The sequence below is a fragment of the Pristiophorus japonicus genome, chromosome 2 (assembly GCF_044704955.1).
Source record: "Pristiophorus japonicus isolate sPriJap1 chromosome 2, sPriJap1.hap1, whole genome shotgun sequence".
Lineage (NCBI taxonomy): Eukaryota > Metazoa > Chordata > Chondrichthyes > Pristiophoridae > Pristiophorus > Pristiophorus japonicus.
In genome coordinates this window covers 354,720,032-354,864,210 of record NC_091978.1, presented here as the reverse complement: position 1 = coordinate 354,864,210, position 144,179 = coordinate 354,720,032, and the positions used below count along the sequence as shown (strand labels likewise).

Below are 144,179 nucleotides of genomic sequence, written 5' to 3'. Positions count from 1 at the left end.
CTTATTACAGTCATCTGTAACATATTACGATACAGTTATATATAATAATGTAAGATACATGACATCACCCTCCCCCAAGGTCTTATTGTCTTTATAGGTTCAGTCTCTCAGGTGGTCTACGCTCTCGCGTGGAGCGTCTGAGTTGCGGTTCAGTTGTTTGCCTTGGTGTCTGTTTTTCTTTGGGTGTGGTTGCTGGTATCTCGCCTGGGCTGTCTGTTTCGATTGATGTGATTGTTGTTGACTCGCCTGGGCTGTCTGTTGGGATTGCCCTTTCCTCAGATTGTTCCCTCTGTCTGTCCACCAGGTGTGGTGCGAGTTCCACATTGTAGTCTGCCTCTGGTTCTGCAGTGTTGTTGGTAAATCTGCTTTTGACTTGGTCTACATGCCTCCGGCAGGTTTTGCCATTGTCCATTTGTACTACCAGTAGCCTGTTTCCTTCCTTGCCCGTTACTGTCCTTGCAAGCCATTTGGGACCCCTGCCATAGTTTAGTACAAACACTTTGTCCCCTATCTCATTCCATCTCCCCCTCGAATTTCTGTCATGGTACTCAGTCAGCTTACGGCACTTTGCCTCAACGATTTCGTGCATGTCTGGGAGGATTAATGAGAGCCTTGTTTTTAAAGTCCTTTTCATCAACAGTTGCGCAGGGGGGATCCCAGTCAATCAGTGCAGACGAGCTCTGTATGCCAGCAGCAGTCGCGACAGGCGACCCTGCAGGGTGGGACCTTGGATTTTAAGCATGCCTTGTTTAATGATTTGCACTGCTCTCTCCGCCTGGCCGTTGGAGGCCGGCTTGAACGGTGCCGTCTTGACGTGATTTATGCCGTGGTCAATTATAAAATCTTGGAGTTCTGCGCTGGTGAAGCACGGACCATTGTCACTGACCAATATTTCAGGGATTCCATGCGTTGCAAACATGGTTGCGAGGCTCTCCACAGTGGTGGAGGTCATGCTCGAGTTTAAAATGGTGCATTCGATCCACTTTGAAAATGCATCTACAACTACGAGGAACATTTTGCCCATGAATGGGCCCACATAGTCTACGTGCACCCGCGACCACGGTTTGGTAGGCCAGGGCCAGAGGCTCAGGGGAGCCTCCCTGGGGGCATTGCTGAGTTGGGCACAAATGGTGCACCTTCGGACGCAGAGCTCCAAGTCCGCGTCAATACCAGGCCACCAGACGTGGGATCTGGCTATGGTCTTCATGAGAATGATCCCCGGGTGCTCGCGGTGGAGCTCCCGGACAAATGCCTCTCTGCCTCGCAGAGGCATGACTACTCGGCTGCCCCACATCAGGCAGTCTGCTTGTAGTGATAGCTCATGCATGCGTCTGTGAAAGGGTTTTAATTCCTTGGGGCAGGCATCGCGAGCCTCTGCCCAGTCACCGGTTAGGACACATCTTTTTACTAAGGATAACGTGGGGTCGCTGGCCGTCCAGGCTCTGATTTGGCGAGCCTTCATGGGCAAACCTGTGAACTCAAAGGCATTGATTGCCATGACTATCTCACAGTCCTGTTCGTCAGACCCTTCCGTGGTCGCCAGGGGTAGCCTGCTGAGCGCGTCGGCACAGTTGTCTGTGCCTTATGGTATAGTCGTAGGATGCCTGCATGAGTGCCCACCGTTGAATTCGTGCCGAGGCGTTGGCGTTTATTGCCTTGCTCTCGGATAGGAGGGACGTGAGGGGCTTGTGGTCAGTTTCTGAGGTGAACTTGGCCCTGAAAAGGTATTGGTGCATCTTTTTGACACCGTACATGCACGCGAGCGCCTCCTTCTCTACAATTCCGTACCCACGCTCCGCCCGCGAAAGTGACCTGGTGGCATAAGCTATGGGTTGTAATTTGCCCGCACTATTGACATGTTGCAAAACGCATCCGACCCCATACATTGACGCATCGCATGTGAGAACTAGCTTTTTACCTGGGTCAAAGAAAGTCAAAACACTGTTGGAACACAGAAGGTTGCGTGCCTTGTTAAAGGCCCGTTCCTGGGCGTCCCCCCAAAACCAATCGCACCCCTTCCTGAGTAGCATGTGGAGAGGCTCCAGCAGCGTGCTTAAGTTCTGCATAAAGTTCCCAAAGTAATTGAGTAGCCCGAGAAAGGCGCGCAGTTCTGAGACATTCCGGGGCCTGGGTGCCAGGCAAATTGCTTCTGTTTTGGACTCTGTTGGGTGGATTCCATCAGCGGCAATCCTTCTGCCCAAAAATTCAACCTCGGGTGCGAGAAACAGGCACTTGGATTTCTTGACTCGTAGGCCTACCCGATCCAACCGCTTTAGTACTTCCTCCAAATTACGGAGATGGGAGTCGGTGTCCCTGCCCGTGATAAGTATGTCGTCTTGAAATACAACCATCCCCGGGATGGACTTGAGCAGACTCTCCATGTTGCGCTGGAATATGGCAGCTGCCGACCTGATGCCGAATGGGCATCGATTGTACATGAAAAGGCCTCGATGTGTGTTGATGGTGGTGAGTAGCTTGTATTCCTCGGTCAATTCTTGCGTCATATACGCAGATGTGAGGCCTAGTTTTGAGAAAAGTTTACCTCCAGTCAATGTGGCAAATAAGTCCTCCGCTCTGGGCAGCCTCGGTACTGGTCCTATAGGGAGACTCTGTTTATGGTAGATTTGTAGTCCCCACAGATTCGTACGGATCCATCAGGCTTCATGACTGGGACGATGGTACTTGCCCAGTCGCTAAATTCCACAGGTGATATAATGCCTTCCCGCAGAAGCCTGTCTAGTTCGTGTTCAATCTTTTCCCTCATCACATAGGGTACAGCTCTGGCCTTGTGATGGACCGGTCTAGCATCCTGTGTGATGTAGATTTTGACTTTGGCCCCTTTGAAAGTGCCCACACCTGGCTGAAAGAGATGTTCAAATCGCTTTATAACTGTTGAGCAGGAGGTCCGTTCCTCTAATGACATGGCATGGACATCATCCCATTTCCAATTTAGTTTTGCCAGCCACCTTCTCCCCAGCAGTGTTGGGGGGTCTCCGGGGACAATCCACAGGGGAAGTCGGTTCACTGTCCCTTTATGTATGACAGAAAGCATGGCGTTGCCGAGGACTGGTGCGATTTCTTTGGTATAGGTCCTTAGTTTGGTGTCGACCTGTGTGAGTTTTGGTCTGTCTCTTTTATGTGGCCACAGTTGTTCAAATTGTTGAGCGCCCATGAGAGATTGACTCGCTCCCGTATCCAGCTCCACGTTGACAGGTATCCCGTTGAGTAGGACCCTCATCATTATAGGAGGCATCCTGTTGTAGGAGCAGCGGCCATTGATCGTGTTGACCCGCTGTACATCGGTGTCCCGGGTACTGTCCCCACCGTCTTCTGGTCCGCTTTCCGACCCATCCGATTCGTATACCAGCCGAGCTGCCATTTATTTGCACATGCGGGCCAAATGCCCTGTATATTCACAGTTCCTACAAACAGCCTGCTGAAATCAACATCCCCTTGACGAGTGCCCACCCCCACACCTCCAGCACAGACTGCTTGCAAAGAATGAGCTGCGTCTGGCTGATCTTTCTTGAGCTTTTCTCAGTTTGTAGTTGATTGCTCGCATTGTGGGTCGATGAGGTGTGAACGGCCGTTCCTGTGGCCCTTGATGGCTTCTGGTGCCACTGCCTTCTGTCGAGAGCCTGTTCTCCTGGTTTTGTCTGTGTGTGGGGTTAGCAGCTTGTTTAATGCTGTGAACTTCTTGTTCCGATATTTCGTTAGTTGTCGTACCTGCACTGTAAATCAACCTCATTTCTTCTTCCCCTACCAAGAATGTCTGTGCAACCAATGCTGCTGCCTCTAAAGTCAGGTTCTTGGTCTCTATGAGCTTTCGGAATATGCCTGCATGGCCTATTCCTTCAATGAAAAAGTCTCTCAGCATTTCTTTCCTCAGTTCATCGGAGAACTCACATAAACTAGCCAACCTCCGAAGTTCCGCCACGAAGTCAGGTATGCTCTGGCCCACACAGCATCTGTAGTTGTAGAACCTGTGTCTGGCCATGTGTAGGCTACTCGCTGGCTTCAGGTGGTCTCTTACTAGTGTGCTCAATTCTTCAAACGACTTGCTTGCTGGTTTCTCGGATGCCAACAGATCCTTCATTAAAGCGTATGTTTTCGAGCCACAGCTGGTCAAGAGATGGGCTCTTCTATTGTCTGCTTTGTCATCTCCTAACCAGTCTTTGGTTAAAAAGCTTTGCTGGAGCCTTTCTATGAAGTCCTCCCAATTGTCTCCCGCATTGTACTTTTCATCTGATCCGTTGTTCGCCATTCTGTGGATTCTGTAATCCCGTAACTCGTCGCCACTGTAAAGTCCCATCCCCTCAGTACAGATTCACACGAGGCATGTAGTGAAGTCACTCTGGACCTGCACCTTTATTTCACAGCTCTGGAATGCTGCGCTTGCCTGAGACCTGTTCTTATATACCTGTCTCTTGCAAGTGCACCCCTGGTGGTAAGGTATGCTAGTGGTTACAGGTCATATCTTATTACAGTCATGTATAGCATGTTAGGATACAGTCATATATAATAATGTAAGATACATGACAGCCCCTTTCCAAAATTCCGGCCTGAAGTCTTCTATTTTCAGGTTTCACCTGCCCCCGCCCATTATTGTTCTGGAGCGTCTGGTTCCTCTGCCAACCCGAAGTTGGCTTCCTCCAAAAGCCAGGAAAGCAGAGGGTCCCCTTGTCCCAGCTCCCCTCACACTGATTGCCATATTTATGACAAGCAGAGGCACCACCCCTTCACTTCCCCCCCCCCTCCCTCATCCCCATCACCCCCAACACACAACATCCTATCAGACTCAAAACATGTTGAATCATTGTCATTATTTTAAACACAATTGGCAAAATGGCATTCCTCGGTTTGAATCTCTCTGCACAGCACTAAAAGAGAAGACTTGCATTTATATAGCGCCTTTCACGACCACTGGACATCCCAAAGCACTTTACTTACTGCCAGTGAAGTACTTTTGGAGTGTAGTCACCGTTGTAATGTAGGAAACACGGCAGTCAATTTGCGCACAGCAAGCTCCCACAAACAGCAATGTGATAATGACCAGATAATCTGTTTTTAGTGATGTTGATTGAGGAATAAATATTGGCCAGGACACCGGGGATAACTTCCCTGCTCTTCTTCAAAATAGTGTCATGGGATCTTTTACTTCCACCTGAGAGAGCAGACGGAGCCTCGGTTTAACGTCTCATCTGAAAGTCATCATCATCAAGACGGCACCTCCGACAGCGCAGCACTCTCAGCACTGTACTGGAATGTCAGCCTAGATTTATTGTGCTCGAGTCTCTGGAGCAGGACTTGAACCCACAACCTTCTGACTCAGAGGTGAAAGGGATACCCAGAGTCATAGCTGACACCGGAGCACAATTGGATGGGTTTGAAATCAAAATAGCCCCCAATTGTTTCATTAAACTTCCATCTAAAAAGCAGGACAAGCCAAATTTAGCGTATTCCACCGAGACCTGCTTCCTGAACCATTGTGTATCTTTGCAACACTAACAATCTGCATTGATATAGTGCCTTAAACATAGGAAAAGGTCCCAAGGAGTGCAATTAGACTAAAAAAATGACACCGAGTTTTTTATTTACGTGCACCTTATATTAAAGATTATTTGTCGCTCTGAAATGCTGTGTAACTAAAATGTACAACCATAGCACTGGGTGAATCAGCACAAAAGTCTGGCAATTATATTTTAAATGACGTGGACAGGACAGAGCAATTATCGGAATTGCTCAGTAAGAGGCAACATAATCAAATCCCAAATACAGCCATTCCGGAATAGGCACAGAGCAAATTGGCATGGCTTTTGTCATTGACCCAGTACTCCTTTTAAATCATAATACCAGTCCCAATGTGGTCATGAAAACTAAATAACACAAACCATTCCCAACGTATATTCATTCAGGTTTCATACATATTCTGCTTACATATTTCTATGGTGTGGTTCCAATACGTAAATGGTTAATATATATATATTTTTTAAATGACAATCCAGAATTTACTACAAATATGTATTGCATCTTATCCTGTGCAAAGCAATTAAAGCCACCAGTGCAAAGTAAATGGGCCTCACTTTATATTGATGAATCTCCTAATTGCACTTACGCTAAGTGCATCTAAGTGACTGGCAGAATGGCTTGCCGGCCATAATGAATTTGATTTATGTGGTAATTTGCCTTAAGTGAGCCCCTTTGTGCAGCTAAGTGAGCATTTCTGAGCCGCAATGAATTTGTTACTGTGCTGATTTCTACACAATATAATCGTTCTGTAGTTGCATGAGGTCTTTGCAGACCACATCAAATTAATTTGATGCGTTGGTTGCAGGGCAAGGGCAACTTTGTGCTGATTTCGTTGTAATGCTGCGAAATTCATCATCATCACAGGCGGCCCCTTGTATCAAGGATGACTTGCTTCCACGCCGAAAAAGGATAAGTTCACAGGTGTTCCAATGAAGGACCTAAACTTCCAGGTCCTGAACTACATCCTGAAGGGTGGAAGATGCCTGTGCGTGGAAATTCACAGAGAAAGCTAAAACATATTTAGACAGGGCTTTAAAAAAATGAGTTCCAGGACGTGGGTGTCGCTGGCAAGGCTGGCATTTATTGCCCAGCCCTAGTACAACTGAATGGCTTGCTAGGTCACTTCAGAGACCAGTTAAGAGTCAGCCATGATGGTGTGTGACTGGAGTCACATATAGGCCTGACCGGGTGAGGGCATTAGGGAACCAGTTGGGTTTTTACGACAATCCAACAGCTTCATGATCACTTTTACTGGCACCAGCTTTCTATATCCAGATTTTTTTTAAAACCTGAATTCAGACTGGGATTTGAATTCTCATTCTCTGGATTATTAGTCCAGTAACTTGCCCACTACACTACTGTGCCCATCTCAGTTTTAATGAGTGACTCCTGTGATGAAGTTATATCCTGACCTCACAGTAAGGGGTTCAGGTATCAGGTGCTGCTGAGGCTAACATCCCAGGCCAACATCCCCAGCATTGAAGCACTGACCACACTCAATCAGCTCCGCTGGGGCGGGCCACATTGTTCGTATGCCTGACACGAGACTCCCAAAGCAAGCACTCTACTCGGAACTCCTTCACGGCAAACGAGCCAAAGGTGGGCAGAGGAAACGTTTCAAGGACACCCTCAAAGCCTCCCTGATAAAGTGCAACATCCCCACCGACACTTGGGAGTGCCTGGCCAAAGACCGCCCTAAGTGGAGGAAGTGCATCCGGGAGGGTGCTGAGCACTTCGAGTCTCCATCGCCAAGAGCATGCAGAAAACAAGCGCATGCAGCGGAAGGAGCGTGCGGCAAAACTGTCCCACCTACTCTTTCCCCGAACGACTATCTGTCCCACCTGTGACAGGGACTGTGGTTCTCGTATTGGACTGCTCAGCCACTTAAGGACTCATTTTTAGAGTGGAAGCACGTCTTCCTCGATTCCGAGAGACTGCCTATGATGATGATGATGCTGAGGCTCAAACATGCGATTTCCTCATGGTGGTGGAAAGCGCCCTCCTATTTCCCCCATAAATAATAGATTTGATGATTAAGTACAGTGTTACCATTTTGTGATCAGACTTTTCCTCTGCTGCACCTTGTTCTTCCTGTACTTTGTAGTTATTTCTCTATATTGTTCTGTACGAACATTCAAAATTGACGGGCAGGAAAAAACCTGCTGGTCCATCAAGCATGCTCCACACCTCATGATGGCTGGAGCATCATGCCTAGACACTTTCCGACTGCCATTCCCCCTCCCACCCATTCTATCTTTTGCTATCCCTGGGGGAGGCAAAAAAAGTGAGAAAAGTCCCAGGGCCAATAAGGAGAACAAAATACCATGGAACATTTCTCTCTCTTCTTAACCAGGCCTTGTTAACCTGTGTCGATACTTTGCTCCTCGACCCCATTTAGATTCGTATTTTCCAAGTAATAAGTGACCTCCCTATTTTTCTTACCAAAATGTAATGCCTCACATTTATCTGATGCATTTCATTCACCAATTATATACACGTTCTGCAAGTTTATTAATGTCTTCTTGTATTTTGTTGCAGTCCTCCTCAGTATTGGCTATCCCCCAATTTAGTGTTACCTGTAAATCCAGAAATTGTGATTTTTGATTCCAAAGTCTAAATCATTAATATAAATATTGAACAACATATTGAACAACAGTGGTCCCAACACTGATCCTTGTTGAACACCACTTCCCATCTCCTGCCACTCTGAATAGCTAGCTAGCTATCCATTCTGCTACTTGTCCCCTGACATTCCCTGACATTCATTAGTCTATTATGTGATACCTTATCGAGGGCCTTTTGAAAATCTAGATAAATTATATCTACTGCATTACCCTTGTCTACTTTCCCTGTTACCTCTTCAAAAAATTCAATTAGTCATTCCCTTTTGAAATCCTTGATGACTATTTTACTGGGCCAAAATTTACGGCCTCACCATGTATGAAGTGCTCACGGACCCAGCGAGGCCCCGCAAAAGCCGGTTTTCGGAATGTGCATGTGCCGAAAACCGCCTTTTCTGATGTGTCAAAATTTCTCTTGACAGATCCTCCGCATTCCCGCAGAAAAGACATTCACGCGGCAGAGATTGGGCTATTTACCCAACGAATGTCCTTCTAACTTTTACGCTTGGTAAAAGCAGGTGCATAGCTTACTTTTACCAGCGTAAGAGTTTTAAAACATATAAAAAATAAATGTAAACATTAATTTTTATATTAAAAACCCTGTCCATTAAGGCAAGTTTAGTTTCAACATTAGTAAAACACTTTTTTTTTAAAAAAAACAATTTTCTTTTCTAAAACATTTAATTACATTTAATTTCAATTAATTTTAAATATGTGAGGTGTTTTATTTATATATTATGCTGTGTTTCGGTGCTTCAGGGGGTTATTCTCATTGATAGTAATGGGAACTCGCACAAATGGAGTTCCCATTTTTATCAATGAGAATACTGCATAGTGATTGGCGGTCCAGGCCCACGTGACTCCAGCTTGTACTCATGTACGTGAAAGACATCTTCCCATGCACTGCACAGCGAATCTAGGCCTCCGACCGGACTCGTAGCTTGCTCCCGGACCACCTTTTGTAGATTTTTGGGGCGTCGGAGGCGCTCGTACGAAGGAAGCCTCCGACCGCAATTTCCCCCCCCCAATATATTATTTGTTTCTAGATATTCTTCTATTTTCTCTTTTAGTAGGGAATCCATTATTTTTCCTATCACTGATGTTAAGCTGACTGGCCTATAATTCACTAGACATGTTCTATCCCCCCTTCTTGAATATAGATATTATGTTAGCTCTCCGCCAGTCCTCTGGCACTGCACCTTTTTCTCTAGAATTACTAAATATGTGTAAGTAAGGCCTCTGATATTTCTTCCCTAGATCTTTTAAAATGCGCCAATGTAATCCATCTCAGTTTTATCCTCTTGAAGTTTAATTAGTTTATTTAGTATATCGCCACATTTTATTTTAAATGCAGTTAACTCATTAAGCATCTCACCATTCGATGTCGTCTCCACCTATTCTATCTCCCTGGTAAATATTGAAGCAGAGTAATTATCTCTGTCATCTCTCTATTGCTGCCTGTGGTATTATCCTGTCCATCCCATAGTGGCCTTACTCCCGTCCCTGTAAAATATTTTACTATTTTGTTTTATATTCCTTGATAATTTAATTTCATAATTCCTCTTTGCCTTCATAATTGTTTTTTTGACTTCTCTCCTAACTCCTTCATATTCTCCCTTATCATGCTCTTCTCGGCTGTCCATGTGCTTAATGTATGCCTCAATGATATCAAAATACCATAAGCATTTCAATACATCTAGAGCTACCTAAATTACTTGTTACAGTACCTGTAGTATTTTTCATTAGAAGGGTGTTCATTGTGGCAGTGTTTAATTGCAGTTAACTCAAACACCAAGTACACTTTTGATTTTACAAAAACACTTATCTTGGATTCAAATTGAATACTAATTGGTATTATGATTGATGTCACCCAGCACCAGAATAAACCTTTAAGCACCATTTCCCTACAATTTAAAGTTGGAATTCCAGAAGACGTCCAGAAAACAGTAAATCGATTTTTACTCATCTAAATGCCTTTAATTTGCTAAATTTTTGCTTAGTTAAAACTCTGGAAGGATTGTACTGAATTTCCATTTTATTTTGGTTCAATTCAAAAATTAATGTTAGGAATTTGTATCAGCTGCTTACTTCTGCCCGACCCCCTGATCCACTTAACAGCCTGGCTCGACCTCCGATCTTCTGCCCAACCCCCTGATCCACTTAACAGCCTGGCTCGACCTCCGATCTTCTGCCCGACCCCCTGATCCACTTAACAGCCTGGCTCGACCTCCGATTTTCTGCCCGACCCCCTGATCCATTTAACAGCCTGGCTCGACCTCCGATCTTCTGCCCAACCCCCGATTCACTTAACAGCCTGGCTCGACCTCCGATCTTCTGCCTGACCCCCTGATCCATTTAACAGCCTGGCTCGACCTCCGATCTTCTGCCCGACCCCCTGATCCACTTAACAGCCTGGCTCGACCTCCGATCTTCTGCCCGACCCCCTGATCCATTTAACAGCCTGGCTCGACCTCCGATCTTCTGCCTGAGCCCCCTGATCCATTTAACAGCCTGGCTCGACCTCCGATCTTCTGCCCGACCCCCTGATCCATTTAACAGCCTGGCTCGACCTCCGATCTTCTGCCTGAGCCCCCTGATCCATTTAACGGCCCGGCCCCCAACGCAAACCCTAGCTCCATCCTCTCTGCGGCCTACTGCTGCAGGTCTACCTGCCCATAGGCAGCTGGCCTCTCAATCTGGCTGGTTGCGAGTGGGAAATCTGGGCGCCGCATGCAAAATCGGCAGGGCCTGCGGGAAAGCAGGCCTCCCGGGTTTCCCAACCGCCTCAGAGCCCAACCCCCGTCCCATCCTGCCTTCCTCCTTTAAATCCAGCCCAGAGATCTGATTTTCAGAGAATATAAATGCAACCGGAACCAATTATTAAAAGGTTAGATGCTTTTCAAGTAGACAAGGCACCAGCCACCATATATCCATGAATTTTAAAGGGAATAGAAATGATTAAAGTTTTAGGAAAAGAAAGTTAGTAATTTTATTTTGTCCCTTTCATCTATAGCTTGATCCAAAACTGCCATTCTGAGATGAAAGTGCTGAACATCAGAATCCCTTGCAGTTAACCAAAGGCAGTAAGCAATCTATCAGTGACGTTAATCCCCAGTCACGTGTTAGGTTATGCAGATTAATAATTTTTCAACTGAGGCAAATATGTATATTTTTTAAAGGGGGAACTATCACTACTGTAATCAAACACAACCTAACTGCATGATCGTTAAAGATAATCGCTACCACATAGAATCAGATGATTCATAGAATCAGAGAATGGTTACAGCACAAAAGGAGGCCATTCGGCCCGTCGAGTCTGTGCTGGCTCTCTGTAAAAGCACTTCATGCCCGGCCCCCACCGCCCCAACCCTTACCCCGTCGCCCGACAATTTATTTTCCTTCAGGTACTTATTCCCAATTCCCTTTTGAAAGCCACAATTGAATCTGCCTCCACCACACTTTCAGGCAGTGAATTCCAGATCCTAACCACTCTCTGCGTAAAAAATGTTTTTCCTCATGCCATCTTTGGTTCTTCTGCCAATCACCTTTAAATCTGTGTCCTCTGGTTCTCGACCCTTCTGCTAATGAGAACAGTTTCTCTCTATCTACTCTGTCCAGATCCCTCATGATTTTGAACACCTCTATCAAATCTCCTCTCAATCTTCTCTGCTCTAAGGAGAACAAACCCAGCTTCTCCAGTCTATCCATGTAACTGAATTCCTTCGTCCCTGGAATCATTCTTGTAAATCTTTCCTCTTTAAGGCCTTCACATCCTTCTTAAAATGCGGTGCCCGGAATTGGACACAATACTTCAGTTGAGGCCGAACCAGTGTTTTATAAAGGTTCATCATAACTTCTTTGCTTTTGTACTCAATGCTACTATTTATGAAGCCCAGGATCCCATACGCTTATTTAACCGCTTTCTCAACCTGCCCTGCCACCTTCAACGATTTGTGCTCATCTAGCCCTAGGTCTCTCTGTTCCTGCACCCCCTTTAGGATTGTACCCATTCTTCCTACCAAAATGTATCAATTTGCACCTTTTTGGATTAAATCTGCCATGTGTCTGCCCATTCCACCAGTCTGCCTATGTATTCTTGAAGTTTATCACTATCTTCCTCACTATAAGAATGGCCTACTCCTGCACCTATTTTCTATGTTTCTATGTTTCTATGTTTCTATTCAAAATACTTGCAAGTTTTGTGTCATCTGCAAATTTTAAAATTGTGCCCTGTACACCCACATCCAAGTCATTAATATATATGAAGAAAAGTAGTGGTCCTAGTACCAACCCCTGGGGAACACCACTGTATACCTTCCTCCAGTCCGAAAAACAACCATTCACCACTACTCTCTGTTTCCTGTCACTTAGCCAATTTTGTATCCATGCTGCCACTATTCATTTTATTCCATGGGCTTCAACTTTGCTGACTAGCCTATTATGTGGCACTTTATTAAATGCCTTTTGGAAATCGTGTACACCACATCAACCACGTTGCCTTCATAAACCCTCGCTGTTAACTCATCAAAAAACTCAATCAAGTTAGTTAAACACGATTTGCCTTTAACAAATCTGTGCTGGCTTTCCTTAATTGATCTATATGACTGTTAATATTGTCTCAGATTACAGTTTTGCCTGTCACTCTTTGATTCCAATTTACCTGGGCCAGATCCATTCTCAACCCACAGAAATTGGTTTTCCTCCAAATTATATATTTTTATTATAGATTGCTCTCTGTCTTTTTCCATAGCTGTTCCTGAAATGTTCCCCTACTGACACTTGCTCTACTTGACCCATCACATTCCCTAGAACCAGATCCAGCAATGCCTCCGTCCTCATTAAGCTGGGAAAAGTAGCAATCAAGAAAGTTCTCCTGAACACAGTTCAGAAATTCTTCCCCCTCCCTGCCCTTTACATTATTATTATCCCAGTCTATATTAGGATAGTTGAAGTCCCCCATTATCACTACTCTAGAACTCTTGCACCTCTCTGTAATTTCTCTGCAAGTTTGCTCCTCTATATCCTTCCCACTTGATGGTGGACTATAGAATACATCTGGTAGTGTAACAGCACCTCAATTATTTCTCAACTCTAACCAAATAGATTTTACCCTTGACCCCTCTGGGACCTCCTCTCTCTTTGGCACTGTAATATTCTCCTTAATCAATACCGCCCCTCCCCCCCCCCCCCCCGCCCCTTTCTTTGCTTCCCTATCTTTCCTGAACACCTTATATCCAGGAATATTTAGTACATAATCCAGCCTCTTTTTGAGTTAGATCTCCGTTATCGTCACAACATCATATTCCCATGTGTCTACTTGCGCCTGCAGCTCACCAACCTTATTTACCACACTTCAGACATTCACACATGTGCACTGTAAACCTATCTTAGACCTTCTAGTATTCGCTCTTAGTCTGCCGCCACCTAATACCGTACTATCTCTTACTCTAGTGCTAGCTGTCTCTCCCAATCCTTTGTGTACCTTGGTTCTCCTTTCTAATGCTACATCCTGGTGCCCATCCCCCTGCCAAATTAGTTGAAATCCTCCCCAACAGCGCTAGGACCCGCCACCGCGCGGATATTGGTCCCGGCCTTGTTGAGGTGCAACCCATCCGGCCTGCACAAGTACCACCTCCCCCCAGAACTGGTCCCAATATCCCAGGAATCTAAAATAACTCCCTCCTGTACCATCTCTCCAGCCACGCATTCATCTGCTCTCTTGTTCTATTTCCATACTCTGAATCAACCGATTGTTACAAGCAGTGATCAATATAACAGATTCCAGCACATTGATCAGAATTCCATTGGGTGCACGTGTTTGTCCTTGACATATAGAGTAGGGCAACAAAGGACTTACATTTTAAAGAAACGGTAGGCGATTTCTCATTGAGAAAGAGAATTCGAGCTAACCAAATTGTGGTTTTCAAAACTATGAAGACCATTGATAAAATTGGTCTAGATAAATTGTGCATGAATGCAGGTTTCAAAAACTAGCGAGCACATTACTGAATATTAAGAGTAAATAGAACATTGAAGCAGAACTATTTCACAAATGGGTAATAAGCATTTGGAACAAATTACCAGAAAGAAACCACTGAAGCAGACGGTATAGATTTAAGAGTGATCTAGGTAACCCTGAAATTACGTGATAAGATTCCAACATACAGACATTTAACTATCCCCCTAAAATTCCTCTCTGCTATTTTAGCAAAGACCATTAGCACATTTAAATTTTAAAGTATTTCTACATTAATATCACATGGAAGAATTTCGGCACCATTTTGCTTCTGCAGAAATAGGGATATGGTGAGAAGGATGGAAATTGGGATTGAGATCAATCAGAGAAAGGGTTGCTGCACCAAATGGACTTTTACTAAACTTTATTTTTTCGCCCAAGGGGTATATTTACTGACTGGCACCATTTCTTTCCGAACAATTAATGTACCCGGACAGATTTTTCTGTGTAGTTTTTTTACCATGGCTTAATGCCTGCATTAAAAAAGTGCAGAGAATTTTAGTATAAGCGTATGAAATATTTTGATGGGAACGGCGTCAGTCAGAAAATATATGATAGGCTGGATTTTTGGCTTTTTGCATTTGCACCCGTTTCTGGGCACAATTTGCGGCGGGTTCAAAAATTTAGCACCGGATTAACGTTAGCGCCAGAGCCAGCAACTTTCGGCAAATGAAAGTTCACGAGGCGCGTTAGCGTTAACTCCAGCATTGCACCGAGCAATTGTGCGCCAGAGCTGAAAGTTCCGGTGATAAAAAAAATCGGCCATTCTGCGCAAGCCGCAAACTTTTAATTTTTTTTTCTTCCCGCGCTTCTACTCTGCTCTCCGATCGCAAACGCTGATGCAGGGCGCGGCCGCGCGCGCGCGCCGTACACCCAGGGCTGAATCAGCCATTTTACATTTGGATGTTGATGATGGAGGTCAACGATTCCAGACAGCATGCCAGGCGATTCAGCCATGAGGTTAATGAAGCTCTAGAGGGGGCTGTGGAGAGAAGATGGCAGAAGTTGAATTTTGGGGGTGGATCTAGACCACTGCCATTCATTTTTTAAAAAGGATCTGTAGGGACATCGCTGAGGAGGACTCTGCCTCAGACACTGTGATCAGGACTGGCACACAGTGCCGAAAGAAGTTTAGTGATCTTTCAAGGGTCATCAGAGTGAGTACAATTTTAATTCATGCACTCCTTCATTACCAATTATAAATCTGATACACTATTTGTTCTTTTGCTGTTGGTGCCTCTCAGCACTATGTGGGTTGCCACCTAAAATGCATGACACATAGATAGACTTAGTTCAGCACCCTATTTACCATGAATGATCTTTACACATTATTAAGATTGCTTTCTGAGATCTCAAAACATGACTCCTCACTTCAAGGTCCTCCTGATGATCCACATGCAACTTCCAAGGCCATTAAACAGAGAACTGTATTACATTCAGACAGTATGGTATAAGTGCTTTGGTAGTTATCTGTGTGTGCCACAAGAGCACATGGACCCTCTTGTAACCATTTTCATTTTTATCTTTGCAGGCCAAAAAGTCTCATAATCACCGTGAGCAGGTGCAGACAGGCAGCAGTCCGCCTCAGACCCTGCCACTCACAGACATTGAGGAGCAAGTGGCAGGCTTCATCGGTGCCACAGGTCGGGCAGCTGCCATTGGGGGCGCTGACCCCCGCTCGGATACTGAGGGTGAGTCCTGCACATTCCCTGGACTAGGGTTGGGGCAATGTCCTGCACACTCCCCGGGCTGGGTTGGGCAATGTCCTGCAGGGCCTCTGGACAAGGGTTGGAGCAATGTCCTGCATATTCCCTGGGATAGGTTGGAGCAATGTCCTGCATATTCCCTGGGCTGAGTTGGGCAATGTCCTGCAGTGTCTGTGGACTAGGGTTGGGGCAATGTCCTGCACACTCCCCGGGCTGGGTTGGAGCAATGTCCTGCAGTGTCTGTGGACTAGGGTTGGGGCAATGTCCTGCAGTGTTTGTGGCCTAGGGTTGGGGCAATGTCCTGCAGTGTCTGTGGACTAGGGTTGGGGCAATGTCCTGCACACTCCCTGGGCTGGGTTGGGCAATGTCCTGCAGTGTCTGTGTACTAGGGTTGGGGCAATGCCCTGCACACTTCCTGGGCTGGGTTGGAGCAATGTCCTGCAGTGTCTGTGGATTGGATATAATGCAGTAGCGGTGGTCCTTCAAATGAGCCTGTGCTATGCGACCTTCCTCATGTCACCCTGCCCCCTCCCCTGCTGCTAACCACTCGTCTGTTGCTTTCTACTTCCAGATGACCAGCTCCAGGCTCAGCATCCCTCAAGGGACCACTCCACGTCAGGCCATTGTCTGGAGGAGGAGGAGGAGGAGGAGGAGGAGGAGGATACCAATGAGCCGACTCCGGCACAGCTTCAATCCACCCCTGTTCCACCACCGGCACTCAGCTCCTCTGAGGGCGACGTGACGTTCTCGGGGGTCGACAAAATACAGGCTCCTGGGACTAATGGCATGCAACAATGCAGTGCTGAGGTTGAATCTCACATTCCATCTCTCCAGAGGGTAAGTCAGCAAAGTCAGTCTGCTGACAGACAGGCAGGCCTGGAACTGGACATGGTGGGAATGTCCAGGGAGAGCATCCAGGTCAGCCGTCGACTCCTTGATGTCTTGGGTAGGATTCCTGCGAGCAATCAACAGTCTGACAGTGACCATAATGGAGGTAGGGTCACAGATTGTCGGTGTGAGCCATGATACCAGCGAGGCCATCAATGCCCACACAAGGCTGGTGGCCTCCAGCAGTGACACTGGAGTCCCAGAGAGTGTGGCGCGAACCCTTGCAGAATATGGTGCATCACAGGCACAAGTTCTACTTGAGCTTGGGCAGGTGATGCAGTCCATGCCTGCCACACTCTCTGCGTTCCCCACTGTCACACCCAAACCACCTGTGACTAGCGACGCTGGGCGGGGATCGGCGCAGGCATCGGGAGGGGGGGCCCTTTAATAATTGGAGGTAAGTTGCTGCAATGTATTTTAATGTGTTTTTTAAGTTGCTGCAATGTATTTTAATGTGTTGTGAGCAGGCTGTATTTTTCACTTTGCAGCCTCAGCTCGTATTGTGCCCCCAGTTACCGTGGCAACCTGATCATTTGGGCGCAGATCAAGGCTCCACCCCCAAAACTAAAGCACAGGTTAGGCTGTGCCAAAATGAAGAAATCAAACGGGGAAACTTAGAACATTTCTTTTTGGGCCCCCAAAAAATGGGAGTATGCTAAAAAAAAAGCTTTGGGAAAATTGAGCCCATTATGTTGCTACATTATGTTGTTGATGCTGGATGCATCGTATGTTTAATGTCACAGTATTATTATTGTTGTGTATCTGTAAAGCATGTACTCCCATGTTCCGCCACCAGGGAGCTCATCCCCTCAAGTCCCAAGGGATCCCAGCATTCCTTGGGAGCACTGTATATAAGCCGGCCCCTAAGGCCTGTTCCTCACTCTGGAGTGTCTTATTAAAGACTGAGGTCACTGTTACTTTAACCTCCCTGTGTGCAGTCTTATCTGTGTTAGGAACACAACAACTGGCGACGAGTATACAAATCCAACACAAAGATGCAGCAAACTGTGGACATCCTGGAGAAGTTCTCGGAGGGCGAGGACTGGGAAGCCTATGTCGCACGGCTAGACCAGTACTTTGTAGCCAATGAGCTGGACGGAGAAGGAAGCACTGCAAAAAGGAGAGCGGCCCTCCTCACAGTCTGCGGGGCACCGACATACAGCCTCATGAAGAATCTTCTGGCTCCGGTGAAACCCACAGATAAGTTGTATGAGGTGCTGTGTCACTGGTTCGAGAGCATCTTAACCCGAGGGAGAGCGTGCTGATGGCGAGGTATCGGTTCTACACGTGCCAGCGATCTGAAGGTCAGGAAGTGGCAAGCTACGTCGCCGAGCTAAGGCAACTTGCAGGACAATGTGAGTTTGATGGCTACCTGGAGCAAATGCTCAGAGACTTTTTTGTACTGGGTATTGGCCACAAAACCATCCTACGAAGATTTTGACTGTAGAGACACCGACCCTCAGTAAGGCCATTGCAATAGCACAGGCGTTTATGTCCACCAGTGATAACACCAAGCAAATCTCTCAGCACACAAGTGCTAGCAATGTTCATAAATTAACTGGAACTGTGTTTGCGGGCAGAAATGTACAGGGTAGAACCCACGAGTCTGCAACCGCCAGCAGGCCTCAGGTGACCCAAATGACTCCGAGTCCCCAACAAAGGATGAATGCAAGGTAATTCACACCTTGTTGGTGTTGTGAAGGCTTCCATTCAGCCTATTCATGCCGCTTCAAAGGGTATGTTTGCAAGAGCTGTGGAACAATGGGGCACCTCCAACGAGCTTGCAAACGAGCTGCCAGCTCTGCAAAACCTGCTAACCACTACGTGGCAGAGGAAGATTGGTCCATGGTGGATCAAAGCAATTTCGAGCCTCAGAGAGAGGAGGCAGATGCTGAAGTACACGGGACGCATACATTTTCGACAAAATGTCCACCTATAATGCTAAACGTAAAATTGAATGGCTTACTCGTAGCCATGGAACTGGACACTGGCGCTAGCCAATCCATCGTGAGTATAAAGGTGTTTGAGAGACTGTGGTGCAACAAGGCATTCAGACCAGCCCTGAGCCCCATCCACACGAAACTGAGAACGTACACCAAAGAGCTTATCACTGTCCTGGGCAGCGCCATGGTCAAGGTCACCTACGAGGGCACGGTGCACGAACTGCCACCCTGGATTGTCCCGGGCGATGGCCCCACACTGCTTGGAAGGAACTGGCTGGGCAAAATCCGCTGGAACTGGGATTATATCCGAGCACTATCACATGTCGATGAGGCCTCATGTACCCAGGTTCTTAACAAATTTCCTTCCCTTTTTTGAGCCAGGCATTGGAAACTTTTCCAGGGCGAAGGTGCGGATCCACTTGGTCCCAGAGGCGCGACCCATTCACCACAAGGCGCGAGCGGTACCTCACATGATGAGGGAGAGAGTGGAAATCGAGCTGGACAGCCTGCAACGCGAGGGCATCATCTCCCCAGTGGAATTCAGCGAGTGGGCCAACCCAATTGTTCCAGTACTCAAAAGTGATGGCACGGTCAGGATTTGCGGCGATTATAAAGTAACTATCAATCGTTTCTCACTACAGGACCAATACCCGCTACCTAAGGCAGACAACCTATTTGCGACGCTGGCAGGAGGCAAGATGTTCACCAAGCTTGACCTGACTTCGGCCTACATGACGCAGGAGCTGGAGGAGTCTTCGAAGGACCTCACCTGCATCAACACACACAAGGGACTGTTCATCTACAACAGATGCCCGTTTGGAATTCGGTCGGCTGCAGCGATCTTCCAGAGAAACATGGAGAGTCTACTCAAGTCGGTACCACACACGGTGGTCTTTCAGGACGACATATTGGTCACGGGTCGGGACACCGCCGAGCACCAACAAAACCTGGAGGAGGTCCTCCAGCGACAGGATCGCGTAGGGCTGCGGCTGAAGAGGTCGGAATGCGTCTTCATGGCAACAGAAGTGGAGTTTTTGGGGAGAAAGATCACGGCGGACGGCATTCGGCCCACAGATGCCAAGACAGAGGCTATCAGGAACGCACCCAGGCCACAGAATGTCACGGAGCTGCGGTCATTCCTAGGACTCCTCAACTATTTTAGTAACTTCCTACCGGGGTTAAGCACCCTTTTAGAGCCCCTACATGTGTTATTGCGCAAAGGTGAGAACTGGGTACGGGGAAAAAAAACAAGTAATTGCTTTTGAGAAAGCCAGAAACATTTTATGCTCCAACAAGCTGCTTGTATTGTATAACCCATGTAAAAGACTTGTGCTAGCATGTGACGCATCGTCGTACGGAGTCGGGTGTGTAGTACAACAAGCTAACATTGCGGGGAAGTTGCAACCTGTCGCCTATGCTTCCAGGAGCTTGTCTAAGGCCGATTGAGAAAGAGGCATTAGCGTGTGTGTTCAGGGTAAAGAAAACGCATCAGTACCTGTTTGGCCTCAAATTTAAGCCGGAAACCGATCACAAGCCTCTCACATCCCTGTTCACTGAAAACAAGGAAATAAATACTAATGCCTCAGCTCGCATACAAAGGTGGGCACTCGCGCATTCAGCGTATAACTATACCATCCACCACAGGCCAGGCACCGAGAACTGTGCGGGTAATCTCAGTCGGCTACCATTGCCCACCACGGGGGTGGAAATGGCGCATCCCATAGACTTGTTGATGGTCATGGAAGCGTTTGAAAATGATAAATCACCTGTCACGGCCTGCCAGATTAGTACTTGGACCAAGATCCTCTGCTGTCCCGAGTAAAAATCTGTGTACTGCATGGGAGCTGGGCCAGCATCCCCATTGAAATGAAAGAGCCAATCAAGCCGTTCCTGCGGCGAAAGGACGAGCTGTCCATTCAGGCAGACTGCCTATTGTGGGGTAACCACGTAGTGCTACCAAAAAAGGGCAGCGAGACGTTCATCTCGGATCTCCACAGCACACACCCGGGTATAGTAATAATGAAAGCGATAGCCAGATCCCACATGTGGTGGCCCGGTATCGACTCTGACTTAGAGTCCTGTGTATGGCAATGCAGCATATGTGCTCAGTTGAGCAACGCGCCCAGAGAGGCACCACTAAGTTTGTGGTCCTGGCTCTCCAGAGCATGGTCGAGGATCCATGTCGACTATGCGGGCCCGTTTCTCGGTAAAATGTTCCTGGTGGTGGTGGATGCTTTTTTAAAATGGATTGAATGTGACATAATGTTGGGAAGCACCGCCACCATTGAAAGCCTGAGGGCCATGTTTGCCACCCATGGCCTGCCTGACATACTGGTCAGTGACAACGGGCCATGTTTCACCAGTGCCTAATTTAAAGAATTCATGACCCTCAATGGGATCAAACATGTCACCTCAGCCCCGTTTAAACCAGCCTCCAATGGGCAGGCAGAGCGGGCAGTACAAACCATCAAACAGAGCCTTAAACGAGTCACAGAAGGCTCACTCCAAACCCGCCTGTCCCGAGTACTGCTCAGCTACGGCACGAGACCCCTCTCGCTCACAGAAATGCCCTCGGCTGAGCTACTCATGAAAAGGACACTTAAAACCAGACTCTCGCTGGTTCACCCCAACCTGCATGATCAGGTAGAGAGCAGGCGGCAGCAACAAAATGTAAACAATGATCGTGCCACTGTGTCATGGGAAATTGGTCTGAATGACCCTGTGTATGTGTTAAACTATGGACATGGTCCCAAGTGGATCGCGGGCACAGTGATAGCTAAAGAAGGGAGTAGGGTGTTTGTAGTCAAACTAGACAATGGACAAATTTGCAGAAATCACCTGGACCAAACGAGGCTGCGGTTCACAGACTGCCCTGAACAACCCACAGCAGACACCGCCTTTTCCGAGCCCACAACACACACCCAAAGGATCAACGACACCACACCGGACCAGGAAATCAAACCCATCACGCCCAACAGCCAAGCAAGGCCAGGCTCACCCAGCAGCCCTGCAGGGCCAACAACACGCCAGCCCAGCGAGGGCACAGCCAACACACCAGAACAGACATTTGTACCGAGGTGGTCCACCAGGGAAAGAAAGGCTCCCGACCGCCTTACATTGTAAACAGTTTTCACTTTGACTTTGGGGGGGGGAGTGATGTTGTGTATCTGTAAAGCATGCACTCCCATGTTCCGCCACCAGGGAGCTCATCCCCTGAAGTCCCAAGGGATCCCAGCATCCCTTGAGAGCACTGTATATAAGTCGGCCCCTAAGGCCTGTTCCTATCTCTGGAGTGTCTTAATAAAGACTGAGGTCACTGTTACTTTAACCTCCCTGTGTGCAGCCTCATGTGTGTTAGGAACACAATAATTATGTTCTGGATTCTATTGTTGATAATGTTGGTGAATGATCACACTGCTGGATGCAGCTAATTACTTTGGTTTATTTTATTAAAGTGTCACAATGAAGGTTAGATTACAAAGTTTACAATGTTACAATGTTTACTAAATTCTTTTGTTCACCTGAACCATTCCTGTGCAGTGTTTAATTTGCAGAATAAGAGGGAGAATAGTCAACATGGTGGGATAGAGTGGCCAGACAACGCTCAACCGTGCCGTTCACTCTTCAAGCAAAGCGTTCAATTATGAGCTGCCGACGTAAGGTTTTTGCAGCGGTGAAATCTCCATGCTGCCTCCCCCTGTGGTTGAGGTGGGGATGGTGGTGGTGTTGGCATGGGTTCCTCCCCCTTCCCCCCCCCCCCCCGTGCCCCCCCACCCCCCGCTCTCCTGAGGTGATCCTTCAATCCCCATTGGCAATTCCTGTCCCCTCATGATGGCTAAGTTATGTAACATGCAGCACACCACAATGAACTCAGAGATCTTATGAGGGGAGTATTGCAGGCAGCCTCCAGAGTGGTCCAGGCATCGGAAGCGCTGCTTGAGCACTCCAATTGGTTGTTCGACGATGTTGCATGTGGCTGCATGACTCTCATTTTTGCTGTTATGTCCAGAATAAAGTAATGTGATTGAGTACTGTAGACGTGAGTAAGTGTGACCTTAGTCTCTTTATTCTAACTCCAGAGTGTTGGTACAGCATGGGAGGCCTGCTTGTATACACTGCTCGCAAAGAATGCTGGGATCCCTTGGGACTCCAACAGATACGCCCTCTGGTGGTGGTAGAATGCTGGTTACATAGGGTTGCATACATAACAATAGCAATGCTCACCTTTTGTCTGAGGGTTCCGGAGGGAGGGTAATGAGCCAGGTGGCGAGGCCATAATCTTTGTCCCCCAGCATCCAGCTCTGGCCTTGTGGTTGATGCTGGAACATACGTGGGACACTGCTCTCACGCAAGATGAAAGCACCATGGATGCTCCCTGGATATTGAGCATTGACTGCCATGATGCGCTAAGTATGGTCGCGGACGATCTGTACGTTCATGGAGTGGAATATATTTTGGTTTCGGAAAACCTCTGCATTCTGTAAAGGTGCTCACAGGGCGATGTATGTCCAGTCAAGGGCATCCTGAACCTTGTAGAAGTCAGCAAATCGTCCAAAACCTACAGCCCTCTCATTTTGAGCCTTCCTGTTCATTGGGAAGTTTATGAAATCCATTCTGTGTGCGTACAGTGCATTAGTCACCTGGCAAATGCAGCAATGTGTAGCGTGCTGCGAGATGGAGCATATGTCCTCCGCTGATGCCTGAAAGGAGCTGGAGGCATAGAAAGTAAGTGCCACAGTCACCTTCACCTCAACAGACAGTGTAGTCCTGTTGCCGCTGGTAGGCTGTAGGTCTGCCTGTATGAGCTGGCATATCTCTGCGACCACCTCTTTTTGGAAGCGCAGCCCTCTAATGCACTGTGCCTCAGAGAGCTGGAGGTATAAGCGCTGTTCCCTGTAAACTCGTGGGTGGTAAGGCCTCCTCCCCAGACGTCTGCGACCTCTTCAATTACGTTGCAAATGATCAGCAATAAGCCTTCTTCCAGCTTGAAGCTGTATGGCAATAGCAGCCAGGATTACTGGCTCCTGACCTAGCATGGGCCCCATCTTTTAAAATGTCCTTTATAAAACAAACCAGAAACTCACATAAACTTCACAATCAAAAGTATGCAGTAACACACCGTTCTTCTCTCAATCCTTTTAATCACTCACAACTCTGACTTTCTCCTCCGATTTTCAAACATGGCGCCGTTAGAGCCTGGTGCACCCTGGGTCCATCTGGTTTTTCTGTGCGTGTTCTCGCGCGGACGCTAAATCGAGCAAAATGCTCGAAAGTTCCGCCCGGGGGTGCGAGCGCAGCGTTGCACGATGATTTACGTCTTCCAAACGGTCAAAACAGCGGCGGGGCGGTAAGTGTTAGCGGCACTGCAAAACCATTGGCGAAAATTCCGCCCGGGCACAAAATCTTGTGCACTTCGTTTCACGTCCAAAAAAAATCATTTTTGCACCCCACCGAGGCGCTAAAGGGGCGCAAATCAGTCGAAAATCCAGCTTATGGCATTATTCATTGGGGAGTTCTCCTGGCCAACATTTATCCCTTAAATAATCAAGATAGGTTATCTAGTCATTTATCTCTTGCTATGTATAGGATCGTGCTTTTTGCAAATTTGTTGCTTCATTTGCAGAGAAAACAATAGTCATACTTCATTGGTTGTGAAGTACTTTAGGACTTATTGAGGATGTGAAAGATGTTATATAAATGTAAGCTCTTGCTTTCTTTTCAATTCATACTTTATTTTTCACCAATTTATAGAATCAGAGAATCATAGAATGGTAACAGCACAGGAGGCCATTTGGCCCGTCGAGCCCGTGCCGGCTCTCTGCAAGAGCACTTCAGCTAGTCCCACTCCCCCACCCTTTCCCCGTAGCCCTGCAAATTTTTTTTCCTACAGATACTCACCCAATTCCCTTTTGAAAGTCATGATTGAATCTGCCTCCACCACCCTTTCAAGCAGTGCATTTCAGACCCCAACCACTCACTGCATAAAAAAGCTTTTTCTCATATCGCCGTTGGTTCTTTTGCCAATCACCTTTAATCTTTGTCCTCGACCCTTCCGCAACAGTTTCTCTCTATCAGCTCTCTCTGGACCCCTCGTGATTTTGAATGTAGACAAGCATTGTCTTTCTGCATTTTCTTTTGAAACTCATGATCAAAATTCTAACTGAAAATGGAGTCAAACTAGGGACTGTGCATAAGTTAAAATATTAAACATTGCATGCCTTCTGTATCATAATGAAGTCTTACTGTACTCAAGTCAAGCCTTGCTTCAACTCGATATAGATATGATTCTGATTTCTATTCAACTCTTTCAAACTTGAATCATTTTTAAGGCTTAATATATCAATAATTTCCACCAAAAACCTGCAAGTGACACTAGAAATGGCACTGTGTTAACTGGAGATATTCAGCTTTGCGAAGGGATGAATTGGATTTTGTGTTATCTTGAGAAATAATGCAGCACATTAAATCTGATTACTCAGGTGGGCCAAATTAAAAACTGTCAAGAATGCATTGTACAGACTATTACTAAACTAATAAAGCTCCCAGCAAATTGCATTCCTTTCAGTTTAACATTTTTTCTTAAACTGTTCAATTTCTTTTTCCCCAGGCATTCAAAATAAAAATGCATGAATAAGTTATACTGCACCGACTGGTGACTTTCTGACACCAGTCGTATCCTTTTTCCTTTTTTCGCATTTTGTACAAGATGTTTACTCGTTTTCTCGGGCCACAGTTTGACACAGCACGTTCTATATTACAGACTTCATAACACCTACAGCTTCAATTAATACGGCACGATAGTCAGACAAGAGCAGAGCCCCGTGTGTGTACGTGCGTATGTAAATTTGTGTCTATGTGCATAATTGTGTGTGCATCTGTATGTATATGTTGGTATATGTGTGTATATATAAAGAAAGATTTGCATTTATATAGCGCCTTTCACAACCACCGGACGTCTCAAAGCGCTTTACAGCCAATGAATGTGCAATGTAGTAATGTGGGAAACACAGCAGCCAATTTGTGCACAGCAAGCTTCCACAAACAGCAATGTGATAATCTGTTTTTGTTATGTTGATTGAGGGATAAATATTGGCCAGGACACCGGGGATAACTCCCCTGCTCTTCTTCGAAATAGTGTCGTGGGATCTTTTACGTTCACCTGAGAGAGCAGATGGGGCCTCGGTTTAACGTCTCATCTGAAAGATGGCACCTCTGACAGTGCAGCGCTCCCTCAGCACTGCACTGGAATGTCAGCCTAGATTTATGTGCTGAAGTCCCTGGAGTGGGACTTGAACCCACAACCTTCTGACTCCGGGGCGAGTGTGCTACCCACTGAGCCACAGCTTACACTGTATCATTGTGAAAATGTGTGTGTCCATATGTGTATATTTGTGTACATGTGTGTGTATATTTGGATGTAATTTACATTTATATTTAACGCATGGAAAGGGAGGGATAGAGATGACACCGGTTAGCATTGAAGGGCCTTTCTGCAGGCTGTTACTTCTTAGTTTGTTAAAAATACTGGCAACTCTCGATTATCCGGGTCCCTCAGGGATTGGGCTATTCCGGGTAAACGATTTTTCAGTTAGGGTGAGTCTACATTTTAAAGTTAAAACTTTAATGAATAAATACAATCATTAGGGCGAGAGACAGCGGCTGCAGCAGCATGCACACACACACACACACCAGCAAAGCAAGGGCAGAGGAGGGTGATTTTTAGTGAGAGAGAGAGAGAGAGAGGGTGTGTGAGAGAGGGAATGAGCAAATACAAATGAGCAGTGTTTGGAAGGTAATTTTTCCAAATTATTTGGAGCTGTCTTTTCACTTGTTAGCAACAGAATTTTATATCCTGTTACAACGGTTTCCCGTTGGATCTGTGTACGGATAATCGAGAGTTGCCTGTATCTGTTTTTGTTAACAAATTTAGTGTCAGAAATGATCTCTTCTCACAATGCACAGCTAAAACATCCTAGGTTCATAGCACCATTGAATAACACAACACATAGGCAGGCCAATCAGACCCTCGTGCCTGTGCCAGCTCTTTGACAGAGTTACTCAATAAATTAACCCTCCCCCGATCTTTTCCCCCAGCCCTGCAAATTTTTTCCATTTCAAAATTCCCATTTATTATTGAATCTGTTTCCACCGCCCTTTCAAGCAGTGAATTCCAGACCGTAACAATGGAAGTGCTGAGAGATGTCAACATCTGATTAATAACAGGACACTCTCCCTCTCTATGTCTCTCGGGGGGAGGGGGGGGGGGGGGGAAAGAGAGGGAGGTTGGGTGGGAGGGTTGCTTCCTGTCCTCACTCACAGGGTCAGTGTGAGGGAGGAGGGCTTTATGGTTCCTTGGTGAGGGGAGGGGGAGGGGAGCAGTTTATCTGGGGACCCCTCCAGCAGAAGAGGTTGCATACAGAGTGGTGTAAGTAGTTAGTCAGAGGTGGGGGGGAGGCGGTGGATAGTGGGGTTGCTGAGTTCCTCCAAGAAACACGTAAGATTCTCTCCACACCCCACTTTATGAGGATCCTGTACAAAATATATATTTAACATTTTTTTTTACCTCCTCCTCTTCGGGGTTCTAGGCCTCAATTCTGGCCCAAACCACCAGGGGGAGTAATAGGTGGAGGTGGCGTGAGGGGAATGGGAACAACAAGGGGATCGGGTGGGAAAGTGTTGTTGAGGTCGAAGATTAGCCATGATCTTATTAAATGGCGGAGCAGGCTCGAGGGGCTGGGTGGCCTACTCCTGCTGCTATTTCTTATGTTTCTTCTTATGTAACACACACTGTGCAAGGCCTTTAAAAATGAGCACAATCTTCAGCTCTGAACATAGAGCCCTGAAGTTAAATTATACAATTTAATCGGTCCACCATTGCTGAATCGGCCCTCTCGACTCCCGCTGTTGACATCTTCTGAAGTCTAGCCTGTGTTTAAATGCTTGAAGCAAATGCTCAGTGCGATTAAGTACTTCTAAAGTACCCTGTACTATCCCTGCTGAAAGCAACTTGCATAGCCGACAGTACTTAAACCACAAGCTGGCTCATCTTCAGTGATTCTGCAAAGAAAATGAAATCATCGTTGAGTGAAAGCATTTTATTTAGTTTTATGTTTTATAGTCAGTTTTTTGATTAGCTAGAATTATTGAAGCAACCCAGAGAGGATGGGACTTTAAACATAAAGAAAACAACATATTTATGGCCTTTTAATAAAGATTATTTCTGGCAATTTAAAAATACCTGTTTGTGGATAAAAGAACAAATTATTTCAGCAAATTTGAACTGAATTATATTTGCGTGCTGGATCTGGGCAATGAGACTAGTAAGTAAATGCACAGCTCTTTCCCTGTGCCTCTTAAGCTTGTCCTCAGGTCAGGTTAGATGCTGAAATTAACTTGTGTTTACTCTCAATAAACTAAGTTTCATGTCCATGAATGTTTTGCAAAAAATGTTGAACCAAGAGGGTATCCAGGGATGAGGAAATTCAGTTATTTGGACAGACTAGAGAAGCTGGGATTGTTCTCCTTAGAGCAGAGAAGGCTAAGGGCAGATTTAATAGAGGCGTTCAACTGATGAGGGGGTTTTGATAGAGGAAATAGGGAGACACTGTTTGCACTGACAGAGGGGTCGGTAACCAGAGGACACAGATTTAAGATAATTGGCAAAAGAACCAGAGGGGGAGATGAGCAGAATGTTTTTTTTTTTACAGTGAGTTATGATGATCAGGATTGCGCTGCCTGAAAGGACAGTAGAAGCATATTCAACAGTAACTTTCAAACTGGAATTCGACATATACTTGAAAAGGAGAAAATTGCAGGGTTATGGGGAAAAGAGCAGGGGAATGGGACTAATTGGATAGTTCTTTTAAAAAGCTGGAAAAGGCATGATGGGCCTCCCTCTGTGTATATGATTCCATGTTCATAGAATATTTTAGCTGTGCATTGAGAGAGAAGTGGCCATTTCCGCTACTAATTTTGTTAACAGAAACAGCTATTATTAATAAGCTAAGAGGTAATAGTCTGCAGGAAGGCTCTTCTGTGCAAACCTGCGTTGCCTCTTTCCCAACTTTCTCTGCAATGAACTCTAAATTAATATATTAGTTAAAATTTTCTCTGTCTCAGTCCTTCCCTTCACCTCATGTCAAAAGTCGCTTGTTGCCGATTACATTACGATCCGCAGAGCTGCAATTGGGCTCTCAGTTACTAACCTGTTAGAAATAGCTTCAGACTTATGAAACTGTATTTTGCATTACACACACAGAGCCAAGTTTTCAACCTTTTAATTCAATGCAAAGATTAGTATCATTATAAAGTAATGAATGACTAGACAAAAACCAGCATATTATCTCAATCTCATTCATCGAGGCACAATAAAATATAATATAATCCAAGCAAAGTATTACCTTTAAAGAGGAATACAGTCATTTAAGGAGGGACACAACTCTGATCAAAAGTTGGTTGTCAGCTAAAAATAAACTAACTTATTATTCGGAGCAGTTTATTTTTTGTGTCTAGTCGTACAATGTTGCTGAAATATGAACTGCTGACGTACCATTAGGGTTCTGGTTAGTTATAAAGCAGCTGAAATCTGGTCAGCTTTACCTATAAAAACAGAAAGACTTGCATTTATATAGCACCTTTCATGGCCTCAGGACATCTCAAACGTTTTACAGCTTGATGTGCAGTTACGAACTTTAAACTTGTAAATTTATGTAACTTACAAAAATCTTTTAATTTGAGAGCAACAGTAACAATAATAACAACAACAACAGCAAAGAAAGGCTACACCCATCTCTCCTCCACCTTATTCTAAGACTGCCGCTGCGTCGGTCTTGGTGACTCCACCACCCCTGCCCCCAAGTGGTGGCGCAGTGTATCTAGGGTTGGTACCGAGCTTATTCCTTCTAACATCTCGGGTAGTGTGCACTTGTTGGGGGAGGGGGTGGGGGAGAGGCAGGCGGCAATGTGGAGGGCCTGGCTTGGGGCTCTTCAGAGGCTGATCTGGGGATTGGAGTGGGAGTGGCAGTTGATTCTGTCAATGGGCATGTGGTCTGGGCGTGTTCTCTTATTGTAACAGCTAACTCCAACATTCCCTCCCGCATGTTGAGCAAAAGTGTCTCAACTACCTGCAACATTCCCTCCCTCATGTTCACTGAGAGTGTTGAACTATCTGTGACATACCCTCCCTCATGGCCACTGACAGCACATCAGCTACCTGTGACATTTCTTGCCTCGTGTTTACTGACATGGTTTCAGCTGACAGAGATATTCCCTCCCTCATGGTCTTGGACATCGTTCCCATTTCTCGTGAGAGTGTTGTTACTTTTCCCGACAGTCCCACTACCTCATCACCCACCCCACTGATGGTGTCCAGGAGTGATCACGTAAGGTCAATGCTCTCCGCACTCATTGCCATCATGTGAACCATATCTGTTAGATCCTGCACTCAAGAGAGCACGGTCGAGCTCTCCTTCCACTCCTCACCCTGGGTGTGGCTCGCAACATCCCACTGGGACCCACAACCTGGGACAATGGGGTCCTGGGTGTGCCTTGCTGCACCTTACTGGGACCCTCACCTGGGATGGTGGGGTCCTGGGTGTGCCTTGCTGCATCCCACTGGAATGCCCAGCCTCGGACAGTGGGAAACCATGGAATGTCCCACCAACACTCAACCGCCCGCACCCCCCCCACCCCTCCTAGTCAGTGAAGGGACTGGCACCTCCATGGGTGGCACCTGCACCTCCTCAAAGTGAGTACAACAGTGGGGGCTTCATCCATCCACTCCTCCTCCCCTTATGCTCTTGGTCTGGAAGGAGAGTTTGGAAGATGTTCTCCTCTTCAGGCTCATCCTCGTCTGAATCTTCTTCTGCATCGTCAGGGTTGGCCTCAACTTCTGCAAAATATAACAGAACAGACAAATGGTCAGCAGCAGAAGAGGGGGCACGGTGGGTATCATGAGTAGGCTCACACATCGCAGACCAGGCAACAGGCTGATTTGAAGGAGCACGATGAAAATGATAGCACATTGCATCAACCGAAGCGTAGCTGACGGAGACATCCCCATGAACCGAAGCATGGCTAGCCCACGCAGTACTTAACATTTAGCAAAGCCAGACTGTGGAATTTGCAGGACATACCCTCTCCCTCGAGTGTGGGCCCAGCTTGTGCAGTGCTGGTTGCTTTTCTCCAGGCAGGACCCATCAAAGCAGCAACACTGTCTTCCAAGGGTGTCAGTTGGTGCAGATTTGCCGGGCCTCCTCCTGTTCAAGTTCTTTCCCTTTTGTTGTGTGCCACTTTCCTCTGTAAAGATGAAAATATAACTTTTTAAGAGAGGGTGTCTTAATGCTGGATGGGACATATACAGCTGGTTACATTTACATTACAATTGCATTGAATAAATGAAAATATTACTTACACTAACTACTTGACCAAGGTCCTGCCACTTCTTTTTACACTGGCCTCCAGATCTTGGGATGGTCATTGCACAGTAATCTTCTGAAAATTGATTCCAACGTTTCTTCATTTCTTTGGGTGGAACTTTTATGTGACCTCTGCTGGTGTCCAGCTCCGGCCATCTGGCTTCAATCACAGTAACTAGTGTCTCCACTTCATCCTGTAAGAAATTCTTGGTCCTTGCACTGCGTTTCATCTTGTATTGCAGCTCCGATTTTTCCAATGATCTCACACAGCACTCAACATTCTCTCACACACAACTGGCTCTTTAAAAATGGCCGACTGCAGACTGGGAGCTGTACTGCACATGCGCGCCCATAGGAATAATGTCAAAAACGTCCTTTTTTTTTTAGGCATGCGCAGGTGTGGCATCGTTTTTTCGGCGCAGACAGCAGGCTCCACCCCTGCACCCCTGCACCCCCCACCCCCTGCCCCCCGCCCCGACTGGACAGGCTGCGCGGCACCAATTTTGAAAAATATAGCGGGGAAACTTGGCACAAATATTTTTGGAGTATTTCTGGCCTAGAAAAACGGGCGTAACTCTGGCAATACGCCAAAAAAACGGCTTTGGGCAAAATTGAGCCCTGTCACAACTTTGCCACAAGGGGTAAAGCGACATGTCAGGGGAATTGTTTTTCTACTGTTTGTGAAGTGCAGTATGTACAAGCGGCCGATAAACTTTCTTTTGTGAAGCTGAAACTAGGTTTTAGTACAGAGCACCAGTGCCCCCCACTGTCGGCAGCAGTTTAAATACACGATAATCAATTCCGTGACTTGTATTCTAACCGATAGCATTGGGTCCTTTTTAAACAAGAGAAATCAGACAGTCTCCTCATTTCCTTTCCGAATATCAGATCCGATTGTCTGCATATAATCAAATCTTGCCAACACTGATTCAGTTTAACTTACTGCAAGAGGAAATAATAAAATCTATCTGTTGCAGAATATAAGCCCGTTTATAAAGGTCCAATAACCTCCACACGTATTATTCAGAGGCTAACGGTATATTGTATTAGCTCTGTTTTTAATTGCCCTTAATAAAGAGAAAAGTTTATATCCGTACAAATGTGGAAACATTGGGGAGAAATGGGGGGTTTCTGTGGATTATTGCGTGGCGCCGTTTAGTTTCAATTTATTTTGAGATTGAAAATAACCTTGTCAAAAACTTATTTCTCTCATAATTAATCTAAAGGACAAAGCGGTCACCACACATACAAGGGCCATTTACAGTGATTGCTGAGCGCATTGGAATATGTATTGGATTGGTGGTCCAGAGAAGCAGTCACGAATAGTCTGCCTCCTATTTCGCATCTACATGTTGCCCCTTTACGAAATCATCCGAAAACACGGCGTCAGTTTCCACATGTACGCTGATGACACCCAGCTCTACCTCACTACCACTTCTCTCAACCCCCCCCACAGTCTCTAAATTGTCAGACTGCTTGTCCGACAGTTCTGGATGAGCAGAAATGTTCTCCAATTGAATATTGGGAAGACCGAAGCCATTGTTTTCAGACCCCGCCACAAGCTCCGTTTCCTAGCCATTCGATCCCCCTCCCCAACTTCTGTCTGAGGCTGAACCAGACTATACGCAACCTTGACGTAGTTGATGTAGTTTTGACCCGGAAATGAGATTTCATCATCATCATCATCATCTTCATAGGCAGTCCCTCTGAATCAAGGAAGACTTGCTTCCACTCCTGAAGTGAGTTCTTTGGTGGCTGAACAGTCCAATACGAGAACCACAGATTCTGTCACAGGTGGGACAGATAGTCATTGAGGGAAGGGGGGGGGGGGGGGGGGAAGGGGGAATGGGACTGGTTTGCCACACGCTCTTTCCGCTGCCTCGGCTTGATTTCTGCATGCTTTCGGCGTTGAGACTCGAGGTGCTCAGCACCCTCTCGGATGCATTTCCTCCACTTAGGGCGGTCTTGGACCAGGGACTCCCAGGTGTCAGTGGGGATGTTACAATTTATCAGGGAGGCTTTGAGGGTGTCCTTGTAACTTTTCCTCTGCCCACCTTTGGCGCTTGCCGTGAAGGAGCTCCGATTAGAGCACTTGCTTTGGGAGTCTCGTGTCTGGCATGCGGACTATGTGGCCTGCCCAGCAGAGCTGATCGAGTGTGGTCAGTGATTCAATGATGAGGATGTTAGCCTGGACGAGGTCGCTGATGTTGGTGCGCCTGTCCTCCCAGGGGATTTGTAGGATCTTGTGGAGACATCGTTGGTGATATTTTTCCAGCGACTAGAGGTGTTTGCTGTACATGGTCCATGTCTCTGAGCCATACAGGAGAGCAGGTATTATTACAGCCCTGTGGACCGTGTGCTTGGTGGCAGTTTTGAGGGCCTGGTCTTCAAACACTCTTTTCCTCAGGCGGCCGAAAGCTGTACTGACGCACTGGAGGTCATATTTCCGCAGCATAAATAAGACCGCCTATTTCCACCTCCATAACATTGCCCATCTCTGACCTTGCCTCAGCTCATCTGCTGCTGAAGCCCTCATCCATTCCTTTGTTAGCTCTAGACTTGACTATTCCAATGCACTCCTGGCTGGCCTCCCACATTCTACCCTATGTAAACTAGAGGTGATCCAAAACCCGTGTCCTAACTCGCACCAAGTCCCGCTCACCCATCACCCCTGTGTTCGCTGACCTATATTGGCTTACGGTTAAGCAACACCTTGATTTCTAAATTCTCATCCTTACTTTCAAATCCCTCCATGGCCTTGTCCCCCTCCATATCACTGTAATCTGTGGGAGATGTCTGTGCTCCTCTAATTCTGCCCCCTTGAGCATCCCTGATTATAATCGCTCAACCATTGGTGGCCGTGCCTTCTGTTGCCTAGGCCCCAGGCTCTGGAACTCCCTGCCTAAACCTCTCTGCCTCTCTCTCCTTCTTCAAGATGCTCCTTAAAACCTACCTCTATGACCAAGCTTTTGGTCACCTGCGCTAATTTCTACTTATGCGGCTTGGTGTCAATTTTTTAAAATCTCATAACACTCCTGTGAAGCGCCTTGGGACATTTCACTACATTAAAGGCGTTATATAAATACAAGTTGTTGCTGTTATTGTTCTTGCACCATCACCTCAACATGGCTTTCAAAAGGCTGCAGGAATTGTCAGCAGACATTTAACCTTATCAAAAGATTTTTTATTCTTTTCAAAAGATATCATTATATTGAATTTTACTGTAACATTTAGCCTTTTCATCTTTTCATCATGTTGTCATTTCATGATATGAAATGAAGTTAATACAGGGCCTACCTTGTACAATGGGAACACTATGGGCTCAGTTTAATGTTCTGCAATGCCACCGAGTGAGTGGAAATGGATTATTCAATGAGCCCAAATGTAATCGTTTAATATGAATATGCTCTCATGTTTTTTTTTAATTCATTGGCAAGGATAGCATTTATTGCCCATGAGAAGCTGATGATGAGCCGCCTTCTTGATCTGCAGAGGGTAGTTAAGAGGTAACTACATTGCTGTGAACAGAAGATCATAAGAACATAAGAATTAGTTGCAGGAGTAGGCCATTCGGCCCCTCGAGCCTGCTCCGCCATTCAATAAGATCATGGCTGATCTTTTACCTCAACTCCTTTTTCCTGCACTAGCCCCATATCCCTCGATTCCCTCAATATTCTAAATTCTATCGATCTCTGTCTTGAATATACTCAAACACTGAGCATCCACAGCCCTCTGGGGTAGATAATTCCAAAGATTCATCACACGCTGAGTGAAGACGTTTCTCCTTATCTCAGTCCTAAATGAGACTGTGACCCCTGGTTTGAAACTCCCTAGTCAGAGGAAACATCCTTCTTGCATCTATCCGATCAAGCCCTGTAAGAATGTTGTATGTTTTCAATGAGATCATCTCTCATTCTTCTAAACGCTAGAGAATATAGGCCTAGTCTACTCAATCTCTCCTCATAGGATAATCTCCTCATCCCAGGAATCATTCTGGTGAACCTTCGTCGCACTCCCTTCTATGGCAAGTATATCCTTCCTTAGGTAAAAAGACCAAAATTGTACACAATATTCCAAGTACAGTCTCACCAAGGCCCTATATAATTGCAGTAAGATGTCTTTTCTCTTATACTCAAATCCTCCTGTAATAAAGCCCAATATATCATTTGCTTTCTTAATTGCTTGCTGTACCTACATGTTAACTTTCAGTGATCCGTGTACAAGGACACCCAGGTCTCTCTGAACACCAACATTTCCCAATCTCTCACCATTTAAAAAATACTCTGCTTTTCTATTTTTCCTCCCAAAGTGAATAACTTCACATTTCTCCACATTATATTCCATTTGCCATGCTCTTGCCCACTCACTTAGCCTGTCTATATCCCCTTGAAGTCTCTTTGCATCTTCCTCACAACTTACATTCCCACCTAGCTTTGTATAATCAGCAAACTTGGACATATTACATTTGGTCCCCTGATCCAAATCATTGATATAGATTGTGAATAGCTGAGGCCCAAGCATCGATCCTTGTGGTACCCTATTAGTTACAGCATGCCAACTTGAAAATGACCCGCTTATTCCTACTCTGTTTTCTGTCCGTTAACCAATGCTCAATCCATGCTAGTATATTACCTTCAATCCCATGAGCCCTAATTTGGTTTAATAACCTCTTGTGTGGCACCTTATCGAATACCTTCTGCAAATCCAAATACACCACATCCACTGGTTCCCCCTTATCTACTAGTTAGAACCTCAAAAAGCTCTAACAGATTTGTCAAACATGATTTCCCTTTCATAACTCTGTGTTGACTCTGCCCAATCCTATTATTCTTTTTTAACTGTCCTGTTACCACGTCCTTAATAATAGATTCTAGCATTATCACTATGAATGCTGTCAGGCTAACTGGTCTGTGGGTCTGGAGTCACATATAGGCCAGACCAGGTAAGGCCACCAGATTTCCTTCCCTAAAGGACATTAGTGAACTAGATGGGTTTTTACAATAATCTGGTAGTTTCATGGTCACCATTACTGATACTAGTTTTTTTATTCCAGATTTATTGAATTAACTGAATGTATATTCCACAGCTACCGTGGTGTGATTTGAATTCACGTCTCTGAGTGCAGGCCTCTGCATTACTAGCCCAGTAACTTAACTACTATGTTGCTATACCATATATGTCAAATGGGCAAGAGAAATATGTAAGCACCATTGCCACGGTGGTCCGCTGGTTGCTGACACCAGTGTAAACTATAGTGTCTGTAAGCACTCTAGTAATGATTCCATTAGGTAAGGTATTGTACTTAAACTGTGGTGACCTTAGTCCATTTATTACAGCTCCTGAGTGAGAGTACAGTATGGTGAGCTCCCTTTTATACCTGGTTACCTGTCGTGTACAGGTGACCCTTAGGTCTCCACCAGTTGCACCCTCTGGTGGTACAAGTATAGTGTATAGTGTGAAGATACATGCAGTAGTGTTATGTAACTGTACATTGAGTGTACAGGGTATATACTTGTGTTATACATACACAACATAAACATTAACCATTTGGCGGAGAAGATAAATCAAAAGGACACAAAAAGTTGCACAAAAATGCTTCATGGTGCAGCTGACTTTTAGAATAAAGAAAAATCAGTTCATCAGAGAAGTTTGGAAATAGGCAAAAGAGACCATCACTAAACTGACAACATCAAGCTCAACAGTCCCAGTGAGCTGCAAACAAGATGGAACAATAAAAGAACATGAGACAAACTGGCAACTTCCAACAAGAAAACTCACACGACATAACAGCAAAATACTGCGGATGCTGGAATCTGAAATAAGATCAGAAAATGCTGGAAATCTCAACGGGTCTGTGGAGTTAACGTTTCAGGTCGATGACCCTTCGTCAGAACTGGGAAAAGTTTGAGATGTAACACATTCTTAAGGAAGTGCAGGGGCAGTGAAAGGAGGAGGGGAGGAAAGAAAAAAGGAGAAGGTCTGTGATGGGGTGGAAGGCAGGAGAGATTTAAGAGACAACTCACAGTTAGCCCTAGAGTAGTGCAGACTCTCAAGTGAGGCACTCTCTGGATTGGGCTCAGTGAATGTTGAAAGCTATAGAAGGAACGGTGCCTGCTCCCAAGCTAATGCAATGTAAGCATGCCCTGTTTCTAGCCACACAAAGTATCTTCGGAAATTGCTGCTGTCCAAATGCCAGAATTGCTAGTTGAGGATTCCAGAGGTGGCCTCGGGTAAGACCACACCATACCTCTCCTCAGGTTTTGTCTATGGGTAACACAGTGGTGTCAGGAGCTATGACTGCAGCACATATCATTGATCACCCAGCACGCATTCCTAGAGTCTCCTTGGTCCATCCAATAATGCTATCATTCAAGATGTTCCAGGACCTGTCGCTCCAGCTCCTGTTTGGAGCATGGGCAGGAGCATCAGCGGGGCCCTGGTGAAGCAGAGGAGCGGGAAGGGATCGTGGCTGAGATTCGGTGGGTGATCGTGGCGGAGGTTCGGCGAATGTTTGGTGCGGAGGTGCGGTCGGAGATCATGGCGAAGGTGCGGTGAGTATTTTGTGGCGGAGGAGCAGCGAGAGATTGTGGCGGAGGTGCAGCAAATGAGGGTACAGGGCCCAGAAGAGCCCAGGGCCCAGGGGTAGCACGGGGCACCCCACACTGCGATGTGTGTGCGCGCGCTAGGCCCGTGCAGCAGAGCAGGTCTCCAGTTGTCCTGGTTAATCCTTGCCACTGGATAAAGGCCGAGCTCTGTCGAGCCCGTGTGGTGGCTGATGTGCAACGGTCACCACACGTTAAAAAAATCCACGCACAGGCAGCTTCCACCCCTTCAATTGGAGTTCAGGACTGGAACATCGGGTCCTTCATTGAAACATCTGTGAACTCATGTGGAAGCAAGTCATCCTCGTTTGAGGGACTGCCTATGATGATGATGAATTCAAGATCAAATTAGTGAGAATTTCAAAATACGAACATACAAAATTAATGGACAAGCAAATTCTTGGTCCATCAAGCCTGCCGCATACCCCTACTGGCTGGGGCATCATGACTAGATACTTCCCACCACCTCCAAAGCCATGTAATCTCCTGAGATAGGCAGTAAAACAGAGAAACACCCAGGGTCAATAAGGGAATAAAATACCCTGGAAAACTCCTCTCTAACCCCCTCATGTGATTGAAACCAATCTGGAGATCACATGGAGCATGAGTTATCTATAAAACCTCTTACCTTCGATCTGCCACAGTCCAGAACCGGTCCAACTCCTTCTTGAAGCTATAAATACATGGGTTAATCAAGGAGAGTCAGCATGGATCCGAAGTGATGGATCGGATCTTTTGGAAAAGTTTGCGATGTAACCGATTCTTAAAGAAGTTCGGGGGCACTGAAAGGGGGAGGGGAGGAAAGAAAAAAAGGGGAGGTCTGTGATAGGGTGGAAGGCAGGAGAGATATTTAAGGGTCCCACACAAGAGATTAGTGGTATTGGGGGTAATGTATTGACGTGGATAGAGAACTGGTTGGCAGACAGGAAGCAGAGAGTCAGAATAAATGGGTCCTTTTCAGAATGGCAGGCAGTGACCAGTGGAGTGCCGCAGGGTTTAGTGCTGGGACTCCAGCTATTTACAATATACATCAATGATTTAGATGAAGGAATTGAATGTAATATCTCCAAGTTTGCAGATGACACTAAGCTGGGTGGCGGTATGAGCTGTGAGGAGGATGCTAAGAGGCTGTAGGGTGACTTGGACAGGTTAGGTGAGTGGGCAAATGCATGGTAATGCAGTACAATGTGGATAAATGTGAGGTTATCCATTTTGGTGGCAAAACCAGGAAGACAGAATATTATTTGAATGGTGATAGATTAGGAAAATGGAAGGTGCAACGAGACCTGGGTGTCATGGTACATCGGTCATTGAAGTTTGGCATGCAGGTACAGCAGGTGGTGAAGAAGGCAAATGGCATGTTGGCCTTCATAGCTAAAGGATTTGAGTATAGGAGCAGGGAGGTCTTACTACAGTTGTACAGGGCCTTGGTGAGGCCACACCTGGAATATTGTGTTCAGTTTTGGTCTCCTAATCTGAGGAAGGATGTTCTTGCTATTGAGGGAGTACAGCGAAGATTCACCAGATTGATTCCCAGGATGGCAGGACTGACATATGAGGAGAGACTGGATCAACTGGGCTTCTATCCACTGGAGTTTAGAAGAATGAGAGGGGATCTCATAGAAACATATAAAATTCTGACAGGATTGGACAGGTTAAAGGCAGGTTCCAGAACCAGGGGTCACAGTCTAAGGATAAGGGGTAAGCCATTTAGGACCGAGATGAGGAGAAACTTCTTCACTCAGAGTGGTGAACCTGTGGAATTCTCTACCACAGAAAATTGTTGAGGCCAGTTCGTTAGATATATTCAAGAGGGAGTTAGATATCGTCCTTACGACCAAAGGGATCAAGGGGTATGGAGAGAAAGCAGGAAAGGGGTACCGAGGTTGAATGATCAGCCATGATCTTATTGAATGGTGGTGCAGGCTCGAAGGGCCGAAAGGCCTGCTCCTGCTCCTAATTTCTATGTTTCTATGATGGGCAAAAATGAGATTGCAAACTTTTCCAGTTCTGACAAAGGGTCACAGACCCAAAACGTTAACTCTGTTTCTCTCCACAGATGTTGCCTGACCTGCTGAGATTTCCAGCATTTTCTGTTTTTTTTCCAGATTCCAGCATCCGTAGTATTTTGCTTTTGTAAAAGAGTTAGGGTCAATGGGTGTTGCATGGACTCGAGAAGGTTGGAAGTGGAAGTGGTTGGAAGTCAGTGCTGGGTCTATGTTTATTTTCAGTATATAGAGATGATTTGGACTTGGGTATAGGGAACACAATTCATTGAGGACATAAAAGTAGGAAGTTTGGCAAACAGTTTAATAGAACTCTCTAGTGGACTACTGATCATTATCATCATCGGCAGTCCCTGGAAACGAGGATGACTTGCTTCCACGCCGAAAAAGGATGAGTTCACAGGTGTTTCAATGAAGGACCGAATATTCCGGATCCCGAACTACATCTTGAAGGGTGGAAGATGCCTGTGCGTGGATTTTAACGTGTGGTGGCCGTTGCACACCAGCCACCACACGGGCTTGACAGAGCTAGGTCTTGGTCCAATGGCAAGGATTAACCAAGATGACTGGACACCAGCTCTGCTGCACGGATCGAGTGCGCACACATATTGCAGTCTGGGCTGGCCCGTGCTGCCCCTGGGCCCTCACCTCTTTTGGGCCTCGAACTCTTGCCTTTCCTGGGCCCCGATCACATCCTTCTACGAACTCAATTGTTATGTAACAACACTAAAAGGCCATGTGCTGCAGTTCGTAATCAGCAGCTATGTTAGTGCAAGTATGTGTATTCGCTGTGTCTCAAGATATCACAGATTGGCGATGAGGATGGGATGATTTGATTTATTCTGATGAGTCAAATAGTCTGGTTACAAGTAGAGTACCAGTAGCAAATTCTGCATCAGATGTACCAGAAACAAGTCCAAGAGGAAGCCAGAATTTAAGTCTGAGTCCAAGTCAAGCAGAAAACAGTCTGAAGGTGTAGAGAGTCCAAATATAGCTCAAGGTCAGCCCTTGGAGAAAAGCTCTCCTCAGGCTCAGTCTAGAATGAGTCTAAGTCCTACAACAAGATCAGAAAGTCCTGTTCAAGAAAGAAGGTATCCTCTTCAAAACAGAAAGCAAGTGGTTAAGTTTAATCTGTAAATATGGAAAATAAGTTCATACCGTTTGTTTGTGTATACAGGTTGAACCTCCCTTGTCCAGAATTCCCTTTTCCGGAACAGCCACTCATCCAGAACCATTCCCGGCCACCTGGTGGCACATACACAGAACTCCGACATGAATAAATTGAAGTCCTTTCTCGCTGTTGACTCCCGCGATCCAGCGCCCCCATGATCTCTCTGCCGCACTCCCAGCCCCAAGCCAACCAACCCCGATATTCCCTTGCTCAATCACCTGTACCATCCAATTTAACGTGACCAACCCTCGTCCGGAAAAAATCCCTTATCCAGAACAGGCCAGGTCCCGAGGGTGCCGCATAAGGGAGGTTCAACCTGTACCATGCAAGTTATGTGTAATGATTATTTTGTTATGATTAAGTTCTTCAATAAGGCAGGAGAAGTGTAATAGAGCTGTCTAGCGAACTACTCCACCTAGTGGATTACTGATGTAATAAAAATCAAAGCCATGTGCTGCAGTTCGTAATCAGCAGCCATGTTAGTGCAAGTGTGTGCATTAGCTGTGTCTCTAGATACCACAGTGAGGAGGATTGTGAACAAATATGAGGTAACACAGTTTGGGAGAAAAAAACAAGGAATGTTTATGGGAAAATACTTGAAAGGTGTGGATGAAGAGAGACATCTAGGGGTTCAAGTACATAGCTTCACTGGAGTAGTGTAGGCTAAAAGGAGATTGAATAGAGGTTATAAAATTATGAAGGGTTTTTATAGAGTGCATGGAGAAATAGTATTTGCTCAGTGATGATGTGTCATCAATTTAAAATGGTCACTCAGAGAGTGAGGACAGACAATTCTATGTCTTTACAAAGAGGGTTGATGAAATGTTAAATGCTTTGCTGCAAGGAATAGCTGAGACACAGAACATTGCTCCTTTTAAGGGAGAATTGGATTAATATTTACAGCTGAAAATAATACAGGGCTATGTGGAGACAATCGTTTCAGTTTGTTCTAACAAGGAGCTGTCACAGAAGTGATGAATTAAATGACCTTCTGTACTGTGACTGATGGTTCTTTGACGCTATAGGACGAAGGAATCATGAGACCTGCCATGGTAACCGGCATTGGTGTGCATAACTCTGTTACTATAGTTACAGTTGGGTACGGTAGTATCGTGGTTACGTTACTAGACTAATAATTTAGACGCCTGGGTTAACAATCAAGAAGAATGAATGTTCTAATCCCACCATGGCCAGTTCAGAACTTTAATTCAGTTTTTAAAATTTGCAAATAAAAAGCAGGTAAAAGTGACCATGCAGCTATCGGATTGTCGTAAAAACCTAACTAGTTCACTAATGGCCTTTAGCAAAGGAAATCTTCTGTTTATATAATTTGGCCTATGTGTGACTCCAGTCCCACACCAACGTGGTTGATGTGCGAAGTGGCTTAGTAAGCTATTCAGATGTTCAAGAAGGCGGCCCACTACCACCTTCTCAGGGCAACTAGGGATGGGCAATAAATGCCAACTGTAATGTATGTACCTGTGAGTATGCTCACAGGTACGTAGAGCTGAGCAGAGTGGCGCAGCGGAGGCATGCTGGGCCCATAACCCAGAGGTCAACGGATCGCCTTTCCTGCGCCTCTTGCGGAAGAAGTTGACGGGACTGGCTCTGCAAGGGTCGGGCGGGAGGTCGCCCTCTCGGCTTACACCGATGACTTACATCCTCATGGTTGAGGATCCCATTGACCTGTGTAGGATACGTGAGTGCCAGGAGATTTATTCGGCCGCATCCTCCGCCAGGATCAACTGGGAGAAATGTTCCAGACTCCTGGTGGGTCAGTGGCGCGTGGACGCCCTGCCAGTGGAGCTCAGGCCTTTTGCCTGGAGCACGACCCATCTCCTCTATCTGGGAGTCTACCTTAGCCCCGACGAGGAAGCCTGGCCGGCGAACTGGCAAGAGCTGGAGGCCAAGGTCGCCGCTCGTCTAGGGCGCTGGACTGTACTGCTCCAAGTGCTGTCCTACAGGGGTCAAGCGCTAGTCATAAACCAGCTGGTGGCCGCCATGCTGTGGTACCGGCTGGTCACTTTGACCCCACCCCCTGCGTTTGTTGCCAAGATACAGAAGAAGCTGGTCGACTTCTTTTGGAACAACAGGAAGCACTGCGTCTCTGCCGCGGTCTTGAGTCTCCCGCTTAGGGAGGGCGGTCAGGCGTTGGTGTGCGTCAGCACCCAGCTCGCGACTTTCCATCTTCAGACCCTGCAGAGATACCTCAATGTCGAGCCCCCTCCTAGTTGGTGTGCGCTGGCAATGTATTTCTTCCGCCAGCAGTACTGCCTCAATTATCACACGTAGCTCCTGTTTGTGAGCCTGGGGGGCGTCAGGACCGCCATGCGGGGGCTGCCTGTCTTTTACCAGGAACTCATCAGGGTCTGGCACAGAGTCGCCACCAAGCGCAGTTCTCCCCCGTCTGGAGTGGCGGCTGTCCTGCAGGAGCCGCTGCTCAGGAATCCGTACCTCCATGACCGTGGTTTTAGATGGCAGGCGGACGAGAGGGCTGTGGCTGGCGAGGTGACCAGGGTCAGGGACCTGCTCAATGGTGGAGGAGCGGGCTGGATGGCACCAGACATGCTGGCACGGCGCCTAAACTGGGCCGACGTCGTAGGACTGCTCCTGGGCATGGCCAAGGGGACCATCAGCCGATCCAGGCAGCGGGCGGTCGAGGGGTCGTTCAGCCCGACTGCCTGCCTCTCTTCCGTGGTTACATCCGAGCCAGGGTGTCCTTGGAGATGGAGCACACGGTGTCCACTGGTACGCTCGCGGCCTTCCGTGAGAGATGGGTGCCGGAGGGACTGGAGTGCATCATCACCTGCGGCAACCAAATATTAATTTGATTATTATTGTCTAAAGTTTAATTTGTTTAAATTGCCGGTTTTAGTGCCCCCCCCACCACCTTTTAGCCAGGGGGCACTTGTATAATTTGTGTTTTTAGTGCCCTCAAAAAAACCCACAAAAAACAAGGGGGCACTTAAAAGTTTAATCAGGGGGCACTTGATTACTGATATACAACAAAATAGTTGTAGAGCTGTTGCACGGAGTGGCTTAGCTAGTCACGTGATGTTCACAGACTCAATAAAACCCCAGTCAGTTGGGTCTAGGTCATTCACGATGAGGTATGCAGTTGTGAACCTGGTGGATGAACTGGTAATGATTAGTGTGATTGTTAAACCTTTGTTAATAAACCAACTAGTTCTCAATAGCAATGTGTTGCTCTGAATTCTTAAGCAAAGAACCCATGAAGCAAATATATTACAGCTGCCTTGTCCTGGATGGTGTTGAGCTTCTGGAGTGTTGTTAGAGCTTCACTCACTCCATGCCTGATAATGCAAGGTTCTGGCACCCAAAGCATCTCAGTGATGTGGTCACCACAGGTTATATTATTGGCTGCAATAAGCAGCAGACTCAGCTTGTCGGCTTGTACTGAGTAAAATCTTGACTTAAAACGAGCTTTTATTGAAAGTTCACTGTAAACCTAAATTGATGAAAAGTGTTTGGTTTGTGGCAGCCTTTATTATCAGTGCTACAGTGTACGACTATCAAAAGAACATAAGAACATAAGAAATAGGAGCAGGAGTAGGCCATTTGGCCCCTCGAGCCTGCTCCGCCATTCAATAAGATCATGGCTGATCTGATCATGGACTTAGCTCCACTTCCCTGCTCGCTCCCCATAACCCTTTACTCCCTTATCGCTCAAAAATCTGTCTATCTCTGCCTTAAATATATTCAATGATTCAACCTCCACAGCTCTCTGGGACAGAGAATTCCATAGATTTACAATCCTCTGAGAGAAGAAATTTAGAAACATAGAAACCTAGAAACATAGAAATTTATAGCGCAGAAGGAGGCCATTTCGGTCCACGCCGGCCGACAAAGAGCCGCACGGCCCATGGTCAGCAGCCTTAAAGTTTACATATAAACCTATGAACAATGACGGGAAGGCAAAGAGCACCCAGCACATCCAGTCCGCCTCACACAACTGCGACACCTCTTGCACTGAAACATTCTACACTCCACCCCAACCGGAGCCATGTGATCTCCTGGGAGAGGCAAAAACCCAGGCCAATTTAGGGAGAAAAAAATCTGGGAAAATTCCTCTCTGGCCCATCCAGGCGATCAAAACTAGTACAGGAGATCACCCTGGCCGTATTCTATTCCCTGCAGTACTTACCAATATATCTGCGCCGTCCAACAAAAGGTCATCCAGTCTAATCCCAATTACCAGCTCTAGGTCCATAACCCTGCAGGTTACTGCACTTTAAGTGCCCACCCAACCATCTCGTAAAAGTGGTGAAGGTTTCTGCATCCACCACTCTTCCAGGCAGCGAGTTCCAGATCCCCACAACCCTCTGCGTAAAGAAGCTCCCCCCCGCCCTCAAATCCCATCTAAACCTTCCACCAACCACCTTAAAACTATGCCCCCTCGTAATAGATCCCTCCACCAATGGAAATAGACCCTTACTATCCACTATGTCCAGGCCCATCAATATTTTGTACAGCTCAATGAGGTCTCCTCTCAACCTCCTCTGTTCCAATGAGAACAAACCCAGCCTATCCAATCTGTCCTCATAACTAAGATTCTCCATTCTTGGCAGCATCCTAGTAAATCTCCTCTGCACCCTCTCAAGTGCAATCACCTCCTTCCTATAATACGGCGACCAGAACTGCACGCAGTACTCCACCTGTGGCCTAACCAAAGTATTATACAATTTAAGCATAACCTCCCTGCTCTTATATTCTATGCCCCGGCCAATAAAGGTAAGCATTCTGTATGCCTTCTTAACCACCTTATCCTCCTGGCCTGCTACTTTCAGGGATCTGTGGACAAGCACTCCAAGATCCCTTTGTTCATCTACACTATTAATTGGCCTACCGCTTAATGTGTATACCCTTTCCTTATTAGCCCTCCCTCATTTCTAAATGGGCAGCCCCTTATTCTAATACTATGTCTCCTAGTTTTAGTTTCCCCTATGAGTGGAAATATCCTCTCTGTATCTACCCTCATTATCTCATAAGTTTCAATAAGATCACCTCTCATTCTTCTGAACGCCAATGTGTATAGGCCCAACCTATTCAACCTATCCTCATAAGTCAACCCCCTCGGAATCAACCTAGTGAACCTTCTTTGTACAGCCTCCAATGCAAGTATATCCTTCCTTAAATATGGAGACCAAAACTGTACGCAGTACTCCAGGTGTGGCCTCACCAATACCCTGTACAGTTGTAGCAGGACTTCTCTGCTTTTATACTTAACCCCCTTGCAATAAAGGCCAACATTCCATTTGCCTTTCTGATTACTTGCTGTACCTGCATACTAACTTGTTGTGTTTCATGCACAAGGACCCCCAGATCTCTCTGTGCTGCAGCACTTTGCAATTTTTCTGCATTTAAATTATAATTTGCTTTTCTATTATTTCTGCCAAATTGGATAACCTCACATTTTCTCACATTATACTCCATCTGTCAAATTTGTAAGCACTCGCTTAGCCTGTCTATATCCCTTTGCACATTTTTTGTGTCCTCCTCATAATTTGCTTTCCCACCCATCTTGTATCATCAGCAAACTTGGCGACATTATACCTATGGACCTTTTTTCTACAATACTTCCAGTTAACAATTCAGTATCACAATGCTTTACAGAGGAAGTGTTACCCTTTGCAATCCTTTTAAAAGGTAACAGCTCCATTGGACTTTTATGTAACAGCCTCCTTCCAAAGTATTGAAGTCCGTCAAGTCTCTGAACCTACAGATAAAAATTATAAAAGAATCTGCATCCATTGTGTACGGTGCTCACGTTTCCCAAACATTCATGATCGGTTTTTTTCAACACAACTCCAGGAGTTGCTCTCTACTTCTGCCGATCTTCCATACTTCAAGGTTACAGCAATCTTGGCCAGTTCGCCCACACGCTCAGCCCTATCTTCTCTTTCACTCTGCTGAAACTCACTGAGGTTCTGCTTATTATGGGCTGCTTTGTTACTGCCCTGGGTCTTCATATCAGGAGTCAAAAGCTTAGAGCAATTCATCTCACTGGGCAGCTGCTTCGAATCAAGCTTGCACAGGAGCTGAGCTGCTCTATAGCTGGGTGGGTTACTAGTCATTTCAAATATATGTATATGAGTTGGAATGTCCTTCAGGGATACAGTACAAGCCAAGGATTGCCCTTGCACATGGATGAAATCCAGATACCATCAATCTCAAAGACCCAGGGCAGGGAGTTTAAACTCTGGGAAAGGACCCAGGCCTCAGAGAGAGTGGCAAGATTACATTTATAAAATATAATAGGTACATTTATAGGCAAGTTCACAGACATTTTAAAGAATTATCTATTTTTTATGCCTTTATTACTTTAAATATCTAATTTATAGGTAGATAATGAGAAAGCTCAAGTCTGGAGCGTGATGAAATACTCACCATTCAGCTGGATGGCAACAGTCGTAACAACACTCCAGAAGCTCGATACCATTCTAAACAGAGCAGTGCACTTGATTAGTACCCTAACACTGGTCTCGATATCCACCCCGTCTATTACAGGCACACTGTGGCCGCAGTATGTGCAATCTACAGGGTGCACTGTGGCAACTCGTGTGGAGCACAAACGCCAGTATAGCCCAGTTGAGCCGAATGGCCTAGTTTCGGTGTTGTCGTCTTGATGATGATAGGGCACATCTGTTCCCTATGACCGCTACAAGTAAAAAGGACAAGGGCAGCCATGTCATGGGAACAGTGTCACCTCCAAGTCACACACCATCCTGACTTGGACATATATCGCTGTTTCTCCATCATCGCTGGGTCAATGTTCTGGAACTCCTCCCTAACAGCATCAGGAATGCCGTAGTTCAAGGAGAAGGCCCACCAATTTCTTCTGAGGGCAACTAGAGATGGGCAATAAATGTTGGCCTCGACAGTGCCACCCAAATCCTGAGAACAATTTATTTCATATGGGGGAACGGATGTTGAACCAGCATAGCTGCTGAAAGGAGCTTTCTTTTTGACTGATTTGATTGGTTGCTTTTGCCATGGTTGCTGTTTTTTCAATGCTTGCATCTTACAGTAGACAGTCGAGGTTAATCTGAGGCCCCGTCTGCTCTCAGGTGGACAAGAAAGAATCCATGGTACTATTCTCCCCGGTGTTCTGGCCAATATTTATCCCTCAATCAACATCACTAAAACAGATTATCTAGTTATGTATCTCATGGCATTTGTGGGACCTTGCTGTACGCAAATTGGCTACTGTGTTTCTCTTCATTACAAGAAAAGTACTTTATTGGCTGTAAAGCACTTTGGGACATATTGAGGTTATGAAAGGTGCTATATAAATGCAAGTCCTTTCTTTACATAAGAAATAGGAGCAGGAGTAGGCCTTACGGCCCTTCAAGCCTTCTCCACCATTCAATAAGATCATGGCTGATCATTGACCTCAACTCCACTTGATTTTCCAAGACCCCAAAAATCTATATCTCAGCCTTGAATATATTTAAAGACCCCAAAGATTCACAACCCTCTGAGTGAAGAAATTCCTCCTCATCTCTGTCTTAAATGGCCTACCCCTTATCCTGAGACTGTGCCCCCTAGATCTAGACACTCCAGCCAGGGGGAACAACCTCTCAGCATTTACCCTGTCAATCTCCTTCAGAATCTTATATGTTTCTATAAGATCACCTCTCATTCTTCTAAACTCCAGAAAGTATAGGCCCATCCTACATGGTCAATCCTTCAATCGAGATAAGGAGAAACTTCTTCACCCAGAGAGTGGTGAACCTGTGGAATTCTCTACCACAGAAAGTTGTTGAGGCCAATTCACTAAATATATTCAAAAAGGAGTTAGATGTAGTCCTTACTACTAGGGGGATCAAGGGGTATGGCGAGAAAGCAGGAATGGGGTTGCATGTTCAGCCATGAACTCATTGAATGGCGGTGCAGGCTCGAAGGGCCGAATGGCCTACTCCTGCAGCTATTTTCCATGTTTCTATGTTTCTATGTTTCATCAATTGCTTTCCGTGGGTCCGAGCAGCTCAGGATCCATCACCTTCCATCATCCCACTGGAAATGGGGCTCTGACCACCGGAATATCTGAACTGGATGTTTAGAACAGAGGCACGGCTAATTTCATTTCGCAGATCCCATCCGCCTTTAATTCAGTCTTTGCTTATGCACCTTTGGGTGGATGAGTCATCTATAGCTCAGAAAACTATACGTTTTCAATGCTACAATGAAGTGTCGGACACCCTGTAATCCAATCTGCCAGAAGTTATTTACGTAATCACACCAGACTACCGGTGAAACACGAAGGGTAAACACATCAACGCCGGAGCCACTGATGCTGTTTGAGCAGACAAAAGAATTCCTCAAGAAAATAATAGGGAGCTCAAAGAAGTGCTAGAACTGCTTATTGTAGGAAGGAAATTACATGGTCAGATTCCATCTACAGACAAGAGGAACACAATTTCTCACTTTGCTGTTCTGTTCACCTTCATGTCACTTTTTAACATTTAATCCTTCATGAGATGAGGGCGTCGCTGTTAAGATCAGCATTTATTGGCCATCCCTAATTGCCCTTGAGAAGGTGGTGAGCCGCCTTCTTGAACCGCTGCTGTCCTGGAGTCTTATTATAGTTTCTTGTGGCGGTTTGATACAGCTGAGCGGCTTGCTAGGTCATGGCAGAGGGTGGTTAAGAGTCAACCACATTGCTGGAGTCACATATAGGCCAGACCGGGTAAAGGCGGCAGATTTCCTTCCCTAAAGGACACTGGTGAACCAGATGGGTTTTTACGACAATCTGCTGGTTTCATGGTCACCATGATTGACACTCGCTTTTTATTCCAGATTTTCTAAATTTTATTAACTGAATTTAAATTCCCCAGCTACCGCAGTGGGATTTGAACTCTTGTCTCAGTATCATTAGCCCAGGCCTCTGGATTACTAGTCCGGTAACATGACGACTATGCTACTGTACCGTTCGTCATAAAAGCACACCAACCGCGTCGTCCACCCCACCCCTATTCCCACCACAATTTTAATTATCACCCCTTAACTGTCTAACCCGAGGTAGAACTAACTTCAGTGGACATCTGAATATGTGGCTCTTTCTTCAGGTTTACATTTCCTATGTTGTGCTTTCCCCTCCAGATGTCTCTGCAAGCATTGGCAGGCTACCCAGCTTGCGGGGCTCCACTAGTGAGCCCAATTATACCATCACTTGACATCTGCAAACATGCACCCATTTCAGAGGTCACTAGATCGTGTTGAGTGAATCCTACCTACTCTTTAGTCCAAGGGTACGTTTGAGCAATGGGGGGGAAATTGCGGTCGGAGGCTTCCTTCGGGTGAACGCCTCCGACCGGAATTCTTTTTAACAAAAATACCTGGCGGTCCCGGAGGACTGCAGGATTCCGCTCGGAGGCCTAGCTTCGCAGTCTAGCATACGGGGACATGTCTTCCAGGTTTGTATTCGTATCCTGGGATCATGTGGGCCTGGACCACCAATCACTATGTAGTACAGTATTCTCATTGATAATAATGGGAACTCCGTTTGTACAACCTCCTATTACTATCAATGAGAATACCCCTAAAAAACAAGAAACACAACACAATTAAAAAAAAACTCATATTTAAAATTAATTTAAATTTTAATTATTTTATATAAAAAAATATTTTCATGAATTTTTTTTTCATAGGATTAAAAATAAACTTACCTTAATGGGCAGGGTTTTTTAATATAAAAATAAGTGATTAAATTTAATTTTTCTATGTTTTAAAACTCTTATCAGGCGTAAGAGTTTGAAGGACATTCGCTGGGCAAATAGCCCCACGGATGTCCTTCCTGCGGGGATTTTGACAGATCGTAAAAGTTGGTTCTCGGTGCATGCGCATTGCGCACCGAAAACCGGCATTTGCGAGGTCTTGCCGGGTGTGTGTGCACATCGTACGCCCCCCGGTGAGGCCACAATTTCCAGCCCAATGTCTCCTTCAGTTCAGCTCCAATACAGTGAGCCAGGGTCCTTACCCGCGCATTGCTGACTCGATCTTTTCAAACCTGCTGCCGCCCAGGTTTATGTTGGCACGGTAGCAGTATTCAATGAGCGCAGACCAGTAACGGACAGCATGGATTGTGATATGTACAAACATGTAAGCACACATTTTTGTAAACTTGATATTTGTATTTTTAAGCCTCTTTCTTTTACCGCCTGGCTTGACCCCTGCAGTTCTCAAGGCTCCGCCAATGCCGCCCTAGCCTGGGACCAGGGAACCCATCTAACCTCCTGGGAAGTCTCTGCTCTGCACCTGCCCACTCAACACAGCTCCAAATAAGAACTAAACAGAGCGGCATGGGAACCTTTGCCCATCTCTGCTGTTTGTGCTGCCTGGTAGTTAGCGCAGGGCCAACAAAACCCGCACATCTACACCACAGGCGGGAGTTCATAGCAGAAGCCTACACTCAACAGTTGACACTTTCGAAGAGAGCCAGCAAGCACTGCGGTGCGTAGCAAGACAGACAGCGCAAAAGACATTTAGACAATAAAAGATAACATTCAGCACCTTCCAATTAAACCCAGTGCGGCGAAAGCGATCCAAGAGTAAAACACATTACAAACTTGTGACTTTGGCACAGATAAAACGACAGTAATTGGTTCGTCCTGATCGCTAATTCAATGGGAACTGCACCAGTGACACGATTGAAAAATGGACCAGGGTTCATCTCTTTCATGCTGCAAGCAATGTTTCTGCTTCCATACATATTGGCCCAGATTTTGGGGTAGGTATGGCGGACTACACTCAGAGTATGCCACCATACCGCCTTTTAAATTCACCGCAAGTTCAGGATTTCTACATCCACTTGCACGTGCGCGAAATCCGGAAATTCCGATCTGTCAACGTACGCGTTGACAGGCCATCCACATGGCCCACAAAAACGCAATCGCTGATGCAGAGGTGGGCTATTTACCCACTGACTGCCCAGCAATTGCGTATGGAAATGTTGCGGTTGATGCCAACAGGCACAAGGCCTGTTTGTGTCAGTGTAAGGGGATACCTCAAACATTAATTTAACATTTTCACTTTGGAAATTATACACAGACACTATCAAATTTGTTTCTGCAAATATTAATCCGGATGAGAGTTTTAATGATGTCAAAAATTATCAAAAAGTTACATTTTTAGTGAGGTTGGTGAAATGAAGCTAATTAGCAATTAAATTCCAATCCTGTAAATTGTAATTAAATCTGATTTTCGGATTCCATTGAATCTGATTGCAAGGTTCCCTTTGGAAATGATTCAAATCGAATGATGTTTTTTTGATTGGAGGACCAGGCCCGCTGGATCCCAGGTACTCTCCCGCTCTGCCTGTGTCCCTGGGATCTGTGGGCCATTACTCTGCCCCCTCACCTCGTAATGTCAGACCATACGTTTTCACAGCCTTGCTGCCATCAGGTAGGTGTGCATTCCTTTCGTGGGTCAGAGGTGTACTCCGAAGTATGCTTCCCAACGCAATCTTTGGCCCATTAATTCGGCATTTTATTTAGAACATATATATTACATAGTGATTTTTATATGCATAGATATATCTATATGTAAAGTTATGTATATTAAATCTACCTATCTAGAACAGCCTTGTGTCTGGCTAGCCCATCACACTCCAGATACACAGGTACCGGCCCACAGTTTTGTGGAGTCAGGAGCAGCACTCCTACTCTCTCCAACTCCACATTTTTGGGCCTTTTTCTCGAGCAGCCTCCAGAGGTCCCTTTACAGACTGCTGGTCAGGCTGCTGAAGACCTGTCAGTCAGAACTCGCACATCACAAGCTCTAACTAGGGCCAACCAATTTACCAATCTGGGTCTGAAATTATTTAAATATTAAAATGAGTCTTGCACTCATTTTAAGCAGCCACCAGGGCCACCTAAATAAAAGACCCCGATCACGTGCCTGTGCAGGTCGTGCACAGACCTCTGACCTGCTAAATTGGTCATCTGTTTTTGGCCCATAAAATGGGCGTAATTATGTTAAGAACATAAGAAATAGGAGCAAGAGTAGACCATTTGGCCCCTCGAGCCTGCTCCGCCATTCAATAAGATCGTGGCTGATCTGATCATGGACTCAGCTCCACTTCTCTGGTCGCTCCCCATAATCCTTTACTCCCTTATCGCTCAAAAATCTGTCTATCCCCGCCTTAAATATATTCAATGTCACAGCTCTCTGGGGCAGAGAATTCCACAGATTTACAACCCTCAGGGAAGAAATTTCTCCTCATCTCAGTTTTAAATGGGCGGCCCCTTATTCTAAGACTATGTCTCCTAGTTTTAGTTTCCCCTATGAGTGGAAAATCTCTGTTACACTGAGCTCCTGACAGAGGGCCACCTAGTGGAAAATTCAGCTTCATTTTAACAGAGAAAATGCTGTTACGTGAGGTGGGGTGGGGTGCAGGGGTAAAAATACCAGGTGGGCAGAGAATGTCGGAAAGTACTGTGGCGTCTTCATTGAGTTATACAAAATATTAAACAGCACTGATAAAGTAAACCCAGAATATTACTTCAAACCACACCCGGAAACGAGCACCGAGGCCCAGACTCGCCATACGGGAAATTGGGAAATGTTTTTGTAGCCCTGTATTATCAGCGCACCTCTTTATCCATGAGAATCCCGTGTCTTTTTCGGGGAGTCCATCCACCCTTTAGGGTGCATAAAGTCACTTTTGGTCAGGTTGAGAAAATAGGAGATAAATTAGAAAACAGGTGGGTGACTGAAAGCGTGGCTTTAGAAACCTGAATACTGTAAGAGGAAGGGAAGACGGGTGGGGTAGGGGAGAGAGAGAGAGGGATCAGGGGTGCCACAGTTTTGGGTTAGAACGAGTCAGAGACTGTGTGATGAGCAGTGAAAGGAGGGTGAAAGGAGAGCGTGTTCGTGGTGCTACATCTGCCGGTACCAACACACGGTGCTGCCAGGCACTCAGCCAAAGGTTTCCGAGTACATCCGTACTGTAGCACTGAAGACCTGTGCTCCAGAACTAGCCAAGCTGTTCCAGTACAGCTACAGCAGAGGCATCTACCTGACAATGTGCAAAATTGCCCAGGTATGTCCTGTCCACAAAAAGCAGGCTAAATCCAACCTACTCTCAATCCTTGGCAAAGTATTGAACGGAGTTGTCAACGGCACGATCAAGCGGCACGTATTCACCAAGATCCTGTTCACCGATGCTCAGTTTAGGGTTTTGCCAGACCCACTCGGCTCCAGACCCCATTTCAGCCTTGGTCCAAACGTGAACCCCAGTTGAATTCCAGACTTGAAGTGAGAGTGACTGTCCTTGACATCAAGACAGCATTCGACTGAGCATGGTTCCAAGGAGCTCCAGTAAAATTGGGACCAAGGGGAAAACTCTCCACTGGCTGGAGCCAAACCTAACACAAAGGAAGATGGTTGTGGCTGTTGGAGGCCAATCATCTCAACTCCAGGACATTGCTGCGGGAGTTCCTCAGCACAGTGTCCATGTTCAACGGCTTCAACAATGAATTTCCTACCATCATAAGGTCAGAAGTTCACTGATGATTGCACTATGTTCAGCTCCATTTACAATTCCTCAGATAATGAAACAGTCCATGCCTGCATGCAGCAAGACCTGTACAACATTCAGGCTTTTGTTAATAAGTGGCAAGTAACATTCGTGCCACACAAGTGCCAGACAATGACCATCTCCAACAGGAGACAGTCTAACCACCGCCCCATGACATTCAATGGCATTACTATCATCGAATCCCCCACCATATATATCCTGGGAGTCACCATTGACCAGAAACTTGACGAGACCAGCACGTAAATACTGTGGCCAGAAGAGCAGGTCAGAGGCAAGTGACTCAGCTCTTGATTCTTCCACCACCTACAAGGCACAAGTCAGGAGTGTGATGGAATACTGTCCACTTTCCTGGATAAGTGCAGCTCCAACAACACTCAAGAAATTCGACACCATCCCGGGCAAAGCAGCCCACCTGATTGGCACCTCACCCACCACCTTCAACATTCACTCCCTCCACCACCGGTGTACCGTGGCTGCAGTGTGTACCATCTACAAGATGCACTGCAGCAACTCACCAAGGCTTCTTCAACAGCAGCTCCCAAACCTGCGACATCTACCACCAAGAAGGACAAGGGCAGCAGGCATATGTAAACACCACCACCTCCAAGTCACACAATGTTCTCACTTGAAATATATCACCGTTCCTTCATTGTCACTGGGTCAAAATACTGGAACTCCCTCCCTAACAGCACTGTGGGAGTACCTTCATCATCTGGATTGCAGCTGTTCAAGAAAACGGCTCACAAGGGCAATCAGGGATGGGTAATAAATGCTGGTCTTCACCAAAAAATGCCCATAACACAAGAAATACATTTATGAGCTGGAAAATTTAAAAGCCATAATCACTAAAAGTTGTTTTATTACAGAACTTTAATAGGTCACAGAATTATTGGAGGAAGTTAATAAGAACTGAATTTTTAAGCTATCTTTTATTCCATGGTTGTAAAGGCTAAATAGAGCAGACTCAAAATAGTGTCATAACCAGAAAGCTTGGGGCAAAATTGAGCTAAGTAGTGCCCATATTTTGGCCACTACGAGTGCTTTTAGGGTTCAGAAATGGTGTCTGCGGCGCATGTGCACAATTCTGATGCGAAACGCGGCAGGCGCCATCTTGGTAAAGAAGTTAGGACACGCGCACTTAACGTGCGCAGAAAGTATGCAGAGCAGGCAGATAATGATGTGCACGCTGATTTGATGCTAGCACTGTTATTTTGGAGTTCCACGATCCAGCCAACACCCCTTCTTAACCTCGCACAGCTGAACATGCATTAAGCACCACAAAGGACCCCACTATTTAAAGGGATCATCAACTAATTGCAGGCTCATGAGAACATAAGAAATCGGAGCAGGAGTAGGCCATACGGCCCTTCGAGCCTGCTCCGCCATTCAATACGATCATGATGATCTAATCATGGACTCAGGTCTACCTCCTTGCCCGCACCCCATAACCCCTTATTCCCTTATTGTTTAAGAAACTGTATATTTCTGTCTTAAATTTATTCAATGTCCCAGCTTCCACAGCTCTCTGAGGCAGTGAGTTCCACAGATGCACAACCCTCTGAGAGAAGAAATTTCTCCTCATCTCAGTTTTAAATGGGCGGCCCTTATTCTAAGATTTTGCCCACTAGTTCTAGTCTCCCCTATCGGTGGAAACAACCTCTCTGCATCCACCTTGCCAAGCCTCCTCATAATCTTATACGCTTCGAAAAGATCAGCTCTCATTCTTCTGAATTCCAATGAGTAGAGGCCCAATCTACTCAGCCATGATCTTTTTGAATGGCGGAGCAGGCTCGATGGGCTAGATGGCCTACTCCTGTTCCTAATTCTTATGTTCTTATGTTCTAAACTTTCCTCATAAGACAACCCCCTCATCTCTGGAATCAACCTTGTGAACCTTCTCTGAACTGCCTCCAAAGCAAGTATATCCTTTTGTAAATGTGGAAACGAAAACTGCACGCAGTATTCCAGGAGTGGCCTCACCAATACCCTGTATAACTGAAGCAAGACTTCCCTGCTTTTATACTCCATCCCCTTTGCAATAAAGGTCAAGATTCCATTGGTCTTCCTGATCATTTGCTGTACCTGTATACTAATCTTTTGTGTTTCTTGCACAAGTACCTTCAGGTCCAGCTGTACTGCAGCACTTTGCAATCTCTCTCCATTTAAAAAATAACCTGCTCTTTGATTTTTTTTCTGCCAAATTGCATTACCTCACACTTTCCAACATTATACTCCATCTGCCATATATGTGCCCACTCACTTAGTCTGTCTATGTCCTTTTGCAGATTTTTTGTGTCCTCCTCACACAATGCTTTTCCTTCCATCTTTGTATTGTCAGCAAACTTGGCTACATTATGCTCAGTTCCTTCTTCCAAGTTGTTAATATAGATTGTAAATAATTGGGGTCCCAGCACTGATCCCTGCTGCACATCATTAGTTTCTGATTGCCAAACGCAAGAATGAACCATTTATCCTGACTCTCTGTTTTCAGTTGGTTAGCCAATCCTCTATACATGTTAATAAGAACATAAACACATAAGAAATAGGAGCAGGAGTAGGCCATACGGCCCCTCGAGCCTGCTCCGCCATTCAATAAGATCATGGCTGATCTGATGATGGACTTACCTCCACTTCCCTGCCCACTCCCCATAACGCCTTATTCCCTTATTGTTTAAGAAACTGTCTATTTCTGTCTTAAACTTATTTAATGTCCCAGCTGCCAAAGTTGTCTGAGGCAGCAAATTCCACAGATTCACAACCTTCTAAGAGAAGAAATTTCTCCTCATCTCAGTTCTAAATGGGTGGCCCCTTATTTGAAGATCATGCCCTCTAGTTCTAGTCTCCTCCATCAGTGGAAACATCCTCTCTGCATCCACCTTGTCAAGCCTCCTCATAATCTTATACGTTTTGATAAGATCACCTCTCATTATTCTGAATTCCAATGAGTAGAGGCCAAACCTACTCAACCTTTCCTCATAAGTCAACCCCCTCATCCCCGGGATCAACCGAGTGAACCTTCTCTGAACTGCCTCCATAGCAAGTATATCCTTTCGTAAATATGGAAACCAAAACTGCACGCAGTATTCCAGGTGTGGCCTCACCAATACCCTGTACAGCTGTAACAAGTCTTTCCTGATTTATACTCCATCTCCTTTGCAATAAAGGCCAAGATTCCATTGGAATTCCTGATCACTTGCTGTACCTGCATACTATCTGTTGTGTATCTGTAAAACATGCACTCCCATGTTCCGCCACCAGGGAGCGCATCCCCTGAAGTCCCAAGGGATCCCAGCATCCCTTGGGAGCACTGTATATAAGCCGTTCCTCACTCTGGAGTGTCTTATTAAAGACTGAGGTCACTGTTACTTTAACCTCCCTGTGTGCAATCTCATCTGTGTTAGGAACACAATAACTGGCGACGAGTATACGAATCCAACACAAAGATGCAGCAAACTGTGGGCATCCTGGAGAAGTTCTCGGAGGGTGAGGACTGGGAATCCTATATCGAACGGCTAGACCAGTACTTTGTAGCCAATGAGCTGGACGGAGAAGGAAGCGCTGCAAAAAGGAGAGCGGTCCTCCTCACGGTCTGCAGGGCACCGACCGACAGGGTCATGAAGAATCTTCTGGCTCCGGTGAAACCCACAGATAAGTCATATGAAGAGCTGTGTACACTGGTTCGGGAGCATCTTAACCTGAGGGAGAGCGTGCTAATGGCGAGGTATCGGTTCTGCACGTGCCAGCGATCTGAAGGTCAGGAAGTGGCGAGCTACGTCGCCGAGCTAAGGCGACTTGCAGGACAATGTGAATTTATGGCTACCTGGAGCAAATGCTCAGAGACTTTTTTGTACTGGGCATTGGCTACGAGACCATCCTTCGAAAACTTTTGACTGTAGAGACACCGACCCTCAGTGAGGCCATTGCAATAGCACAGGCGTTTATGTCCACCAGTGATAAAACCAAATAAATCTCTCAGCACACCAAGTGCTAGCAATGTTCATGAATTAGCTGGAACTGTGTTTGCGAGCAGAAATGTACAGGGCAGAAACCACGAGTCTGCAACTGCCAGCAGGCCTCAGGTGACCAGATGACTCAGAGTCCCCAACAGAGGATGAATACAAGGCAATTCACAACTTGTTTGGCATTGTGGCGGCTTCCATTCAGCCTATTCATGCCGCTTCAAAGGGTATGTTTGCAAGAGCTGTGGAACAATGGGGCACCTCCAGCGAGCTTGCAGGTGAGCTGCCAGCTCTGCAAAACCTGCTGGCAGAGGAAGATCGGTCCATGGTGGATCAAAGCAATTTCGAGCCTGAGAGAGAGGAGGCAGAAGCTGAAGTACACGGGGTGCACACATTTTCGACGAAATGTCCACCTATAATGCTAAATGTAAAATGGCTAACCCAATCCATCATGAGTAAAAAGATGTTTGAGAGACTGTGGTGCAACAAGGCACTCAGACCAGCCCTGAACCTCATCCACACGAAACTGAGAACGTACACCAAAGAGCTCATCACTGTCCTGGGCAGCGCCATGGTTAAGGTCACCTACGAGGGCACAGTGCATGAACTGCCACTCTGGATTGTCCTGGGTGATGGCCCCACACTGCTTGGAAGGAGCTGGCTGGGCAAAATCCGCTGGAACTGGGATGACATCCGAGCGCTATCACATGTCGATGAGGCCTCATGTACCCCGGTTCGTAACAAATTTCCTTCACTTTTGGAGCTAGGCATTGGAAACTTTTCCGGGGCGAAGGTGTGGATCCACTTGGTCCCAGAGGCACGACCCATTCACCACAAGGCGCGAACGGTACCTCACATGATGAAGGAGAGAGTGGAAATCGAGCTGGACAGGCTGCAATGCGAGGGCATCATCTCCCCAGTGGAATTCAGCGAGTGGGCCAACCCGATTGTTCCAGTACTCAAAAGTGATGGCACGGTCAGGAGTTGCGCCGATTATAAAGTAAATATTAATCGTTTCTCGCTACATGACCAATACCTGCTACCTAAGGCCGACGATCTATTTGCGACGCTGGTAGGAGGCAAAACGTTCACAAAGCTCGACCTGACTTCGGCCTACATGACGCAGGAGCTGGAGGAGTCTTCGAAGGGCCTCACCTGCATCAACACGCACAAGGGACTGTTCACCTACAACAGATACCCATTTGGAATTCGATTGGCTGCAACGATCTTCTAGAGAAACATGGAGAGCCTACTCAAGTTGGTACCACGCATGGTGGTTTTTCAGGACGACATATTGGTCATGGGTCAGGACACCGTCGAGCACCTACAAAACCTGGAGGAGGTCCTCCAGCGACAGGATCGCGTAAGGCTGCGGCTGAAGAGGTCGAAATGCATCTTCATGGCAACAGAAGCGGAGCTTTTGGGGAGAAAGATCGCGGCAGACGGTATTCGGCCCACAGACGCCAAGACAGAGGCTATCAGGAAAACAGAACATCATGGAGCTGCAGTCGTTCCTGGGACTCAACGATTTTGGTAACTTCCTACCGGGGTTAAGCACCCTCTTAGAGCCCCTACATGTGTTATTGTGTAAAGGTAAGAACTGGGTATGGGGAAAAAAAACAAGTAATTACTTTTGAGAAAGCCAGAAACATTTTATGCTCCAACAAGCTGCTTGTATTGTATAACCCATGTAAAAGACTTGTGCTAGCATGTGGTGCGTCGTCGTACGGAGTCGGGTGTGTATTACAACAAGCTAACGTTGTGGGGAAGTTACAACATGTCGCCTATGCCTCCGGGAGCTTGTCTAAGGCCGAGAGGGCCTACAGCATGATTGAGAAAGAGGCATTAGCGTGTGTGTTCGGGGTAAAGAAAATGCATCAGTACCTGTTTGGCCTCAAATTTGAACTGGAAACCAATCACAAGCCCCTCATATCCCTGTTCGCTGAAAACAAGGGGATAAATACTAATGCCTCAGCCCGCATACAAAGGTGGGCACTCACGCTATCATCGTATAACTATACCATCAGCCACAGGCCAGGCACCGAGAACTGTGCGGATGCTCTCAGTCGGCTACCATTGGTAGTGGAAATGGCGCAGCCTGCAAACTTGTTGATGGTGGCGCAGCCCGCAGACTTGTTGATGGTCATGGAAGCGTTTGAAAATGATAAATCGCCTGTCACGGCCTGCCAGATTAGGACTTGGACCAGCCAAGATCCTCTGCTGTCCCTAGTTAAAAAACTGTGTACTGCATGGGAGCTGGGCCAGCATCCCCGTTGAAATGCAAGAGCTAATCAAGCCGTTCCAGCAGCTAAAGGACGAGCTGTCCATTCAGGCAGACTGCCTATTGTGGGGTAACCGCATAGTGCTACCCAAAAAGGACAGGGAGACGTTCATCTCAGATCTCCACAGCACACACCGGGTATAGTAATGATGAAAGCGATAGCCAGATGCCACGTGTGGTGGCCCGGTATCGACTCTGACTTAGAGTCCTGTGTACGGCAATGCAGAATGTGTGCTCAGTTGAGCAACGCGCCCAGAAAGGCACCACTAAGTTTGTGGTCCTGGCCCTCCAGACCATCTTTGTATCATCAGCAAACTTGGCTACATTACACTCAGTCCCTTCTTTCAAGTTGTAAATATCGATTGTAAATAGTTGGGGTCCCAGCACTGATCCCTGCGGCACACCACTAGTTACTGAATGCTTACAAGAGAATGAACCATTTATCCCGACTCTCTGTTTTCTGTTAGTTAGCCAATCCTCTATCCATGCTAATATATTACCCCCAACCCCGTGAACCTTTATCTTGTGCAGTAACCTTTTATGTGGCACCTTATCAAATGCCTGTTCATTGCTGGTTTATTTCCCTTGGCTGTTGCTACGGTTCCACACTTTTTTGGTGCTTTCCATATTTGCTTCAAGTTTCAAAAGTGGCCAGGGTGTAATGTGGCAGGACTTTTGGCTGACTTCAAGGCTTCTGCACAAACCAGTTGCTGCCAGACATGGGTACACTAGCAGGCATTCCTCTTGGAATCGAGCATGACTGGGAGAATAAGCAGAGGCCACGTAGAGCAGGACAAGCTGCTAGAAGAGGGAGGAGGTGGAGGAGAAGGGCTCTCAGCCCTAGGGTGTTCTGGGAGCAATTTTCCTATCTAAACCTCAGCAACGACCAATGTTCGAGATGTCTGCACTTCACTAAGGAGGTCGTCACTGAAATCTGCCAACTGTTGCAGCCATAACTCCAACCTCAGAGCAGGGCAAGGATCACATTGCCAGTGGCTGTGAAGGTGACTGTGGCTATGAACTTTTTACGCATCTGGCTTGTTCCTGGAGATATTAGCAATATCTCTCAGTTTGCAGTGCACTGTTGCAGAAGGGAGGTCACTGAGGCTCTCTATTCAAAGAGAGATATCTTCATTTCATTCCTTCTTGCCAGAGAGAAGCAGGCGGAGCGAACACGAGGGTTTGCAAGGATTGCAGGTTTCCCCGTGGTGCAGGGTGCCATTGACTACATGCACATTGCTTTGTGTACGCCGCTTGTCAACTCTGCCCCATTTTCGGGGGCTATCCAATTTAGCCCCCATGATATTACACAGTTGAGGTCGAGGACAGTAAAGGGTACTTTGTTGTAGTCAAGTGTTCATTGTTAATTTAAAATATTGAAGTTTGATTTTTAAAAGTTTATTTCAAGTGATTAAAGTGGTTAAAGTTGTTACAGTTGTTCAAAGTTATCGTTATAAGTTTTACAAAGTTTTATAATTGTTGTAAATTTTTTACATTTTTACATAAACGTTTGAATTAAATTTAAGTACTCTTGTACAGTGTCAAACCTTTGGGGTAACAGTCATCAGGGTCCTAAAACGCAGCTCTCCACATTCAAGCAAAGTGTTCATTTATGAGCTGCTGACGTAACAATTTGGCTCTACATGCCCACCGCTGTGGTTTGAGCCGGGGGGCGGGTGGGTGGGTGGTGGTGCCATAGGACCATATGGAAGCTCTTCCTCATCCCCTTCATTTTCCTCTTCTTCCTCCTCCGTCTCTGTAAGCTTGTAATGTTTGTAGCTCCACAATGTGGATGTGGACGTATTGTGTACTGCAACTGCAGAGTTAATAATTAAACAGAACCAGGCAGATTCCGGAGGCTTCCGAAAGAGCTGCCTGCCATGTTAGGAGCTGTGTGTGTTGTGCTCTGTGAATATATCACATTTGGCGATGAGATGGGATTTTTCGGATGATTTAAAGCTTAAATTTTGTTGGTGAAGGATTCAGCCAGCTGACAGAGAGACTTTGGAAGTTTCTGTCTTTGGAAAAAAGCTACAAAATCCGAGGTAAAATAAGCACATGGTGTGAACAGCTAGAGATTAAAATGGCAGGTGTATTGGGACATTTGGGGGAATGATCAGTTAGAAATGTATTTCACTGCAAATAACATAATGGAAATTCCAGACAATGCAGTCCAGAACTGGGCTGTGTTCGAATGTAAGAGAGCGATCTTCTTATTGGCGGCAGATCCTGAATTGTATGACACTCTGGTAAATCTGCTTGTGCCTGACGAGCCAAAGGACACAACACTTAGAGATTTTAACGAAGCTGGAGCAGCACTATAACACCCCAAACCATTAGAAATTGTTGAAAGCTATCGTTTCGGGATTCGGAATCAAAAGTCCGATGAAAGTATCAGTGATTACATCGTAGCATTAAAAAAGCTACCAATGCACTGTCATTTTGGAAACTTTCAAAAACGAGCATTACGGGATCGTTTTGTTTGTAGGGTGAAAAATGATGTGATCAGAAGGAAGTTATTGACGACGGATGGCTTGACTTTTGAGATTGCTTGTCAGACAGCGAGATCAATGGGCATGGCCGAACAATATTCCCGAGAATTAAATAATAATTACGGTCGTCAGTCAGCCAAGGTAAATCACCTGCAGGTTCAAAGTAAAAGATGGTGGGGGCCCAAAGTCTCAGAAATTGGAAATTCTAACAGAGCGTCGAAGTCATACTATAGGTGCCTGGGACAACACATTGCTCAAAGTTGTCCATACGTGAAGGCAGAGTGTTTCTTCTGCAGAAAGACTGGGCATCTTGCGAAGGCATGCTGACTGAAGGGTAAACCAGCTTTTAAAGCTATGAGTCCAGCGTTCAAAGCTATGAGTAGAAATCCCAAGAGACTACGTAGCATGGAAGAACAACAACAGGACGAGGAGATGTTAGAGTTACACGTCATCAGGAGCACGAGGTTAATGGACAGCGATTCAGAAAGCATCAAAATCCACATAGATGTTGCGGGATTCAAGATACCAAAGGAAGTTGACACGGGTGCATCCGTGAGTGTAGTACCAGGGTCACTGTACCTCGACAAATTGCGTGATTTCCAACTGGAGAAATCCAAGATAGAGCTGCGAGGCTACTCGGGAGAGAAAATTCCTGTGGTAGGTCATATCACCGTACCGGTGAAATATAAAGATCAATTTCACAACTTGCCTCTAATAGTAGTGAAAGGAGACAAGCCTCTCTTACTAGGAAGAAATTGGTTGAGTTCACTGAAGCTGGATTGGAGTAAGATTTTCTGTGTGGAAGCGAGATTTTCATCAACGAATGAGGTTATCAAGAAGTATCCGAAGGTGTTCTGTGAAATGGGCAGTCCGATCCAAGGCCTCAAGGTGAGTGTCAGGGTACAGAAGGATGCTAGATCGGTTTACTACAAGCCACGTTCCATACCATATGCACTCAAGGAGAAAGTTGAGCAAGAACTCAAAAGGCTAGAGACTGAGAACATTATTTGTAAGCTAGATCGATGTAATTGGGCTACACCCACTGTTGTTGTACCTAAGTCCGATGGTAAGGTAAGATTGTGTGGTGATTATAAAGTAACCATAAACCAGGTTCTAGAGGGTAATGTCCCCAATACATTGCCGAATATAGAAGATTTGTTCATAACACTGACAGGTGGCCAGATCTTCTCAAAACTGGATCTTACGAATGCATACCTGCAGCTTGAACTAGATGAGAAGTCCAAGTCATGTTTGACTAGAAATACTCATGTAGGCCTATATCAATTTAATAGGCTACCGTTTGGAGTGTCTTCCACCCCTGCCATATTCCAAGGGGTGATGAACCAGATTTTGCAAGGTATTTAAGGGGTAGTATGTTATTTGGATGACATACTAATTTCAGCACCAAATGGGCAAATTCATAATAACATATTGAATGAAGTCCTCAAATGGCTAGAGAAGCACAGAGTATGAGTGTCTGCTCATAAGTGTGAGTTATTTAAAAACTCAGTGGAGTACTTAGAGTACAGAGTAGACAAAGATGGTTTACATCCAACCATGGAATGTCACTGTCACTGAATGTCACTGAACTTCGTTCATTCTTGGGTCTTTTGAACTATTATGGGAAGTTCCTACCAAATTTGGCTACAGTATTACATCCACTGAATGAACTTTTGAAAAAACAGGTCCATTGGAAGTGGTCAAAAGAATGCGATACAGCATTCAAGGAGTGTAAAAGCAAATTGGTAGAGAGCACCATGTCAGTTCAATATGACATATCTAAGAAGATTAAGCTAGCATGTGATGCCTCTCCGTATGGAGTTGGGGCAGTGATCTCTCATGTATCACATAGTGGGGAGGAGAGACCAATTGCTTTTGCTTCACGCACTCTCAGTGCCAGTGAGAGTAATTATGCGCAAATCAAAAGGGAAGCTTTGGCATTAATTTTTGGGGTCAAGAAGTTTCACAAATACTTGTATGGTCGTAAGTTTACCATCGTTATGGATGATAAGCCTCTAACAGCAATCCTCCATCCAAAGTCCCCAGTTCCAACATTAGCTGCAGCCCGAATGCAGAGATGGGCTTTGATTTTGTCAGCATATACATATGATATTGAATACAGACGATCAGCTGATCACAGTAAGGCTGATGCAATGTCTAGATTGCCTTCCCCATCACAAGTTACACCCGATAGGGAAGAAGTGTTTTATTTTTCATACATTGATGAACTGCCAGTCACAGCTGAAGAGATTAGTAGAGCAACCAAACGTGATCCAGTGATGTCAAAGGTGTATGTGTATTTTGCAAATGGATGGCTAAACCAGGTAACAGACAAAGATATACATCCATTCTTCATACGTGGGAATGAATTATCAGTCGATAAAGATTGTATCATGTGGGGTGCAAGAGTGGTTATACCAAATAAATCCAGGTCCAAATTATTAGGAGACCTCCATGACCAGCACCTAGGAATGTGCTTGACCAAGAGTTTTGCACGCAGTTATTTATGGTGGCCAGGTCTTGATAAAGATATAGAGTACATCGTGAGTCAGTGTATGACATTTCAATCGGTAAGCAAGCAACCACCACCAGTACCATTACAGCCATGGAAATGGCCTCCCAGGGTGTGGCAAGGCTACATATTGATTTTGCTGAGTTAGAAGGACAACAATTGTTCATTGTGATTGATAGCTATTCGAAGTGGGTTGAGGTGTTTCAAATTTGGAAAATAACAAGTAAAACATTGGACATTTTACGAAAATTATTTTCTTCATTTGGCCTCCCTGAAGAAATTGTTTCGGATAATGGACCACAATTTCATTCAGAAGAATTTGCACAATTCACAAGCAAAAATGGTGTGAAACATACCAAGGTTCCACCATACCACCCTGCTTCGAATGGTGCAGCAGAGCACACTGTAAAAATTGTAAAACGTGCCTCATAAAACAAATGTTAGATCCAAATCCAAGGAAACGACAGTTGTCATTGGATCACAAATGGGCTAATTTTTTGATTACATATCAAAATACTCCTCATACAACTACTGGTAGAACACCAGCAGAGTTGTTTCTCAAACGACAGCCACGAACCAGATTCTCGTTGTTAAAACCAAATTTGGCACAGTCCATAGAAGAGACACAATTAAGACAGAAAGAGAATCATGATAGAGGTAGAGTCAAAGAGAGAAGTGTGAAATTAAACCAGAAGGTGAGAGTGAAGAACCATCACCATAAATGGTTAAAGTGGTTACCAGGAAGAGTGGTGAAGATATGTGGTCCTCGCACATATTTAGTAAAGATGTTTGATAATGGACAGGTTAGGTTTGTTCATATTGATCATATTTTACCTACAGACTTGGAAGGAGTTGAAGGTGGGAATGATTCAATTATTTCTGACTCATCAGATAGTTTTGATACACCAGTTGCAAATCCTAAATCCAATGTACTGGCAACAAATCCAGGAGAGAATCAGAATGAAAGTCTGAGTCCGAGTCAGGAAAATCAAGGAAATTCCATGGAGGAAAACGTTCCTCAGGATGAGCCTCAAATGAGTGTGAAATCGACACCATGTTTGGAAGGTTCTGTTCGAGAGCGAAGGTATCCTCTTCGAAACAGAAAACAAGTGGTAAAGTTAAATTTGTCAATATGGAAAAAAATAAGTTTATATCCTGAGTTATGTATAAACATGAAAGTTATGCATGATGTTTTTTATAATAACTTCTTCATTAAGGAGGGAGAAGTGTAATGTCTGTAAGCTTGTAATGTTTGTAGCTCCACATTGTGGATGTGGACGTATTGTGTACTGCAACTGCAGAGTTAATAATTAAACAGAACCAGGCAGATTCCGGAGGCTTCCGACAGAGCTGCCTGTCATATTCGGAGCTGTGTGTGCTGTGCTCTGTGAATATATCACAGTGTCCTGCACTCTCTCCTCAGGTGGCCCCGCAGTCCCCTGTGGCAATTCCTGTTCCCGCTAAATTATGCGACATGCAGTACATCACTGTGAACTGAGCAACCTGCTCGGGGTGGTGTTGCATCAAGTGTTCCAAACATCGAAAGCGCTGCTTCAGCACTCCAATTGTCTTTTCGATAATATTACGCGTGGCTATATGGCTCTTATTATATAGTTGCTCGGCTTCTGTCTAAGGATCCCGCAGGGGGATCAGGAGCCAGGCGGCAAGGCCGTACCCTTTGTCCCCCAGCATCCAGCATTTATCTTGTGGCTCAGACTTCAACAGGTCAGACGCAGTGCTCCCACGCAAGAGGAGCGCATCATGGATGCTCCTTGGAAAGTAGGCATTCGCTGCCATTACACACTGTGTATGGTCGCAGACAAGCTGCACGTTGAGGGAGTGGAATCCCTTATGGTTTCAGTACACCTCCACCTCCTGTAATGGTGCTTGCAGGGCACTATGGATACAGTCAACAGCACCCTGCACCTTGGGGAAGCCGGTATTGCGTGCAAAACCCAAAGCCCTCTCACTCTGTGCCTCCTTGGTCATTGGGAAGTTTATAAATTCCATCCGGCGTGCATATAGTGCTTCGGTTTCCTCGAATACAGCGATAAGTAGCATATGTCCCCAGCTAATGCCTAAAAAGAGCAGCATGCATAAAAGTTTTGACAGAGAGTGCAGTAATGTTGGTGGTACTGGGTTGCAAGTCTGCCTTAATGAGTTGGCAAATCTCATTGATCATCTCTTTTCGGAAGCGCAGCCTTTGAATGCACTGTCGATCGGTCAGGCCCAAGTATGAGCGCTTCTCCCGGAAAATCCTTTGAGGGTAAGGCCTCCTCCTCACCATCATCAGTATGTGACCTCCTCCATTACCCTGATAATTCTGCTCAATAAACCTTCTCCCATCTGGATCCTGCATTCGACAAGTAGTCAGCAATACAGGCTGAGATAAGTACAGGCCCCATTCTTTTTAACTGTCCAGAATCACCTCAAAGATCCTGAGATGAACTCAAATGATTTTTCAATTAAAAGAATATTAACTCAAATGCCTTCTATCTTGATAATGTACTCGATACCAATATAAATACCTTTCCCACTTTAAATCGCACTGTAAAGTCACTGTAAAGTGCTGCTTTTGCTGACTGTTCCCGATTTCAAAATGGCGGCACCGAGCACTACCGCCCATTCCTGCCCACTTAAGATCGAGTAAAACCACGTTCTCCAGGACGGTATCCAACTCCGGTGGTATGTTGGCGGTATATCATGAAACTTGCACTTTTTGGGCGGTATGCGGGCGATTCTACATGGTGCATGGTGTGCATACCGCTCGGCGGTAAGTCAATGTTGAATCTTCCACCAAGCGGTAAGTCGGCGGTATGTACCTGTTTTTTGACGAAACTTGTATTTTTGGACGGTAAGCGGGCTGTAAGCCGGGGCTAGTGGGCGGTATGTCGATGAATTTCGGGCCCATAGAGTTATAGAAAGAAAGAAAGACTTGGATTTATAAATACAAGTTGCTGTTGTTATTATATAGCGCCTTTCACGACCACTGGACATCTCAAAGCACTTTACAGCCAATGAAGTACTTTTAGAGTATAGTCACTGTTGTAATTATACAGAATTTACAGCCCAGAAATAGGCCATTTGATCTACGCTGATGTTTATGTTCGACACGAGCATGCTCCCACTCGATTTACTTCATCTCACTCCATCAACATATCCCTCCATTCCTTTTTCCCTCGTGTTTATCTAGCTTCCCTTTAAATACATCTGTACTATTCCCCTCAACCACTCCATGGTTGCAAGTTCCACATTCTAACCACTCCAACCATTTGACCCCCATCAACGTTATAGTCATGAAGCCCTTGGCTGCTTGTGGTGAGACCGCTGGGTACCAGGATCAAAGTCTCCCCGAAAATAGGCAGAAGGTTAACGGCAAGTCAGCGGGTCAACTATTCTCGCTTGGTCCCATGACCACTTTGTTTTTAAGCGCAAACGGTGGCAGTAAAGATACGAGAATCGTCCCCAATTATCTTTATGATAGTTTTGACCAGCAGCTTACATGGCCCATGTCTTTATTTTTCTATACTCCCACAGCTCTTAGATGAAAGAAAGAACTTGCATTTTTATAGCGCCTTTCTCCACCTCAAAGGACTTTTGAAGTGTCGTCACTGTTGTAATGTAGGGGAATGCGACAGCTAACCTGTGCACAGTAACATCCCACAAACGGCATTGAGGTATTGACCAGATTATCTATTTTGATGTTGGTTGAAGGGTAAATATTGACCAGGACACTGAGAGAACTCCCCTGCTCGTCTCTGAATAGTTCTGTGGGATCTTTTACGTCCACCTGAGAGGGCAGTAGAGGCCTCGGTTTAACATCTAATCCGAAAGATGGCACCTCTGACAGTGCAGCACTCCTTCAGTACACTGAAGCGTCAGCGTGGGTTATGTGCTCAAGTCTCTGAAGTTGTGCTTGAACCCACAACCTTCTGACTGTTTGATGAAACTTTGACCCATGTATTTTAGATGTATTACTCTCAGCCAGTCAAACGTGTACAAAACTACTGCATCCCAAAGGACACAGATGATCTTCTTGGAATATAATGTCAGCACTCTGGGAATATATTAATACTAACAAATCCTGCTCATCCTTCTGAGTTTTAGGGCAGCTACCCTGATTAGCGAGACCTTGGACAGTTTGCAAATGTTACAATACAAGCTATAATGTCATCCAGGAAGTTATCTCCCCAGATACTTTTGTCAGTACTTTTTACAAATGCTCGAACAGCTTTTCTTCAGAGTGCTGAGATGCCAAGGAGGCAGATGGAAATTATTTCACGCATAATCAGCACAGAAACCAAAAAGATTAGCTCTGTCATAATCCTGAGGGTGCAAAAACATTAATGAGAGATTAAGAACACCAAAGTTGGATTAATATCTCAGCAATCTAAGTCTAGGCAGTCAGTGACAAGGGAATATGGGTCTGCATTTTGATAAAAAGTGCTCAGTGACTAGAGGGGTGTCTGAGACAACTGCTCTCAACCAGAGAGTATTCAGTTTCCATGGCACCTCTCATTTATGTTCTGTGATGGTGATTCATAAACACATTAAATGCCACTTGGATGCAGTTAAATTCACTGAAATCGAGGGGAAGGAAGACTTCAGCGAAGGGATGGGGTGGAATTATAAACCGTTAGTGCTTTAAAGACAGATTTGTCCTCTCAGGGTCATTGTGAGGGTGAAATTGCTCTAAGTTATAGCTAAAGCATGCACTTAGTTTCCATTAACACAAAGTGATGGAGGGGGGGTAAAGATTCTTTTCGGTCGCGTTGTGCTGATAATATTGTAAACACAGAAAGAAGGTTTCACTTTTGCACCATCTCAAAATGAATTTTAAACATGTTCGGAGTGAAAACCGTCTTGAACAACAATGCAAAACGGATGATACAGCCTTGGAACCAGAATCCACTCTGCCCAATTTTACGACCATACAAACATACGAGAAGCGATGGACAGGAAAAGACCTACTGGTCCCATCCAGCCTATCGATCAGTTGTGATGACTTGTGCATCACAATACACGCACTCCCATCCCACCCGAAAGCCATACAAACTCCTCTTAATGGAAGAATTTTATAATTCAGCAGATGAGGACAAAGAGGGGGAAATTAGGAGGGGGAAAATAGAGTATGAGAGGAAGCTTGCTGGGAACATAAAAACTGACTACAAAAGCTTCTATAGATATTGGAAGAGAAAAAGATTAGTGAAGACAAATGTAGGTCCCTTGCAGTCAGATTCAGGTGAATTTATAATGGGGAACAAAGAAATGGCAGACCAGTTGAACAAATACTTTGGTTCTGTCTTCATGAAGGAAGATACAAATAATCTTCCGGAAATACTAGGGAACCGAGGGTCTAGTGAGAAGGAGGAACTGCAGGAAATCCTTATTAGGCGGGAAATTGTGTTAGGGAAATTGATGGGATTGAAGACTGATAAATCCTTGGGGCCTGATAGTCTGCGTTTCAGAGTACTTAAGGAAGTGGCCCTAGAAATAGTGGATGCATTGGTGATCATTTTCCAATAGTCTATCGAATCTGGATCAGGTCCTATGGATTGGAGGATAGCTAATGCAACACCACTTTTTAAAAAAGGAGGGAGAGAGAAAACGGGTAATTATAGACCGGTTAGCCTGACATCAGTAGTGGGGAAAATGTTGGAATCAATTATTAAAGATGAAATAGCAGCACATTTGGAAAGCAGTGACAGGATCGGTCCAAGTCAGCATGGATTTATGAAAGGAAAATCATGCTTGACAAATCTTCTAGAACTTTTTGAGGATGTAACTGGTAGAGTGGACAAGGGAGAACTAGTGGATCTGGTGTATTTGGACTTTCAAAAGACTTTTGACAAGATCTCACACAAGAGATTGGTGTGCAAAATCAAAGCACATGGTATTGGGGGTAATGTACTGACGTGGATAGAGAACTGGTTGGCAGACAGGAAGCAGAGTGGGGATAAACGGGTCCTTTTCAGAATGGCAGGCAGTGACTGGTGGAGTGCCGCAGGACTCAGAATTGGGACCCCAGCTATTTACAATATACATTAATGATTTAGATGAAGGAATTGAGTGTAATATTGTTAGATCTCTTAATTTTCAATGAGATGCGAACTCCGTTGATAGTTTAACATAACTTTATTCTGGCAGTTGCAACAAACTGCTGGTTTTATGCCAGGTCCTTTGTCCTTCTAAAACACATGGCAAAAGATGGTTGTACTTATCCTGGATCAATTTACAATCGTGACCTCACCCCCTTTGACCTTATTGGCTCAATTGATATGTTGTTAGCCCATAATTGGCTCGCTGCCAAAAGTCCTGAAATGTCAAGCGTGAGTTATAGCTCAATGCAATGTGCTAATTCTCACGTAGGCAGGGGTCTGTGCTTTCTCAACTCTGCAGCCTGTTTGAATTCTCTATCAAAAATCTCTAAGTTTGCAAATGACACTAAGCTGGGTGGCGGTGTGAGCTGTGAGGAGGACGCTAAGAGGCTGCAGGGTGACTTGGACAGGTTAGGTGAGTGGGCAAACGCATGGCAGATGCAGTATAATATGGATAAATGTGAGGCTATCCACTTTTGGTGGCAAAAACACGAAGGCAGAATATTATCTGAATGGCGGCAGATTAGGAAAAGGGGAGGTGCAACCAGACCTGGGTGTCATGGTACATCAGTCATTGTAGGTTGGCATGCAGTTACAGCAGGCGGTGAAGAAGGTAAATGGTGTGTTGGCCTTCATAGCAAGGGGATTTGAGTATAGGAGCAGGGAGGGCTTACTGCAGTTGTACAGGGCCTTGGTGAGGCCTCACTTGGAATATTGTGTTCAGTTTTGGTTTTCTAATCTGAGGAAGGACATTCTTGCTATTGAGGGAGTACAGCGAAGGTTCACCAGACTGATTCCCGGGGTGGCGGGACTGACATATGAGGAGAGACTGGATCGACTGGGCCTGTATTCACTGGAGTTTAGAAGGATGAGAGGGGCTCTCATAGAAACATATAACATTCTTAAGGGGCTGGACAGGTTAGATGCAGGAAGAATGTTCCCAATGTTGGGGAAGTCCAGAACCAGGGGACACAGTCTAAGGATATGGGGTAAGCCATTTAGGACTGAGATGAGGAGAAACTTCTTTACTCAGAGAGTTGTTAACCTGTGGAATTCCCTACCACAGAGAGTTGTTGATGCCAGTTCATTGGATATATTCAAGAGAGAGTTAGATATGGCCCTTACGGCTAAAGGGATCAAGGGGTATGGAGAGAAAGCAGGAAAGGGGTACTGAAGTGAACGATCAGCCATGATCTTATTGATTGATGGTGCAGGCTCGAAACGCCGAATGGCCTACTCCTGCACCTATTTTCTATGTTTCTATGTTTCTATGAAAGGGTCACCGAGCGGGGTGCAAAACAGACATACCGTTTCACTCTCGCGCCATTTTACGCTGACACTCAAAGATAGGTTTACAGCCAATGTTCCCTGCAAATTGCCCTTTGTTCTGTACAGCCTGTTTCTGGTAACGCACGGTCTCTTTACATTTCTGCGCATGCACGCTATTTAAGGAAGAAAGACTCGGATTTATATAGCGCCTTTCATAACCACCGGACATTTCAAAACTCTTTACAGCCAATGAAGTATTTTTGGAGTGTAGTCACTGTTGTAATGTGGGAAATGCACAGCAAGCTCCCACAAACAGCAACATGATAATGACCAGATAATCTGTTTTTTTTGTTATGTTGATTGAGGGATGAATATTGGCCAGGACACCGGGGGCTAACTCCCCTGCTCTTCTTCGAAATAGTGTTGTGGGATCTTTTACGTCCACTTGAGAGAGCAGACGGAGCCTCAATTTAATATTTCATCTGAAAGTCGGCACCTCCGACAGTGCAGCACTCCCTCAGCACTGCACTGGAGTGTCAGCCTAGATTTATGTGCCTCAAGTTCCTGGAGTGGGACTTGAACCCACAATTTTGTGACTCAGAGGCGAGTATGCTACCCACTGAGCCACAGCTGTAAATGTAAAAGCTGGTGAGCAGGACCTTTCAGATCACTGCATGGCTGCGCGTGTGCACCTTCGCGGGAACATTGTTTATAGCCGTTGTTTTTGTACACAATTAAGATTCCAGTCGAAATACTTACCAGAGAAACCATCAGAATGGCATTCGCAGTGTCACCACACAATGACACCAGAGGAATGCTCATCCCTTTCAGTGATGCTGCTGGCTATATGAAATTCAGCACCAGGAGGCAATGGCAGCACGAGACTGAGATTATGAAAAACGTGGCATTGCCAGGTTATCGGGTGTCATCACCCACGTGACCATTCACGCATCTGTGCGACAACCTATGGTGTTCACCAGCGGAACCTCCAAATGGTGCACGGCCATCACCAAAGAGGTCTGCATGTCAATGCAGTGTCTGGGAGGCCCTACACTGTGCACATCCGAAGGGATACATTGGCTCCCACTGGTTCCAGGATGGCTGAACGGTTGGCTCCTCAGAGAACTACCTGCTCGAAAGGTGGCTCGTTTCATTCACCATGACGCCTCCATCCCTTTCTTTTAAACACTTCACTTGTTGGGAGCCAAGTTCTGGCAAGCAACGAGCGCCAACTTGAGAGCAACCCCACATGTTCCTGGGCTTCTGGTCACAGTTAACGTCCAATGAAGACAGCAGGAGGAATTTCCCCCTTTTTGGCAGGGTGGTGGAGGACGGGACTAACTGCCCAGCATGCCGACCCTAGAGTAATTGGCCTTGCGAGGTGGGTTCGCAGTGGGCTTCCTGCCATCAAGAGGGAGCGCAATGCTGAAAGTAACCTGTAATGTATTTGCTTCATGGGTTCTTTGCTTAAGAATTCAGAGCAACACATTGCTATTAAGAACTAGTTGGTTTACTAGCCAAGGTTCAACAATCACACCACACGTTATCAGTTCATCCACCAGGCTCACAATCGCCTGCCTCACCGTGGATCCCCTAAACCTAACTGGCTGGGGTTTTATTGAGTCTTGTGAACATCACACGACTGGCTAAGCCACTCGCAACTCAACAGCTCTACAAACCTGTGAGCATACTCACAGGTACATACAGTACATAACTGCTCATGTGGGATCACCACTGAGGCACTAAAAGACCTCCACTGCTGAACGTAAAGTAGCATAAGAGCCTCAAAGGACGGGGAATTAAATTGGCTTTGGCCGTGCCTGAGGCCTACTGCTGATGCCCATCTAGAGGTAGAGGAAGTTCCTAATGGGCCTTCCCCCTCCATCTTGATGTTCAGAGCCATTACCAACCTTACCTCAGGCTTACCAATCTTTCACCAGGTAGTCCCAGAAAGGGATGGTAACTGGACAGAGGGGTGGTAAGAAAGCCAGCTTCCCCCCAGGTGTTCAGCCATCCTTACCCCCCTCCTCCCCCCCCGCCCCCTGCCATCACCAGCATTTGTATGCAGTGGGTGGGGATGAGGTGGCCAGTGGCCAGTGGCCAGCGATCAGTGATGGTCTGGCAGGGACAGAAGAGAGGAAAATCTATAATAAAAACAGAAAATGCTGGAAATATTCAGCAGCTCAGGTAATATCTGTGGAGCGAGAATCAGAGTTAACGTTTCAGGTCGATGGCCCTTCGTCAGAACTGGAAAAAGTTAGAGATGTAACAGATTCTTAAGCAAATGCAGGGGCAGGGAAAGGGGGGAGGGGAGGGAAGAACAAAAGGGAAGGTCTGTGATAGGATGGAAGGCAGGAGAGATTAAATGACAAAAGAGATGATGGTGCGAGGCAAAAGGAGATGGTAATGGGACAAGTTAAGAAACAAAAGATGGATCTAGATAGGGTGTAAATGTGAATCATCAACAGCAGCCATGTGAAAAAAATAAGGGCAAAGGTTATGGCTTGAAATTGTTGAACTCGATGTTGAGTCCAGAAGGCTGTAAAGTGCCGAATCAAAACATGAGGTGCTGTTCCTCGAGCTTACATTTGAGCTTCAGTGGAACAGTGTAGGAGGCCAAGGATGGAGAGATCAGAGTGGGAGTGGAGTAGAGAATTAAAGTGACAGGCAACCGGAAGCTCTGGGTCACACTTAGGGACTGAACGGAGGTGTTCTGCAAAGCGGTCACCCAATCTACGTTTGGTCTCCCCAATGTAGAGGAGACCACACCGTGAGCAGCAAATACAGTACAGCAAATTGCAAGAAGTACAAGTAAATCTCTGGAAGTAGTGCCTGGGGTCCTGGATGGTGGGAAGGGAGGAGGTAAAAGGGCAGGTGTTGCATCTCCTGCGCTTGCACACGGGAAGGTGCCATGGGAAGGGGAGGGGGTGCTGGAGGTGATTGAGAAGTGGACCAGGGTATCACAGAGGGAGCAGTCCCTTGTGCTGGAGTATTGTGTACAGTTTTGGTCTCCTAACCTGAGGAAGGACAATCTTGCTATTGAGGGAGTGCAGCGAAGGTTCACCAGACTGATTCCCGGGATGGCGGGACTGACCTATCAAGAAAGACTGGATCAACTGGGCTTGTATTCACTGGAGTTCAGAAGAATGAGAGGGGACCTCATAGAAACGTTTAAAATTCTGACGGGGTTAGACAGGTTAGATGCAGGAAGAATGTTCCCAATGTTGGGGAAGTCCAGAACCAGGGGACACAATCTAAGGATAAGGGGGAAGCCATTTAGGACCGAGATGAGGAGGAATTTCTTCACCCAGAGAGTGGTGAACCTGTGGAATTCTCTACCACAGAAAGTTGTTGAGGCCAATTCACTAAATATATTCAAAAAGGAGTTAGATGAAGTCCTTACTACTAGGGGAATCAAGGGGTATGGTGAGAAAGCAGGAATGGGGTACTGAAGTTGCATGTTCAGCCATGAACTCATTGAATGGCGGTGCAGGCTAGAAGGGCCGAATGGCCTACTCCTGCACCTATTTTCTATGTTTCTATGTTTCGGAATGCTGAAAAGGGAGGGGTGGCGAAGATATGATTGGTGGTGGGCTCACGCTAGAGTTGACGGAAATGGCAGAGGATGGTCTGTTGAATGTGGAGGCTGATGGGGTGAAAGGTGAGGACAAGGGGAACCCTATCGTTGCTCTGGGAGGGAGGGAAATGGGTGAGAGCAGAAGTGCGGGAATAGAACGGACACATTCGAGGAAAAACCATGTCGTGGATGAAAAATCCAGGCGATTGCCTGTGTGTTAGTAATTTCACTCCACATAAATAGAAGCAAGGGCTTATTTAATACGAAATGACTCTCACTTCAGAATCCAGCTAGTGCCTGACTGCAGTGTACAATCACACACTTCTGACATTGTCAGAATCTTCCGCTGGTCGAGGTCACTTCTGAATGATGTCAAGTGTTGTCATTATTTACATTATCTAGGGGTTGGGGTGGAGGAGGGGTGAATTCTGCTGGAATGTGTAATCCGAAATAACCTGGCATTCTGCAACGTTCTAGATCTCAATATTGTAATGTATGCACCTGTGTGTATGCTCACAGGTTTGTAGAGCTGTTGCACGGAATTCCTCATCGGCACCAAGCCCCAAAACCTCCCTCGGGAGCCAGCGCCTCACAACTTGAGCCCCTTTGGGGAAATCCCCTCCGTGCCTTTCAGTTCTGCGCGGAGGGGTTTCCTGTACGGGCTGCTCCTGCACACTCTCAACCTTGCCATCCTCGCCTGCCGTCCGGACATGGCATGGCGTACCATCTTGCCGTCCGGAGGAGGCGGGGGTCCCCGATGGAGTGCACTCTACGCTGGAGTCCTCCCACTATTTATCGGGGACTTGGCCTGGAGGGTGGTGCACGGAACAGTCACGTGCGACAAATTTTTAAGTCTGTTCACGGGCTCCCAGGCCGCCTGCAATTTCTGCGGTCTGGAAGAGTCCGTGTTCCATGTTTTTACCGAATGTGCGAGGTTGCAGCCCCTGTTCCAATATTTAAAGGGGCTTCTCCTCAATTTCTGGCTGCACTTCAGTCCCACACTCCTGATCTTTGGGCACCCTGTGCGGAGGAGTGTGGGCAGGTCCGAGGGCCTCCTCGTAGGACTGCTCCTGGGTCAAGGGTGCCATCAGCCGGTCCAGGCAGCGGGCGGTCGAGGGGGTCGTTCAGCCTGACTGCCTGCTTCTCTTCCGTGCATACATCCGCGCCAGTGTGTCCCTGGAGATGGAGCACGCGGTGTCCACCGGTACGCTCGCGGCCTTCCGCGAGAGGTGGGGGCCGGAGCGACTGGAGTGCATCATCACCCCAGGCAACCAAATTTTAATTTGATTTTATATGTTTTAAAGTTTAATTTGTTTTTATTGCTGGGTTTTAGTGTCCCCCTCCCCTTTCATAGGGGGCACTTGTAAATTTACAGTTTTAGTGCCCAAAAAAAAAAACACAAAAAACCCCCCAAAAATACAAAAAATAAATAAAAAGGGCCGTGATCGGGGGTACTTGATTTAACTGTTTTATTTTGTTTCCAACTAAAAGAGTTGTAGAGCTATTGCCTTGATAAGTGTTGGAGTTGGGGGGGGCACTTGATTTAACTGTTAATTTTGTTTTCCAACCAAAAAGAGTTGTAGAGCTGTTGGGTTTTCTACAAAAAGAGTTGTAGAATTGTTCTCGGTGCCCTAAAAAAAAAGGAAAAAAAGGGCACTTGAAAAATGTTTGGAGTGCCTTACCCCTTTAATCAGGGGGGCACTTGATTTAATTGTTTAATTTGATTGCAACCAACCAAAAGAGTTGTAGAGCTGTTGCCTTGATAAGTGTTGGAGTGTCCCCCAGATTGGGGGGCACTTGATTTAACTGTTAATTTTGTTTTCCAAACAACCAAAAGAGTTGTGGAGCTGTTGCATGGAATTCCTCATCGGCGCCAGCCCCGAAACCTCCCTCGGGAGCCGGCGCCTCACAACTTGAGCCGCCTCGGGGAAATCCCCTCCGTGTATTTCAGTTCTGCGTGGAGGGGATTCCTGTACGGGCTGCTTTTGCACACTCTCCACGTAGCCATCCTCGTCTGCCGTCCGGACATGCCATGGCGCACCATCTTGCCGTCCAGAGGAGGCGGGGGTCCCCAATAGAGTGCACTCTACGCGGGAGTCCTCCCTCTATTTGTTGGGGACTTGGCCCCGAGGGTGTTGCACGGAGCAGTCCCTTGCAATAAGTTTTTAAGTCGGTTCACAGGCTCCCAGGCCGCCTGGAAGAGTCCATGTTCCATGTTTTTACTGAAAGTGCGAGGTTGCGGCCCCTCTTCCAATATTTGAAGGGGCTGCTCCTCAAATTCTGGTTGCACTCCAGTCCCACACTCCTGATCTTTGGGCATCCTGTGCGGAGGGGAGCGGGCAGGTAGGAAGGCCTCCTCGTAGGATTGCTCCTGGGCATGGCCAAGGGGGCCATCAACCGGTCCAGGCAGCGGGCGGTTGAGGGGGTCGTTCGGCCCGACTGCCTGCCTCTCTTCCGCACTTACATCTGAGCCAGGGTGTCCCTGGAGATGGAGCACGCGGTGTCCACCGGTACGCTCGCGGCCTTCCACGAGACATGGGCGCCGGAGGGACTGGAGTGCATCATCACCCCCGGCAACCAAATTTTAATTTGATTTTAATGTCTAAAATTTCATTTGTTTAAGTTGTCGGTTTTAGTGCCCCCCCACCACCCCCACCCCTTTTTAGCCAGGGGGCACTTGTATAATTTTTGTTTTGGTGCCCTCAAAAAGACCCCAAAAAAAACAAAAAAACAAGGGGGTACTTGAAAAGTTTTTGGAGTGTGCCCCCGCCCCCCCCCCCCCCCCCACTTTAATCAGGGGCACTTGATTAAAGTTTACAACTCAAAAATAGTTGTAGAGCTGTTGCATTGTGAGTGGCTTAGCCAGTCACATGATGTTCACAGACTCAATAAAACCCCAGTCAGTTGGGTCTAGGTCATCCACAATGAGGTATGCAGTTGTGAGCCTGGTGGATGAACTGGTAATGTGTCGTGTGATTGTTAAACCTTTGTTAATAAGCCAATATATTCTGAATAGCAATGTGTTGCTCTGAATTCTGAAGCAAAGAACCCATGAAGTAAATACATTACAAGATTCAACTCAATAGACCATGCAAGGGGAAGATTTTGCTTTTAACATAAACGACTTTGTATGGTATTCAGAAATAATGAGTGCTTGAATAAAAATCGCTGGCATTTCAAGGTTTGGCTCATGGACAAATTACTGATAAACAACGTTTGCTCGATTCCCCTCAGTGACGACCATGACTTCGGACCTTGAGAAACATTGGGCAGTGATTCCATGCATGAGAAACAAGTAACACTTAAATATTTTACAACTTCCAATCTAGGATTCTTTTCATGCCAAATAGAAAGATGTGCTTTGCATATTTTAATTTTAAAAATTCCCACAACTCTGATCACCTCAGAATAATAAGAGGAGATTTTTCCTGGCTCCATGCCTGGGTGCATCAGATCATCTGGGCACAGCGCGCATTGGAAATTTCAGGCAAGTTTCTTAATAGGAGAGGGCACTGACTAACCCCCTCCCCCATCCACCTGTCTGCTGTTCACTGAACCCAAACATAGTGTGCCCAGGTGCAAAACCAGGGAAATCGCTTCTTTAAAGTTTCACAGCACAAGAGTAAGCCATTCGGCTCATTGTGTGTGTGTCAGGCCGCTGAAAGAGCAAGTGCCTCAGTTCCATTCCCCTGCCTTCTCCCTGCACACATTTAAAGTTTTCTTTTTCAAATATTTGTCCACCTTCCTTTTAAAAACTATTATGGATTCGGCTTCCCCTGCTGTTTCTGGCAGAGCATTTCATATCCTACCAACCCTCTGTGTAGAAAACATTTTCTAACTTAGCTCTTTGTTCTTTTGGTGGAGATGATCGTATATTTGTGCCTCTAGTCACCACCGTACAGTGGAAATAGATTTTACCTCATCAAAATCCCATAAAATTTAAAATACCTCGGTCAAGTCACTGCGCAATTTTCTTTGTTCGAATGAAAAGACAATTTTCTTATCTCAAAAGCTACTTTCATTAGCCAGAAAGGAGTTAGAATATGTACTCTCAACCAGAAAACAATCTGTTTCCATGGTGTCCCGACTCCCTGTGGTTTCTGGGAACAACTGATTAATTAAAAAATAATCATAATGCCACTTGAATGTGATCATGTAAAAACAGAATTCTCTTGATATACATTCATCTAGGACTCTATTGAAGACATTTTCAACATGAAGATAAGTGCCTCCATTAAATTAGATCAAAAGCACTGTTTTAACTAAAAGACTGACTGAGTGCTGGAGCACAGATTTATCTTATCACATGGAAGCTGCTGTGATAACGGAGCAGTTATTATCATTATAAGAACATAAGAAATAGGAACAGGAGTAGGCCATATGACCCCTCGAACCTGCTCCGCCATTCAATAAGATCATATGTAATCTGATCATGGACTCAGCTCCACTTCCCCGCCCGTTCCCCATAACCCCTGATCCCCTTATTGTTTAAGAAACTGTCTATTTCTGTCTTAAATTTATTCAATGTCCCAGCCTCCACAGCTCTCTGAGGCAGCGAATTCCATTGATTTACAACCCTCTGAGAGAAGAAATTTCTCCTCATCTCTGTTTTAAATGGGCAGCCCCTTATTCTAAGATCATGCCCTCTAGTTCTAATCTCCTCCATCAGTGGAAACATCCTCTCTGCATCCCCCTCAGAATCTTATACATTTCGATAAGATCACCTCTCATTCTTCTGAATTCCAATGAGTAGAGGCCCAACCTACTCAACCTTTCCTCATAAGTCAACCCCTTCATCCCCAGAGTCAACCGAGTGAACCTTCTCTGAACTGCCTCCAAAGCAAGGATATCCTTTCGTAAATCTGGAAACCATGGAAATATGGAAGAAATCTTGTTGTGCGAGGCCCCTTGGGGAAGAGTGACCATAATATGGTAGAATTCTTTATTAAGATGGAGAGTGACACAGTTAATTCAGAGACTAGGGTCCTGAACTTAAAGAAAGGTAACTTCGATGGTATGAGACATGAATTGGCTAGAATAGACTGGCGAATGATACTTAAAGGGTTGACGGTGGATAGGCAATGGCAAATATTTAAAGATCACATGAATGAACTTCAACAATTGTACATCCCTTTCTGGAGTAAAAAATAAAACGGGGAAGGTGGCTCAACCATGGTAACAAGGGAAATTAAGGATAGTGTTAAATCCAAGGAAGAAGCATATAAATTGGCCAGAAAAAGCAGCAAACCTGAGGACTGGGAGAAATTTAGAATTCAGCACAGGAGGACAAAAGATTAGGAGGGTGAAACTAGAGTATGAGAGGAAGCTTGCTGGGAACATAAAAACTGACTGCAAAAGCTTCTATAAATATGTGAAGAGAAAAAGATTAGTGAAGACAAACGTAGGTCCCTTGCAGTCAGAATCAGATGAATTTATAATGGGGAACAAAGAAATGGCAGACCAATTGAACAAATACTTTGGTTCTGCCTTCATGAAGGAAGACACAAATAACGTTCCGGAAATACTAGGGGACCAAAGGAGACGAGAAGGAGGAACTGAAGGATATCCTTATTAGTCAGGAAATTGGGTTAGGGAAATTGATGGGATTGAAGGTGATAAATCCCCAGGGCCTGATAGTCTGCATCCCAGAGTACTTAAGGAAGTGACCCTAGAAATAGTGGATGCATTGGTGATCATTTTCCAACAGTCTATCGACTCTGGATCAGGTCCTATGGACTGGAGGGTAGCTAATGTAACACCACTTTTTAAAAAAGGAGGGAGAGAGAAAACGGGAAATTATAGACTGGTCAGCCTGACATCAGAAGTGGGGAAAATGTTGGAATCAATTATTAAAGATGAAATAGCAGCATATTTGGAAAGCAGTGACAGGATCAGTCCAAGTCAGCATGGATTTATGAAAGGGACATCATGCTTGACAAATCTTCTATAATTTTTTGAGGATATAACTAATAGAGTGGACAAGGGAGAACCAGTGGATGGGGTGCATTGTGCTTTCAAAAGGCTTTTGACAAGGTCCCACACAAGAGATTGGTGTGCAAAATTAAAGCACATGGTATTGGAGGTAATGTACTGACGTGGATAGAGAAATGGTTGGCAGACAGGAAGCAGAGAATCGGGGTAAACAGGTTCTTTTCAGAATGGCAGGCAGTGACTACTGGGGTGCCGCAGGGCTCAGTGCTGGGACCCAGCTATTTATAATATACATCAATGATTTAGATGAAGGAATTGAGAGTAATATCTCCAAGTTTGCAGATGACACTAAGCTTGATGGCGATGTGAGCTGTGCGGAGGATGCTAAGAGGCTGCAGAGTGACTTGGACAGGTTAGGTGAGTGGGCAAACGCATGGCAGATGCAGTATAATATGGGTAAATGTGTGGTTATCCACTTTGGTGTCAAAAACATGAAGGCAGAATATTATCTGAATGGTGGAGTTTAGGAAAAGGGGAGGTGCAACGAGACCTGGGTATCATGGTACGTCAGTCATTGTAGGTTGGCATGCAGGTGCAGCAGGCGGTGAAGGCGGCAAATGGTATGTTGGCCTTCATAGCTAGGGGATTTGCGTATAGGAGCAGGGAGGTCTTACTGCAGTTGTACAGGACCTTGGTGAGGCCTCACCTGGAATATTGTGTTCAGTTTTGTTCTCCTAATCTGAGGAAGGACATTCTTGTTATTGAGGGAGTGCAGTGAAGGTTCACCAGACTGATTCCCAGGATGACAGGACTGATACATGAGGAGAGACTGGATCGACTGGGCCTGTATTCACTGGAGTTTAGAAGAATGAGAGGAGATCTCATAGAAACATATAAAATTCTGACGGGACTGGACATGTTAGATGCAGGAAGAATGTTCCTGATGTTTGGGGAGTCCAGAACCAGGGGACATAGTCTTAGGATAAGGGGTAAGCCATTTGGGACCTAGATGAGCAGAAACTTCTTCACTCAGAAAGTTGTTAACTTGTGCAATTCTCTTCCTCAGAGAGTTGTTGATGCCAGTTCGTTAGATGTATTCAAGAGGGATATGGCTCTATGGCTAAAGGGATCAAGAGGTATGGAGAGAAAGCTGGAAAGGGGTACTGAGGTAAATGATCAGCCATGATCTTGTTGAATGGCGGTGCAGGCTCGAAGGGCCGAATGGCCTACTCCTGCACCTATTTTCTATGTTTCAAAACTGCAGGCTGTATCTCAGGTGTGGCCTCACCAATACCTTATATAGCTGTCGCAAACCTTCCCTGTTTTTATACTCCATCCACTTTGCAACAAAGGTCAAGATACCATTGGCCTTCCTGATCAGTTGCTGTACCTGCATACTATCCTTTTGTGTTTCCTGCAGAAGTACTCCCAGGTCCCGCTGTATTCCAGCACTTTGCAATCTTTCTCCATTTAAATAATAACTTGCTCTTTGATTTTTTTCTGCCAAAGTGCATGACCTCACACTTTCCAACATTTATACTCCATCTGCCAAATTTTTGCCCACTCACTTAGCCTGTCAATGTCCTTTTGCAGATTTTTTGTGTCCTCCTCACACATTGCTTTTCCTCCCATCTTTGTATCATCAGCAAACTTGGCTACGTTACACACAGTCCCTTCTTCCAAGTCGTTAATATAGATTGTAAATAGTTGGGGTCCCAGCACTGACCCCTGCGGCATCCCACTAGCTACTGGTTGCCAACCAGAGAATGAACCATTTATCCCGACTCTCTGTTTTCTGTTCATTAGCCAATCCTCGATCCATGCTAATATATTACCCCCAACCCCGTGAACTTTTATCTTGTGCAGTAACCTTTTATGGGAAGCAGCAAGTTTTCATTAATGATTGTGAAACATCAAATCTCTCCAATGGAACATGTGGTCTAATGTATATGATTGAAATTACTTTGAATATTTGCATCAGCTCTATTGATTTTTGCATGGGAAGGGCTGATACACATGCCCTTGGATTCATATATCGTGTCAGCTGTGGCTCAGTGGGTAGCTCTCTCGCCTCCGAGTCAGAAAGTTGTGGGTTCTGTACAGTCTTTACTCTGCAGCATGAAACCACACGAGGCACATTCTGGGAACAAGGTCACTCTGCGACCTTAACTTTTTATTCACAGGACTCCAAGTGATGACCCTTGCATGGGACCTCCCTTTTTATACCTGTGTGATCAGGTAAGGAGTGTCTCCCACAAGTTCACCCCTTGGGGTCAAGGTGTGCATCTAGGTTGAGTGTATAAAGTAATACAGTGGTGTTACATTGAGGTTACATACATGACATCACCATCCCCCCCAAAGACTTATTGGGATCATAGGTTTAGTCTTTCAGTTGGTTTATGCTTCCTCGTGGAGCGCTGCAGTTGGGGCTCTGGTTGTTAGACGCTGACGCGAGTGTCTGTCACCTGTGGTGATTCCGGCCTGTCCGCAGGGACTGTGCATTCTTCTGATTGCTCTTGTTGCTCGTTCACTGGCGGTGTTGTGAGCTCCATCTCATGATCTTCTTCAGGTCACTCCGTGTCGATGCTGAACCTTTTTTTTTTTACTTGGTCCAGATGCTTACGGCATATCTGACCATTCTTGAGTTTTACCACGATGACCCTATTCCCCTCTTTATCAATTACAGTGCCCTCAAGCCATTTGTGCCCCATGACGTGATTGAGGATGAATACAGGATCATTTATTTCTATACATCTCCCCCTCGCATTACGGTCATGGTACTTGTTTTGTGACTTGCGCTTTCCCTCAACTATGTCGGTCAGGACTGGGTGAATGAGGGACAACTGAGTTTTGAGTGTCCGTTTCATTAGTAGCTCTGCGGGCGGGACCCCCGTGAGCGAGTGCGGTCGGGATCTATAGGCCAGCAGGAGGAGCGATAGGCGGCATTGTAGGGAGGGTCCTTGAATCCTGATGAATGATTTGGACCGCACGTTCCGCCTGGCCATTGGAGGCCGGCTTAAACGGCGCAGTCCTGACGTGGTTGATGCCATTGCCCGACATAAACTGTCAGAATTCGTAGCTTGTGAAACATGGGCCATTATCACTGACCAGGATGTCCGGCAAGCCATGGGTTGCAAAGATCGCACGTAGGCTTTCCACGGTGGTGGATGACGTGCATGAATTTAGAATGATGCACTCGATCCATTTCGAGTACGCATCTATCACAATAAGGAACATTTTACCCATGAACGAGCCCGCGTAGTCAACATGAATGCGTGACCATGGCCTGGTGGGCCAGGGCCACGGGCTGAGCGGGGCCTCACTGGGGGTATTACCCAGCTGGGCACACGTCGTGCACCTGCGAACACAGTGTTCCAGGTCTGAATCAATTCCAGGCCACCAAACGTGTGACCGGGCAATGGCCTTCATCAGCACAATGCCTGGGTGCTCGCTGTGGAGTTCCCTGATGAATGCCTCCCTGCCCTTCTGGGGCATAACTACCCGGCTGCCCCATAGTAGGCAGTCGGCTTGGATGGAGAGCTCATCCATCCGTCTGTGGAATGGTCTGACCTCCTCAGGGCATGCTCCGTGTGTGGGCGCCCAATCCCCAGTCAGGACACATTTCTTAATCGGGGATAGGAGGGAATCTCTGTTTGTCCAGATTTTGATCTGGCGGGCTGTGATGGGGGAGCCTGCGCTGTCAAAGGCATCGACAGCCATGACCATCTCGGCGCTTTGCTCCACTGCCCCCTCAGTGGTGGCCAGTGGAAGACTGCTGAGCGTGTCAGCGCAATTTTCAGTGCCGGGCCAGTGCCGGATGGAGTTGTTATAAGCAGCCAGCGTGAGGGCCCATCTCTGTATGCGAGCCGATGCGTTGGCATTGATAGCCTTGCTGTCAGATAACAGGGATGTTAATGGCTTGTGGTCCGTCTCTAATTCAAACTTCCTACCAAAGAGGTACTGATGCATTTTTTTTACGCCATAGACACATGCAAGCGCTTCCTTCTCAACCATGCCATATCTCCGTCTGCTTGAGAGAGCGACCTGGAGGCATAAGCCACAGGTTGTCGTTGACCCTCAGCATTGCCCTGCTGCAACAAGCACCCAACCCCATGGGACGATGCATCACATGTCAGAACCAATTTTTTTTTACAAGAGTCATACAGGGTCAACAACTTGTTTGAATAAAGTAGGTTTCGTGCCCGATCAAAAGCCCGTTCCTGACGGTCCCCCCAAAACCAATCGCAACCCTTACGCAGGAGCACATGTAGCGGCTCTAACAACGTGTTCAAGTTCGGCAGAAAGTTCCTGAAATAGTTAAACAGTCCCAGGAATAAACGCAACTCCGATGTGTTGCAGGGCCTGGGTGCTCGTCGAATCGCCTCTGTTTTGGATTCAGTGGGCTGAATCCCATCTGCAGCAACCCTCTAGCCCAGAAACTCAACCTCAGGAGGTAAGAACACACATTTAGACTTCTTGAGTCGCAGGCCTACCCGGTCCAGTCGACGTAGCACCTCCTCCAGGTTGTGGAGGTGTTCCTCGGTGTCTCGACCCATGATGAGGATGTCGTCCTGGAATACGATCGTTCCAGGAATGGATTTAAGCAGGCTTTCCACGTTTCGTTGAAAAATTGCGGCCGCTGATCGAATGCCAAACGGGCACCTGTTATAAACGAACAGTCCCTTGTGCGCGGTGATAGTGGTCAGTAGTTTGGATTCGTCGGCCAGGTCCTGGGTTATATAGGTTGAAGTGAGGTCCATCTTGGTGAACAGCTTGCCTCTCTAGAGCGGGTATTGGTCTTGTAGGGACACCCGATTGATGGTGGCCTTGTAGTCGCCACAGATCCTGACAGGGCCATCTGCTTTTAGGATGGGAATGATGGGGCTCACCCAGTCGCTGAATTCAGGTGAGATAATGCCCTCTCTCAACAGCCAGTCCAATTCGCTCTCTGTCTTTTCCAGCATTACATATGGCACCGCTCTGGCTTTGTGGTGCACTGGCCTGGCGTCCGGGGTGATGTGTATCACTATTTTAGTGCCTTTGAAAGTCCCGATGACAGGTTGGAATAGTGAGTCGAATTGTTACAGAACTTGTGAGCATGAACTTCGCTCCACAGATGACAGTGCGTGAACATCCCCCCATTTCCAGTTCATCTCGGCTAACCAGCTCCTCCCCAACAGTGCAGGACCATTGCCCGGGACAATCCAGAGCGGTAGCCGATTCACTAACCCGTTGTATGTGACAGCCAACATTGCACTGCCTAGCATCAGAATGTTTCTTTAGTGCAAGTCAGTAATTGTGTCTCAACACGTGCTAATTTTGATCTACTGGCTTTAAATGGCCATAGCTTCTCAAATTGCTGAACGCCCATGAGTGACTGGCTGGCCTCAGTGTCCAGCTCCATGCATACAGGGATACCATTTAACAAAACCTTCATCATCATGGGTGGCATTTTGGTGTATGAACTGTGAATATTCGCCACATGGACCCGCTGAACCTCGGCGTCCATCGATTCACCCCAAAAGTCATCCTGCCTCAAAGAACCCTCTTCTGGTCCATCCACCTCATATTAGTCTGGTTGCAGACTTCCTGCACGTCCGAGCTAAATGGCCACTGAGATTGCAGTTCCTGCAGACAAACTGTTGAAATCTGCAAGATCTGGCTGGATGTTTTCCCCCACACCTCCAGCACGAGTTAAAGTTTCCATTGTTGGGAACAAAGGGACTATGGCCAGGCATTCCGCGCTGACTGTCCCTTGGACTGCTCTTAAGTACCCTATTAGTGGGTGTCAATGGCCCCATCCCGGGCCGCATTGTCCGCTGTGATGGCGTGAATGTCCGTTCAGCCTGCCATTGTCTCTGTTGAAGTCCTACTCTGGGGATGTATTGCTGCCTGGGGGGTGTCGAACTGCCCCTGTCTGCCTGCGGGGCTCTGAGCCGCATTGATGATGTTGACTCCCTGATCCCTCGCCACGTTAGGGGCAGAATTGCGCGCGTATATTATTTTTGTCTCTTCCTCCCCCGCCATGAATGTTTGAGCTAACAACGCTGCCGTTTCCAAGGTCAAATCCTTGGTCTCAATTAACTTGCAGAAAATCCCCGCATGACCGATGCCCTCGATAAAGAAGTCCCTTAGCATCTCCCCCCTGCAGGCGTCTGTGAACTTACAGAGGCTGGCCAAACGCCGGAGGTCCGCTACGAAGTCCGGTGGGTGTAGAATCTGTGTCGGGCCATATGTATGCTACTCACCGGTTTGAGGTGCTCCCCGATCAATTTGCTAAGTTCTTCATAGGTTTTATCCGCCGGCTTTTCGGGTGCTAGTAAGTTCTTCATGAGCGCGTAAGTCTTTGGTCTGCAGCTGGTCAAAAGATGAGCCCTTCACTTGACGGCCATTGCATCCCCCAGCCAGTCTTTAGTAATGAAGCTTTGCTGAAGCCTCTCGACAAAATCGTCCCAGTCTTCCCCAACACAGTATCGTTCCTCTGTGCTACCGGTGGCCATTCTCGTGGGTCATGAATTCCCGTTTCTCGTCACCAATGTAAAGTCCTTACTCTACAGCATGAAACCACACGAGGCACATTCTGGGAACAAGGTCACTCTGCGACCTTAACTCTTTATTCACAGGACTCCAAAAGTGATGACCCTGCGTGGGACCTCCCTTTTTATACCTGTGCGATCAGGTAAGGAGTGTCTCCCACAAGTTCACCCCTTGTGGTCAAGGTGTGCATCTAGGTTGAGTGTATACAGTAATACAGTGGTGTTACATTGAGGTTACATACATGACAGGTTCAAATCCCACTCCGAAACTTGAGCTCATAATCTAGGCTGACATTCCCAGTGCAGTGCTGAGGGAGTGCTGCTCTATCGGAGGTGCTGTCTTTTGGATGAGACATTAAACCGAGGCCCCGTCTGCCCTCTCATTTGGATGTAAAAGATTCCATGGCACTATTTCAAAGAAGAGCAGGGGAATTATCCCCGGTGTCCTAATCAATATTTATCCTTCAATCAACGTCACTAAAACAGATTATCTGGTCATTATCACATTGCTGTTTGTGGGAGTTTGCTGTGTGCAAATTGGCTGCCCCATTTCCCACATTACAAGAGCGGCTACACTCCAAAAGTACTTAATTGGCTGTAAAGCGCTTTGAGGCGTCCGGTGGTTGTGAAAGGCACTATATAAATGCAAGTAATTTTTCTTTTTATAATGTCTTGGAAAGATCATCATCATAGGCAGTCCCTCAGAATCAAGGAAGACTTGCTTCCACTCTTAACATGAGTTCTTAGGTGGCTGTGCAGTTCAATACGAGAACAGGTGGGACAGAAAGGAGGGTGGGGTGGTGGAACTGGTTTGCCGCACACTCTTTCCACAGCCTGCGCTTGATTTCTGCATGAACTGGGGTAATGATATAGGGCCCAAATTTCCCCAACCCCTGTTTTCAGGGCACTCTCCCGAGATGCGCCGACTTTGTGCGCTGGAAACGGCGCGAAAAACTTACTCACGATTGTGGCCACTCTGCTGTGTGTCCCGGGTCCTGGCACGGTGCTCCTCGTGGAGTAGTGAGCGGAGCTACAGCCCTGCGCCGAAAACAGTGCCGGCAGCTGCGCGCGTGCGCAGTAGAGCGGTTGCACATGCGCAGTAGCTCCGTCCCATGATTGTGATGATGATGCCTGCAGAACGCGTCCAGCCCCTATCCCAGGCCGAATGGCCTGCCGCACAGGCCGGCCGCTGAGGGCTGCAAGAAACGGGTTGGCGCAACTGAGTTTTGATCAGGGCGAGAAAGGGAGGGGAGGTTGGTCGTCTTTGGCTGCAGTCTAATGGTTTGGACTGAGGATAGCTTGTCATGTAGTGACATCGCTTGCCATGCTGGGCTGGCTTTGTATTCGTTTGGTTGGGTGGTGGTCTTGTCATGTTAAAGAAGCACATATACAGTGACAGCCATGTGCTTAACCTACATACCATCCTGTGTATCAATAAATAACCAGCAGTTAGGTTGTATTACAAATAATTTGTGTGTGAAGCTCTTTGAAGATGTCAGTAGGGAAAAAGGGAAAAAGGGAAAATGGGCAAAAAGGGAAAAAATTCCCGCCCGAAAAGGTTGAAAGTCGGTGGGGCGGCAGTCGCATTCTCCCGCCCCTATCCCAGGCCGAAGGTAGGATTTACTTCAGCTCTTTATTTGTTAATTTTATTAATTTAATTATTTATTTCAGTTCTTAAGTTTTTATTGAATGGTGATTACTGCTTGTGCTTTCTTTGGTGCTTGGTGGAGCTTGAAATGTTGTTTAGGTGCAAGGTTCCTTCTATTTTTTTTATTTGTTATTTATTGATTGCTTGTTACTTTGGTCTTGGTGCTTTAGGTGCATTGTTGCTTCTATTTTATTTGTTAATTAATTGCTTATTACTTTTTGTGCTTTGTTTGGTGCTTGGTGGTGCTTTAAATGTCGTTACTTGCACCGATTCCTTAACTGTAAGTAAGGTCTTTCTGTGCGGACAAAAGTGGGCACATACTCTGCCCTAAGTTAGTTTAGTATCACTTTTTTCTGGCCAAAATAGCATAAATGGTGTAAGTGGCTGGGAACGCCCCCTTTTGAGAAAAAAAACTGAGCTAACAAAAAACCTAACTCACTCACTTACACTGGCGCAAATTAAATGGTCATATTTACAACTTAAAAGATAGTCCAGAAAAATCAAGTTACACCAAAAAAAATGGTGCAACTCATGGGGAAATTTGGGCCCATAGTATTAGCACTTACAGGTACACCTTATTTCACTAAGTAGCAATGTTGCATATATGTTGCAATTCAGCAACATGGCCTTAATTAGGATCTGACGATTTATTGCTTAGCCAACCAGGTTGGGGCAGACACCTAGCCAGAGAATGAGGATGGAGTTCTGTAAGCAGAGACTGAGCTGATGAGCACTGCTGGATATAACATGGGTTTTAAGCCTTGACAGAGATATTTTTCTTTTGAGGACTGCAAAGAACGCTGAAACCGGCTGAGAATCAGACCGTTACTGAGGGAGAATTCGCAGAGGTGAGGAGTTCACAACCCTCTTCACACACTTCCAATTAAAGGAGGTCACAGAGAGGTTGTGGGTGCGTCGTCAGGAATAAAAGCAGGGCCAAAGGGCAACCGCAATAAAATCGAATCGTTTTTTTTCCCCACTTTCAGGACCCAATGCAGAGGTTAGCGCTGAAATTTAAGAAAATACATTCACCGTACTAATGGAAGTGACAGGTCCTGTTTGTCCAGAGAAACTTGGCCATTGCAGGTGCTTACTCACAAGAATAGTACTGGCACAGTGGTGTAATAGTAATGTTACTGAACTAGTAATCCAGCAAGCCTGGACTAATAATCCAGGGAACGTAAATTCAAATCCCACCATGGCAGTTTGAGAATTTCAAAAGTCTGGAAATTAAAAGCTGGTATCGGTAAAAGTGACCATGAAGCTGTCAAATTGTTGTAAAATCCCAACTGGTTCACTAATGTATGGCCGATATGTGACTCCAGTCTCATAGCAGCATGGCTGACATATCACTGCCCTTTGAAATGGTCTACATCGGTCAAACAGCTCTCAACACTTCAAGAAAAGGGCCCAGCACCACCTTCTCGGGGCAACTAGGGATGGACAGCAAATGCCGGCTTTACCAGCGACTCCCACACCCTGAGAATTAATTTTAAGAAAAGAATCGAGGTGAAAAGGAGGCAGACTCTGGGTTACTCCTGGCTAAGATCAGCAGTGGGAGAAGGCTTCCAATTGTCATCCTATTCCAGGTAGGCCTCATGACACAGGTGGCCATGGCAGGGGGTGAAAAGGATGAAAGTGATAAAATCAAGTCGCTTAGCAAGTAACAACTCAGGATTCGCCACTGAGGCCTAGAAGGGCGGATTTCATGACAAACTGGTGCTTGTGCCTTTGGGGTTACGTCAATAAGAACCAGATTGCACGGAGACTATTTCGAGCCAGGGTGTCCCTGGAGATGGAGCACGGGGTGTCCACTGGTACTCTCGTGGCCTTCCGCAAGAGGTGCGCACCGGAGGGACTGGAGTGCATCGTCACCCCCGGCAACCAAATTCTAATTTGATCTATTTAATGTTAAAAGTTTAATTTGTCGATTTTAGTGCCCCCTTTAATCACTTGATTATTTGTTCAACTAAAATAGTTTCACTGAGACTACGAGTACGGAATGTCAGTGCCTTGCACCGCGCAGACACACAGATTTCATTTTACATTGTTGGCTTGGGCCTGTGACAACCACCAAATCGTGACTTGTCACAGCTCCACAGAAAGGCAACCTGTATCGTGGGTACCCATTTCGCAGCCCTGCTTACATGTCTTACAACAATAACAACTTGTATTTCTTGGTAGTCTGTCGTATCCAACAAAGACGTTGATATGCTAATCATCAATGGCATGTGTCTTCAAGTGACTGTATCGGCCAATTCTGGATGCACTTAGTCTCTTGCACGTCGGACAAGGGAAGTTCGATGTGCCTGATGCTGACAGTACTGCCACCTGATGTCGTCTATCTCTAGTGTCCCACAGGCATTGACATCGGCTGTCTTCGAAGGTCTAGCAAGCAGTCCTCATGAGGGTTCGCCACTGGATTTTATTAGCTGCTGTATTCTCGAGGTCCTTTGGTCGGATGCCACGGTACTGGAGGTTAGCCTTGATGCAATCTTTGTAGCGCTTGCGGGGGCGCCCCTGGTGTCTTCGACCTTCACAGAGCTTGCCGTGAAGAAGCTGACGAGAGATCCTTGACTCATTGGATGCGGATGACATGTCCAGCCCACCGGAACTGGGCTCGCATGATCATCACCTCGATGCTAGTTGATTGTGCTCTCTTCAGAACCTCAAAGTTTGATTTTCGGTCTTGCCAACGTATGTGGAGTATAGATCTGAGACTGCGCATATGGAAAGCTTCCAACTTTTTGATGTGACACCTGTAGGGTGCCCAGGTCTCACATCCATAAAGGAGAGATGAGAGAATGACTGCTCTATACACCAACAGTTTAGTTGACAGTCGGATGTGGTGGTGACTCAACACCTTAGTGCGCAAGCGACCAAGTGCCTGGCTGGCTTTACAGATCCTTGCATCAATCTCCTTGTCCAAGGACCCATCACTTGATATGGTGCTGCCAAGGTACTTGAAGCTGTCCACTGACTTTAGTTGTATACTGCCGATGGAGACTGTGGGAGCAGGTGCTGTGGTGCCAGGGGGAGGCTGATAGAGAACCTCGGTTATACTAAGGCTGATGGTTAGGCCAAACAATTCTGTTGCCTCAGCAAATTTGCTGAGTATGAATTGTAGGTCACTCTCCTCGTGTGCCATAAGGGCACAGTCATCAGCAAAGAGTGCCTCTAGGATGAGTCGTTTCCGTTCTTTGGTCCTTGCAGCAAGGCGGCGGAGGTCGAACAGTGAACCATATAATCGATATTTTAGGTAGACCCCAAACTCCAAGTCTTTTATGGCATAGTTCAAGACGCAGGTAAAGAATAGGTTGAACAGTACTGGAGCGAGTACACAACCTTGTTTCACTCCATTTGAGATAGCAAATGGGGCCTTGGTTGTGCCGTCTGAGAGCACTTCACCTGTCATGTTGTCATGAAACAGCTCAATGATGTGGACATTTCGCAGCCCTGCTTACATGACTTACAACAACAACTTGTATTTATATAGCGCTGTTAATGTAGTAAAATGTCCCAAGGTACATCACAGGAATGTTATAAGATCAACAATTTGACACCGACCCACATAAGGAGATATTAAGGCAGGTGGCCAAAAGCTTGGTCAAAGAGGCATGTTTTAAGGAGCGTCTTAAAGGGGGAGAGAGGTAGAGAGGTGGCGAGGTTTAGGGAAGGAATTCCAGAGTTTGGGGCCTAGGCAACAGAAAGCACGGCCACCAATGTTTGAGCGATTATAATCAAGGATGCTCAAGAGGATTAAAGGATCACAGACATCTCGGGGGGTTGTGAGGCTGGAGGAGATTAGAGAGATAGGGAGGGGCAAGATCATGGAGGGATTTGAAAACAAGGATGAGACATTTGAAATCAAGGCGTTGTCTTAAAAAAAGTTTTCCTAAAGTAAGTTCCAATTAAAATGAAATGAGCTACAAGAACTTCATTCTAACTGTTCCGTGAGGAATTTTTTCAATTTGAACTTTATCAGAATACTGGGATGCATATGAAGACACATGTTATGTGAGTGAGATTTATATTTGCAGCTTCTGTGCTTTAGGTCAGCAAAGCGGCATTGCTAGGACTCTGGCAGCTTGTTTGAAATACCTCACTGTCAGTATGGCCTTCAGTCATGATTTGATTTTAAACAGCTGAAGTACTTCCATCAATTCCACCCAATGTCAAAAAAGTAACTTGAAAGTGAATGGCGAGGTGGATATCAGTCTCTAATGACGTGAGTAAATTGCAAAAAAGAAACATGGATAACTAAATCCCTGAGGACACACAAAAGGAATGATCTGTAAAAGGATGTGTCAAGGTTTGAGGTACCATGTATATTTGATTTTCCATACTTTTTGACAAGCCCTATGGGGTCAAAATTCCGTTTCTACCGCCACCTGTTACTGCTGGTGACTAACGGGCGGCAAAGGCCTACCTTCGACGGTAAGCAGAGTCGACGCCTACTCAGAAATTCAGTCAGCTCTTTGGCAGAGGCACCAAGAGCTAACGCTCCGCTGGCTAACGCCACCCGTGTGGTGACATCATCCAGCGTGCAACGCCTCCTTGGTGCCACTGTCGGCCTTCCCAGCAGGCGTTCTTACAGCCTGAAAAGAGTGGTGAGTAAACAGCGGAACTCGGGCCTCCTGAGCTCCCGCCTGAGGATAAGTGGCAACATCTCAAAAACGGCGGTATCGAATTTTGACCCCAATGTATGTAAAAGGGAAAGAAATGAAGTGTAATGTGGCACAAATCTAACTTTGGGACAAAATTGACGTGTTATATTTCCAACTGTACTATCACTTTCAAAGTTGATACTTTTGGTGATTTCTTTTCTCCCAGTTCAGGAAAACGATGCATGGTTAGTGCTGGGGCTTAAATACTTTTCCATCCTGGGCTCTTGTTGATGCATGAAGCACTCTTCTGGTAGCTACAACATGGGTTAGCTGTGGGGTAAAATTACTTCTACATTGCTTCATGGGGAAAAATCTTCCCTAAAGGTCCCTTAGTCCCAAGAGGAAATTGGTGCCTTTTTTTTTATTTGCTACAGTATTCCATGAGCCTATCTGAGTGCAATTATGTGCCAGTTTTCTTCAGCAGTTTTCATAGAATCATAGAATGATACAGCACAGAAGAAGGCCATTCAGCCCATCATGTCTGTTGCCAGCTGTTTGAAAAAGCTATCCAATTAATTCCATTCCTCTGCTCTTTCCTCATAGTCCTACAAAACTTTCCCCTTCAAGAATTTATCCAATTTCTTTTTGGAAGTTATTATTGAATCTGCTTCCACTGCTCTTTCAGGCAACGCATTCCAGATCATAACAACTGGTTGCACAAAATACATTCTCATCTCACCTCTGGTTCTTTTGCCAATTTGTGCTGTGAAATAACGCTCTTTTAAAAAAAAATTGTTCTTGGAATATCAGCAAGACTACATTTATTATCCTTCCTAGTCTCATAATGGAATGGCTTGCGAGGCCACTTCAGAGGGCATTTAGAATCAATTTCGATAACTGAAATTTTCCAGGTGGAGGGGGGCGGTCAGCTGGTGGGATCGGTGGTGGATAGGGAAATGTGATTTTTTTTTTGACAGCACTGTCAAGCCACCGCAATGTGCCTGTTCCAATGGCAGATGTGTGATCTCTGATCCGACCTGATCTGCAGAGGCGGGTGACCCAATTAAACCAATTATTGCTTTTAACCTTAATGTTTAACTTTAACTGCTCACCCACGGGGTTCATACTGCTCAGGCACCACGTCTGTGAATCTGAGGCGGGAGTTGAATGGCCATTGCTCCAGCTAATTACTTGACAACTTCAAATGTACAGTAAAAGCTCCCACCTGACAGAACATCACTTTCCTCAGCCACAAGCTGTTTATCAGTTTATTTCCAACACAGATTCTGAAAGCTTTCCACTTTCCACTTTCACCTTATTGGAAGAACTCTCTCACCGTTGAAAGAATGCTTCTGTCATCTGTACTTCACCTGCCATCCATACTAACAACATGGGTGCCCTTTATACTGCAAAAAAAGCAAAATTAGACTTCAGATTCCAATTCAAGTACATTTTTTAAAGAATAGAGCATATTTATATTTCAAACAGAGAACTTTTAAGATTCAGGGTTTATATAGGAAGGGTTTTGCGACCTCATTGAGAGCTCAGTTGATAATAACATTGCCTGATGTAGTACTGAGCTACATAGAACAGGAGGATCCAAGGCTCATCCCTTCTTCTAAACTGGGTTAGCTTAACCCAGCTCGAGGTTATGGTTGGGATGCTACAGTTGGTCTCTGGTAGGGAGCAAGGAAAAATCAGCCAGAGTTCCTATTCCTGTTCAGTGTCTGGGGACCTCCACTGGGAAATGTGTAACTGTCAGCTGAGGATAGGAGCAAGCTCGTCTCTGATGCCCTCCATGGTTGAGCAGCGTCCATTCATGGACAAGACTCATGTGCATGAAGAAAGGCCACTCAGGCGAGGTGCTGGAGGTTTCCACGTGGCCTTGGAATGAGTCTGTGAAGTGCGAAGAAACTGGGGCGATGAAAAAAATAAATTATGAAGATTAATTTTGTTTGGGCAATGCGATCAAGCAACAACAACTTGTATTTATATAGCGCCTTTAATATAGTAAAGTGTCCCAAGGCACTTCACAGGAGTGCAATCCGACAGAATTTGACACTGAGCCACATAAAGAGATATTAGGACACATGACCAAAAGCTTGGTCAGAGAAATAGGTTTTAAGGAGCGTCTTAAAGGAGAGTGGTAGAGAAGTGAAGAGGTTTGGGGGGGAAATTTAGGGAGTACTTAGAGCCCAGGCAGCTGAAAGCACAGCCGCCAATGGTGGAGCGATTAAAATTGGGGATGCGCAAGAGGTCAGAATTGGAGGAGCGCAGAGATCTTGGAAGGTTGCAGGGTTGGAGAAGGTTAGAGAGATAGCGAGGGGCGAGGCTACGGAGGGATTTGAAAACAAGGATGAGAATTTTTTAAATAGAGGCGTTGCCTGACCAATGAGGGAGCTAATATAGGTCAGCGAACACAGACCACTATTCTTCTTCCGCGAAACATTCTTGCAAAATTTGTTCACAAGCATTTGGGATGTACCTGCATTCATCGGAGATCCCATTTTGCAGCAAAAGATTAAAATATTTTAAACATCAAACAGACACCTTTTGACCTGAGTGCATCATTAAAATTGCAGCTGTTTTGAAAATTACAGCTCTGAAAATGCCCCCTTGTTCTCACGACCATTTGTTCCCCAAGTTGTTGAAAAAGGGCAGCCTGTCTCCCACCTCCGACTCCCTGCCTATTTGTTCATTCCATCAGTAGCCCTGAAACAAACATTCTTCCTTCAAATCACGCGCTAATCACTTTCTATTTCATCTGCCCCTGCCATCAGGCCCTGAGCTTTGAGGGAAGGTGCACTGCATTTGGCAGATTGGCCCTGCTTACCTTTTCAGCTCTTGAGCTTGTATGCGCTTCAAATATAATTAGAAAAAATTCTATTATTCGAACGAACAACTGAAGAACCAAGTACTCATTAGGAGAGGGGGATAAAAAAAACCTGTAATAACACGACTGAATGCCAAGTCCTGTCACTGGGTAATGTTCCTGAATGCCAATAGGTTGCACTAGCAATCTGTGTAAAGGGCAAGCTTCAAAATACTGCCTTCGCCAAAAGACTGAATTCAGCTCTCTCGTTTAAATCTGCAGCCTGCTATTTCTAAATATTAATTTTCATTATCAATATAACTATTAGCCCGCTAAACACGTGCAACAATGATGAGTCACAATCCAGATATGTAATCTTTGAGTTTATGAGATGTCCTGGTGGAATAAACTGGAATCGAAGTCGAGTTGGCACATCTATAATATTTGTCTACAGCTGTCGTGTTTATCATACTTGCTTATGCTCTATGTTAAATTGAATCTGCAATTTTTCTCTGTGACTTAAAGGGATATTGCTATCCGGTTAGGGAGAACTCATGATTATCATAGAATGATACGGTGCAGAAGGAGGCCATTTGGCCCATTAATCATACATGTGCTGGCTCTTTGAAAAATATCCAATTAGTCCCACTCCCCCACTCTTTTCCCACAGTCCTGCATATTTTTCCCCTTTAAGTATTTATATAATTCTCTTTTGAAAGTTATTAAGAAACTCCTTCCACCACCCTTTCAGGCAGTGCATTCCTGAGCATAACAACTCACTGCGTTAAAAAAATTCTCTTCATCTCATCTCTGGTTCCTTTGTCAATTACCAATAAACCCTAAGAGATGTATGTCTACATTCATGATGGTGGTGGATTGTGAGCCTGGTCCTAATTTCTCTAGATATGAAGAGACAGGAATACCCTCCCTGAAAGCCTTCCTGATAAAGTGCAACATCCCCACTGACACCTGGGAGTCCCTGGCCAAAGACTGCCCTAAGTGGAGGAAGTGCATCCGGGAGGGCGCTGAGCACCTTGAGTCTCATCGCCGAGAGCATGCAGCAATCAAGCGCAGGCAGCGGAAGGAGCGTGCGGCAAACCAGTCCCACCCACCCCTTCCCTCAACGACGATATGTCCCACCTGTGACAGGTACTGTGGCTCTTGTATTGGACTGTTCATCCACCTAAGGACCCATTTTTAAGAATGGAAGCAAGTCTTCCTCGATGCCGAGAGACTACGTATGATGATGATGAAGAGTTTCAATGGAGAAAGCTTCAAAGAGAAATTTCGAGCATACTCAGAAGATGCTGGAAATACACAGCAGCTCAATCGTCATGTGTCGAGAGAATCCCCTACCGTGTTTTCACTATCCCTTCTGACCTTCTCCTCTCTGACCCCAAACGATACCATCCCTTTAGTTCTTTCTTCCCCTCCCCCTTTCAGATCTTGTTAAGAATCTGTTCTTTCCGAACACTCTCCAGTTCTGACGAAGGGTCATCGACCTGAAACGTTAACTCTGCTTCCTCTCCACAGGTGCTGCCCGACCCGCTGAGATTTCCAGCATTTTCTGTTTCTATTTCAGATTCCAGCATCCGCAGTATTTTGCTTTTGTACATGTTTTGAAGTTTTGGGTGTGTGCCATTCATCAGAACTCAAGACTAAAAGAGGAGCAGGCAGTTTAATAAGATAAAAAGAAAGAAAGACTTGCATTTATAAAGCGCATTTCATGGCCACCGGACATCTCAAAGTGCTCTGCAGCCAATGAAGTACTTTTGGAGTGTAGTCACTGTTGCAATGCGAGAGATGCAGAAGCCAACTTGCGCACAGCAAGCTCCCACAAACAGCAACATGATAATGACCGGATAATCTGTTTTTGTGATGCTGATTGAGGGATAAATATTGGTAGGAGAATAACAGAGAGAAAGGAGCAAGGGCGAGAGGGGAGAGAATCAACAGATGCGCCAATGATAGAGGGGGAGTTAATGGGATAGACTTTCCACAAAGCCCTCACCGCCCAAAAAATACCACTGAGCTTCATCAGTTAACGTCGGCGAAAGTTTCCACTAATTAGATAATTAAAACCGCCCGGCGAGAAAATGGTTCTTACACCAAGATTCTCGGCAGTTTCTGGGCGGTTACAACCGAAAGTAACGAGAACAGGTGGTTCTTAAAAAAAATAATTTCGTCCGAGGCTGCAGTTGGGGGGAAAATTCAAAAAATATTTTTTCACTTAAACATAAAGTAAAAAGTTATAAAACATTCTCAAGACACTTTTTAATATAATCGCCATTTTAGAATTTTAAAAATAATTATAAAACCTTTAACTTACCTTTCTTTGCAGGGTACTGTCACTGAAGGTAGGCATGCAGTCATTGAAGGTAGGCTTGCAGGTACAGCAGGCAGTAAAGAAAGAAAATGGCATGCTGGCCTTCATAGCAAGAGGATTTGAGTATAGGAGCAGGGAGGTCTTACTGCAGTTATACAGGGCCTTGGTGAGATCACACCTTGAGTATTGTGTACGGTTTTGGTCTCCTAATCTGAGGAAGGATGCTATTGAGGGAGTGCAGCGAAGGTTCACCAGATTAATTCCCGGGATGGCAGGACTGACATATGAAGACTGGATCGACTAGGCTTATATTCACTGGAATTTAGAAGAATGAGAGGGGATCTCATAGAAACATATAAAATTATGACGGGACTGGACAGGTTAGATGCAGGAAGAATGTTCTCGATGTTGAGGAAGTCCAGACCAGGGGTCACAGTCTAAGGATAAGGGATAAGCCATATAGGACCAAGATGAGGAGAAACCTTTTTCACCCAGAGAGTGTGAACCTGTGGAATTATCTACCACAGAAAGTTGTTGAGTCCAGTTTGTTGGATATATTCAAGAAGGAGTTAGATGTGGTCCTTACGGCTAAAGGGATCAAGGGGTATGGAGAGAAGGCAGGAATTGGATACTGAAGTTGCATGATCAGCCATGATTATATTGAATGGCGGTACAGGCTTGAAGGGTGAATGGCCTACTCCTGCACCTATTTTCTATGTTTCTATGTTTCCATGTACTCACCTACTGCCCTATTTCAGGCAGCTTTTCGTGGGCGGTTTCCTCGGAGGTGTGTAAGGGTCCTCCGCTGAGGCCAAACTTAGATCCTGCCAGTTTTCTCGGTGGGCGGTTTGCTCCCCGGCGGTCTTTTCAAAACGTGGGCGAAACGCTTTAAAAAAAAAATAAAGAGGAAACTTTCGCCGAGCGGTTTTTCATCAAAAAACAGCTGTACCACTGAGAAAACTGCTGCAAATGAAGGCGGAAATTTAGCCGAGTTGAATGTCCTGCATACTGTGCTCAATAGAATGACCATCAGATAATACAGAAGACCATTCGTGAGATGATGAAGAGACAAGGCAGAGGCCCACACACGCAAACAGGAGGGGAAATGGAAGGAAAACAAGGTGCTAATGCATCAGGTCCGAAATTAAAGCAAAAAATGCTGCCTAACACCACGGGGTAAATGTCCACCTTCATGTCCAGTGGATAATCTGGTGGAATGGATCAGTCACCCATTGTAGAACCCTACCTGATTTTCATCTCATTTAAAAAACATCGAGATGAAAATGCGACGGTTTCTACAATGGGCAAGTAATTCCCTCCACCAGATTAAACCCCCAGGAGGTGATGATGAATATTCACCCCAATGGTTCCCAAGGAAAGAATATGATAATCCTATTGTTTAATCTGGTCAGATCCAGTGGTGTTGCCTTGCAATCGCTCTCCATTATAAATATGGAACTTGAATACAGTGACGGGTCTGACTTAGAAGCATCAGTCTGATCTCCACAGACATGCAAACGTAAATATTCAAGGAGAACTGTTCCACTTACAGCCCAAATCATTTTCTTTTACAGAAGTGACCTATGTGCCACAGATGTACTTTGGAGGTAGAAGAAAAATATTCATAACAATGTTCCTAGCATCAAGGGGTGTATTGAATAATGTATTTCTTGCAGGATGATGGATTGTCTTCAGATGTACAACAATACTGTCAGGAATTTCACCGCAATTCATGACAGAGCAAGTCACAAATGTGACTTGGCATAGGCGCTAACCCACTTTTATTTCCTCTGCGTCTGAAATTGAGATTGAATTCGCCTGAGAAGGAAAAAACAGCTCTCAAGAAGGGCAGCAAAAAAGTAAAGTGGCAGCAAAGGCCGTCAAGAAGCAGAGAAGGTTGAGGAAGGGGAGGTACTCCATCTACACCTGCAAAGTCATTGAAATATATTTAAGGTGGAGATAGATAGATTTATGAACAATAAGGGAGTTAAGGGTTATGGGGAGCGGGCAGGAAAGTAGAGTTGAGGCCAGAATCAGATCAGCCATGACCTTATTGAATGGCGGAGCAGGCTCGAGGGGCCAATGGCCTACTCCTTCCCCTATTTGCTATTTCTTATGAAGCCGGTTCAACCCCTACCCCCACCCCACTTCCCCGACGCCAGCATCTCCTCCAAGGCCGTGAGCATTATGAATTCCTTTGTGAGCGATATTTTCGAGCTTCCTGCTTAGCCCGTTGCAACAAGCACATGACCATCAGCTCCCAGACTGCCATGCCCCTGCTGCCACTCAGCGAGCAACCCCGTATCGGAAAGGAGAAAGCTGCTGACCAAGTATACCAGCCTCAAATCTTCCCTGCAAACCACACACCCCCAGACACTGGGGAGGGTGCAGAGAAGATTAACAAGGATGATACCAGAAAGGCGAGGGTTCACCTACCAGGAAAGGATGAACAGGCTGGGTCTCTTTTCTCTTGAAAAGAGAGGGCTGAGGAGTGGCCTAATAGAGGTCTTAAAAATTATGAAAGGTTTTGATAGAGTGGATACAGAGAGAGAGTGTTTCCACTTGTGGGGAAGAGCAAAACTAGAGGCCATCAATTTGGATAGTCATCAAGAAATTCAATAGGGAATTCAGAAGAAACTTCTTTACCCAAAGAGTGATGAGAATGTGGAACTTGTTACCACAGGGAGTGGTTGAAGCGAATAGTATAGATGCATTTAAAGAGCTGGTAGATAAGGATGTGAGGGAGAAGGGAATAGAGGGTTATGCTGATAGAGTTAGATGAAGAAAGATGGGAGGCGGCTCGAGTGGAGCGTAAATACCGGCACGGACTGGTTGGGCCGAATGGCCGGTTTCTGTGCTGTAAATACTACGCAATGCTATGTAATTCTATGTAAAACTTGACAATGCTCTTGTCTCCCAGAGACCTTCAAAACAATGCATCTCTAAAGGTGCAATTATTGTTCTCTACTGTTGCACCTTCTCACCTTCCCAATTACACAAAAGAGAGCGATGACATTCTGGACAACTTACTGGAGTTCTGGGATGCTGTGCCCTAAACTGCAGAGGTCCCTTTACAAGCTGTGGCACAGTTGTTGGACGGTCAAGCTTTCGCGAAAACTATACCCAGCACCATGCCGACAACTTTCAGGCACTTCCTTCCTACCAGCTGGTCAATGGGGCGAGCCTTTGGCTGAGAGGCAGCATTCCCTTTTCACCTCTGTGTCAGAAGACACAGGATTTGAACCACGCTCCCGGCAGTCTCGTCTCTGAATTCGAGGTTGACATCGAACGGGATACTCGAGTGGGTTGTGGGAGTCTATAAAACCTCCTGCCAGTAGGGACTAAACACCCTATCAACTGGTAGAAAGATGGTTACGGCCAAGGAAGCAGCGTTCACTTCGTGGCCTGTCAGACTCTTAATCGGTCTGAGAATCCTTCCATTACTCGGCATTGTTCTCTCGGAGGACAAGTATGAAGATACAGAAAACAACAAGCATCTGGTTGCAAAAAAAGAATCTGGGTAGGTTGCACATTTGACTAGGGAAAGAGAAACCAAGAGTAATACTTTATTAAAATACAATGTGAAAACATTCTAAAACAAAAGGAAAATACTGTGGCTGCTGGAAAACTGAAATAAACAGAAAGAAAATGTGGAGAGAGAAACAGAGTTAACGCTTCAGGTTAATGAGTTTTCACCAGAAATTAGAAGTGTAACTGGATTCAAGCACGTACAAAGCCATGGAAAGGGGGGAAGGGGAGGAAGGAACTAAAGGGAAGATCTGTGATAGGGTTGAGGGCAATGGTTATGCTCTGAAATTGTTGAAGTCAATGCAAATAATCTATACTGCTTCACAAAGTAAGGTAAATTTTGCGAGATGCAAATTGCCACAGGGCCTTGCTTACTGATACCGCCTGCTTCTGGTGAAGTGTGGTATGGTCTGCAGTCATACCTAGCACAAAGGAAGATGGTTGTGGTTGTTGGAGGCCAATCATCTCAGCCCCAGGACATCGCTGCAGGAGTTCCCCAGGGCAGTGTCCTAGGCCAAATCATCTTCAGCTGCTTCATCAATGACATTCCCTCCATCATAAGGTCAGAAGGGGGGGATGTTCACTGATGATTGCACAGTGTTCAGCCCCATTCACAACTTCGCAGTCCGTGTCCGCATAAAGCGAGACCTGGACAACATTCAGGCTTGCGCTGATAAGTGGCGAGTAACATTTGCGCTACACAAGTGCCCGGCAATGACCATGTCCAACAAGAGAAGGTCTAACCACCACCCCTGATATTCAATGGCATTACCATCGTCGAATCGCCCACCATCAACAACCTGGGGGGGGGGGGTTACCATTAACCAGAAACTAAATACTGTGACTATAAGAGCAGGTCAGAGGCTGGGAATTCTGGGTATCAGGAGTGTGATGGAATACTCTCCACTTGCCTGGATGGGTGCAGCTCCAACAACACTCAAGAAACTCAACACCATCCAGGACAAAGCAACCCGCTTGATTGGCACCTCATCCACCACCTTAAACATTCACTCCCTCCACCACTGACGTACCGTGGCTGCAGTGTGCACCATCTACAAGATGCACACAAGATGCATTGCAGCCAAGACTTTTTCGTCAGCACCTCCCAAACCCATGACCCCTACCACCTAGAATGGCAGCAGCAGCATGGGAACATCACCACCTACCAGTAAGTTCCCCTCCAAATCACACACCATCCTGAATTGGAAGTATATCGTCGTTACTTTATCGTCACTGGGTCAAAATCCTGGACCTCCCTCCCTAACAGCACTGTGGGAGTACCTTCGCCACACAGACTGCAGCGGTTCAAGAAGGTGGCTCACCACCACCTCAAGGGCAATTAGGGATGGGCAATAAATAGTGGCCTTGCCAATGATGCCCACATCCCGTGAATGAATAAAAAAAGTGCACGGCAAAATGGTGCGGTAATGGAACAAGTAAAGAAACAAAAGATCTCTCTCGAGGAGCTGTAGGTGGTAACCTAAGAACATAAGAAATAGGAGCAGGAGTAGGCCATACGGCCCCTCAGGCCTGCTCCACCACTTAATACGATCATGGATGATCCGCTCATGGACTCAGGTCCACTTCCCTGCCCGCCCCCCATAACCCCTTATTCCCTTATCGGTTAAGAAACTGTCTATCTCTGTCTTAAATTTATTCAATGACCCGGCTTCCACAGCTCTCTGAGGCAGCAAATTCCACAGATGTACAACCCTCTGAGAAAAGAAATTCCTCCTCAGCTCAGTTTTAAATGAGCGGCCCCTTATTCTAAGATTATGCCCCCTAGTTCTAGTCTCCTCGTTACCAGCAACTGCTGTCCGCAAAAAATGGGGCAGTGGTTATGATCTGAAATTGTTGAGATCAATGCAAATAATCTATACCGCTTCACAAAGTAGGGTAAATTTTGTGAGACGCAAATTGCCACAGGGCCTTGCTTACTGATACTTCCTGCTTCTGGTGGAGCGTGGTTTAATAGGCCTCCTGCAGCAGGACCTCCAACTCTACATCATCACAGGGGGCAGTGCTGCCCACATGTCTGCACTGTACCATTGTCCACCATCACAACACTCCTCGTAGGATGTGCTGCGGCCCTTTAAGAGTTGCTGCCTTGCAACAGAGCGCGCTCTCAAAATAACTTTTTGCTTTGCCCATATCTCACCCTAGGCCTTATATTGCAAAATGTAGTAGGGGCCCGTCTCTCACAGGTACGTGCAGTATCAAATTTTCCAGGAATCTAAAATCAGGGCTGGTGTGTCTGTGTTATGGGGCATTTGTTCAGTTTAAAGTCTCTTTATTTAATCAATGGAAAAAATGTGTTTCTTTCCGAGAAAAAACACTAGACAAATGCCCTCAAATATGTGTAACTTTGCTTCCGGCACTGACTCTGCTTGCTGGGAGTGGAAAGTCAGAGAATCCGGGCTCAGATGCCTTTAATGACCAGATCACTGGGAGCAGTGCTGATATTGTATGCTGATGTCTGTGCTCAATTCTCTACTCTGCTGTCCCAGCGAATGGGTCTCTATGGGCAGAAGCACAGTTTTGCAATTTCAGGGCTGAAGAATAACAAGTTGGGTTACAGTGTTTTGCAACTACCAATGGTTTCTAATGATATCGCAGCCTACTAGAATGAGCTCTGAGATTGTGAGTCTCCAACTCATTCCAATATAGATGTCTAGAAAGAGCCAGGCCTAGGAACTGGATAACGTGAAGAAAAAACAGGCACTGGCACCGCGATGCGAGATATGCTCGCACCCGTTCAAAAATGCAGGCAAGATGTCATCTTCGTGTTGCCAGCTCATTATGATTGCAGCGTACAGCCTAGCACTGAATGCCAAACTCACAGACTGTGTGCTCAGCAGGGGGCTGAAGTTCATATTGTTCAAACGAGGCTAGCTTTACTTCAAATGTGCCTGCTCCTCTTAAAGGCAGTCAGCACCTCTGAAAGACGAGCTGCCTTTTGCTGTTGAAAATGGTAAAAATGTTTCAGCACTAACCCAAATGGCTCAACAGGCCAGGAAAAGGCCACCAGGGTTTCGGATACAGCAGCAACAACAACTTATATTTATACGGTGCCGTTGACCGAATAAAGCGTCCCATGCCGTTTCTCAGGAACGTTATAAAAAAAATTGACACAGCCATATAAGGAAATGCAAGGGCAGATGACGAAAAAGCTTGGTCGAAGAGATAGGTATTAAGGAGCATCTTAAAGGAGAAAAAAGGAGTGGAGAGTCAGACAGAATTACAGAGAGAATTCCAGAGCTTAGGACCTCATCATCATAGGCAGTCCCTCGAAATCGAGGAGGACTTGCTCAGGTGACTGAACAGTCCAATACAGAAATTACCGTCTCTGTCACAGGTGGGACAGACAGTGGTTGAAGGAAAGGGTGGGAGGGGAGTCTGCTTTGCCGCACGCTCCTTTCTCTGTCTACGCTTGATTTCTGCATGCTCTCGGCGACGAGACTCGAGGTGCTCAATGCCCTCCCGGATGCTCTTCCTCCACTTAGGGTGGTCTTGGGCCAGGGATTCCCAGGTACCGGTGGGGATGCTACACTTTATCAAGGAAGCTTTGCAGGTGTTCTTGTAATGTTTCCCCTGCCCACCTGGGGCTCGCTTGCCGCGTAGGAGTTCCGAGTAGAGCGTTTGCTTTGGGAGTCGTGTCGGGCTTGCAACAATGTGGCTCACCCCACAGAGCTGGTCGAGTGTAGTCAGTGCTTCGATGCTGGGGATGTTGATCTAAGCGAGAACACTGACGTCGGTGGGTCTATCCTCCCAGTGGATTTGCAAGATCTTGCGGAGGCAGCGCTGGTGGTACTTCTCCAGCGCGTTGAGGTGCCTACCGTATATGGTCCACATGTCTGAGTCATATAGGAGGGCGGGTATCACTATTGCCCTGTAGACCATGAGCTTGGTGCCAGATTTAAAGTCCTAGTCTTCAAACACTCTCTTCCTCAGGTGCTGGCACACTGGAGGCGGTGTTGGATGTCTTCATCGATGTCTGCCCTTGCTGAAATAGGCTCCCAAGGTATGGAAGATGGTCCATGTTGTGCAAAGCCATGCCATGGATTTTGATGACCGGGGGGGTCATTCTTTGTGGCGGGGCCAGGTTGGTGGAGGACCTTTGTCTTACGGAGGCAGCTGAAGGCAACATCGGCAATGGTGGAGCATTTAAAATTGGGGATGTTCAACAGGCCAGGATAGGTGTAGCGCAGAGGTTTAGGGCGATTATAAGGCTGGAGGAGATTACAGAAATAAGGTGGGGTGAAACCAGACTCCCCTCCCACCCTTTCCTTCAACCACTGTCTGTCCCACCTGTGACAGAGACTGTAATTTCTGTATTGGACTGTTCAGTCACCTGAGCAAGTCTTCCTCGATTTCGAGGGACTGCCTATGATGATGAGGTCCTAAGCTCTGGAATTCTCTCTGTAATTCTGTCCAACTCTCCACTCCTTTTTTCTCCTTCAAGATGCTCCTTTGAACAAAAGGATGAGAATTTTAAAATTGGTGACTGTGCCTTCTGTTGCCTAGGCGCTAAGCTCTGGAACTCCCTGCCTAAACTTCTCCGCCTATCTTTTCTCCTTTAAGACGCTCATTTAAACCTACCTCTTTGACCAAGTTTTTGGTCATCTGCCCTAATTACTCCTTATGTGCCTTAGTGTCAAGTTCTTTTTCTTATAATACTCCTGTGAAGCACCTCAAGATGTTTTACTAGGTTAAAGGTGCTATATAAATACAAGTTGCTGTTGTTGGATGTCAGACAAGCAGTCTGATAGTATAGAGACAGTGGTGGAGGAGAGGTAGAGCTGGGTATCATCAGCGTACATGTGAAAATTCACATTGTGTTGCCGGATGATGTCACTTGGGGCAGCATGCATATGAGAAATAGGAGGGGGCCAAGGATAGATCCTTGGGGGGCACCAAAGGTGACAGTGCGGGATCGGAAAGAGAAGCCTTTGAGATGACTCCATGGTTGCAGCTGGAAAAATAGGAATGAAACCAGGCGAGTGCAGTCCCATCCAGCTGGATGAGGGTGGAGAGGCATTGGAGCAGAATTTTGTGGTCAGCCGTATCAAAGACTGCAGACAGGTTCAGAAGAACGAAAAGGGATAGATTAACTTTGTCGCAGTCAACTTGTGAACTTGGTAAGAGCCATTTCAGTACTGTGGCAGGGGTAGAAGCCTGATTGGAGGGATTCAAACAAGGAGTTCTGGGAAAGATGGGCATGGATTTGGGAGGCAACAACACGTTCAAGAACTTTGGAGATGAAAGAATTGTTGGAGATGAGGCAATACTTTGCAATGACAGAGGGGTCAAGTGTTGGTTTTTTGAGGAGATGGGTGATGATGGCAGACCTGAAGGTGGATAATACCGGAGGAGAGAGAACCATTAATAGTATCCACTAACGTGGGAGCTAGGAAGGAAAGTTGGGTTGTCAACAATTTAGTAGGAATAGGGTCGAGAGAACAGGAGGTCGGTCTCATTGACGAGATGAGCTTTGAAAGAGCAAGAGGGGAAACAGGAGAGAAATGAGAGAAATAAGCAAATTTAGGGTTGGGGCAGGAAGAAATGGAGAGGAAGTAAGGTCCGGTGGGCTAGGGGAAGGAAAGCAATTGAAAGCAGAAGCAGCTGAATGGATGTTGTCGATCTTTTAAACATAGTCCATGAGCTTCTCATCTTATTTGTTAGAGGTGTGTGTAATATAGTTCTATGTTCCACCACTCGCCACTGATGCAGCTGCTATTTTTTTTAAAGCGCTAGGCCGTCAGCGCCTGAAAATATCCGTGCAAGAGAGTTAATGTGGTGGGGACTGTTATGAAACCAGGTCTGCTGTAGATGCCTTCTATGGTTCAGTGTGTCAGTTACTCCTATAACAGTATTTGTGGAGGCCCCGATCTACGAGGGAATATCAGCGGCAGGTTGGGGCCATGAAAGGAGCAGCGAGCGGTGGCCATGGGCAGCGTGAAGGCCACTACAAGGTACAGCGCGGGCTGGTGCAGGAGAGTGACGTCATCAAGACCCAGGTTAGTGATTGGAGCGTGGGCAGGTACAGCAGGAGCAGCGAGGTCGGGGCGAAGGAGCGGCGAGAGACTGTGGAGGGACATGATCGGGGCCCAGGGGAGGTGCGAGTTCGGAGCCAGGAGCCCAGGGACAGCATGGACCAGCCCACACTGCGATACGTGTGTGATACGTGGGTCCACGTAGCAGAGCTGGTCTCCAATTGTCTTGGCTAATCCTTGCCACTGGACCAAGACCTAGCTCTGTCAAGCCCATTATGGTGGTTGGTGTGCAACGGCCACCCCACGTTTAAAAAAATACACGGACAGGCATCTTCAACCCTTCAGGATGTAGTTCGGGTCCTTCATTGAAACACCTGTGAACTCGCCCTTTTTTTGGCGTGGAAGCAAGTCATCCTCGTTTCGAGGAACTGCCTATAATGATAGTTCCATCTAGTGGACTACCGTTCCACCTAGTGGACTACTGTGGTAATGCAGTCATTGCTGTTTACAAGAATAAAAAGGCATCAGGTGACAGGTCATCTGACAAGTTCCTGTGTTGAGAGCCATCTTGCAAGAGTGTGTTTGTGATGTCGTAGAGAATATATCACATTTAGCGACATAGGATCATATTCCTTGATACCCTAGCTGAAACTTTTGTTGGTAGATGATTCCAGTCAAACAACAGAGAGACTAGAGAGGTCCTTTGTGTTGCACAACAGCTAAAAATCCGAGGTAAATTACAAGCACACTTAGCTGAACTGCCAGAGTCCAGATGGCTGCACCTATGGGAATAATAGGGCACATGGGTGAATTCCATCGTAACCGTGAGACTTTCGGTGCATATGCGGAGCGGTTAGAAATGTTTTGCACTGCAAATTGTATCATCGAAGTCTTCGATGATGAAAACCGTAATCGGGTAGTGTTAGAAAGCAAACGGGCTATTTTCTTGACTGAAGCAGGCCCCAAGGTTTATGAAACACTGAAAAATTTACTTGTTCCCATCAAGCCAAAGAATACATCACTTACAGATTCAGCACTACAGTCCTGAGCCCCTAGAAATTGCTGAACGTTAGCGATTCGGAACACAAGATCAATTCATTGACAAAAGTTTCAGTGAGTACAGTGTAGCATTAAAGAAGCTATCTATTCACTGTCATTTCGGAAACTTTCAGGACTGAGCATTGCGTGAACGCTTTGTTTGTGGGATGAAAAATGAAGCGATCAGAAGAAAGTTGTTGACAACTCCTAACTTGACTTTTGATTTAGCTTGTCAGACAGCTATGTCAATGGATATGGCCGACCAATACTCCTGAGAATTTCGAGCCATTTCCAGTCATCAGACAACCGAGGGGAATCGCCTGCAAGTTAAAAGAAAAGGGGAGTTGGGCCCCAAGGCCTCAGCAACTGGCATTGAAGTTGCTCAAAGTTGTCCATATGTGAAGGCAGAATGTTACTTCTGCAAGAAAACTGGGCATCTTGCGAAGGCATGCCGACTGAAGAGTAAACCAATTTTTAAGGCTATAAGTAGAAATCCTCAGAGACTACATAGCATGGAAGAAAAGCAACAGGATGAAGAAATAGATGTCATCAGAGGCACGAGAGTATCTAACAGTGACTCGAAAATTATAATCAAACTAGATGCTGCAGGAACCAGGATACCCATAGAAATTGACACTGGTGCATCCGTGAGCGGAGTACTGGAAGTGCTATATCTCGACAAATTGCGTGATTTCTCATTGGAGGCTACTCAGGAGAGCAAATTCCTGTGGGAGGTCATATCACTGTACCAGTGAAATACAAGGATCAATTTTGGAGCTTACCTCTCTTAGTAGTGGCAGGAAACAAGCCTGCCTTACTAGGTAGAAATTGGTTGGAATCACTAAAGCTGGATTGGAGTGAGATTTTTCGTGTTGAAACGAGATTTGCATCGAAGGGAGATGTCATCAAGAAGTATCCGAAGGTGTTCTGTGAAACAAGCAGTCCGATCCAAGGCTTCAAGGCGAGTTTCAGGGTACAGAAGGACGCTAGATCAGTTTACTGAAAGCCACATCTTGTACCATATGCACACAAGGAAAAACTTGAGCAAGAACTCAAAAGACTAGAGACTGAGAACATTATCTCTAAGATAGATCTATGTAATTGGGCTACACCCATTGTTGTACCTAAGTCAAATGGTAAGGTAAGGTAGTGTGGTGATTATAAAATAATCGTAAACCAACTTCTGGAGGGTACTCTCCCTAATACATTGCCAAATATAGATTTGTTCACAACGCTGACAGGTGGCCAGACCTTCTCGAAATTAGATCTGACAAATGCCTACTTACAACTGGAACTAAATGAGGAGTTCAAGTCATGCGTCACCAGAGATACTCATCTAGGCCTATATCAATTTAATAGGCTACCATTTGGAGTGTCTTCCGCCCCCGCCATATTCCAAGGAGGGATGAACCAGATTTTGCAAGGCATTGAAAGGGTAATATATTATTTAGATGACATACTCATTTCAGCACTATTGTCTGTGTAGGCACTCTGTTAATGACTCCAAGAGGCAGGGGTATGGCACTTGAACTGTACAGACTGTAGTCCTTTATTGCAGCTCCTAGAGTGAGGACACCAAGAGGTGAGCTCCCTTTTATACTGGGTTACCTTGCAGTGTATAGGTGACCCTTAGATTTCCAGCAGCAGAGCAGCACCCTCTGGTGTACAGGTAAGGTATATACAGGGTGAAGGTACATTCAGGTCAAGTGTTACAGTACATCATTACATCATTGGCATGCATACATACATAACACTACCCCCTAAGCCTTTTTCAAGTCCTTATTGCTACGACCTGGGGAGGTGATCAGTAGTGGGCTGTGGGAGGTTGTGGTGAGGGTTGCGTTGTTGCCAGCTGTGATCCCTGTGCTTGAGGCTGGCCTCATACATCCACCCCCGCCCCCAACCTCACACACAGACCATGTGGGTGTCACTGTTGGAAGGTTCCTCAGTGGTGGAGCCAGTACAATTGGTGGAGCACATACACTGTACAGTGGGTAAGTGTTGGTGTTTGGTGGTGGGCAGGGCCACAGGGCTCCTTGTCCCCCATTGGTGGTGGAAGTCTGGTCATCCCAGGGTCTGCCAGGAAAGCTGGAGGGTACTGGCCTCTCCCTCCTGGTGCTGGCCCTGGTGGCCAGGGGGTGTAGGGCCGATCTGGGGCAGGTTGCCAGTGGTGGTGGCTGTGCTGCCCATTGACCACTGTCCCTGCAGTGGGTCTGCTCCCAGAGTGTGTGTGAGCCCTTCCTGGGGCATCACATTTGTCCCAAAAGGCCAAGTTACATGGTCAGGTAGCCCACTGGACCTGGGGGTCTCCCACGGGGGGATACCTCTGGCATTTACATTGTACCTGTAGAACCCGGTGTCCTTTAACAGTCTACTTTCTGCATACATGACACATTGGCTCCGATCACAAATAATCGATTCTACATTGTTATCTCTCTTTACATTATTATTTTTAGCACTTACAACACTTTCTTGTGTATCGGTGTCTCCATACAGGTTACATTTGTCATATTAAAGTTTCTATCATCATTTAACAGTGCAAACTTGTTGTTATCATCACTTTCACAAGCATTCATTACATCTTTTTCATCAGTTACTCCGGCATCACAATTCAATGTTACATTTGCATACCTGCATTCGCTGCTGCACCTTTAACTTTAAAGTCCTTGGCATCGCTATGCCTAGAGTGAAACTGTCCCTTTAATTTCTTTGGGTTACCGGTCTCCTTTAAGGAGGCCTTCCAATCCCATTCGCCGCTTGGTGCCACGTGTCACTCCTCCAACACTGCCCCTTGTGGTCTGGTCGCGGCCATTTTGATTCTAGGTTCTTCGCCTCGTGGTGCGGCCTCCATCTTCTCGCTCTCCTCGAGGTAGGCTGTGGTGATCATTTTCTTCTCAGGTTCGGCCACAGACGTTGGGAATCTACCTTTTTTGACAATCTTCTTCCCTCAGAGTCCTGCCGCGGCCCGGAAGGTGAGTTCCGGACGGTGGGTTTGGGTGATCTCGCCACGGTGTTGTGCAGTCGTCGCAGCGCAGTCGAGCTGGACGGTAGGATTTCTAGATGCAGCGATGGATCCAAGTTCGGGGCTGTGTGGGATGTCGATCGCTGGGGCCCGGAGGCCGTCGTTGCTTCGACCGACTTGGACCTGCTTCATCCAACTTCTTCCCAGCAGCGTTGAACCATCGCCGGCAACAATCCACAGGGGGAGCTTGTTCACCACGCCGCCCTGGGAGACCTGGACGTCCACGCTGCCAATGACTGGGATGGTGCCTTTGATATAGGTGAGCAGCTTTGCCTGGATAGGAGACAGTTTTGGTCGTTCGGCGGGATTGTTCCAAAGTTTTTCGAAGGTCATCTGGCTCATCAAAGACTGGCTCGCCCCTGTATCAATCTCCATCAAAACTGCCACTCCGTTGATGTCCACTTCCATCTTCCACGGGGAACTCTCGGTGGAGCAGGTATAAATCCCATACTCTTCTTCCAGGGGTTGAGCAGCTTCGTCTTTATCAGTGTCGGAGCCCCGGTGATCAGCCAACTCTTCAGCGACACGGTGAGTAAAGCTTTTTCTGCACATTCTCTGAAGGTGACCTTTCGCGTTGCAGCCTTTGCAGGTATAGTCTTTGTAGCGGCACTGGTGGACCCTATGGTTTCCTCCACAGCGCCAGCCGGTTGGCCCCATGTGGCGGACTCAGGGTTGCGGAACTCAGGGCAGCATTTCTGCCTTTGAAAGTCACCATTCGGTTCACTGCGCTCGTCGGTTTAGAGTCCCGGGTGTGGGTCATCATTCATTTGGAGTCGTCGACCGAAATCATGTCGGCCTGGCTCACTTTAATTGCCTTCTGCGGGGTGATGTCCGCAGAGAGCAGTTTGTGGAGGAGGCCCTCGTGGCTGATTCCAATAACAAATATGTCCTTTAGTGCTTCGGTGAGGTGGTCGCCAACATCACAAGGAGCAACCAACCGTTTTAAATCTGCAGCATACTTAGCAATTTCTTGGCCTTCGGGTCGCCGGTGAGTGTAAAACCGGTGCCTGGCTGTGAGGATGCTCTCTTTGGGTTTCAGTTGCTCTTGTATTAGGGTTACGAGCTCCCCATAGCTCTTGGTTGTTGTCTTCGCTGGGACTAGTAGATCCTTGACGAGGGCGTGGATAGTGGGCCCACAACTGCTGAGCAGGATGGCCCTGCACTTGTTCACCAGCATGGCTGGTGAGTCCCCATCCACATCGTTGGCAATGAAGAAGTGTTCCAACCTTTCCACGAAGGTGTCCCAATCTTCCCCATCGGTGAATTGTTGGAAGTTGCTGACATTAGCCATGTTGTGCGTAGGGTTCGTAATCTTGTCGCCAGTTATTGTATATGTAAGACCTCTGTTAATGACTCCACAAGGCAGGGGTATGGCACTTAAACTGTACAGATTGTAGTCCTTTATTGAAGCTCCTAGAGTGAGGACACCAAGAGGTGAGCTCCCTTTTATACTGGGTTACCTGCAGTGTAGAGGTGACCTTTAGGTCTCCAGTAGCAGCACCCTCTGGTGTACAGGTAAGGTCTATACAGGTCTAGTGTTACAGTACATCATTACATCATTGGCATGCATGCATAACAAGCACCAAACAGGAAAATCCATAATAGCATGTTGAATGAAGTCCTCAAACGGCCAGAGAAGCACAGAGTACGAGCTACTTCTCACTGGCGTGAGTTATTTCAAAACTCAGTGGAGTACTTAGGGCACAGAGTAGACAAAGGTGGTTTACATCCAACCAAGGGAAAGCTGGATGCAATCAGAAATGCACCCATTCCCAAGAATGTCACTGAACTTCGATCATTTTGGGGTCCTTTGAACTAATATTAGAAGTTCCTACCAAATTTGGCTACAGTATTGCATCCACTGAATTAGCTGTTGAAAAAATAGGTCCAGTGGAAGTGGTCAGAAGAAGTGTAAAGGAGTGTAGAAAGCCAGTTGGTGGAGAGCACCATTTTAGTTCACTATGACATAAATAGGGAGATCAAGCTAGCACGTGATTCCTCTCTGTATGGAGTTGGGGCAGTGATCTCTCATGTATTATGTAGTGGGGAGGAGAGACCAATTGCTTTTGCTTCACGCATTCTCAGTGTCAGTGAGCGTAGTTATGCACAAATCGAAAGGGAAGTTTGGGCATGAATTTTTGGGGTGAAGAAGTTCCACAAATACTTGTATGGTGGTAAGTTTACTATCGTTACGGACCGTAAACCCCTGACAGCAATTCTCCATCCAAAGTCCCCAGTTCCAATCTTAGCTGCAGCCTGAATGCAGAGATACACGTTGATTGTGTCAGCATATACATATGACATTAAGTACAGACGATCAGCTGATCACAGTAATGCTAATGCTATGTCTAAATTGCCATCCCCAAGACAAGCTACACCCAATAGGGAAGAAGTGTTCTATTTTTCATACATTGATGAACTGCCAGTCACAGCTGAAGAGATTGGTAGAGCAACCAAACGTGACCCAGTTATGTCAAAGGTGTATGATTACATCGCAAATGGCTGGCCAAACCAGGTATCAGGGAAAGATATTCATCCATACTTCATTTGTAGGAATTAATTATCAGTGGATAAAGATAGTATCATGTGGGGTGCAAGAGTGGTTATACCAAATAAATTCAGGTCCAAATTATTAGGAGATCTTCATGACCAGCACCTGGGAATGTGCTTGACCAAGAGTTTTGCACATAGTTACTAGATAAAGATGTAGAGTACATCGTTAGTCAGTGTAGAACATGTCAATCGGTAAGCAAGAAACCACCATCAGTATCATTACAGTCATGGAAATGGCCTCCCAGCGTGTGGCAAAGGTTACATATCGATTTTGCTGAACTAGAACGACAGCAATTGCTCATTGTTATTGATAGCCATTCGAAGTGGGTAGATGTGTTTCCGATGCGGAAAATAACAACAAATAAAACACTAGACCATTTGCGAAGATTATTTGCTTCATATGGTCTCCCAGAAGAAATTGTGTCTGATAATGGACCACAATTTTGTTCAGAAGAATTTGCACAGTTTATGAGCAGAAATGGTGTGAAACATACCAAAGTTCCACCGTACCACCCTGCTTCAAATGGTGCAGTAGAGCACACAGTTGTAAAACGTGCCCTCATCAAACAAAGTTGGATCCAAATCCAAAGAAAGGACAGTTGTCGTTGGACCACAAATTGGCTAATTTTCTAATTACTTATCGTAATAGTCCTCATACAACTACTGGTAGAACACTAGTAGAGTTGTTCCTCAAATGACAGCCACGAACCAGATTCTCGTTGTTAAAGCCAAATTTGGCACAGTCCCTAGAAGAGAAACAATTAAGACAGAAAGAGAATCATGATAGAGGGAGAGTAAAAGAGAAAAGTGTGAAATTGAATCAGAAGGTGAGAGTGAAGAACCATCACCATAAATGGTTAAAGTGGTTACCAGGAAGAGTAGTGAAGATATCCTCGCACATATTTGGTCAAGATGTTTGATCATGGAAAAGTTAGGTTTGTTCACATTGATTATATTTTACCTACAGACATGGAAGGAGTTGAAAGTTGGAATGATTCAATTACTTTTGACTCATCAGATAGTCTTATTACAAGTAGAGTACCAGTAGCATATCCTACAGCAAAGGTACGAGAAACAAGTCCAAGAGAAAATCAGAATTTAAGTCTGAGTCCGAGTCAGGCAGACAAACAGTCTGAAGTGGTAGAGAGTCCAAATGTAGATCAAGGGCATCCCTTGCAGGAAAACTCTCCTCAGGCTCAGCCGAGAAGGAGTCCAAGTTCTACACCAAGTTTGGAAGGTTCTGTTCAAGAGTGAAGGTATCCTCTTCGAAGCAGAAAACAAGTTTGATTTGTAAATATGGCAAAATAAGTCCATATCCTTTGTAATCTATAAGCATGCAAGTTATGGATGATGATTGTTTGTTATAATTACTTCTTCATTAAGGAGGGAGAAGTGCAACATCTAGTGAACTACTGCTCCACCTAGTGGACTACTGTGGTAGTGCAGCCATTGCTGTTTACAAGAATAAAAAGGCATCAGGTGACATATCACCTGACAAGTTCCTGTGTTAAGAGCTATCTTGCAAAGGTGTGTTTGTGAGGTCGTAAGAATATATCAGTGTGGGAGGAGGAGGAGGCAGGAGAGGGTCATTACTGAAGGTGGAGAAGAGAAGCCTGGTGTTAGTTTTGCCGTTCTGGTTGATCTTAAAATAGTGGGCGGTTTTATTCATGGAGAGCAGACCCGGTCGTGCTTTATATGATCCAACTAAGTCTGGTGATGGATGATTAGACCAGGTGAGTGCCAAAGACATTCAAGTCCTCGTCCCTTGGACTTAAGGGAGCAGAGATGAGGGGTAAACTAGGAGGAGGAACTAGGGTGAGAGAGTGTAATGATTTTACTGGGGACAAAGGCATCAAAGCTGGTGGAGAGGGGGGATTTAGTAAGTCAGTAGCTGCAGAGATGCCATGGAGAACAGTAGGCCAAAGGCTAGGTAGTTAGGAATTGGAAAATGCAGTGGTAAAGGACATGAGGGAGAGTTTTTTCTAGGGACGAATGAAAAGAAGTGGGTTTAGGAGGGAATATGGGTAGAGAGTGATATAAGGAAATGTCGGAGATTACCTTATACCCGGTGATGGCTATGGAGGGGCTAGCGAGGCCACGTGAGATGATAAGCTTGAGGGAGTGGCCGTGTATATGGGTGGGAGAGTTGATATGAAGGGAGAGATTAAGGGAGAAAGGAGGGCAGTGGACTCAGAGGAGAGGGAACAAGCAGAGATAAAGCATTCGAGCTTTGTGCAGAGGGTCAATACTGGAAGAGAGGTCCTATACCCTCAGAAAGAAGGATGCGGGTCCAGATCACCGAAGCCGTTAGTGACAGCAGTGTCGCCAACACCTGGCTCCAGTGCCCAAAGAAGTTTCATGGCCTCAGACAAATGGTCAAGGGCAGTGAATGTATCTTCAAAAGGCATCTAAACAGCACCATTAGCCTCACACATCGCTAAATGCACACCCTCCCCCCCCCCCCACCTCCCCATCACTCACCTACCAACAATCTCCACCAAATACAAGGCACACCTCACATTCCTAGCTTCACCTCACCTCTTTGGAGGAGACGGTGCTGGCCATTCTTGGCAGGGGCATGGCTGAGCCCTTGTGCAGCGGTGGGGCTGATGGAATACATGATGCTGGTATCCTCATACATTATCCTCCTCCTCACATCCCACTTGCCCCTCATTCCACAATCTCTTCTGATTTACAAGCTGCACATGTTGGAAAATGCACTCTTGCTTTACCCTCTCCCACACCGCCCCCCCATCGCTCACCACAACCCTACCCTTGTGCCTTCCTCATTTCAGAAACCCAAGATGTTATGTATGCAATAAAGGTACAAACTGTGTACTGTTTAACTGAACAAGGTACAACCCTGGCTCTGCTTTATTACGGCCCAAAGTGCCCGACTCACAAAATGGCTGGCCTTTTATACCAGAGCAGCACCATGTGCGTGCTGCCCAGTGGCCTCCAACAATGACAATATCTGGTGGCTACAAATGGCATGTACATACATGACACAAGAAATTCAGCCTGCCTAGCCAGTGGTTGACCAAAAAGAGGAAGAGGAGAGTGAAGAAGAAGAAGAAACACCGTCACTCAATTCCACACTCCCAACCATCAGCTCCTCGAGGTCGTACCGCAAGGCCACCTGCAGTGTCCCCCACTGAAAGTCAACAGCCTTCCACCAGATGTAATATTGGATGCATATATGGATAAAGTTGGATTGGAAAGTTTACTTTGTGGTGGCATTTATTTCAGTCAAGAGGATGCTGTGATGGTCAGTAACAGAGGGGAGGTAATGTGCGGGACAAATGTTGAAAGGGAAAATTAGGTTTTGTTCACTGGTACTGCAAGATGGATGATTCGATGCCAGATATCCCTGCCAGAAAGAGGCTGTCTAGGTTACCTCCTCCATTCTGCTTCCACCTCTTCTGCTTCTTGCTCCTCCCTCTGCAAGCAGGTTGTTTCCTTTTCTGCCTCTGCTCTATCTCCATGTCATGCTGCAGCACAAGGGGGACTGCAACAAAGACCCCAGGACTGGGAGCAAATGGTGTTCTCAGAGGCCTGCTTTTAAGATCCAAAGCCAGCAGCGCGCCCTACATTTCCTTCACACTTTAACGACTTTTTAAAATGTCAGTATCAGTAACTCCAGTAAAGTGTAAAGAAACCAGTTCAAAAGCAAAAATCTAAACTTACCTGAAAGTTGTGTGTGTCCCTTTAAGAAGCGCTGGTGGTGGGTCCGCGTACTGCTCTATGTATGCTCTGTCATGCCTGCTTGGGAGAGGGTGCTAAAAGGAGCGGCACCATCCAAAATACCAGATCGTGCATCAATTCGGCGTTGCACACCCGATTGCCGTCACGATCTAATTATCTGGAGCTAGCACAGGCAACGGCAGCACTGCCGAACTGCCCAAAATGACGGCCATTGCATTCTGCGCCGGAAGCGGGCGGCAGCCATCTTTTCTTCCAAACTGGCCTTATGGCCGGCACAAATGGATCCAATTTCAAGGCCCCTGTGTTTATATAGCGCCTTTCTTGACCTCGGGTCATTTCAAAGCACTTTAAAGCCAAACAATTACTATTGAACTGTGAGGCAAATAAGGCAGGATCTGCGCACAGCAAGGTTCCAATAATAGCACTGAGGTAAATGATTAGATAATCTGTTTTGCTGGTGTGAGTTGAGGGATAAATATTGGCTATGACACCGGGACAATTCCCCTGCTCTTCTTTGAATAGTGCCATGGGATCTTTTACATCCACTTGAACAGACACACTTGGTTAATGTCTCATCCAAATGACAGCACTTCTGACAGTGCAGCACTTCCTCAGTAGTGCAGTGAAGTGTCAGCCTAGAATATGGGCTCTAGTGCTGGAATGTGGCTTGAACCTATGCCCTTCTGATGAAACTATTTTGAGCTTGTGATTTTTTTTGTACTTGTATTACGTTAAGCCAGGCACGTTTGTGAAGTCTCCTGTTGTCCGCCATGTCTATTGAGATGATAAAGTATTCCATTTAGTCCTGCTGACTGGTGGGTGAGGGTGATGGTGTTGTCTATGGAGGGCTGTTGGGCAGGATTAATTAATGAAGACAATTTGAACTCCCCATATCTTATAGTAGCCGGGAGGGGGGCAGGAGCAGTTAAAATGAGAGGAATGACATGTTCCTTCCGAACACATTGCCTTTCTGCCATTTCTCGATGTTAACCTGCCCTTTGGAGGAGCTGAGCAGGAAAGGCTTAAATATACAAATCAGAGCCCAGTGACATCATCGGTACCCGATCTGCTAATTTAGTCTGAGGCCTGACCGGGGAGGAGCAGTGTCAGCGTTCCCGTCGGGAGGGAGATTCTGACACAAGAGAGACCCAGGCAGATAAGTTTTACATTTTTATTTCTAATTTCCTTGTGGACCAGGAGTGCTCCTCCTCCGGGCCTGACAAGAAATCCTTGGTCCTCCCTTAATCCAGGTTTCCCCCTGTATCCCACTCACCTTCACTGCTGGACAGGTAGTGGATCTGGCTGGTTTTGGGTGGGACTCCAGTGAAAGTTATGGTGATGACGTCCCTGGACTCCCCTATCTACACTATCGCACCCCTGGGGGTCAATGGTTTTGGATACAAAATAAAACTTTACATTATTCACTTCAGACCAACTGCATTTGCACCACAATCCTCACACAATTTCAACACTGTTAACTGCTCTGGGGTGGGAAAGTAAAATCTAGAAGCAGAATAATAAATGGGCCATCATTAAAAAAGTAAAATTGTGGTGAGGTTGTATTAGCAGATGAGTTTTCTCCAGTTTCTTAGAACATTAAAGGTAGCTTTGTTCAGGTTGGATATAGGACAATAAGCTGCCTTGAGAGGATTGCAAAATGCCAGTAGCTCCTGAAGTGTAGAAGATGTCACAATTCACAAGAACACTTGCGTGCACTTCTTCATAAATTTGTAGTGTTACTAAATCGATCAACAAATTCCAGAATTTTTGCAATCAGTCCATTGTCGCATGGTGTTTGGTAGCTGGTTTCAAATGGATGGCAGGCTCATAGATGGTAGCATTAAACGTGAACTGCCTTATAGGAAAAAAAAGAGTACCCAGGAAATACAATGATAATGAAGGTTCTGTAATTAATAGAAATATACTTTCAAGAATCTAGCGGTGGGAAAAATTTACAGGGAAAGAGCAGGGGGAGTGGGACTACTTGGATCGCTCTTGCAAAGAGCTGGCACAGGCACAATGGGCCGAATGGCCTCCTTCTCTGCTGTATGATTCTACAATTTTTAAAAATTTGTTCCTGGGATGAGAACATTTATTGTCCATCCCTAATTGCCCTTGATTCTATGAATAAAGATTAAAGGAGAGGAGAGAGAGAGATAAATGAAAGCTTGAAAATGTAAAAGAGAAAGGAGGGGAGGAAAAATGATAGTTATAAAAGAAAGTTACCAATACACAGAGGAGTGAGAGTGACAACAGAGTCTATATTAATGACTTGGATGAAGGGACCGAGTGTAATGTAGCCACATTTGCTGATGATACAAAGATGGGTGAGAAAGCAAATTGTGAGGAGGACACAAGAAATCTGCAAAGGGATATAGACAGGCTAAGTGAGTGGGCAAAAAGTTGGCAGATGGAGTATAATTTGTGAAAATGTGAGCTTATCCACTTTGGCAGAAAAAATAGAAAAGCAATTTATAATTTAAATGGAGAAAGGTTGCAGTGCTGCAGTACAGAGAGACCTGGGGGTCCTTGTGCATGAAACACAAAAAGTTAGTATGCAGGTACAGCAAGTAATCAGGAAAGCAAATGGAATGTTGGCCTTTATTGCAAGGAGATAGAGTATAAAGGCAGAGAAGTCCTGCAACTGTATATGGTATTGGTGAGGCCACACCTAGAGTACTGCGTACAGTTTTGGTCTCCGTATTTAAGGAAGGATATACTTGCATTGGAGGTTGTTCAGAGAAGGTTCACTCGGTTGATTCCGGAGATGAGGGGGTTGACTTATGAAGATAGGTTGAGTAGGTTGAACTCATTGGAGTTCAGAAGAATGAGAGGTGATCTTATCGAAACATATAAGATAATGAGGGGGCTCGACAAGATGGATGCAGAGAGGATATTTCCACTCATAGGGAAAACTAAAACTAGGGGACATAGTCTCAGAATAAGGGGACTGAGATGAGGAGGAATTTCTTCTCTCAGAGCTTTGTAAATCTATGGAACTCTCTGTCTCAGAGAGTTGTGGAGGATTGACTATATTTAAGGCGGAGATAGTCAGATTTTTGAGATAAGGGAATAAAGTGTTATGGGGAGCAGGCAGGGAAGTGGAGCTGAGTCCATGATCAGATCAGCCATGATCGTATTAAATGGCGGAGCAGGCTCGAGGGGCCAGGTGGCCTACTCCTGCTCCTTTTTCTTATGCTCTTATGTACCTTCACCTGGCCCCTCCCAGCCCAGCCTCCTCAGCATTATTGGATAAGTGGCACCTCCCGCTCTTCAGTTGTGTCCTCAAAATGTTTGGTCAATGAGCAACGTTATGGGAGATCCACCGGTATCTCAACTAATAATAATAATAATAATAATTTCTAATAATACTTGAGAAGAAAGAAATTGCAGATCTATGGGGAAAGAGCGGGGGGAAGTGGGACTAATTGGATAGCCGGTGCAGGCACAATGGCCTCTTTCTGTGCTGTACGATTCGATGATTCTAACAGCTTTAGTCCTTGGTCCGCACCAAGTTCGTTGCGAACAAACCGTGGGTGGGAGCCTGCAGTAGGCACTGTAATTAATCACTCCACCACTACACCAGATGAGGAGAGATCAGTCGTGCTGGACAGTTTACATGCTGATGTGGGGTGAGCCAGAGATTGAATTCAGCTGATTTGAGTATAAGAGTAAAGATATCTTACTGCAATTATATAGGGCCCTGGTGAGACCACACCTGAAGTATTATGTACAGTTTTGGTCTCCTTACCTAAGGAAGGATATACTTGCCATAGAGGAAGTGCAACCAAGGTTCACCAGACTGATTCCTGGGATGGGGGGATTGTCCTATGAGGAGAGATTGAGTCGACTAGGCCTATATTCTCTAGATTTTAGAAGAATGAGAGGTGATCTCATTGAAACATACAACATTCTTACAGGGTTTGACAGAGTAGATACGGGAGGATGTTTCCCCTGGCTGGGGATTTGAGAACCAGAGGTCACTGTCTCAGAATAAGGGGTCGGCCATTTAGGATGGAGATGAGGAGAAATGTCATCACTCAGAGGAATCTTTGGAATTCTCTACCCCAGAGGACTGTGGCAGCTCAGTCGTTGAGTATATTCAAGATAGAGATCGATAGATTTTTGGATTTTAAGGGAATCAAGGGATATGGGGATATGGGGATAGTGCGGGAAGGTGGAGTTGAGGTAGAAGATCAGCCACGATCTTATTGAAGGGCGGAGCAAGCTCGAGGGGCCGAATGGCCTACTCCTGCCCCTAGTTCTTATGTTCTTATGAAGCATGGTGCTTGACTGAGGTACACTGGCGCCCAAAGTCCACCATGACTCAGCGTCTTCGCGGGAAGAGGGAGAGAATAAAGGGAAAAAAATTAAGAAAAGCAAGATTTAAAAGCCTTCCACCCACCCACACACCCACACACTTTATTCAACTCTGACAGAGCTGTTTGAATGTGACAGCCTTTACAATTATGTGGTAGAAATGTCAGCTACTAACATCTTGATGAATATATAATGGTGCTGTTCCATTTTTACTGAAGGCAAAAAAAATCACTTTATATAACTATGGATATTGAACAGTGTGAAATCCTGGCATTTGCCCACTCAGTATTCAAATCGTAGTATGGGTTGTTGAAATGGCACCGTAATAATAAAAAAATACAGTTGTTAAAGCACAAAGTACAAGGTTCTGATCAAATGAGATTGCTGCTGTGATTTTCAAAACATGTGTGAAACTTATTTAATTGGATTAGCAACAAACAGGAACAATGGGAATGAAATTGTTTAAAAATCTCTGTTTGCAATGAGAGTGTAGGCCTTTACACCTTTTATTGCAGCTGTGGCTAATTCCTCTGGTGCTCCACATAACTACAGTACAGTATATGAACACAAGAACATAAGAAATAGGAATAGGAGTAGGCCATTCAGTCCCTCAAGCCTGCTCCACCATTCAATAAGATCATGGCTGATCTTCAACTTTAACTTTGCTTTTCTGCACTATCCCATATCCCTTGATTCCCTTAATATCCAAAGAGAATTGTATAAACAATTTAAAAATAGCAGCAGCCCCTGGTTTGGAAGGACAAGAAAGAAAGAAAGACTTGCATCTTTCAAGATCTCAGAATGTCCCAAGCACTTTACAGCCAATGAAGTACTTTTTAAATTAGTCAATGTTATAACGCGGCAGCCAATTTGCACACAGCGAGCTCCTACAAACTGCAATGTGATAATGTAAAGATAATCTGTTTTAGCGATGTTGGTTGAGGGATAAATATTGGCCAGGTCTCTGGGGAGAACTCCCCTGATCTTCTTCGAATTAATGCCATGGGACTTTTACATCCACCTGAAATTGTTTAATGCATCAACCAAAAGACATCACCTCCAGCAGTGTAGCACTCAGTGATGCACTGAACTGTCAGCCGAGATTATGCACTCAAGTCTCTGGAGTGGGACTTGAACCTAGGGTTTTCTGACTCGCATGCACCAAAAATCGGCTTTTCCGATCTGTCAAGATCCTCCGCATCCCCGGGAGAAGGACATTCGTGCAGGAGAGATTCGGCTATTTGCCCATCTCTTGCCCAGCGAATGTCGTTTTACCAGCGTAAGAGTTTTAAAGCATATAAAAATTTAATTTAAATACACATTTTTATAGTAAAAATCCTGTCCATTTAGGCAAGTTTATTTTAAACCCTATTAAAGCACATTCAAAAAAATTCAAAAATGTTTTTTTTTCTAAAGCATTTAATTAACTTTAATTTCAATTCATTTTAAATATGTGAAGTTTTTTTTATTTATTATGTTGTGGTTTCTTGTTTTCGGGGCTTATTCTCATTGATAATAATGGGAACTCGTAAAAACAGAGTTCCCATTATTACCAATGAGAATACTGCAGAGTGATTGGTGGTCCAGGCCCATGTGACTCCAGCATGTCCGTACCTCTAGGGAAGTCCTGTCCCCGTACGCTGCTCAGGAATGAAGGCCTCCGACCGCAATCGAAGGCCCCTCCGGGACCAACAGGTATTTCGTAAAAAATATTCGGGTCGGAGGAATTCGTCCGAAGGAAACCTCCGATGGTAATTTTAGCCCCAATGAGTACTGAAATAAACTGGGTAATTGACATGGCCCTTTCAAGTCCATTCCAAAGGTAAGTGAGTTAGCATTTGATTCGACCCCCCGGTAATTAACTAAACCGACAGTTTCCAACACTGCACAAATCGGATTCGGGGTACCAGCTACCTTTCTGTGCGACAGACATCAGGCACAGAATTCATCAACAGCTAGAAAATAGTCCCCTCCCTTGGATGGTCCATTATCCATTAAAGATCAGGCATTTGAGGTTGAGGAGAGCGAGTGAGAAGGTTACAGACTACCCTTTGATGTGAGACATTAGAAAGAGTTAATTGAATGCTCTGTACTAATTATCTTTGGAAACTCTCTTTGAAAGGTCTCCTGTGGGCATAAATCAAGAGGACAAAAGAAATTGATTGCAATAAACAGCATGCCACAATGGTCAGGGCTAATAGTGAGCATAAATCTTGATAATACCAATAAGTAATTATCTGCATTACATGTAGAACAGAGGGATAACTGGAAGCAAATCACAATCAGAGTTCACATGAAACCTAGAACCATATTTCACAAAGGAGCACGTTCCTTCTAATGTAGAAATTGAATAGTTCTTACTGCTTCAAAGTAGCTTCCCATCTTTCAGTTGTATTTTCCTTGTTTTAAGTGACATCTGCTCGTTGTTGAAAGTAATGTTCGAATTCGGTTATTGTTTGATTATCTAGCTTGCCCTTTGATTACCTAATCCAAAAAGCTTTCTCAGGCCTGGTTGCTTCCAACTGTTTTAAGGGGAGGGGTGGGGGGGATTCTGGCATTAGAAATAGCAACAGAAAAGATATTCGCCCATAGCTACAAATTGAGATTGGCATTGAAAATAGAGAAACAAGTAAGAAATATACAGAAGCTATTGCTCCACTCACCTCTGGAATTCAGCTCTCTTGTCCATGTTTGGACCAAGGCTGTGATGAGGCCTGGAGCCGAGTGGTCCTGACGGAATACAAACTGAGCAGGTTATTGGAGAGTAAGTGCTGCTCGATAGCACTGTCGACAACATCGTCCATCACTTTGCTGATGATTGAGCATAGACTGATGGGGCCGTTATTGACCAAATTGGATTTGTCCTGCTTTTTGTGGATAGGACATACCTGGCCAGTTTTCTACATTGTTGGGTAGATTGCCAGTGGTGTAGCTGTACTGGAACAGCTTGGCTAGAGGTGTGCTAGTTCTGGAGCGCAAGTCGTCAGCGCGACAGCCGGGACGTTATCGGGGCCCGCTGCCTTTGCTGTATCCAGTGCGCTCAGCCGTTTCTTGATATCACGTGGAGTGAATCGAATTGGCTGAAGACTGGCTTCCGCGATGATGGGGACGTCAAGAGGAGGCCATTATGAATCATCCAATCATCACTTCTGGTTGAAGCACGTTGCAAACCCGACAGCCTTGTCTTTTGAGAATGGGGATGTTCATGGAGCCTCCTCCTCCCGTTAGTTCTTTAATTGTCCACCATAATTCACGACTGGATGTGGCAGGACTGCAGAGTTTTGATCTCATCTGTTGATTGTGGGATTGCTTAGCCCTGTCTATAGCATGTTGCTATTGCTGTTTAGAATGCATGTAGTCCTGTGTTGCAGTTTCATCAGGTTGGCACCTCATTTTTAGGTATACCTGGTGCTGCTCCTGGCATGCTCTTCTGCACTCCTCATTAAGGATTGGTTCCCTGGCTTGATGGTAATGGTAGAGTGAGGATATGCTGGACCATGAGGTTACAGATTGTGGTGGAATACAATTCTGCTGCTGCTGATGGCTCAAGCACCTCATGGATGCCCAGTTTTGAGCTGCTAGATCTGTTCTGAATCTATCCCATTTAGCACGATGGAGGGTGTCCTCAGTGTGAAGACTGGTATTCGTCTCCACACGGACTGTGCGGTGATCACTGCTACTAATGCTGTCATGGACAGATGCATCTGCAATGGGTAGATTGGTGAGGACGAGGTCAAGTATATTTTTCCCTCGTGTTGATTCTCACATCACCTGCCGCAAGCCCAGTCTGGCAGCTATGTCCTTCAGGATTCGGCCAGTTCGGTCAGTAGTGGTGCTACCAAGCCAGTCTGGGTGATGGACATTGAAGTCCCCCAGCCAGAGTACATTCTGTGCCCTTGCTACCCTCAGTGCTTTTTCCAAGTGTTGTTTATTTATTCACCAGCTGAGGGAGGGCGGGAGGTGGTAATCGGCAGGAGGTTTCCTTGCTTATGCTTTACCTGAAGCCATGAGACTTCATGGGGTCCAGAGTCAATGTTGAGGACTCCCAGGGTCACTCCCACCCGACTGTACACCACTGAACCACCACTCTTGGTGGGTCTGTCCTGCCAGTGGGACAGGACATTCACCAGGATGGTGATAGAGGAGTCTGGGACATTGGCTGAAAGGTATGATTCTGTGAGTATGACTATGTCAGGCTGTTGCTTGACTAATCTGTGGGACAGCTCTCCCAATTTTGGCAAAGGTCCCCAGATATTAGGACTTTGCAGGGTCGACTGGGCTGGGTGTGCCATTGTCGTCTCCGAAGCTGGTGCCAAGGTTGATGCCGGGTGATCCGTCCGGTTTTATTCTTATTGTTTTTAATGTAGCAGATTGTTACAAGTGAATGGCTTGCTCGGCCATTTTAGAGGGGCAATTGCTGCACATCAAGGTCCAACAAGCAGCAATGTGATAATGGGCAGTTAATCTGTTTTTAGTAATGTTGGTTGAGGGATAAATATTGGCCAGGACACCTGGAGGTCTAGGCCTGGAATCCCAAAGATATTGTGAACGGTAAAGATTGGTTCATTTTACAAGAAGGTCAGTAATGTCTCCAGGATTCTTTTCTGGGGCTGGGGCTGGAAAATCACATTGCAGCCCAATTCCGTGTAACCCTCCCCTCCCATTCAAGACGCACCCATCACAAACAGTAGATGAGGGAGCTTCCTCCTACCCGAATACTCCAATGTTTATCAATGAAATGATTCCAGTACTTGGGTGGGATCAAAGTGCCCACTAATGTTCGGGGCTCGGAAGTATAACAAATCATCCTGCGTTTGTAAAAATCCGAGTGCATCTCCAGAGCTGTGCCTTGGATTACACTGATCAACAAAACCACGGGCTTTATGCTCTTTCATGCACAATATTATCAGGCCCAGTGATTTATTTCTGATGCAGTAAGTTAAATTGCAATTCTATTTTATTTTTTTAATTCGTTCATGGGATGTGGACTATGCCGGCAACACCAGCATTTATTGCCCATCCCTAATTGCCCTCGAGAAGGTGTGGTGAGCCGCCTTCTTGAATACAACTGATTGGCTTACGAGGCCATTTCAGAGGGCAGTTAAGAATCAACCATATTGCTGTGGGTCTGGAGTCACATATAGGCCGGACCGGGTAAGGACAGCAGATTTCCTTCTCTAAAGGACATTAGTGAACCAGATGGGTTTTTACGACAATGCGGTAGTTTTATGATAACTATTACTAATACTAGCTTGTTATTCCAGTTTTGTTTAACCGAATTTAAATACTCCAACTGCCATGGTAGAGATTTGAACTCGTCTCCAGATCATTAGTTCAAGCTTCTGGATTACTAGTCCAGTAACATAATGACTATGCTACAGTACCCATCTAAGACAAGATATTCAGGGCATGTTTATTGATGGTTAAGGGATGCGATTTTCTGCACAAACAATAACCAATGGCCTTAATTTCCGTCATATTATTTTATCTATGTACACAATTTTTTTTTTTAAAAAAAAGGTCAGGGTACACAGCAAGGTGGCGGACAACATGTTCAGGTTTTGAGCTAGGTGCCTAGCATTGAGCAGTGGATGGGAATCTTGGGGTTGAGCAGCATTGGATGGGCTTGTGGAGCTTAGGTGGGGGTCTTAATTAACTTTATATCTCTGTCAGATCACCTATCAGACACTTCCTGTCTAGGCTGAAAAGCCCGAGTCTCTCCAGTCCTTCCTCACAACGCAGATCATTAACGCTAGGGATCACTGCACTACCTCCAGCATTTGAATGCCCCCCTGTTTCCTGGTGACCAGAACTGGACACCATACTCAAGGTGCAGTCTCACCACAACACAATTTGATCAGGATCTCCTCGGACTTGTACTCGACTGTTTTGGCTATTGTAGTCTAACATCCCATTGGCTTTGTTGATTGCTGCTCCATATTGGTTGGATATGTTGAGCCCATATAGTTTAGATTATGCACAAGATAGCTTGTTTAGGTTACCTCCGATAATAAGACTTTCAATACTGGCCTCTTTATCTGGCAGATTGTCTGGTCATTATAACATTGCTGTATATGATTAGAGGCCATTAGAGGGCGGCCTGGCCCGGAAATCAGCGGGTCCCAGCCTGCAAGACCATCAGCAGGCCGGGGCCATTAGAGAGAGCAGCGTGCGATGGTATGCCACTGCAGGGAAAGGCGTGTATTGCTGCAGGAGGGCGACAGCTGACTGCAGTGCGGGTAGGTACAGCAGGAGCGGCGAGGTCAGGGCGAAGGAGCGGCAAGAGTTCGTAGAGCAACATGATCGGGGCCCAGGAGAGGCGAGAGTTTGGGGCCCAGAAGAGGCGAGGGGCCAGGGGCAGCACGATGTGTGCGCGCACAGGGTCCGTGCAGCAGAGTTGATCTCCAGTCGTCTTGGTTAATCCTTGCTTACTGGATAAAGGCCGAGCTCTGTCAAGCCCGTGTGGTGGCTGGTGTGCAACGGCCATCACATGCTAAAAAAATCCAAGCACAGGCATCTTCCACCCTTCAGGGTGTAGTTCGAGATCTGGAATATTAGGTCCTTCATTGAAACACCTGTGAATTCATCCCTTTTTGGTGTGGAAGCAAGTCATCCTCGCTTCGAGGGACTGCCTATGACTATATCTGTCTGGAATTGTTATTCAGAATCTAGTGCAATTCTACTCCATAGTGGCCGCCACCAAGAGTCAACTTCCTGTCACACACTGCCATCCTTACCGACTGCCTGTGCAGGTGAAGTTAAACCATCCAGGGTAATGTCATTACGGTAAACTTGTCTTCATTGTAGCCTTGGATTAGACGTATTCCTGGAGGTTTCATCACATGACCTGCCACCTCCAACCACCCTGCCCCTTCAAACAGCCTTTCCCCCCCCACCTTCACTAATAGAATAGAAGCAACACAATTATTTATTTTCGTGCTCCTATTGTTTTTCTCACGGGTTGCTCGCAGTAATGCATCTCGGGGAGATTCATCTTGAATTCCTGGAGACTCCAGGGCAGTTCTGGAAGGTTGGCAATCCTAGACTGTAACATTGTTTGCATTGCACGTTGATAATCACAACAGAACATGCTTTACCATTTACTGCAACACGAGGGACCACACAGCACAGAGGCCTTCCTCTCTCTCTGTCCCTGATGTCAACGAAGTGTAGCATGAACAGAAGATAAGCAGCATAGAACAAGGACCAATGTCCTCCCTGCCACACAACACTGGGAAGATAATTATGGAGCCTATTAGGCTGCCGACACATGGGGCTATGCGAAGAATGAATTACCTGCAGAGTGTCAGGTTGCATGTGTTAAGTAAATAGTTTGTTCCCCACAGCTCTGCTTTAATTCAATTGGAATCACAAACAAAGGACTCTGCTGTATACAAACGCTCATATTTAATATGAATCCTTTATTAAATCCTTTCACTGAAACTCGCTGTTGCCAGCTCAAAGCAACAGTTTTGAAATTCGAGACCGAGGCACAACATAAACAGCATGACCAAGGGTGAAGAATGGCCGAGTAGGAACATAAACTAAATTGTGCAACTGGGGACAGAAACGAACCAGGCAGGAAATGAAAGCACGATCAGGCTTGTGACGAGGACAGTCATTGACGTTATTCTTCAGAGAGACTGAGTCATGTCGCTAGCCAGTGGAGACTTTGGCCCAGAGATTCCGGCGCGCCCCGTTTGGGGGCGGTTACACTGGCGAGGCGCCAGACTTTGCGGTAGACGCAGAAGTCTCGCCACTCGCGAGAAATTCGGGTTACCGCCCCCAAAAGGAAGTGGAGCGCTAAATCAAGCGCTCTCCCTTTCCGGGGCGGTAGCAGGGTGCAGGGCTCAGGAGCGGGGCGCACGGCTCAGCAGCGCTACGCACTGGGCCGCGTAGGAGGGGGCTCTTCCCTGAATTAAAGGGAAGGGCCCAAGCAGAGTGCCGGGTTGAGTGATCGCGGCACGGACCATGCATCCAAAGCCGCAGCGGTGAGGGGAACAAAAATAGACTTTTTTTGCGGCTCGTGCGGCCACCTCCCCCTTTAACTTTCGCCCCGCTAGGTACATGTCCCCTGAAGCCGTCGCTGTCATCGCCCGGCGTAGCTTCAGGGGGTGACACCCAATTTAGGGTCTGGGGCGCTAACGGGGCACTGTGCCCAACAGTGACATCACAATCTCCAGGCGCAGGAGATCGGGGGTACAACACCGGAGCACCACCGCTAAACTCCCACCGAATTTAGCGGGCATCGTTAGCGGCGCCACACCCGGTCGCAAAGTCGTTTGGGCCCTGTTAGCGCCTCCCGGGGATGCTAACGGGAGGTGCAAATTACCCCAATTTCTCCCCCCTTTGTACTTTCTGTGGAACTAGCAGCCTCTGTAGGTGGCTCTCTTTGCTTGCAGCTGGTATTGAAGGTTGCAAAAAAGATAGTAATGAGGAGGAAGGGCATATGGTGAAAACAGGCTGGGTATGTTATTTTTTATGAAGATTAAGGTCAGACTCAGTCATGCCCCTCAATAGAAAAGACATAAATGAGGTAAAAAGCAAACGGCAAAATGTCGGAAGTGTAAAATAAAAGCAAAGAAACGATGGAAACTGACAGCAGGTGCTTTAGGGAAGGAAATCTGCCACCTTTACCTGGTCTGGCCAATATGTGACTCCAGTTCCACACCAACGATGGCTAACTCTTCAATGCATTCTGAAGTGGCCAAGCGAGCCACTCAGTTGTATCAAACCGTTATCAATGGTTCAAGAGAAAGGCCCACCAATACCTTTTCGGGGCAACTAGGGATGGGCTATAAATGCCAGCTTTGCCAGGGACACCCACATCCTAAGAATGAATGAAAAAGACAAGTCAGTATTTCAGTAGAGAAAAGTTAACTTTTCAGATAAAAACCCTTCAAAGAATCATTAATCTGCTTCTTTATTCAGATGCTGACTGACCTGCCGTGTATTTCCAGAATTTGTTGCTTGTATTATTAAACAACAACTTGTATTTATATAGCACCTTTAATATTGTGACACATCCCAAGGCGCTTCACAGGAGTATTGCAAGACAAAAAATTTAACAACGGGCCGCATTAGTAGAAATTAGCACAGGTGACCAAAAGGTCAAAGAGGTAGGTTTTAAAGAGCGCCTTGAAAGATAAAAGAGAGTTAGTGAGGTGAAGAGGTTTAGGAGGGAGTTCCAGAACTTGGAGCCTAGGCAACAGAAGGCATGGCCACCAATGGTTGAACTATTATAATCAGGGATGCTTAAGAGGGCAGAATTAGAAGAGCGCAGACATCTCAGGGGTTTGTGGGGCTAGAGGTGATTACAGAGATAGGGAGGGGTGAGGCCACGGAGGGATTTGAAAATAAGGATGAGAATTTTGAAATCGAGGCGTTGCTTAATCGGAAGCCAATGTAGGTCAGTGAGCACAGTGAAGATAGGTGAGCCGAGTTTTGGATCACCTCTAGTTTATGGGAGGCCATTGGAATAGTCAAGTCTAGAGGTAACAAAGGAAAGGATGAGGGCTTCAGCAGCAGATGAGCTGAGACAAGAGTGGAGACAGGCGTTGTTATGGAGGTGGAGGTGGAAATAGGCGGTCTTAGTTATGCTGCGGATAAGTGGTCGAATGCTCATTTAAGGGTCAAATATGACACCGAGATTGCGAACAGTGTGGTTCAGGCTCAGACAGAAGTTGGGGAAAGGGATGGAGTTGGTGGCTAGGCCAATAGGTTTGGTGACTTGCTTTATACCATTAAAGAAAGCTCAAATTGAATTAGGCAGATAACTTGATGAGCTGGTAGCAAGAGGCTTTAGATCAGGTTAATTAACTTAAACTGCACACCAACATACCTAACAACATAAGAATTAGGAGTGGAAATAGGCCAAACGGCCTCTCGAGCCTTTCCCCATTTAATAAGATCATGGCTGATCTTCAACTTCAACTCAATTTCCCACCTGATCCTGATATCCCTTGATTTCCTTGGAGTCCAAAACTCTATCGATCTCAGACTTGAATATACTCAACGACTGAGAATCCACAGCTCTCTGAGGTAGAAAATGCCAAAGATGACTAAATTGCAAAAAAAGGAGAAATATGCCAAGGAAATGGGCAACCTAGAACTCTTACAAACACTTCCTTTCTTATATAACTGTGTTCTAAAAATACTGTTTTTTCTCTTTACCTTGATCATGTATGTACTGCAGCTGATGTGGTCCCAGGCTTCAACTCATGCTTGTCTGAGTTTCCACTACCCCTCTAGTTAAATCCAGATTCCTTCAGCAAATTCTTGAAAAAACGAAAATTTTTTACAAGCACATTAACCAGTGCAATAAAAGATGGCCTCTGTGGAATGCCACCTCCATGTGTTGGCCCATCTTGATTCCACACAACGACAAAAAATACTGTTAACAGAGAATGTCCAGTTGCATCAAATGTTAAGTAAATAAAGCTTCGGCTCAGTGGGTTAACTAGGCGGTCAAAATTTGTACAAGACCCTGGTCAGGCCTCAGTTAGAATACTGTGTCTGGGTTTGGCCTCCTCACATGGTGGATGGCATTGAGGTTTTGGAAAGTGTTATGTCTGTAATGCACTATTGACTGACTCCACGAGGCGATGTGTTGTACTCAAACTGTAGTGACCTTGGTCCTTTATTCGTAACTCCAGAGTGAGGCCCAAGCATGGTGGGCAGCCTTTTATACTGGGCCCTGCACACCTATGCAGGTGATCCTCAGGTCTCCACAGGGGCAGAAAACCCTGGTCTCCACCAGTTGCACCCTCTAGTGGTGCCAGCATAGTATATACACAGTGTAAACCTTATTGCTAGTACATCAGGTAACAAGTTTCCATCTTATGCAACTATACAGTGACGACACAGAGAGTATATCTATAGTCTGCATATATTACAGAAAGGATGCAGAGGAGGGCTGAAAGATTCATTCCCAGTTTAAAGCATCTTAGTTATCAAGATAGGCTAAAAGAGCTAGGACTCTATACTTTAGAGAAGTGTAGACTTAAGGGTGATTTGATTGAGGTTTATAAGATGATGAAGGAACTAAATTGTGTTTGAGTAGACTGTTTTTTCCAACTAAATAGGTTAGTGGGTCTAATATATGCACGTGTGAATATGCTCACAGGTTTGTAGAGCTGTTGAGTTGCGAGTGGCTTAGCCAGTCACGTGATGTTCACAAGACTCAATAAAACCCCAGCCAGTTGGCTTCGGGGGATCCACGATGAAGCAGGTGGTTGTGAACCTGGTGGATGAACTGGTAATGTGTAGTGTGATTGTTAAACCTTTGCTAATAAACCAACTAGTTCTTAAGAATTCGTAGTAACACGTTGCTATTAAGTAAAGAACTCATGAAGCAAATACATTACAGTGAGGACCAGGCATCACAATATTAAGCTGTACAAGGCCAGATCTCGGTTAGATGTTAGGAGGTGGTTCTTTCCCAGAGAACACTGGACCTCTGAAACAGACGACTGGCTTGTGCGGTGAACACTGATTCGCTGAATTCCTTCAAGTGAGAGCTGGACCTATTTCTGGGTTTCACATTAATATTTCTGAAGAATGGAATGTTTTGCAATTGAGCCCATTGAGAAATAGTCCAAAAACAGAATCAAAAACAGTTGGCCCTGACCCAGCCTACTCAATCTGCTACAGGAGCCAGGCATCCAGTCACAGGTAAAGATAAAGCTGTGAATGTGTGTGGGAAATCAGTTGGATGGAAGAATGTGTGTGAGGCACGTAGGTGGGAGGATGTGTGTGAAATGTCTGAATAAAATCCTTCAAATGGGATTTTTAGTTTAGTGAAGAATTTCAGATTGTGTGAGGAGGGCGCCTGTATAGTTTAGATGCTGTGAATTCAGAGAATATTTATTGCTATTAAACTGAGCAAAGAGGGCATTCAGCCTTCTGAGATTTATAGTTTGGGGGTGTGGGAGGGCAGAACCTTATAGAACAATGTATTTAAAGAAACTGAAAATACATAAGCTTGTCACGGGATGTAGATGGAGCATGCAGAGTGGCTGCTCTTCCATTATTCTTCCATTATTAAAGCCTCCTTGATAAAATGTAACATCCCCACCGACACCTGGGAATCCCTGGCCAAAGACCACCCTAAGTGGAAGATGAGCATCTGGGAGGGCGCTGAGCACCTCGAGTCTCGTCGCCGAGAGCATGCAGAAAAAAAGCGCAGGCAGCAGAAAGAGCGTGCGGCAAACCAGAGTCCCCGCCCACCCTTTCCTTCAACCACTGTATGTCCAACCTGTGACACAGTCTGTAAACATAGAAACATAGAAATTAGGTGCAGGAGTAGGCCATTCGGCCCTTCGAGCCTGCACCACCATTCAATATGATCATGGCTGATCATTCAACTTCAGTACCCCTTTCCTGCTTTCTCTTCATACCCCTTGATCCCTTTAGCTGTAAGGGCCATATAGATCTAACTCCCTTTTGAATATATCCAATGACCTGGCCTCAACAACTCTCTGCGGTAGAGAATTCCACAGGTTAACAACTCTCTGAGTGAAGAAGTTTCTCCTCATCTCGGTCCTAAATGGCTTACCCTTTATCCTTAGACTGTGACCCCTGGTTCTGGACTTCCCCAGCATTGGAAACATTCTTCCTACCTCTAACCTGTCCAATCCCGTCAGAATTTTATATGTTTCTATGAGATCCCCTCTCATTCTTCTAAACTCCAGTGAATACAAGCCCAGTCGATTCAGTCTCTCCTCATTTGTCAGTCCTGCCATCCCGTGAATCAGTCTGGTGAACCTTCGCTGCATTCCCTCAATAGCAAGAATGATCTTCCTCAGATTAGGAGACCAAAACTGAACACAATATTCCAGGTGTGGCCTCACCAAGGCCCTGTACAACTGCAGTAAGACCTCCCTGCTCCTATACTCAAATCCTATCACTATGAAGGCCAACATGCCATTTGCCTACTTCACTGCCTGCTGTACCTGCATGCCAACTTTCAATGACTGATGTACCATGACACCCAGATCTCGTTGCACCTCCCCGTTTCCTAATCTGTCACCATTCAGATAATATTCTGCCTTCCTGTTTTGTCACCAAAGTGGATAACCTCACATTTATCCACATTATACTGCATCTGCCATGCATTTGCCCACTCACCTAACCTGTCCAAGCCGAACCTGTAATTCCTGTATTGGACTGTTCAGTGACCCAAGAACTCATTTTTAGAGTGGAAGCAAGTCTTCCTCAATTTTGAGGGACTGCCCATTCAAATTCACGCCACTACTGGCCTGGAGAGAGAGGGGACACCATCTCATCAGCCTGGGCTGGATTCAAATCTAAGCCACAGAGGTGAACGATCAGTATGTGCCACAGGACACACATTATTACAAACACGTCCTGCCTTTATATAGAAACAAAAGTCCTGGGAAAAAAAAGACTTGCATTTATATTGCATCTTTCAAACATCTCAGAGCACAAGATGTGATTGCAGTAGAGAGGGTAGAGAGGAGATTTACGAGGATGTTGCCAAGACTGGAAAATTTTAGCTATGAGGAAAGATTGGATAGGCTGGGTTTGTTTTCTTTGGAACAGAGGAGGCTGAGAGGAAACCTTATTGAGATGTATAAAATTATGCGGCGCCTAGATAGAGTGGATAGGATGGACCTATTTCCCTTAGTAGAGGGATCAACAACCAGGGGGTATATATTTAAAATAATTCATAAGAGGTTTAGAGGGGAATTTTGTTCACCCAGAGGGTGGTGGGAGTCTGGAACTCACTGCCTAAAAGGGTGGTAGAGGTAAAAACCCTCAACACATTTGAAAAGTACTTGGATGTGTACTTGAAGTACTGTAACCTACAGGGCTACGAACCAAGAGCTGGAACGTGGGATTAGGCTGGCGTGGATATGATGGGCCAAAATGGCCTCCTTGTGTGCTGTAAATTTCTATGATTCTATGACTTCACGTACAATTCATTATTTTGAACTGCACTGACTATTGATATGTAAAGTAGCCATTTTACATGTGGCAATGAGATGATTCACCAGTTAATCTGTTTTTTGCTTGTGTCACTTGAGAATGTTTCTGGTGTTGTTAATTGAGGGTGAAATGCTGTCCAGAATAACTTGCTGCTCTTCTTGAAATAGTGCCATGGGATCGTCGAACATCCCGCTGAACCAATGGAATGGGAAGGCAGCGTCTATGGTTCAGTGTCTCATCTGAAGGACAGCAGCCTTGGAATGTTAGGTCCTCAAGTCTTGGAATGGACTTCAACCCCAAACCTTCTTATCAAGAGGCAAGCGTGCTTCCAACTGAGCCTAGGTAACTGTCACCTTCAAATGTCACGCTATTATTTCCGAAAACAATATTTATGCATCCTTCCAATTACAAATTGGTCCTTTATCAACTGTGAGACCTCTTAATTGGAGTCCCACTCGAGGGACTGGAACACATTATGAAGACTGACACTTCAGTACAGTCCTGAGGGAAAGCTGCAATGTCTGAGGTGCCGTCTTTCAGGTGAAACGTTAAACCGAGGTCACATCTGCACTTTCAGGTGGACGTGAAAGATCCCACGCCACTATTTGAAGAAGGGCAGGGGAATTCTTCCAGTGTCTTGGCCAATATTTATCCCTCAACAACACCTAAAATAGGTGATCAGGTCATCATCACATTACTGTTTGTGATGTCTTGCTGCATGGACATTGGTTGCTCCGGTTCCTACGTTACAACAGTGACTGCACTTTAAAACTACTTCATTCGCTGTAAAACATTTTCGGATGCCCTGACATCATAAAATACACCATATTCATGCAAGTTCCTTCTTTCACAACAACACAAGCATTTTTCGTGTTATTATAACTATTGTTTGACTGAGAATTGTAACGCAAGTAGTTTATATTTTAGAATGTTCAAGGTGATAGTCATCAGACTGTGAAAGTAATAAAGCGCGGCATACTGAAAATTTTATAACCGTTTTATTATCTGTGTACAAGAACTCTAAGCTTTGGAAACACATCTGCACAGTAAATGAAACGTTATCACTTTCTGGTCTTTGGCTCTTGGCTCAGAATGACTATCACTGCAATGCAAATGCTGCAGAATTCCAGCTTCTGAAATTAATGAGGTTTGCAACATGAATTTAAGACAGGCACTGACATGGTAATGCTGTGGGGAGGGGGCTAGTTATCTTTTCCATATTCGAAAATCATGAAATCTGCGGTCACAATTATTGCTATTCTAAAGTTGTTAACTTACGAGTATTTCTCAGTTAGGCATATGTTAGTCACTGGCCTTTCCATTTAATTATTGGAAATGGTTGGCAGGATTCCCAGCACTTGTCATTTCTCTTGTCAGTGCAGGGAGCAGCGCGTGCTGCTGCAGGAGGGCGACAGCTGATTGCAGTGCGGTCAGGTACAGCAGGAGCGGCAAGGTCAGGGCAAAGGAGCGGCAAGAGTTCGTGGAGGGATGTGATCGGGGCCCAGGAGAGACGAGAGTTCGGGGCCCAGAAGAGGTGAGGGCCCAGGGCCAGCAGGGCCAGCCCACACTGCGGTATATGTGCGCACTAGGTCCGTGCAGCAGAGCTGGTCTCCAGTCGTCTTGGTTAATCCTTGCCACTGGACCAAGACCTAGCTCTGTCAAGCCCGTGTGGTGGCTGGTGTGCAACGGCCACCACACGTTAAAAAAATCCACACACAGGCATCAGGCATCTTCCACCCTTCAACATGTAGTTCGGGACCTAGAATATCAGGTCCTTCATTGAAACACCTGTAAACTCATCCCTTTTTGGCGTGGAAGGCAGTCCCTCAAAACGAGGATGACTTGCTTCCACGCCAAAAAGGGATGAGTCATCCTCGTTTCGAGGGACTGCCTATGATGATGATGATGATTTGTTATGTTTCATGCTATGTGTTTTGCCATGTTGTTATACGATGCCGCCTGAGGAAAAGAGTGTTCGAAGACCAGGCCCTCAAATCTGCCACCAAGCTCATGGTCTAGAGAGCTGTAGTAATAGAAGTCCAGAACCAGGGGTCACAGTCTAAGGATAAGGGGCAAGCCATTTAGGACCGAGATGAGGAGAAACTTCTTCACCCAGAGAGTGGTGAACCTGTGGAATTCACTACCACAGAAAGTTGTTGAGGCCAATTCACTAAATATATTCAAAAAGGAGTTAGATGTAGTCCTTACTACTAAGGGGGATCAAGGGATATGGTGAGAAAGCAGGAATGGGGTACTGAAGTTGCATGATCAGCCATGAACTCATTGAATGGCGGTGCAGACTCGAAGGGCCGAATGGCCTACTCCTGCACCTATTTTCTATGTTTCTATGTAATACCCGCCCTCCTGTATGGCTCAGAGACATGGACCATATACAGGAGACACCTCAAGTCGCTGGAGAAATACCACCTACGACGTCTCCGCAAGATCCTGCAAATCCCATGGGAGGACAGATAGAAACATAGACATAGAAACATAGAAAATAGGTGCAGGAGTAGGCCATTTGGCCCTTCGAGCCTACACCGCCATTTAATGAGTTCATGGCTGAACATGCACCACATTAGCGTCCTCGACCAGGGCAACATCCCCAGCATTGAAGCACTGACCACACTTGATCAGCTCCGCTGGGCAGGCCACATCATTCGCATGCCAGACACGAGACTCCCAAAGCAAGCGCTCTACTCGGAACTCCTTCACAGCAAACGAGCCAAAGGCGGGCAGAGGAAACGTTACAAGGACACCCTCAAAGCCTCCCTGAGAAAGTGCAACATCCCCACTGACACCTGGGAGTCCCTGACCAAAGACCGCCCTAAGTGGAGGAAGAGCATCCGGGAGGGCGCTGAGCACCAAGTCTCATCATCGAGAGCATGCAGGAATCAAGCGCAGGCAGCGGAAAAAGCGTGTGGCAAACCCTTCCCTCAACGCCTATCTGTCCCACCCGTCACCGAGACTGTGGTTCTCATATTGGACTGTTCAGCCACCTAAGGACTCATTTTTAAGAGTTGAAGCAAGTCTTCCTCGATTCCAAGGGACTGCCTATGATGACGATACTATGCTATGTATGCTATGTACCCAGGACAAGACAAGGTCACCAGGCACGTTGTGCTTGTGCTGTCTCTTTGAAACTTTGGCTATGCCTTTAATAACTTTAATTATCTGGATCAGATGTTCTCTAAGACTATGGGCTGCATTGTCGGCTTTGATGTTTTTGGGGCGATAATAGCATGGGCACAGCACTAAGGGAGGCATTGTACACCTTTCTTGGGCGCTAGCATGGGAAACTCCTGAGCTAAAGAGCCGGGCTTTGAGCGCTCCAAGAGATGGCTGGGTAGGTGGGGGTGGTGGATAAACCTAAAAGAAATACCACAAAAACATTCCCAAAACATTGCCCACGCCACCACAACACAAAGCACAAAAAAATTAAAAGAAAAAACAATCACACTTACCTTAGGAGTTCATTACTCACCTCTTCGCCGACGGGATGGTTGGACCGCTCTGATTTCCCAGGCGGTCAGCGCGAGGCGCGCTTTGCGGCGTACGGGTCGGGCAAGACTCAAAATTCGCGCCGATTTCGCAACCAGAGGCTTTGCACACCTGGTGCAGCTCTTCCGGGCGGTGCTGCTCCGTACCACTGCAAAACCGGACCCGAGGATCACTGCAGGGCGCTGGAGGCTAACCATCCAACCAAAACACCTCACCGCCGCCAATGCCGCCTCTCAGGGTGAAAAACGGAGCAGAGAAGACCTGAAAATCCAGCTCGTATTATACATCTCTGCAGTGAATTACAAACCAAAGGCAATAAATGTACCTTCATAGCCCAATGATCTCAGGCCAGAGTTCATCCTTGTTGTCTTTTCCTGCTGGAGCCATAACATCTTTTCTGAAGTAGTAGCCAGCACTCCAAATGAGATCTTACCAAAGCCTTATATGACCTTTTTATCATGGATTTAGTTGCATACAGAATAGACCAGGCACAACAACCGAGAACTCTATTTGCTTTGATTGCAAACTCCTGATACTGCGCTCGAACCATCTTCCTTTCTCCAAGTTACCTTTAACCTTTCATCCACTCATTCTATATTCCATGCCTCTTTTCTCTGTCCCTACCTCCACTCATCTCATTGAAAGCCATTTGCTAATCTTGGGCTTGGTTCTTCCATTTGCAATCTATTGCCCTCTTTTCACATATTGATGAATTTAGTTACTGAGCCCTCCTCTGGAACGTTAGTGTATATCATAAACAGAAGGCATGTAGCACCGAACCCTGGGGAATCTCACTAATGACAAGACCCAATTGGAAAGCTGCACCATTGAAGATCACCCTTTGTTCATGGTCCTTTAACCAATTTGTTACGGATCTTGCGATTTCTGCCTTCACATCGAATTATTACATTCAATCCCTTATGAGGCAGTTTATCAAAAGCTTTTGGAAATTCAAACAGATGATGTTAACCGGGTCTCTTTGATTCACCATTCCAGTTGCCTCTTCAAAAAACCACATCAGGTTTCTGAAGCCGTGTTGGGTGTTCTCCATGTATACATTCTGGCGGTCACTTGTAACATTACGAACATTCAAAATTGACGAGGAGGGAAAGAAAACAGCTTCATCATTCCGGAGGATCACTACTTTCTGGGAAAAGAACAACTGCCCAACATCTACGGCTGGATTTCCGGGTGGTTTGTGACCAGCTTTTCGCCGGGTTTTGACCCTCCGCGGCAAAGCCCGGGCGGGATCCTCGGGTACGTGTTTGCGGAGGCGATGGGACGTACTGCCGGGGAGAGCTGCGCCGGACCTGTAACAACACGGATTGCGTTATCGTCCGAGTTTCGGCACTGACCTGATCGTACGCCGTGCCCAGGACAGTGACAGGTGCAGCCCTGCCAGCAGCAGTAAGTACGAAAACCTACAAAACAGGTAAGTTAAAGTTTTTGTTTTAAAATTTTTTTTTTGCAGCGGTTAGTTAGTTAAGGGCCTTGGTAATTAAAAAAAAAATGTTTTTGTTTTTTCCCCTCCCAAGGCATCTCTTGCAGCGTTCCCAGTCCCACACTAAATTTGGCGAAACTCGCGTTTTTGTGCCGTGAATGAGTGTGCAACGCCTCCCTTACCGCAGACACCAAGAGCTGAAAGTTTGGCCTGAAAACGGTAGCGCAGCGAAAATGGTAGTCTATTCCCACTGTTGCATGGTTTAAATGTAAGTCCCTTGATCCTTTCCATTCTGCTCAACTGGAATAATTTCTCAATAGGTACACGATCCAGTACTTCAATTATTTTATAGACCTCTATCAGGTCATCTCTAAATCTACGCTGCTGTAAAGTAAATAGGCCAAGATCCTTCAGCCTATCGGAGTAGCTGATGTTCTTTAAGCTAGCAATCATTCTTGTAGCTCTCCTGCAGACCTTTTCCAAGGCCACTATATCACCCGCCATGTGCTATGATTGCTACTGATCATTGTTATTAACTTTCCCGCTACAGAGTTTAGACTCACTGCTCTATAGCTTCCAGGATTTGACTTTATTCCTTTTTTAAATAAGGGCACCACATAC

General features: G+C 45.9%; 1 long non-coding RNA gene across 4 annotated transcripts; it reads right to left on the bottom strand.

Moving 5' to 3' along the window:
* Positions 1 to 27,608: 27,608 nt before the first annotated feature.
* On the bottom strand, positions 27,609 to 142,170 carry LOC139234978 (uncharacterized). Of its 4 annotated transcripts, none has more exons than XR_011588380.1 (3): positions 142,101 to 142,170; positions 96,684 to 96,775; positions 27,609 to 27,760 (listed from the first exon to the last, which is right to left on the bottom strand). It is a non-coding gene; the product is annotated as an uncharacterized lncRNA (long non-coding RNA). The 4 variants fall into 4 exon arrangements; XR_011588378.1 differs by having other exon boundaries at positions 142,081 to 142,140; XR_011588379.1 differs by lacking the exon at positions 142,101 to 142,170 and adding an exon at positions 133,304 to 133,440.
* Positions 142,171 to 144,179: the final 2,009 nt, after the last annotated feature.